This window comes from Microplitis demolitor, chromosome 3, assembly GCF_026212275.2.
Source record: "Microplitis demolitor isolate Queensland-Clemson2020A chromosome 3, iyMicDemo2.1a, whole genome shotgun sequence".
In the NCBI taxonomy this organism is placed as follows: Eukaryota; Metazoa; Arthropoda; class Insecta; order Hymenoptera; family Braconidae; genus Microplitis; species Microplitis demolitor.
This window is the reverse complement of record NC_068547.1, coordinates 1,337,720-1,478,191: the sequence shown is the minus strand read 5'-3', so window position 1 is coordinate 1,478,191 and position 140,472 is coordinate 1,337,720. Positions and strand designations below refer to the sequence as shown.

Genomic DNA, 140,472 nt, shown 5'->3' with positions numbered 1-140,472 from the left:
AAAGAGAAAAAGAAAGATGATAATGTGAGTGCTGCAAGATTGATGATTTTATGTATTAAATCGCACGTACTCGCGCTCAATTCCCATAAAACGACAATGATACTCTCAGGAGGTATATTACGTCGATACATCCCTTTTCGGTGGAATCGATCCACATCAAGGCAAACCAATAACTCTCGATCACTCCTTATTGCGTGAATCCTCTTGCAATACTTGGGTACTAAGTCTGAGTCTGCAATTTAACGACCACTCCCTGAAAATAAAAGAACAATAAAAAATATTAAGTATTAAATTTATGAGTTAATGAATAATTAATTAAAAGGTATTAATGTAATGGTTAAAATTTTAAAATAATATGAAAGGCATTTAAAATTGAAATAAATTGCACAAATTGTCAGTGTGTTAAATTATTTACGTGGGTTTGGCCCTTTAAAATGTCCGCCCACTTACTTTAATCACTTCCTCAAGTATTAAAGTCATGTTATCTTAGAAATCTCTATAATCATAAATAATTAATAATAAATCTCTATTTTTTTACCAATACATTTAAATATATTTTTAGATAATTAAAAAAAATAACTCCTCAAAATTAATGACACAAAGTACAAGACGTCCGACTATTTGTGTTATGAAAAAAAAAATTTTGAAAATAAACAGAAAGTCGACATGTATTTTTAAAATTTTTTTCTGAGTATTTTACTTTCTTAAAAAATTTTTTTTTTGTCTGCGACTTTTATCATTTAAATTTATGAATGTGAATGTAGATGACAATTGGAAATTTTTTAAATTTGAAAATAAATAAATAAAATTTAAGTAAAGTAAAAGTTATAAAATGCGTACCTGGATTAAAAAATTTGCGCGTGCATTTTTTAAAATTTGATTATTTTATTTATTTAAAATTTATAAATTTTCATATCCGCTGTATATATATGTACTATATGTGAATGCAATTGTCAATGTTTTCCTGGTACTGTAAATACAAAATACGACTGTGGATCGACTGTTTCAGGTTTGTATCGCCCACGAGACTTTGAACACTCACCAAATAAGGCAGAACTACGTGTAGGTTCTCCACCCACGCGATTAACTGAAACGATGACGCTTTCTTTTGACTCTAGAACCTGAGATTTTATTGAGAATAAACCAGAAACAATCTCTCAGCTAAGAAACTTTAAACAAATTCATAACTTTTTATTCCTATACCTTCAATTACTGACTAATTATACACTAGGCATAAAACATAAGTAATTAGTACTCAGTAATTATATTTTTTACATTAATTTTAATTCCACACGGAAATGTCAATAGTCTAATTAGACATAAATTGATAGATGTACGGAATAAATTATTTACTTTTAAATCATCACAAACGAATAAGAGTTTCTTGTCTTATATTGCACGTTGCGCAACGTCAACAAGACACGTACTACTTGTTTATATTGTTCGTCTAGTCGTGTATATTTTAACGAGTACAGAGCCTCAGTACTTAGTCTTCTCGTCACGACATTATATATAAATATATATGCATGCTTACATGAAAGAGACTATAGTTATTTTCGTGTCATGATTGCTGATGTCTATAATGATTGACAGACATTCAATATACCTGTTACCAAAAAAAATTAAATTAAAAAAATTTATACCTTCATGTCCACTGAATTGCGATGATCTACATTCGATATTACATAAGACTTTAATTGATTACTAATTAAAATTTAAAAAAAATATTAATTTAATTACTTGTCATTAAAGTGACAGCTTATAAAAATTTTTTAATTGATTAAATAATAATTTAAAAAAACATTAATTAGTTTATGTAAATTAATGCGGTTTTTTTTGACGTTTAAAATATCTTGGATTTTTGAAGGAATAAAATAAAAATTTCGTAAAAGTTTTATGAGTTCGAATGTGTGATGATATATTGGGTGTGTTTGTGAGCATGTGAGCTGGCAAATAGCCCGAGGACACAGATAATACCGCAACGTTTACGGCATTTTCGCATGTCAAATGTCTTTCAATGTTCCAATTTGATTTCTAAATTCAAAATAATGATTTAATTATTAAATATTCATTGAAATGTTAATATATATTATGATTAATTATTAATAACGTCTAGAATAATAGTGTTTGATATTGTCCTATCAAATATTATCTACATGACATTAAAATTATTGACTGACTTATCTTTATTGCTTGTTACAAATACCTAAATAATTTACACACTCGCACACGCGCAGTGTTTCTTAATTTTTATCAGTAGTTTATTTTATTTATTGTTTTTTTTTAAATTTAAAAAACCAATGGAATTAAAATTTTTAAGTCACATGAGAATACCGACTCACCCTGCATGTCCGCTTTTCCGTGACCTACTTAAACTCTTTTTCTTCTTACTCGTATACCGCGAAGCTGCTCCGAAATAGGAATGAACGGGACGAGAATGAAAGGAGTTCAAGTGAAAAAACAGCTAAATAAAATAAAATAAAAAATAATTGAATAATAAATAAATAAAAATAGTTTATTTAATAAAAAATAAACATACCGTGTTAGGCGAATCTCTTTATTTGTGTATTAAGTCATTACGTCATCGCTCAGTTTATAACTCCATAGTCTCATTGAACCGTATATCCCTACTTAACTCCAACACTAATGTCATTTCGTCATAATACCTTTATATTTTATTTATTAGTTTACTGCATTAATTTGGTTATCGCCATTCAAACTAATCCCATGAATTAAAACTATACCTCACTCGAGAAAGTATTTTCTAAAAACATTTTAAATAAATTTCTATAATTTATATTATTTCAATTGACATATAAATCTTATCACATAATGAGACTATAAATTAAAAAATTTTATCAATTAAAGCCAGTTATAAATATATATATTTTTTATCAATCATATACTTATATTTGTTATTACTCCGCTTGGATTTAATTTATTTTAAATAATATATATATAACTTGCTAAGTATTTATCAACTCAAATCGTCTTTTTCCACTTATGTCTTTTTCTACTTGCAGTGAAGAAATTTTCTCTTATAATCAGACGTCTGTTTCCACTTATTTTTATCTATATAAAAATGCCAAACGTTAAATTAATTTTTTTCATATAGCGGCGTAAAAAAATAATAAAAAAAAATATATATGTTATAAATAATGATGAATCATTGCAAGTTTGTCAGACATAAACGCCAAAAAAGTAATAAATAAACCACGGCAAACCTGTGGATTCCAATGCGTGTGTCATCAATACACAAGTTTTAATATTCCCACTCTTTTAAAACTCACTCGTGCACCGAATCCATATATACATACATATAATACATTCTCAGTGACAAATAAAAACAACCCACGCGGATTTTCGAATGTTGCTTCGGTACACATGAGTAAAAGAGAGGGAGATATGATCGCGGTTGCCTCAAGTGTTGGTATATTTATCAGTATTAGTAAAACTTATATCAAGTAAGTCTTGAATTGTTGCTCATGTGTGTAAGTATTGGTAACTCATAAAGCTCACACATCTTATACATTTGTGTAGTATAGGCGTCAACTCAACATAAGAGAGGGGAATTAAGAAGAGAGAAAAGACTCACGCGTTCCGCCGGTTCCAGTCAGTAGTTGCCGATCCAAATGGTGAAGCGAATCACCAGCAACTTTATAAAACACTCTGTTTTTAAATATCGACAAGAGAGCTGTGATTTAATATTTTTTTTTAATCAAAATAAATAACACATTGTTATCAGTAATAATATAATAAAATTAAATAACAATAAAAGTTAAGATAAATTTAAAATAATAAATTACGAGACAATAATTATTTTATATTTGTGAATTATTTAAAAAGCAACAGGTGATATGTTAATGAGACAATAAATTATTAATATTCAATAGGATAGATAACAAGTGTATTTTTTTGCAAGTGAATAATTATTATTTTTTTTTAAATACTAATAAGTTGGGTTTTTAATATTTAAGATTTACTAAGCGCGATGGTTTTGAATAAAAAAAACAGTGCAGGTGCGGTTAAAAAGAAGAATAGTGGTAATGAGGTGGTATCCTCGTCATCAAGATCAACAATGGATGCCGATACTTCTGAAGAAATCACATCATCCTCATCCACGGTGGTGACATCATCGCGGGTGATTGAAGAGGCGAGATCAAGTGTAGAAACCACAAGTCAAAGCAATGTGGTGGAGATGACTAGTGGCAGTCGTGAAGTAATTATGGATTCCAAGGGCAATATTATCAAGGTCATTGAGAGTGCGCCGAGGAAGACGAAGCAAATTATGACGAAAGGAGGCAGAGATTCGGCGGACTTTATCCGCGGGGAACAGACGCAAATGTTGCAGGAAGTCAGAGATGGTAATAAAAATATTGGAGATAATATAGGGTTTCCTGGTGGTCATGTAGTGTCTTCCTCGTTCAGTTCGTCTTCGCACTCTGAACAAGCCTCCAGTGAGTCTCACGAAACTACACACCAGGGCGTAACAAGCAGCCGGTCTTCGGAGAGCCAGCAGTCCAACAAAATTATTTCAGAAGGACGTCAAGTTGATGGAAAGGTTTATACTGACACTAAGAAGGTGCAGGAGTCTTTGATGAGCCAAAATGTCGATGGTAATGTCGTAGCAAGTCGAGAAAAAAATGTATTTAATGAGAGTACTGTAGAACCTTCCGGAAAATCTGAGCATGTGACGTTTATTGATAAGTCTCCTAAATGTGTGCCCTCATTGAGACCTGGAGAGTCATCTTGGGACGGTAAGTTTGTGTATGATAAATCAGGAGCTGATTCTCAGACTCAGTTATCGAAACCGATTCCTAGTCCGCGGCTTGAAAAGTCAACGAAATATATTTCGGGTGATGTTACATCTAGCTCAGAAGTTTGGGAGTCTCAGATACAAGAAAGTAGTAGTAGTAGTCATGTATCTGAAGTAATAACAACTTCTCACAGTAATTCGGACGTTAGAAAAAATATAATTGAATCTGATAAAGACGTAAGACGTTCATTGCCATTTTCCTCTGACTCTCTTGACACTAGTGACTATCACAGGCATTCACGAACTGGAGACTCTTCGCGGGACGAAGGTTACCTTGATGGAAGTGGTAAATCCAGTGAACCATCGGTCGTGAGAACATCCGATAAAATCAGAGACACGGTTGAGGTCAGAGATGTATCTGATAGTGCTGTTGAGTCCTCAGTAACATCGTCCTCTTACATAGTAGAGTACAAGGACGCGAGCGATTCAAAACGCGTTGAAAAAGTAACATCAGTATCAACAGTTATTCCTGAGGAAGAATCGCCAGTTCCAAGGGGTTCTAGTACTCCGAAACGATCGGGAACTCCAGACAAATCGCGCCCTGATTCACGGAATTACAAACCAGGTCAGTCAGCGTGGGATGGTAAATTTGTGTACGAGAAACCACCGGTAAAAACGACACGAACCGATGCCACGAGACCAACAAACCGTGGACAGAGAACTGACGTTGAAATACGAGATGTTACTGATGATTATACAATTAATGAAGCTGATGTCTCGACGTCTTCTTATGTGGTCGAGACATCGTCGAGTCGAACTAGTTTTTCGGATATTCGTGAGTCCAGTATCACATCTGTCACTCGAGATTCCGGTGTGTGGGATCAGAAAGATGTCCCGAGAGATAAACGTCCGTCGTCTCCAGAGAAAACAGATCGAAGTGCTTTGAAACCAGGTTCTTCAACGTGGGACGGGACTTTCAAGCGCTCTGAGTCAAGTTTATCTGCTGACAAGACTCATACTCCTGCCAGAAGACCTAATGTCAGTGACACAACTCTGGATCTTCGTGAGTACGACACTAATTCTAGAGAAATAAGTGAAACGGTTGTTTTTGAGCAGTCACGCGTCCATGAAAGCTACTCGGACTCTTCGAATATTGATCTAGCTTCGACAGCAGTCGAGACGATAATTATTGTTGATGGTAAGCCAACTCGAACGATAAATTATGGTGTTGAGTCAATTGGATCACCGACTACAGAATCAGTTACACGTGACAGAGAGATTAGAGAAGATAGAAAGTCACCGTATCCTGAAGATCGTACAAATAGACCGACGAAACCTGGATCGTCGACGTGGGATGGTTCATTTTCTTATGAGAAAACTGTTGAATCTGATGAAAGAAAAGTTTCAAGTGACCGAAAAATAACAAGACAATCAGAGAGTCCGGAAAGAAGTCCGACTGATCGAACAGCACGTCCAGTAAAGCCCGGCTCTTCTACGTGGGATGGATCTTTTACTTATGAGAAACCTGTCGAGCTCAAGAAGCCGAGCGACAAAAAAGTTGACATCAAAATGACAACTGATAAGTCCAGAGACACATCTAATGATCGCTATGTGTCTAATGTTGGCATCGATGTGTCGGAAGATATTAAGAGTACGACTGAGTACATTACTGTGACGTCCAGCACAAATGATTCTAAAATGAGAGACTCTGAGAATGTTTACAGTACTACTTATGACACTAGAGATAGTAACAAGCAGTTGGGAGCGGGAAAGAGACCAGAGAATGTGAAAAGTAGGCCGCAGAGTCCCGAAAAATCAGCAGATCGTTCAGCTCGTCCTTGTAAGCCTGGGTCTTCAGCGTGGGATGGATCTTTTACTTATGAAAAGCCTCAAAATTTAAACAAACCGGTTGATAATAAAGTGGATGACACTAGACTGCCGAAAGATAACGAACCCAAGGACAGCACGTATACTGATAAGCGGTACGTATCTAATATCGATGTATCTGGAGATATTAAAAATGTTACTGAGTTCATTAACATTGAAAAATCTAGCACAAGTGATTCGAAGACATATGATTCTACTGATTTTTCGAGTACGATAACACATGAAGTTACAGATACCCGAAAGCCTTTGGGTCCTGGTAAAAGACCGGAGAGTCCAGAAAAATCTCAAAGTCCAATAGATCGCTCGGATCGTCCAACTAAACCTGGATCTTCAACGTGGGATGGTTCATTCACTTATGAAAAACCTCAAGAACTCAAAAAACCGATTGATAAAAAACCAAGTGACACAAAACTTCCGGTAGATAAAAAGCCCAAGGACATTTCACGGACAGATCATACATCAATTACTAACTCGAATACTAATGTTGTCGATATCTCTCAAGATATCAAAAGCACAACTAAATTTATTAACGTCGAAAAATCCACTACAGTTGATTCCAAGACTTTTGATTCTTCAAATTTCTCCAATACAATTACACATGAAGTTTCAGACACACGAAAGCCTTTGGGCCCTGGTAAAAAACCAGAGAGTGTCAAAAATAGACCAGAGAGTCCAGAAAAACCTCGAAGCACAGATCGGTCAGATCGTCCAACTAAACCTGGATCTTCAACTTGGGACGGTTCATTTACTTATGAAAAGCCTCAAGAACCCAAAAAACCGATTGACAAAAAACCAAGTGACACAAAACTTCCAGTAGATACAAAGCCCAAGGACATTTCACGGGCAGATTATGTATCGACTACTGATTCGAAGACTAGTATTGTCGATGTTTCTCAAGATATCAAAAGCACAACTCAGTATATCAATATTGAAAAATCAAGCTCAACAGATTCCAAGACTTTTGATTCTTCGAATTTCTCCAATACAATTACACACGAAGTTTCAGATACACGAAAGCCTTTGGGTCCTGGCAAAAAACCAGAGAGTGTTAAAAATAGACCAGAGAGTCCAGAAAAACCTCGAAGTCCCACAGATCGATCAGATCGTCCAACTAAACCTGGATCTTCAACTTGGGATGGATCTTTCACTTACGAAAAGCCTCAAGAGCCCAAGAAACCAATTGATAAAAAACCAAGTGACACAAAACTCCCAGTAGATAAAAAACCCAAAGATACTCCACGTACAGATGACTACGTGTCTATCACTGACCTGACAACCGACGTCGTCGACGTTTCTCAAGACATCAAAAGCACAACTAAATTTATTAACATCGAAAAATCCACTACTGTCGATTCCAAGACTTTTGATTCTTCAAATCTATCAAATACAATCACACACCAGGTTTCGGACACCCGAGAGCCTTTGGGTCCAGGCAAGAAACCAGAGAGTGTCAAAAATAGACCAGAGAGTCCAGAGAAACCTCGAAGCACAGATCGGTCAGATCGTCCAACAAAACCCGGATCTTCAACTTGGGATGGATCCTTCACTTACGAAAAGCCTCAGGAGCCCAAGAAACCGGCGGCCAAAAGCAAACCAGCAGATAAGAAAACCGGTCCCCTCGATACAAAAGACAAACCACGAAAGCCCACCGACAGAGAAGACAGAATCCAGCCCATCCCATCAGACTCCACAGTCCGCAGTATAAAGAGAGACGATTCAACGGACACAGTCTTCGTCAATGAAACAGTCCATCAATCATATATAATTGATAAATCCTCCAGCTACACCGACGTAGTCCAAGAAAATTACATCAGCGAGTTTAAGGACATCCGAGACCTGGTAAGTTTAATCCTTATTCATTCGACGCCGAATCCTCGGTATCATTATCTATTCAACCGGATGTAAACTAAACAAAATTTAATGGGCATATGTGAGTTTAAATAAGTAATTGGTACTTAAATACTCTTTTTAGTAATGTAAGTGAAACTGCGTAAAAAGTTAAAAGCATAAAACAACTAAAGACTTTCACTCTTTCATGCTCTCAAGGATTCGCCGTAAGTCTCATACGCATATACAACAAGTGAGTTTCATGAGTTAAAAATAAACCTGATCTAACGCATTTTGCCTTCGCGAGGTATGTAATTGTGTAAACAGAAAAAAAATTACATATATGAGCAAATACAGAATAAAGAATAGTATAATCTCGCGGAAGTTGTAGACTCAAATCGTGTAATGCCTATTATTCCAGTGTTATTGCGTTACATAATAATGTTTTAATCAATGATCTAGACATTGAACTAAAAAAATAAGTTCTTATCTACCATAAGTTAAATAAATCATTTTTAAAAATAATAACTTACATAAATTGTCCATTAAGTTAATCATTAATTAAAAATAAAAAATAAAAGTTACAGTTTTATATTGATTTCTTGGGACAAATTAAAAGTTAATGGTCGGGTAACTTGGCCCGGTTAATAATTACTTGGATAAATCGATCGTTTAAAAAATAAAAAGAGTAATTAATAATTTGATAAACTTTTATATACATATGTAATAGTGATATATATTTTATAAAAGCATATATGAAATACTATCAAGATCAATTTAGCTTTCGTGATATACCACGTTTAATGGAATGATATCATCGCGTGCTACAGTTTCATTGAATGTGCGACAAATTGATTTCGCTGACGTTCTATATGAATACAGACAAATATACACAGGAATGTTTGATTCTTAGCTTTTTATGTCGCTTTAATAAATTCATAAATGTCTGTATTAAAAGACATGACGTATGCTAACAACTAATAACAGTTTTATTTAGATTAATGCTGCAACGAGTCACTGATGTCAAGTTCAATTGCTTAAAACCTTCTGTCTTTATTACTATCACTTTAAAAATATATTTATGTAATCTAACTTATTATTTAATATACCACAAATTATTATTATTATTTACGAGCTGTAAAAAAATTATGAATAATTACTTATTTAATTATTTTAAAATATTTTTCTATTATAATTACACTGTAAAAAATCGGGAGTAAATTTTAAGTGACTAAAAATTTTATTTAAATTTGAATTCACTGAGTTCCAGAGTTTTGTCAAAAATAACTCCGTATTCGAGATAAATAGGGAGTTTATTTTTACAGCGGAGTGTTTTGGATTTTATTTAAATATTTAAATTCAAATTTACTCCAATTCGGAGTTTTAGTATTAAAATAAACTCCCCGGAGTGATTTTGACTCCAAGGGGATTAAATTATACAGTCATTTACTCCGGATTAAATCCGCGTTCACTCCTGAATTTTTTACAGTATTGATTACTGAGAAATAATAGTAATAAATAATTATTTATGTACTAAAAATAAAATGAAAGTGAAAGAATGACATTGATATTTAATATTTAATTCATAATGATAAATGTTGTAAATATTAATCAATGTCGATTTCACTGGCATTGTTGTTATATTATATATTTTTATTTAAAATCTATAATAAAGACTATAGAATGTACTTGTCATGGACACTTGTCTTTTATATTGTGGTTTGTGAAACAAGTAGCGAGCTAACAGAGTAGAATGTAATTGATGGTTGATGATGATACTGTGTAATACAGAAGTGATGCGGTTTAGTAACACTTTCAATGAGTAATTCAAGTCTACTTTAATTGATTAGTTATTAAATCGAATTAAAAAATAATCGAGTAATGGTCAATCAATTATAGTAGATTAGACACATGATCTTGATCGTGTTAATTTTTTGCGGTCAAGTTAATAAGTATATGTAAGAATAATTGATTAGAGCTGATTTATATTTTTTCTTATGAGACGCTAGGCTGCCTTGTCCCAGTCTAAGTAACTTAGCATCTAAGTGCATCGAACTCTTTTATAGATTATAATTAGACTGGTAGTTTAAATTGATGTGGCGCCTGTTGGCACTCGATGTCTGCTATTTACTTTAATTCATTCAATAATAAAATATTATTTAACAATTTACGCTGGGTTTACATTAAATATTAAAGTTTTTAACGTTAATTCGATATTCTCAGAGAGATGTCACCGAAACGTCAACGAAGGAATTTATCATCGAGAACCAGGTGACTAGTATGGTATCGCAGGATGTCAATGACACGCAGTATGAGAGAATTGAAAGTACGAAACGACCTGTGGATTCACCGACGAGCAAACCGATACAAGAGAAACCGGGATACCCACGGGGAATACCAGGACTCAGGGAAGACGATAAACCGAAGTCAATTCCCGCTGCGGGTAAACCAAGTCGACCAAAACAACCTGAAGAAACTAGACGGTATTTATTATAGCACACAAATAAATAACTGGTAATTTAATTAATGTTTTATTTATTATTCAGGTCACCGGAAACGAGACCAAAGTCGCCAGAAAAACCCCGAGATTACGTGACACCAGCAAAATCATTACCAGCAGCAGGAAAACCCAGTCGAAAACCCGAAGACAAACCAACTCCAGCAGCAGGAAAACCCAGTCGTAAACCAGAAGATAAACCAACTGAAAAATCAACACCTGCGGGAAAACCTGGACGGAAAACCGATGAAAAACCAACTGTCGAAAAGTCACGACCAGCTGCTGGAAAGCCAAGCCGATCTGATTCTCCAGAGAAGCTGAAGAGCCCAGAAAAAAAACCACATCGTGGAGATCAATCGCCAGATTCTCTAGACGGCGATAAACCCAAGACATCAGCTCCCGTTGATGTGCTAAAAGAGATACCGCTGAAAGAGCAATGCATCTGCGAATTGTGTACCTGTGGGTTAGTAATTTATAGCCTTTTATTTATCAATGATTTTTAGCTCATGATTAATGGCATGTGGCCCACATTGATGCCTTCACCGTTAGCTTACAGTCAATCATCGAAGTTAACTCCTCCGTATATTCCTTATTAGAATCACCAACTACCTACGCGTTTGAATCTTTTATATTCAATTTTTCATGGTAATTTTATGTCGCCAGTAATTTTTTTTTACTTTAAAAACGAATAAATAAATTTTTAAATTTTATCGGGTAACTTTAGCCTTCTATGTTAATATCATCATCGAAGTTATTTATCCTATTAAATTTAATAAGGTCATAGCTTTATATATTGAGTAGTTTCTTACCTTATTAGTAATTTTTTATTGATTATATCGATTTAATCTGTATCACGTTTTCTGGTTTTTATCGATGTCCAAAGTCTCGCCACAAAAATGGAAAATAAAATGTGTTTTTTTTTCTGCATCAACTCTCATAAATGGAGTAACAAATTCTTGATACATGAATTCCAATAACTTGTCAATACTCGATATATATTGATGTGTCCTACTATTTAATTTAATGCGCCTCGAGCAACATCAATCATTTATACCATTTATGGTATCGGTTCTCATCTACTCTCGATGGAAAGTCATGTCCATTTTTTTTATCTGCACTGCAATAAAATATCAATTTTATTTTCTCGGACTTATTTTTTAAAATTAAATACTTTATTTTAGCCGTCATCGCTGCCCACACAATGAACCAGAAGATCATCTGGATATTTCTCACGAGCCGATACAATCAGTGTCGTTGTATCGTCAAGAGTTTGATGAGAAACACGTCGACCGTCAGGTTAAATATTATCACGAAGATCATCTTCATGTTGAGGGAGAATTTACCGGTGAGCGTCGGACTGACTACGTGGCAACCCGGGGTGAAAGGGCACCGGTCAGAAAGCCCCAGGATAATCTAAAACCAGAAGGCGATTTCTTCGGTAGACCGAAGGAAGAAGCTCCCACTCATGGAGAAAGAGCACCCATAAGACGGCCTCAGGATAACTTGAGACCTGAAGGAGATTTTGACAGTAATTAATATTTATTTTAATGTAATTAACCCAAGTCAAAAAAAAAAATTTTAGTTTTGTCCTCAAAACCTCATTGAGACTTTGAGACTTAAATCCAAATTTGTTTTTTGACTTGGGATTAGTTGGCAATCAATAGTAAATTTAAATAAAATAATAATTATTGAATTAGGTGTCACGACAACGGACTTAGTTTTCACTGGAAAACCTGGCGAACGTCCAACTCCAGTTCGTCGTAACACTTTTACTAAAATCGAGGGTGATTTTATTGACGAAACAACATCTAGATCAGAGTACATTGACCATCGAAGTGTTGAGCGCACAGAGATATTTAAACGTGTGGACAATCTTACTGTTGGAGAGGGAGAATTTACGGTAAGTAAAAGTTGGAAATTAATTAAATTGTATGGTAAATAGTAAATGGGTGATTGATGAATAAATTTTACAGGGAACTTCTCATACGAAGGATGACTTCCATACGTACGACATTCAGAAGATAGATCGTCCGACTTATCGCCGTCCTTCGGTTGATCAAACGGATCGTTTCTACAGTCACACTGACACTGAAAACGTGACGACAACACACGAGGAATATCGTAACTTTGATCAGACCGACTACAGAACTTCGGTTGTAGTCAGGAGAGAGGATAATTTACGGCCTGAAGGTCCTTTCGAAGGACGTCCTAAAGATGACTACTCACCGAAAAGAATTGAACGTCCTGACGCAATACGTCCTCATGACAATTTGAAACCTGAAGGTCCATTTGAAGGCCGGCCCAAGGATGATTTCAAGCCAACGAGAGGTGAAAGGGCGGATGTCAAAAAACCGAAGGACAATTTAAGACCTGAAGGTCCGTTCGAGGGACGGCCTAAAGATGACTTCACACCTAAACGTGGGGAAAGGCCGGAAGTTAAGAAGCCTCAGGATAATTTAAAACCGGAAGGGAGGTTTGAAGGAAGACCTAAAGATGAATACACGCCTGGAGAACGTCGTCAGCCGATAAAACATCCAGACAATTTACATCCAGAAGGAGATTTTGAGAGGCCGGATCAATCGACTTACGCTCCGGGTGAACGTGCACCGATTGTGAGACATCCGGATAATTTATTCCCAGAGGGAGATTTTCCGGATCGTGAGAGACAACCGTACAAGCCGGCTGAAAGAAGAACTCCGATTAAACATGATGACAATTTGAAACCTGAAGGAGAGTTCTCTGACAGACCGAGAGATAAATATTCACCGGGAGAACGACGTAAGCCTATCAGACATGAAGATAATTTGAAACCTGAGGGTGATATTGAGTACCCGGAAGAAGAGATTTATGGCCCGGGTGATCGTGCTCCTATTGTGAGACATCCGGACAACCTATTTCCTGAAGGAGAGTTTCCGGATCGTGAAAGACAGCCATTCAGACCGGCTGAGAGAAGAACACCGATTAAGCACGCGGATAATTTGAAGCCCGAAGGAGATTTTGAGAGACCGGAGCATGAAGAATTCAGACCTGCTGAGAGACCGGTTGCTAAGAAGCCGAAAGATAATTTGAAGCCCGAGGGAGACTTCGAAAAAAGGCCGAAAGATCAATATTCACCTGGTGAACGGCGACAACCGATAAAGCATCCAGATAATTTGCATCCTGAAGGAGATTTCGAGAGACCAGATCATACACCTTATGCTCCGGGTGATCGCGCACCTATTGTTAGACATCCGGACAATTTGTTTCCAGAAGGAGACTTTCCAGATCGTGAGAAACATCCTTTCCGACCGGCTGAGAGAAGAACGCCAATTAAGCACGAGGATAATTTGAAACCTGAAGGTGATTTTGAAAGACCGGAGCATGAAAAGTTTAGACCGGCCGAGAGACCAGTTGTCAAGAAACCTCAAGACAACTTGAGACCTGAAGGAGATTTTGAACGACCTGAGAAGAAACCTGTTGGCCCTGGAGAACGTAGAACACCCATAAAACATGCTGACAACTTGAAACCGGAAGGAGAATTCGAAAGACCAGAACATGAAGAATTTAGACCAGCAGAACGACCAATTGTTAAGAAGCCAAAAGATAATCTAGCACCAGAAGGTGACATTCACACGTACAGATCACGCGATGATTATGTTGACTTTGTTCATCGTGAGCGTGTTGAAATTACCAAGTATGAGGATAATTTACGAATGGAAGGAGAGTTTACTGACTCACGAACTCGTGATGATTTCAAAGTAGTGCGTGGCGAGCGTGTCGATGTTGTCAGACATGAGGACAATTTGAGACCTGAAGGAGTGTTTGAAGGTCGTCCTAGAGATGATTACGGTCCAAAGAGAGCTGAGAGACCGGAAATTATACGTCCAGAAGATAATCTTAGACCTGAAGGTGAGTTTGAACGACCAGAACACAAGCCTGTTGGTCCTGGTGAGAGAAGAACTCCAATTAGACACGCTGATAATTTGAAACCAGAGGGAGATTTTGCACAGCGGCCTAAAGAAGAAGCTCCGAAAAAAGGAGAGCGCGCAGATATTAAGAGACCGAAAGATAACCTCAAGCCTGAGGGAGAGTTTGAACGACCGGAACACAAGCCTGTTGGTCCAGGTGAGAGAAGAACTCCCATTAGACATGCAGATAATCTTAAGCCTGAGGGAGATTTTGCTCAGCGGCCTAAAGAAGAAGCTCCGAAAAAAGGAGACCGCGCAGATATTAAGAGACCGAAAGATAACCTCAAGCCTGAAGGTGAGTTTGAACGACCGGAACATAAGCCAGTTGGTCCAGGTGAAAGAAGAACTCCAATTAAGCACGCTGATAATTTGAAACCAGAGGGAGAATTTGAACGTCCTGAGCATGAAGAATTTAGGCCTGCGGAGAGACCAACTGTGAAAAAGCCACAAGACAACTTGAGACCCGAAGGAGATTTCGAAAGACCAGAACACAAACCTGTAGGTCCTGGTGAACGTAGATCACCAATAAAACATGCTGACAATTTGAAGCCAGAAGGTGAATTTGCTCAACGTCCTAAAGAGGAAGCTCCTAAAAAGGGAGATCGCGCGGATATTAAGAGACCTAAAGATAATCTCAAGCCTGAAGGTGAGTTTGAACGACCGGAGCATAAGCCAGTTGGTCCTGGTGAGAGAAGAACTCCTATTAAGCACGCAGATAATCTTAAACCTGAAGGTGATTTCGCTCAACGTCCTAAGGAAGAAGCTCCTAAAAAAGGAGACCGTGCGGATATTAAGAGACCTAAAGATAACCTTAAGCCTGAAGGTGAGTTTGAACGACCGGAACATAAGCCAGTTGGTCCAGGTGAAAGAAGAACTCCAATTAAGCACGCTGATAATTTGAAGCCAGAGGGAGAATTTGAACGTCCTGAGCATGAACAGTTCCGGCCAGCAGAGCGACCAGTTGTAATAAAACCACAGGATAACTTGGCACCGGAGGGTCACTTTGAAACGTACAGATCACGAGATGATTATGTCGACTTTGTTCATCGTGAGCGTGTTGAAATTACCAAGTATGAGGATAATTTACGAATGGAAGGAGAGTTTACTGACACAAGAACTCGTGATGACTTTAAAGTAGTGCGTGGCGAGCGTGTCGATGTTGTCAGGCATGAGGACAATTTGAGACCTGAAGGAGTGTTTGAAGGTCGTCCTAGAGATGATTACGGTCCAAAGAGAGCTGAGAGACCGGAAATTATACGTCCAGAAGATAATCTTAGACCTGAAGGTGAGTTCGAACGACCGGAACACAAGCCTGTTGGTCCAGGTGAGAGAAGAACTCCCATCAGACACGCAGATAATCTTAAGCCTGAGGGAGATTTTGCTCAGCGGCCTAAAGAAGAAGCTCCGAAAAAAGGAGACCGTGCAGATATTAAGAGACCGAAAGATAACCTCAAGCCTGAGGGAGAGTTTGAACGTCCGGACAAGAAACCTGTTGGCCCTGGAGAAAGACGTTCACCAATAAAGCATGCCGACAACTTGAAACCTGAAGGAGAATTCGAAAGACCAGAGCACGAGAAGTTTAGACCAGCTGAGAGACCAGTTGTCAAGAAACCTCAAGACAACTTGAGACCTGAAGGAGACTTTGAACGACCTGAAAAGAAACCTGTCGGTCCTGGAGAACGCAGAACGCCGATAAAACATGCTGACAACTTGAAACCGGAAGGGGAATTCGAAAGACCAGAGCATGAAGAATTTAGACCAGCAGAAAGGCCAGTTGTTAAAAAGCCTCAAGATAATTTAAGACCGGAAGGTGACTTTGAAAGACCAGAACACAAACCTGTAGGCCCTGGAGAACGTAGAACACCAATCAAACACGCTGACAATTTGAAACCAGAGGGAGAGTTTGAACGTCCTGAGCATGAACAGTTCCGGCCAGCAGAGCGACCAGTTGTAATAAAACCACAGGATAATTTAGCACCGGAGGGTCACTTTGAAACGTACAGATCACGAGATGATTACGTTGACTTCGTACATCGTGAGCGTGTTGAAATTACCAAGTATGAGGATAATTTACGAATGGAAGGAGAGTTTACTGACACAAGAACTCGCGATGATTTCAAGGTAGTTCGTGGAGAACGAGCTGATGTTATCAGGCATCCTGACAATCTTAGACCTGAAGGTGAGTTTGAACGACCAGAACACAAACCAGTTGGTCCAGCTGAAAGAAGGACTCCTATTCGACACGCAGATAATCTTAAGCCTGAAGGTGATTTTGCTGAGCGGCCTAAAGAAGAAGCTCCGAAAAAAGGAGACCGTGCAGATATTAAGAGACCGAAGGACAATCTTAAGCCAGAGGGAGAATTCGATCGTCCAGTTAAGTCACCAGTTAAACCTGGGGAACGTCGTACGCCAATTAAACACGCTGATAACTTGAAGCCGGAAGGTGATTTCGAAAGACCTGAGCATGAAGGATTTAGGCCTGCGGAGAGACCAGTTGTTAAGAAGCCAAAGGACAATTTGAAACCAGAGGGAGACTTCGAGAGGCCAGAAAAGAAACCTGTTGGCCCTGGAGAAAGACGTTCACCTATAAAGCACGCTGATAATTTGAGACCCGAAGGTGATTTTGTTAAGAGACCCAAGGAAGAAGCACCCAAGAAAGGAGATCGTGCAGAAGTTAAAAAGCCTAAAGATAATCTCAAGCCAGAAGGAGACTTTGAAAGACCAGAAAAGAAACCTGTCGGCCCTGCAGAACGTAGAACACCGATAAAGCATGCTGATAATTTGAAACCTGAAGGGGAATTTGAAAGACCAGAGCATGAACAATTCAGACCAGCAGAGCGGCCGGTTGTTAAGAAACCGCAGGACAATTTGAGACCCGAAGGAGACTTTGAAAGACCAGAACACAAACCTGTAGGTCCCGGTGAACGTAGGACACCAATAAGACATGCTGATAATTTGAAACCGGAAGGAGAATTCGAAAGACCAGAGCACGAAGGATTCAAACCGGCTGAAAGACCAGTTGTTAAGAAGCCTCAGGACAACTTGAGACCTGAAGGAGACTTTGAAAGACCAGAAAAGAAACCTGTTGGTCCTGGAGAACGTAGAACACCAATCAAACACGCTGATAATTTGAAACCGGAAGGAGAATTCGAAAGACCAGAGCACGAAGGATTCAAACCGGCTGAAAGACCAGTTGTCAAGAAACCTCAAGACAACTTGAGACCTGAAGGAGACTTTGAACGACCTGAAAAGAAACCTGTCGGTCCTGGAGAACGCAGAACGCCGATAAAACATGCTGACAACTTGAAACCGGAAGGGGAATTCGAAAGACCAGAGCATGAAGGTTTCAGACCGGCTGAAAGACCAGTTGTTAAGAAACCTCAGGATAATTTAAGACCCGAAGGGGACTTCGAGAGACCCGTTAAATCTCCAGTAGGTCCTGCTGAACGACGCAAACCTATTCGTCATGAAGATAATTTACATCCTGAAGGCGATTTCGTTGGCCGTCCACGAGACGACTATAAACCCACTCGCGGAGAACGTTCTGAAATTGTAATTCACCAGGACAACTTGAAAATGGAGGGTGAGATTGACATTCACAGATCACGAGACGATTATATGAGAACCACAAGAGTCGAACGGGTTGATGTCGTGCGCAGGGAAGACAATCTTAAAATTGAGGGTGAATTTACGGATATTCGCCGTCGTGATGATTACAACGTCACTCGTGGCGAACGCACAGACATCATAAGACACGAAGACAATCTCTATCCGGAAGGTGAGTTTGAACGACCGGTTTGCAAGCCTGTTGGTCCTGCCGAGCGTCGTAGTCCCATAAAACACCCGGACAATCTAAGACCCGAGGGTGAATTCGAACGACCTGAGCATGAGGGCTACCGTCCTGCTGAAAGACCTGTTGTCAAAAAGCCTAAAGACAATTTGAAACCCGAAGGCAACTTTGAGAGACCTGAGAAACGTCCAGTCGGTCCCGGGGAACGACGTTCCCCAATAAAACACTCAGACAATCTTAAACCTGAAGGAGAGTTTGAACGTCCCGAGCATGAAGGATTCAAACCTGCTGAAAGGCCAGTGGTTAAGAAGCCTCAAGACAACTTGAAACCAGAAGGAGACTTCGAGAGACCTGAGAAAAAGCCTGTGGGTCCTGGGGAGAGACGTTCGCCCATAAAGCATCCAGACAATTTGAAACCAGAGGGCGATTTCGTTCGACGTCCCAAGTCGGAAGCTCCCAAACGAGGCGACCGGGCTGATGTCAAGAAGCCTAAAGATAATCTAAGACCTGAAGGCGACTTCCAACGTCCTAGTCCCGAAAGAGTGGGACCTGGAGAACGTCGTACTCCCATCAGACATCCGGATAATCTTAAGCCCGAAGGCGAATTTGAAAAACGTGTGCCAGCTAAAGCCCGTCCAGGTGAACGTAGAACTCCAATTCGTCATGAGGACAATCTCCATCCAGAAGGAGAGCATCACTTTGCTCCACGTGATGACTTCACACCTAAACGGGGTGAACGCGCGCCAGTTAAGAAACCACAAGACAATCTACGCTCTGAAGGCGAAATGGAAATCACTCAGCGAACACGCGATGACTACTCCAGAGTCGCCAACGGCAGTCGTGTTGAAATCAAACGTCATGAAGACAATCTAAGGATGGAGGGTGAAATTGATGTTCGTCGCACACGAGACGATTATAAAAAAGTAACGAAGATTGAACGCGTGGATATCAGAAAACGTGAAGACAATTTGAAGATCGAGGGAGAGTTTGTCGACATCAAGAGACGTGATGATTACAGCCACACTGTAGCTGAACGCGCGCAAATAAAGAAACATCCAGATAATCTGAGACCCGAGGGAGACTTCGAGAGACCCGAAAGACGTCCAGTTGGACCCGGGGAACGCCGATCTCCAATTAAACATCTGGATAATCTTAAGCCTGAAGGTGACTTTGAAGGTCGTCCTAGGGACGATTACGCTCCCAGACGCGTTGATAGAACTGAGGTAATTAGACGTGAAGACAACTTGAAGATGACTGGTGAATTCCACGGTACAACTTCTCAGAAATCTAATTACACAGTCGTCAGAGGCGAGCGAGCTGATATTAAAAGACACGAGGACAATCTTAGAATCAGCAGTGGCACCATGGAAACTCGCACCACCAGCAATGATTCTTACTCGCCTACTAAGAGAGACGTCGTCCCTGCAGGGCAGCCTGTCAATAGACGCAGACACATGGAGTCAAACATTTCTCTGGGTGATGACGTATCTGTCATGACAACTACCAACCAGAGGAACTACAACACCTACACCAAGAAGACCAGCAGAGAAGCCATAAGAGTTGAAAAAGTAGTGGAAGTTGATAACAGGAAAGTAACTTCCGACACAAAGACATCAGCTCATAGACACGAAGAACATCATAATAAAATCCACAATGAACATCATCAATATTCATCCAATGTCTCTAATACTTCTAACGTCCGTCGCGTGTCTGAAGAAAGATCAATCACCGACAACTCTCGTCATTCGCACAACCAAATCGTTCGCGATGATTCCATGTCTTCAAGACACTCTGACATTCACAGCGAAAATCGTCAATATTCATCAAATATTTCAAACAATCGTCGTGTGTCTGAGGAGAGATCAGTCACCGATAACTCTCGACATGCTCACAACCAAATTGTCCGGGACGATTCCACATCTCAAAGACACTCTGACACTCAGAGATATTCACCCGACACGCAGAGATATTCATCAGACGTATCAAGACAACAGAGAATAGAGAAAACTCAGCATCAAACTCATCAACAGACTTCCAGTTCTCGACGTGATTACGTCAATCAGCATGTTGTCAATGAAACCCGTCAGAAAGAGACTTCCCAGCGAAGAATTATCAACAATGGGCAAACCAGTTCTGAATTCCGCCAGGCTATAAACGGCTCCCATTCTGATCAAACGCACCTGCACTCTAGTGTCAACTCTAAATCATCTCACCACAGGAAGAACGTCATCAGTTCATCGTCTGCCGACGTTAATAATTCGGTTCTACATCGCCGGGGAGTAGTTTCGTCCACCGAAGCCCTTCACGTGAGTTCCTCCACTGCCGCGGACCAGAAGAAAAGCATCTCGAACCTCGCGGAAAGCGGACAGTACATCAGCAACTCCTCGCAAAGTTCTGACCGTCGCAGCTTAACTTCGCTGCACAAAAGCGCTAAAGACGGCGGGAACCCTTACGCCTCTTCGAGCTACGAGAGACCGCAGCAGGTGGTCAGAAAAGACAACTTGACAGTCGGTGGTAAATTTTACTCTCACAGTGAAGCTAAAAGTTACGGAAACTTCAAACAGACTGGGCAGAGAGTTGAACGAGTACACAGACAATCTAATGAATCTCATATCAGTCTAGGCGATTCCAGTACTACGACTTCCAGTATGTACAAGAAAGAGTTCATACCACGAGTACGTGGTCCATGTCCAGCTTCTCTTCTCGAAGCTAAACAAGCCCCGTTTAAACATACCAGAGACACTCCTAAACATAAATTTTATATGCCGCTCGTATCCAATTAATTCATTTTTTTCTCAATTATTACTAATTAATTACTAATTTTTTTTAATTACAGGGATAATGAGTGTGATAATATTTAAAAATCCCTGATTATTATTTCTACAAATATTTACAAGTAATTATACGTTTTTTTTTTTGAAAAATATTTTTCAATGCCATGATTACTTTTTATCAATTAATTTTTCAAATCAAAAGGAAGAGGTACACTGAAAAAATTGGAAGTGAATTCGGATTTTATTTTACTGAAAGTTTCGGAGTTTGAAAAATTTCTCCGCATGCTTGTGTTAATTTAACTCTGAAAAAATTAAATGAAAAATCTACTCCATATTCACTCGGAATTTCATCCGCGCTCCGAAAATTTTTCAGTGTACGATTATTTAATGATCCTGAAGTTAGCAGACAATTAGCAATTTTTGAATTTTGTTTTCCAACAACTAAATTTGAAAAAAAATTAATAAAAAAAATGCACATGTAGAAAATTAAAAAATCTACAAGTGCAATTTTTTCAAATAGTTTTTTTTTTTATAATTTATCATTTTTTAAAAAATTCAAAAATTATTAGAAGTCGGCTAACCAGTATCATGATTAGTTACTTCTAGAAAAAAAAAATATATATACGTATTGTTAAATGGTGATAAATTTTTTTAGCTTGAAAAATATATATATATATATAAATATATAATTTTTATTTTTGCTTAACGCAAAAAATTAATATCTATAAATTACAATACTCGTACTATTGTAAGTGCAATCTATATATACGTATATATCAATAGTATTTTCGTAATAATAAAATAAAAATACGGAAATGCATTTATCAATGAGACTTACTAACAATTTATATAATTATGTTATTGCTATATTTTTATATGCGTTATTAATTTTGTTATTTCGCGAAGCTTTATTATTTTTTTTCAGAAAAATTAATTTTATTTTTTGTTCCTAATAAATTATAATGGGAATATAATATTTTGTTTACGTAAATTAAAAAAATACGTACACTATTTTTTTTGTTTAAATAAATTTATATTGAATGTATTGTTTTTATTTTTTTCATTAATTTTTACTCCTTTTTATTTAAACCCACTGCCTTTTAATACTAGAGTACAAGTTAAGACAATTAAGTAATTAAAAATATATTTATATATTAGTATACAATATATAAGATTATATATTTGAAAATTAAGGTTAGTAATTAGAAAAATTATTTATAATTAAGATAATTAATGTAGCTTACCCATTATATCTTTCAATAGACTAGATAATTAAGTGAAATAATTGTAATTTATTAATAAATATTAATAATTAGTTAATTTAATTTATTTATTTAAGATCATGAAACACTTCGAGTTTATCGAATGTTCAACATCGATCTAATTTTTGGGAGTCAAGTTTTTAATCTGGGATAATATATATAAAATATGTAATAGATCCTGATATTTATATAAATTTTGGATTTAAAAAACTAGGTAGTGTTAAATTATCTAGGGATTTTATGCTCGGATGTGTATACTGGAGATACATATGAGAGATTAAATAAAAAAGTTATTACATATTAAACTAGGGTAGAGGTACCGCTTTTGGCCAGGGTCAGTTTTGGACACCGAAAATTTCAAAATACTTAATGACAATTAGTTTTTGAAATTCGTTCAAAAATACTTTTACTACAGGCATTGCAAGTTTTTTTTTTTCAAAAAAAGAGCAGTGGCTACAAATGGTACTGCTACCCTATGGAAGATAAAAGACCAGTCTTTTTGAAAATTTACTATGAGTTGAATTGATAAAAAATCACTATTACAGGGCTCAGTTTTTCAAAACAAAATTTTTAAAACTGGGATTTAATTATTATTGCTAGTGAATTAATTTTTGGTAAGCTTTCGAATCAATTTTTTACAAAATAATTTTCTGGGCAAAATAAATTTAGCGCGGGAACTGGAATTGAATTTTAAAAAATGATCGGTCAATTTTGAATGGTTAATTGTCCATACAATTTCTCTGATATATATATAAATATACTTGTACTAATAATTAAATCCTAGAATCAAAAACTGGCCCTAAATTATTTGACCGATTACGCGCTAATTTTTAAACTCAATAGAAATCTACGTAATAAAAATCAATTTATTAATGATGTTAAATAAATGATAATGTCTAACATACTCTCAAAATTTTCATAATTTGGTCTTTTATCTTTTATAAATATAAAAATATATATATTTAATATAATTTCTGAAAAATTGTAAAATAAAATCTAGCTTATTAAATTTGTATAAAGTTATAGATTTATATATACATATATAAAATAATATATAAAAAATTAAAATTGAATAAAATTTATTTATTTATTTAATAAATTACTTACTTCAGTTATAAATAAATATAATTATCAGAGTGTCACTTTTTCCAATCAAACTTCTATTGTTTTGCCACTTCTGTCTACTGAAAAACCAATTAAATATGAAAATATACAATAGTATTTATTTATTTAATAAATCAAGGTCTTTATTACATTAACAATTGGCTAATAAAAATGTTTAAGTGGTTAATAGTCATCGAAATACAATGAAAAATAATATAGCCCTTTATTTAATTATATCTTTAGTAATTATAAGTCTTAATTTCAATGGATGTTTGACTAACAACTTGAGGTAAAAAAAAAAAAATATATATATATATATATAGTAGACTATTTATATACGATAATTTTCATGAGTAATTAAAAAATCAAATTTATTTATTTATTAATTTTTGAAGGTCGAAAAAAAGTTTGAAATCTTTGACAACTCATGAAAAATTTTTTGGACATAAAAAAAATCCCAGAGAAATAAATGAAAATTTGTATAATGACGTAGAGGTAAAAGGAGAAAATAAAAAAAAAATTAATAAAATAAATCATAGTGATGGTAAAAAAAATTTGTTACGTAAAAAACGTGAGAGAGAAGATCGTGAAGTACTGAAAAGACAAGCAGAACTTGAAGTTACGAAAACAGAATTAGAGGAACTACAGCGAAAAATCGAAAATGAAATCGTCAGTTTGAAAAATCGTTACAAGTCATCCAGAGTTAACAGACAAAATGACGATACAAAGATGATATCCAATCCGCGGTTGGTTAAAATAGAAGTCGATACCTATGAGATCGATAGTCCTCAGCTGCCTGATCGTCACATTCAAAATATAAAGAAGCGGGAAGACATCAGTACGACAATTAAAAATTTTGATTTTTCTGTTCCCAAAGAAAGAAGAATGATTTCAGATGATAAAAGTCAAGTTAATAATCCAGAAGAAGAAATTGGAAGTAAAATAGAGGCGATTAAAAAAAATTTTAAGGACCAGATTGATTTTGAAAAAAGAAATAATGAAATTAGAAAGAGTAATGATAAATTTGAAGAGATAAAAAATCTTTACACGGGCAAGTGCGCCCGGCCTAATGATGCAGAAAAAAGTGTCAAGAAAAGATCAGCTATTGATGGTAAAAATAAATTCAAAAGACACGCGGGAATTAAAAAAATAAAAAAATCTGTGTCTGAAAATATTTCAATTAAAAATAATGATCTTGATTCAAATCTTATCATTTCTGAATCAAAGGTAAATTGATAAGAATTTTTTTTTTTTTAATTAATGATTTCGTATAATATATGTGGTATTCATTAATGTAAATATCAAATAATAATCTAGATAAAAAATTCATTGAGAGCGAAACGAAAGACGAGTCATCATGACAAATCAAAATCTAAAAAAGGCACATTACATAAAAACAAACATGACACTAAACATGATAATAAAGTTGTCAAAAAAAGTGTTAGTAATAAAGATAATAAATTAAAATTATCTGTTGGGAATTTAAATCGCGGAAAAAGAAATAAACAGGCGCATAAAAAAGCTGAAACTCATGTTAAAATAATTAAGAAGAGAGATAGACCCAAACATCTGCACAAAGTAATTTAAATTTAATGTTAAGGCCAATTTCACAGTACCCTCCACTTTTTTAAAATATCTAATTACTCAACTGTCAAACCGTACTGAAGTTTTTATTAATTAAATTCTGCTAAATTCAGTATCATATAAAATTTTGATACGATGACAGTTTCCATTGAAAATTTTAAAAAAGTGGCGGGCGCTGTGCGTATGGCCTTGATCAGTAAATACTATTTATTTTTTAAAATTAATTATATTTAAATTTTATTAGAGACACTATAATAGATGGGATACTGTAGAGAGAGATGAAAGATCCGTAGATACTGTTGACAATAAAAATTCAAATGCAGAAGCTGAGTCGGATGATGGATTGAATGTACTCAACTCGCAAGACAATGCACCAATAGCATCTGAATACAAAGAATCATTCGGCGGGTTTCCAAATGATCCAGCCGACGCACTTAATCGTTACAAAAGAATAAAGCGATACAAATCATGATTACTTATTAATAACTAATCACAAATAACATGTAATTTAGTACTTATATTTATATAAGAAGATTTATATTATCAGTGAGACAACTTTATTAATTAAATTTATTTTAGTAACAATTACTGATATTTAGTTTAAAATTTTACAATAAATTATTGGATAAAATAAAAAAAATAAAAAATAAAATAAATTTTATAGAGTTGTCTCACAATATTTATTAATTAAAAATGACAATCTTCTCTTTAATTCAACAATGTAAAAAAAATTAATTACAATATTAAAGTACAAAAAAATTAAATAAATAATAATTAAAGGTAATAGTAAACATAAAGAAATATATATATGTATATATATTATTTCGATATAATGACAATTTAATAGAACCTGATTATTTACAAAATTTTCTAAAAAAAACATTTAATCTCTAACGTATCTTATCATTAGATTTTATAATTAATTAAATAATCGTACAATAAACTCCATTGTGCTGGAGAACAATTAATAATAATAATAATTAATTATAAAAAACAAACAATTAAATAAATGACAAACTTCTCATCTCACTTCGATGTCAATTTATTTATTTTTTTTTTTATCAACTCTCACTAGACGCAAATTTTTAAATAATTTATTAATATTAATATTATTATTATTATGACTAAAAAGAGGTCTTTTTATTTATACAGTTGAGATTTGGAGCTATGGTCATTTTTTCACGAAGAAACACGAAGAAGACTCATCATTAATTTAAATATCGACCATTTTTATTTATTAGATTCATTTTTTATTTCAATTTTTAAATTGAATATTTTTTTTTCTTCTCTTTACTTCTCTCTTTTTCATATTTGTGCGCATTTAGAATTGTCGTACGTTAATTTTTTTTTTTTATATATATACTATTATTCTTCTATTATTATTCTTTCTGTGTTCGAGCGATTACAATAAATCTAATATAAATCATCATATACAATCCATAAGAGACCATTATTTACAACGTTTTTTATTAATGATAATTAATGTTCATTAATATTTTCATGACTCTGACGCAAATTAATAATTTTTGAATTTGTTTATCAACAATTAAAAAAAAAAAACTAAAAATATGCACATGTAGAAAAATAAAAAATCTATATGTGCATTTTTTTTAAATATTTTTTTTTTCGTAATTTATTGTTTAGAAAAAAATCAAATTATTAGACATCTAATTTCAGTATCATGTTTTTTTTTATTTTTATTAATTATTAATTATTAACATTAATTTTTTTCATCGCCATCCACTGGGTATAGAAAAAAAGAAATAATTAAAAAAGAGATGATTTATATATATATATTTTTTGTATTAATTAGAGAGCTAGTTTTATTTAAATGACAAATGTAGAATTACGCTTTCAAAATTCAAAATTTCGAGGCATATAATAATTAAAATTTTATTTATCCAATTAAATTTATAATTTAATTGATTAATTATTATGCATAAATGTTATTTTATAAATCTATATAATTGAGATTAAAATTTTTTAAATTTCATTTTATAAAGTCTCATTATTTATTGTTTATTTTATAGTAACGATAATTAAATCTGTAAATTATTGCATCGCTACTGACATCAAAAATTCAATAATTAGTGTAAGAAAAATTCTTAATTATATTTTTATTTTTATTTAAAAATTTATTCGTTGATTAATAAAAGATTACGTGAATACGCGCGATGCGCGGTAATTTTATTTAATAAAAATGAACCAATCTTTCAAATTATTCATATAAATATCGATCTTCTAAAATTTATAAATCTACTAAACATAATTAGTAATAATTAATAAATAAATTATCTTTTTTTAATGACATAATAATTTACCTTTTAAATCGTATTAATTTTTTTCTTAATATCAATGTATACGACATCTAATATTTGCTATTTACAATTTAATTACACCTTCATCTGCTTATCTAAAATTATCATAATTCACAATTAATAATATTTATAATTAACTCGCACGCAATTACTCAACATCCAATAGCTCATTAAATATTTTCATCCATTCGCCCGTAAACTTTATTCTTAAATTTATAAATCGCTCTTTTATTGCCCTAATTGTCTTTTTATATGACTCTATCTCTCCCTCAACAAACAATTTATTATTTAAATTATAAAAATTATCAATATGTAATTAAAAATATACATATAAAAAAGAAAAAAGATAACAATGAGACTAGTGTTTCGTGACTCGTATGCATTCTTACACACATTTTTTTTACCATTACTCTAAATTCTTATTCAAGCAAAAACAATTAATTACAAGTGTACATGTTACATGTACACTTTTTTACTGTTCAATGATTGCAAATATCTCTCAACGTACCACAAATCTATTATAAAAAAAAAAAATAATAATTGATGAATTAACAAAGTGCTCATTAAGTTAATTTACAAAAATGACTCCAGTAAAAATATAAACGTAAGATATTTCTGATAGACATAAGAGACAAGTCAAAGAAATTACATAATACATAATACATTTCCTTCTTGCTCGTTGTTTAAATTACAATTTTTATTGTTATTATTATTGTTGTTGTAAGATACTTCGAGTTAAAAAAAAACGGAGTACAAATAAGCTTTTATTTAATTTTTTAAGTACGAACACTGTCTTCAGCTCAGTTATTTTCATAATTAATGAAATATTTATTTATATATATAAATATATTAACGTTTCTCGGCTGACAGTATTACAATAATTCGACGGATTTGTTTTTTTTTTTTTTTCATTTTTTATCAATGAAAAGAACTATTGAATGAACGCAATTTTCTACTAGTTCGATGGGCAACTAAAGATGCTCTCATTTATTATTTTATGTAGAGTAGAAGTATCATTTTTGGCCACTGCTCCATTTTTGGACATTTAATAATTCAATTTAATTAATAAAAAAAATTTTCATTCTAATACAGTAATTAAAATGTCTGAACGAACTAAAAAAATTAATTATATCATTCCTTACATAGCAAATTATTTTATTAAAATTTTTCAAGTGGTCAAAACTGGCCAAAAACGGTACCTCTATCCTATTGTTTATTTAAAAAAAAAATGGTAATTTAGTGGCCGTTTATAAAATACACACAAAATTTAATCTTTACACCCTCACTCTCGTCACATTTTCTGCGATCCCTATCAAAATTGCGTCACATAAACCCCCTCCCATTTTGACAGAATATAAATATAAATATTTATGTTCAAAAATATGAAACGAATGACTCAATCGTAAAAAGAAAATAAATTTGAAGAAAACCCAGAAAAATTTTTCAAATTTTTTTATGAGCTGTGATGTCACCTTAGACTCCCGAGCGTATTTTATAAATGGCCTTTTATAAAATAAATATTTTTAAAAATTTGAGGATAAAATTGTCACGCATAAATCTTTCATATCATCTATATAAAATGAAATTTTTGTCAATAAACATAAATTTAAAATTTATCTTACACTTGTTAATTACTCTCTGTTAATATTTATCATTAGTCATATAATTTGAAATATTTATTTGAATGATTTACCTTAGCTGGTTTTGATTAACTAGTTGTGTATATAAAGTACAGCATATTACTTTCAAAAAAGAATTGACAATTACGGAGGGTACAGGCGAGAGCATCTACGTGCCTTTAATTTATTTCTGTAATTAATTTTTCATCTATTATTTTTATTTATAATTCAACTATTTATTATTTTATTATTTAATTACTTAATTAATTAATTATTATTATTAGTATTTTATATATTATTTATAATTTACCATAAGACTCTTCCATAGAACAAACGTCTGAGATTTAACATTTAAATTTAAAACGACATATCAATAAGTACAATCTTTTATCAGATCTCTTTATATATCATAGAGCTCTCTTTTGAATAATAAATCTCCTGTAAACAAACAATAAAATACAAATATAATATCTATTTAAATTTACAAAACATCTATCTTTATAATTTGCGCGAATCTCTTATAAAATTTATAAATATTTTTTTTTAACAAATATTATTAATTTATTACCAATTGACACATAATTTTTAGCCTTTTAATTATGATTTATTTAAATATTAGCTTCGATATTATAATTATAATTATTAATATTATTGTTGTTATTATTAGTTTTCTTTTCTTATTGAAACGCGAAAGCGTTTAACGGTTTAAAATGATATGCAGACAACAACAAGAAGTATATCACAGTGTAATGAAGGTGTTTTCGATTATAATCGTATCCAATAATATTTTTTAAAGTTGTAATTATTATTTTAATTTATGAAATGATAAATTCATATGAAGGTGGACAGTAAATTTAAATTTATACTTAAATTCTAACCATAAGTTGGACTTTTTGTCCCTTTACATGGATAAATTATTCCTGTTTGCAATGCTATGGTGTCATAGTAAAGCCAAACCATGTTGGCCACCTGACGGAAATTGGAATAAATGCTTGGAAAAATTACTACGGCCATAGTAAAATAAATTAACAGCAAATTACTGTAACCATTTTTAATTTTACTACGGTCATAGTAATTTTTCCAAAAATTTTTTCAAATTTCCGTCAGATGGCCAACATGGCCTAGCTTTACTAGGACACCATAGTATTGCAAACAGGAATAATTTATCCATATAAAGGAAAAGACCCCTGATCGGGTACTAGGTCTTTTACCTTACGTCATAATTCAAAAAAATGTTTATAATGACAACTTGTTTTAGATGCTGAAGAAGTCCTAATAAAGAGACAAAACGTCCAGTTTATGGTGAAAATTTAATTCTAAATTTTAATCTACACCTCCCTATGAATTTATCATTTTATCAAGTTGGTCTGGACATGATTTGAAATTAAATATATTTTAATTTATAATAATTAATGCGGTAACAAATAAAAACAAAACAAATTGCAATCAGCAGACTGATAGAAAAAAATGAATTTAAATAATTTAAATTTATTGACTATTAAAACGATGATGTTGATTTGTCGTTGAATAACCCTATACTCTGTCGTTCCAACATCAGTTCCGTTAACATATATTATAATCTATTATTATTATACATTATAACAAGTCCCTAGACGAGTCATTACGATATACAACCGAGTCTCTTCTAGTTTAACCTTCGTGAAATTTCTATATACCTACTCTCTATTACACGATATAGGGCTCAATCACTGAGATATACATTTAATATATATCCGCGTAAAAATTAAAGCATGTATACAAATAATTAACACATCACTCTCTATATTTTTACTATAATTATTATTAGTTTTTGTTATTGTTTGTCCTTGCTTTCTGTTTTTTGTGCTTTTCAGAGATCATATATATGTATGATACAATATACAAAATAGTAAAAAATAAAGATAAAAACAGGTTGATAAATTTTCCGTATTATTATTTTTTTTTTTTTAATCATAGTCTTCAAAAAACGACGACGCATAATTATTTATTTTTTTTGTATATTTATATGTATAATTGTATTTTATTATTATTATTTTTTTTTTTAAATTAATTTTTGTTTTATCACGAATGACACAGTCGACATGCGATGACTACTTGGTGTAGCTTCCAACTACCAGCTGTATTTTTACAAAATAGAGTATGAGCTTGCAGAGACAGAGATAAATATATTTTCATAAGAGGGTGGACATAAATTGTGTCGGTAATAATAATTATAATAATAATAATAATAATTAAAAGAAAAAAAAACGAGAGCAAGAAGTAGTTGAGAGTAATCTTGAGATGTAAAAAATAAAAGCGGCTCGTTGGAAGCTCAACACTTAAGTAACGTCCGGGGTTTATTTCACTTTCATCACTTTTTCAAATATATTTTTCAACATAATCGTCATAATAATAGTTATTATTATTACTATTATCATCATTATAATTTAAAATCGTGCATGTCAATGTGTCTTAACTATCTAAAACATCAGAAGAGTCACATTAATCCTAAATAACGTCGAACACTTAATCCGCAGTCGATTGGGTATACTGTCTCGATTATTAAATATTAAATTAATTTTTTTCACTCTCTCTTACTCTCACGCCTGCTACGGTAATTACAATAAAATCTCTCATTAAAAATTAATCTTACAGTTTTAAAGACAATCTAATCTAAAGTGATCTTCGGCATTTGCGTCAGATATCACCGTGTCAGGATCAGTGAGCATCTGCAAGCCGTCCAGGTCGATCGGTCCTAAGCCCTGTCTCAGAGCTTCATCCGAAGCAAACAGGTCTGGATCAAAGTCGCTGGATATCGATGAGCCGAGATCTTTCGTTAAGTCATCAGTGCCCGAGAAATCTATTAAATTATTTATTGTTATTATTATTGCTCAGTATTGATTGTCTATAGCTTTCAATTTTTAAAAATTAAAAATCAAATGGACCGGTCAATATAATTGTAGGTGTATTTGGCGTTTGAGGCGTTAGTTGTTGCGTCGTCGTAGGCGTCCTGGGTTGATACGCCATCTGAGGACTCGTGCTGTAGTAGCTCGTGTCGTTGCTACCCAACTCACCACCGACATTAATCATGTCATTCTGAAACATGTAGTGATATTAATTTATCACAAGCTTATGTATTCTTAACAATTCATTTTAATTCATAATTATTGTTATTATGATTAATAATAATTAATTACTAGAACTAGGGGTGTGCGAATAGTTCGAACTTATGAATTATTCGTATTTAGAATCGAATAATTCCAAACTTTTCTTTTGGACGACTTAAAATTTTAATATTTTTTCCAATAATTCAAATTTTTGTCAGAGGTAAATTGAGCTTAGACACGAATCTACGAAAAAATTATTTTTACTTTAAAAACTAAGCTCTCAATTCGAATGGAATAATTTGAAAAAATTTGAATAATAATCAAATTGAATAGAATATAACTATTATTGGAGTATATAACTATATATATAACTATTCGATTCGATTTGATTCGAGCCCAATTCACACACCCCTAATTAATACAAAATTTTATACAATAAATCTCAACTAACATGAGTAAAACTAGAGGTGTCATTTGAAGACCCAATATATGACCCAATGGAATTTGGATCCAACGACGTATCCGTCTACGACAAAAAAAAATAATTATTCTGACTATTGTATACATAAAAGCTTTTTCGTTGCAGTTTACTCAGTAGAAAAGTTGAAATAAAACGATAGAAGCGAGTATAAAAAGTATAAACTAAAATATGAATAATAATAAACAACAAAAAATTGTATGAAAACATCGATCCGCTCGATTTTAATACCTGCGAGTTTCTATTATTATTATTATTATTCTTTTTTTTCGATAAATTCACATCCCATTCCATTTTCTTTTGCCGGAAAAAAATGAAGCAATGAATGACGATAAAAAAACATAATAATAATAATAAAAGGAAAAGGAAAAGGACAAAAATCCAATCTGGGCTCTCCATTATATCTAAACAATAATCTACTCCGCCCCATTGTTCATAGTTATTAACTAAATAAATAATAGATGGTAATTATTGTATATTTATTATAGGTATTGTTTTAGGGGGGAAACCAAAACTACCTGAGTGGTCCACCCTGACTCCACGAGCTGCTGCACCACTTGAGCCCAGTCCTAACGGCAGGTAAGCAGGTAACAGATAAACAATGCAACCTTTTAGTAAAAGTGACAGGTTGCAACGAATTGTAATCGGAGATAAAAATAACAGGTAATTATTTAGACTACATGATAACGACAGTAACAATAATAAAAAAATCTTCTGCTCCTTTCGTTCCTCTCTGACGGATCGGAAATCTCAGCGACTAGACCTAAATCCTCTCATATATATTATTTATATCAATTACAACTGATTTTTATTTTTAAAAATAAAGTACTCTAGCACTTTAGCGCAATTAGACAATACAATTACACAGTGAAATATCCGGTCTAGGGTACTCACCACTTCCTGGATTAGCATTTAAACAAAATAAATAAATTACTATCCTGCGGGTTTATATTCTCATACAATTAAACGATTAACGTGGACAGTTTACTCACCACTCCCTTCGATAGCACAAACAAACGATTATGGAAAAGTTTAGTATTTTTATATTACTCATATTTCAAATTAATGGGATGAATATATTTAAAATATTAAATAAAAACTCACCATGTTGAATTGTTCGAAGGTCTGCTGAAGCGCCGCAGCTTGCACCTGAGTGAGGAAATAACTATTTTGATCTAGACTATCGGAGGTGAGACCCGTTGATCCCGGATGACCTGTAGGACTCGGTGGTGCTGAGGGATTATTGCTGTAGCTTAAAGGGCTACCCTGTAAGGTAATTAAGTTATTTATTAATTATCAGTATACGTATTTAAGTAATTACTTATTCATGACCATCAAGTGGTGGTGAGTTAAGCCGGCTTACCTGAAGGGTTATACTGGGCGACGATTGAGGAGACGGTCGATTTACTGGTTGATTAGTGCGATACGATCCTAAGGAATTAAGTTGGTGGGACTGTGATCCATTCTGTTAAGTAGATAATAAATAAAATAATATTAATATGACAAGTAAGCGCTGTTTAAAATTTTCTTTTTATAAATTTAAACCTGAAAATTTTCGTTTAACTTTTAATTGACAATAATTGTAAATAATGTTTTTTAAATTTTTATCTCGGCGATATTGTAACTGCGATATCCTTTTTTTTTTAATTAATTGATAAAATTTTAATACGCTAGGAGTTCAAGGTCATTGTATATTTTTAAAAAGCAAAGAATATGTCTGAGGATTCTGTTAATGTAAAATTAATAAATTTTGTTAAATTTCCATGAGAATTATTTTTGAAAATCGTATAAAATTTTTAACACTACATATATGTAATAATCCCAAGTAACCGAAGTAGCAGACTCAGTTTTTTGATATTTAAAATAACATTTTTGATCTGTTGATTAGGCATCAAAATGTTGATAAAATGAGAAATTTTTGTCATCTAAAAATTGACACAAACGGCGGCGAAAATCAAATTACAAATAAGTCATCAGAACGATGTCAATTGAGATGACTTTTTAAGACAGGAAAAAATAAAAAATTATCTAAAAGAATTCGGGTTTTGACAAAAAAAAATTTGTCTTGTTATAAAGACATTTTTTTGACATCTCGAAGTTGTCTCTGTGCTACTTGGGTTACAATTATCCTTAATAAAGCTGGCCGTTCATCATCATCAAGTATGAAAAAGACAAAGACCGGATCGTATTAATTATATAGTGTACACTTTAGTTCTTGTGTCATTTAATACTCACAGGACTTTGTGGCGGCACAGGACTGTGCGGCTGTTGATAAATATAGTGGTGACCAGGACTGTGAGATGTAGAGGGTGGTTGCTGAGCAGTTTGTTGTCCGTACGAGCGTAAATCCTGTTGCGAATTATTTGTACTATTTTCCAACGTCACGCCATGCTTTAAAATTAAAAATTTATCGTTAGACCACCAGCAAATTTATTGCACTTTTTTTAAAATCTATTATTAGTCTAATTATTTACGTCCATTGGATTTATGTCCCTCGTGTGTTTTATTTGTCTATCCTATTTACTTATAAATATATCAAGCACTTACTTCTAGTATTAACTAACATAAAGGATTCAAAATAATAATTATTATTATTTGAATTAATAATAAATGAATTTTAAAAAAATATATATAATTTAAAAGCAAAATGATAAAAGTTTTAGTCTACTGACCTTCATTGTATGAAGAAATCTAGAGTTAACTGGCACTGATAAATGGTTCTGCAAAATAATAAAGACAAAGAAACACTACAAAAAAAGGCAAATAAAAAATAATAATTAAATAATAAAAATAAATAATAATAAATAAGCTGTGAGATGTTGAGCTTTCGTTGGTACTCTTGAATGGGGTTGATGTAAGAATGAGGTAAAAAATATCCTCAGACGAGTAAGAAAATAAATAAAAAAAAAAAAAATAATAAGAAGCAAGTGATAATCGACGAGTAACGATAGTAATCTCTTTCATGCAATCAACTTACGACCTTCCCCTCAAACAACAACGGCCTCGAGGATGCCATCGAAACGCGGAAGGCTCTCTCTTGGTTACTCTTTCACTAGTGTAGAGTAATGTAGTATAGGGTGATAACGAGACCAGAAATACTCGTAAGTTCTGCTTGTGTGTTTGTGTTGAGGCACGCGATGCACTCACGAGACTTGTATATTTATATACATATGTGTGTACGTTTTTAGCACACGCAATGTCCATTCGCCGTGGTCTATCACTGCACTCAACCTACTCATGCAATTAACCTACTATTTTCATGCAAAATAGTAACGTTCTTCGAAAAAAAAGCTTAATAATTTCGTGCTGGCTTTTTTAATTCGCTGGCAGTAACAGGACTTTTTATATAATGTTTTTTAAATTAAATTAAATTATCTAATGGATGTGAAGGTTAAAGATTCTTCAATAGAGAATGGACTAATGAAAAATTTTATATTTAATATAATATGGGAAACAGCAATTTTATTGTAAGGAATTCTATTGATAAAAGGGGCTAAGACTAGCAGCGAGCTATAACACTACTAGGGGTGTGCGAATTGAATAATTCGAAACTTTTCGAATTATCTGTAACTTTTCGAATTTCTTGATTTGAATCGAGAAATTTTTTATTAGTTTTCAAATATTCAATTTTTATTTATTAGAGAATTTAAATTTTGAAGTAAAAAATAATAAATTTTTGGTAAATTTGAGTCTGAGTTCTATTTACATCTGAAATAAATTTGAATTTTTGAAAAAAAATATTACAATTTAAAGTCATTCAAATGAAAATTTTCGAATTAAGTCGCTCTATTAATTTGGATTCCATTAACTCGGAGCTTCCCCTTAATTTTGACCCCTACTACAAGCTACACTGTCTCCCACTCGATGCTATATGTAAGGGCGCATGCGTATAATTTACTTTTTAAAAGAGGGGCATCCGTTAACTCGAAAATTTCAAGAAATTCCCGCTCCTCCGTACACTAACTGTAAGTTAATGGAGTTCAACTGTAATTTGAAAATTTACGAATAATTTGAAAGTTCGAACTACTCACACACCCCTAAACACTACTTTTATTTATTTATTTTTTTTTTTATAAAAACAAGGATCAAGGATATTTACTTGGGCGCCTGGTGGACTGTGATCCTGTGAAAAGGATAGCCTTCCAGCTTGCACCAAGCTGGTTGGCGACAGGGTTGTAGGACTGCCCGTTTGAGGACTCTGGAATAGTAAAGCATTTGCTTTGTTTTTCTATTTTTTCATTGTTATCTTCATTATAATATAAAATGACAATAAATAACTTATTAAAATTCAATAAATTGCTTTGACTGATTCATAGATTTTTCCAGTTGAAATAAATTTCTAAAGAAAGAGAAAGAATTTTTCATTGAATTTATAAATAAGTAATTTTTTTAAAAATAAATTCAACATTGTAAAAGCTCTGTGTAAACAGGAGAATTTTATATTGATAAATCTTTGTAGTTTTAAATCTTTGAATCCTTTTTACAAACAAACAAAAAGAATATAAATTGCCTGGGGAATTTTTTCAATGTATTTACTCTCTTCTTTCTTTCTCCTTCTGTTTTTTTTTTATTTAAACTTTTCTTTTCCTTGTCCAGTTTAATCTCCTGCGAAGCGTTTTAGTTTTTTTAAATTTAAAAATCATTGTGCAGTCACAATATATAATAAAATTAATTAATTAATAATGACAATTATTATTATAAATAATTAAATAAGTAAATAGAGACAGAGAAATCGAAAAAAAAAAACCGATTGAATCATACCTTTAAAAAGTTTACAGTAGTCATCGTAAGCGGGAGCATTTAAGGCTCGACAATAGACAGTATTTATGATAATTAATTATTTTAAAAAGTTTTAATTAATAACAAAGAGGTAAATGTATAAATCTTCCTTGTGTAATTAAGTTAAGTTTTAATTTAATGTTTTAAAATACTATTTCATTGTATTTTAAAAATGATACTGAAGTTAGCTGACGTCTAATAATTTTCTGATTTCCTATATGTCATATTTTTATTTTATTTTTTCTCGTAATAGATTTGATTAAAAAAAAATCCAAAAATTGTTAATTGTCTACTAACTCCAGGATCATATTTTGTCAATAAATAATGTTTTTTTTTTTTTTTTTTTTTTTTTTTTTTTTTTTTTTTTTTTTTTATAACTATATGTACTTACATTACTGTACTGTGTACTACTCGAGTGATCCTCGTGGTCTAACGGCGTATGAAGAGGCGACGGAAAGTGAACATTACTAAGATCTGGTAGAGATCCGGTATTATTACCAATAGGCGTTTGTGGTCCTGGTGGTTGTGAACTCGGATATATACTAAAAGTAAAAATATATAAATATACCATGATATTATAAATAATATTACTCTGCAACGCGAACTTTGACTTATATTATTTATTCACCTGAGTTTAAAATAATCATAGTGTATTGTTCAATAAAACAAATGTAGTTTAGTAATTAAAAACTATTTAAATCAATCAAAAGTTACTTCAAGTGTCGGTAATTAATCGTTAATAAATAACTCCTATGTTAACATATTTTATGCGAAACTATGTCGATTTTAACACTTATTAAATTACTCAAAATATATTTTTTTAAATAATGAGCTTTAAATTAAACTTGAATTACTTTTATCTTTTAATTATAACACGATATAAATTTAAATACATCGCAAATATATGTATTATCTCACTATAATATATATATATACATATATATACATAAACGTGGGAAAGTGTGAGCTGGTTATCTTTACAGAATCTGGTTTTCGAACTTAAGGTTTCACGTGTATAAATAAACGTCGTTTGATTGTAATCCAGTATCGATTAATTTTTATATATGTAATATATGTAATAAATTATGTATAGTGATAATGTGAATTTAAGTGTCTGATGGTAAAGATAGATGAATAAGAGATGATATTATAAATAAATAATTTATACGCAACTCGACACAATAAGACAGCAGACAGCTGTATTAATAATATGATAATAATAACAATAATAAAATAATATATGTATATGTATATATATGATATTCACGTACTGATGACACACTCTTAATGCATCTCTACCAGTTCCCGGTGTATTACAATTAAATTGCATCTAAGCTTTGAGCTTAAGGATAATTTTATTCGCGAATCATTTACCGAATACGGTTATCAGACTTGCTACGGAAATAATAATTATCTACATACATAATCCGTATATACACAATTGTTGTAGCATTCGCGACTATTTGATTACACACGCGAAACTTTAATGTTGGACATGAGCCCAATAGTACTCTTTCACTACATATACATGTATTTTACTATATATACAATTGTACACATATATATATATATATATATATTTAATCGACTACATATAGCCTACAGTCTAAATTTAAAATAAAATATATTTTAATAACGAGTTTGTTAACTCACTGGATGCCTGGCACTCTTGGCATCTCGCAGGAAGATCTTGGTCTCTCAATAAACCCATGATGTCCATCTCTGTTGTCATTCGTCGTATTACCCATTCCATGTTGATCTGTAAGAATAATTAAATAAATAAATTATACAATAATATAATTTTGTAAAGTACCCCCAGATGTCGGAGAGACAGTCCGAGGGTCAGAAATAATAAATAAATAAAATATAAAACACCGACATGTATCGCTACCTCGTCGATGAGGAATCGTGGAGTTAGATTGGCAAGCTTCATTGGCACTCTGGTGCAGCGCTGAATCGGAATTTGTTCTTCGCCAGGTGTCAGGTGGTGGTGATAAATATGTACCACTGTACGGCGAGGTGTCGTACCTTTTTTCCATGGGTCGTGATCTCATAGGACCTACTCCCAGACTCCTACCACGTTCGGTACCACGATACATCATTGGATTGTGCTGCATCTCCTCCAAGTTATTCAGCGCAGTCTATAAAAAAATATAAATTTTATTAAATAAAATAATTATTTGTTTATTTTTCAGAGCTACAAAACATAATTTTATTTATTGATAGTGAGGAAGATAGTCGGAAATATTTTAGAGGCAATCGTTGATTATATCAATGGAATGCAGTCGTCTCGTGACTGTCTTACACATTTATCGGAGGTCGTACAGAGAGTTTACGTCCCATCAAAGTCGTATTAAATTGGCTGCTACGGCATACTGCAGTTTAATCGGGGGTCTGGGTGTGGTATGACGGAATTTAATGCTGGCATTCAATCTTCCTTGTCGGAAATACTTTTCTCAAGTTAATACTTTTAATTAAAATATAAATAATATCCAAGTACTCGAGTCTTAAATTTCAGATTTAAGTTTCTCTCAGTGTAATCTCAGATTTTTATGTTATTTTCTCTTCTTAAATTTTATTACTTTTAACCTACTCTGCATCTACATATATATATATATATAATTTTTTTAAAAATATCTCTTGAAATTTAGAGGGATCATTGATTATTTTAACTGCTGTTGATTATTTAACGAGAATACTGAAATAAAAGGGCTTAACCCGGTAAATTTACTATGTTTAATCTATAATTTTAGCCCCAAGGTATCGTAAATATCGACCACAATTATAAATCGATTAAAGTTTGTTATACAACATACAATGCATGTTACAGCTAGGCTTATCACTTTTAAGCTTGACACATTGCATTGTTATTATTATTATTATTATTATCATCTGAATTCCGAATTTGTTGTTACTATGAAATACGACCGGGAATAAACATGACCATGTGTGACTATGCTAAATAAAAATAAAATGCATAAATAATAATGATAATTCAATAGCCAGAAATATTTTTTGCATTTCCGTTGACGATTTGTGTACATACGAATAATTAATAATTGTTAATGCGTCCTCACGCTCTACTCTGTCATGTGTCATGTCGCTTTGTTGTTTTAAATTGTATGAATCCGACAGCACGAGTGGACTCCAAGGTTCAAGGAAAACTTGTTTAGTTTGTTAATAAGCTGTATGATCAAATACAAATGTTCTGTAAACTCTTAATTCTGTATTTTATATTTATATTGTAATGCACATTATTTTTATTATTTATCTTCTTCCGCTTACCGATATATCTAATTATTATTGCATAATTTTTGTTGCTGTAACTTTAAATAATTATCACTCTATTTCAAATAATAATATCGTGTCTGGATATGTTAAAAAAAAATTTTTATCAGTAATTATGTAAAGTATTTATTTATTCTTTATCAATACACAGAAAAAAAAGGATTTCTGGCGCAAAAAATTTTTGGGCTGAGAAAATAATAAAAAAAATTAATATCATATTTAAAAATTACCCTATAAATATGTAAATAAATATAAAAATTTTCCGTTACCCATGTGCCTCGGGACATTAGTTAGAATGAAACTGGCACGGGTGAATGGCGAGGCACGCGCGAAAGTTGTCGAGGTCGGGAACTGATCGACGGTGGTTTTTCCCTTTTCCTCTCAGCAGCCATATTCACATTGCCCCGACGGCATACATAACTACATCTATACTACTGGCATAGCTTAAACTACTCCCTTTACCCTCTACTCGACTCCTTGGACGATTTCGTTACGCCCACGCGACGACAGCGTCGCGACGCTCGGGGTCTATCACCGACCCGCTTCCGCGAATTCTCGACATCAGAGAGCAGAGCCCATTCAAGACTCGCAGTCTCCTCTATTCTCCCACTTGACATAAAATACTTTCTCATATCATACACTCCTACCTTTTTATTATTATTATTATTTACTTCCCTTATACTCATAAATTATTTAAATAATAGTAAATCTCTTCCTCAGAATTTTAAATTTAAATTCAAAAAATTACTTATTTACAAACAAATTATGTAAGCTTAATCCTTACGTGACCGAGTAAAGTTCAACACTCTTGAGGCTATCAAAGTCATGTATAACAATATATATAGACATATACTTTCAAGTCCACCCCCGTTTTGAATTATTTCCCGCTCACGTAATCACGCTTCCTTCACGAAAACGATTGAGCAAGAGGTAACGAACTATCGACCTATTCTTTATCTTTTTCTTATTTGTCTTTTCTTTCTTCATCCTCTATATATAGCAATCCTATGATCATTTTATTCATAAAAATATAAGTAAATGGAGATTGAAATCGAACAAAACTAGACACTTTAAATACGGAAACGATGACTACCCTTTATGTTAATTCCCACAGTAAATGTTTCCGATTGACATATTTGAGTTTAGTATCACGAGTAAGGGGGTAAAATGGGGTACTGAAGAAAATTTTAAGTTTTCTGAAACTCAAATCCTTCAAATTTTTTTTTTTTATGATATTCAAAGTAAATAGAAAAATTTTTAGCTGCAGTTCAAAAGAAAATTTTCATTTGTTACGGGAAAAATGTTTTATCAAATTTTTTGGCTACACCCTACCCCATTTTGTCTCTCCCTCCCATATATATCGTTGGCTTACTACCCTGTAATAGATGTCACCAGTGTAGCGCGGCTCTCACAAGTGCTCGCCATAAAGTCGACTTTAAAATATGTACATTTACAACTGGCTTAGTCACTTAGTCATACGCTGTACATAAATCAGTAAACCGAGTGCACATTATCGGCACAATATTTATCGTAATACATAACTCGAACAATTTCATGTCCGTTGAAAGGTAAACAGGCTGCGTGATTACAAAATCATGCATCGCGGAAGTTTTGGGTTAAACTTTTGCCACACAAGTTAGGCCGATTGACCTACTGCTAAATTTTTAAATATATTATTCACATCAAAATGATGCTAATTAATGCATTGTTTATTTGGTTTTTTTTATAAAATATAAAATATACGAGCGAATAATTGAAATAAGTTTAATTTTTAAATGTCAGGTCAACGATGAATAATTTAATGAAAAAAAAAATATGATAAATAAAATAGAAATAATTGAAACATTGAAGATCGATTAGTCGATGCTTGGATCGCTGATAAATTATTGGCGATAAAATAAAATATAATGATTGCTCTTGCGGTATATAAAAGTGTCATATTATCAGATGTAATAATCGACGTCTCAGACGTAGATGAGCAATCGATTTCCCTCGGGTCGAGGGTAGAAACATTTTTTTTTTTAAATATTGAGAAGATAAGTTTAGAGATGAAATGTAAGACGCAAAAGATTTTATTTGTGGAGTTGAAAAAAAGGAAATGTAAAAAAGACAAGAAATGTAAGAATTTGAGAAGAAAATAAAGATGAGAGGGTGGCTGAGAAGAAACAGTTGTGTTGACAGGCAAAGTTTGCTCAGGGACATCACCACCTGTAGAATAAATAACGACGAGTCAATTTTATCCAACGATTCTGAGGACTAAAATAGATACCAAGGGAATCACGTTACCCGATTAGCAAGAGAGGCCAAGTATTTTCTCTCTTTTAATATTATACTTTCATGTATGTGTATGTTATTGATGTACCGTGCCATTGAACGCGGTGTTCAATGTATAGATTGAGACAAATCAATTGATTTTCTTATTTTTTAAGCCTGGCAAAATAATTCTTTTGCTTTTTTCTCTCCTAGATTCTGTATCTTTTATAACTACATGAAGAAATTATTCTTATTTTAAATTAGCAGCAAATAATTAATTTGTTGTCATCAGCCGGAGGACAAAATATTACTTAGTAACAGAGGAGTGTCAAAAACAAACGTGATCCCGGGTCAAAAAAATAACAAGTTTGACGTTTTTGACTTAAATGGTTACTAACTGGGTCAAGTTAGCCAAAAGTGAGCAAAAAATGAACGAAAACACATTTGATTTTGACTTTTTTCTGGCTAACTTGACCTACATAGTGTCCATTTGTCAAAAAACGTCAACTTTGACAGATTTCTTTTACTTGGCTTAAATTTGTCAAAAAGTTAAATGTTTTTTTTTTGCCCAGGATATTCCGCGTACTGTTACCGCCCAACCAAGTCTCTTCCTTTTCTATTGTAATCAAATCAATGATATCGAAAGTAATAATTGAATTTATAATTACAATAAATAATATACATCATAAATTTTTAATAACTCAGATGTTTTGTATTCTAAGCCGCATCTCTCTACCATTTTTCTTCAATTTATATTAATATTTACTAAGTGATAAATTAATTTAATAGCGTTGATAATTAATTCTTTGGAAATTGTTAAGTCCGTGAGGTGCTCAAGTCTAAATTTATAACAATTGTTAATCGAAAGACCGGGGTGCAGACTGTCCTTGTGGGAATCATGGCCGATACGCAGGTCTGATAAAAAAAAATATTATTTTAAGCTAATTTATTATTAAAATTGTATTACTTAGTCGATTGAATGGCGGGTTCAGTTAACCGTCAATTAAAAGCAATTTATCTAAATATACATCCATATAAATTACTGTTTGGTACAACAAACAAGTGTTTTAAATAATAAAAAATTAAACTCCAGCATTTAAAACAACATGAAATTTTTAATTAGTTAAATGAAATAAAAAAAAAGTTGTACTTGTATTTTTCATTCGTTCAAATAAAAATAATAAAATTTTTTTTAATCTACCCTATTTGATTACATAAACTTAATTAGTTTTTCCATTTTAAAAAATATGCATTTTTAATATATACGTAGAAAAATTTTCTAATTAAATTTTTCCAATTTAATACATAAAATTTATTTTTTTCCTTTATTTTCTTAAAAAAAAAAATTTAATTAAAAAACGTTCGTAAGTTTAAGTTTATAAATAAATGTCTATATATTTATAAGCAATGAAATATTTTTTTTTTGTTAAATATAAAAAAAAAGTATTGAAGTAAAGTATAGAAATTGTATTTGCGACTACTGCTCCATTCTTTGACATTTAATACTCTATTTAATTAATGAAAACGTATAAAATAAAATTTCCATTATAATAGTGGGGTAAAAGTATCTCTGGACAGATTTTTAAAAATAATTATGTCATTGGGTCTTTATCTGATTTGTTAAAGTGTCCAAAACTTGGGCTAAAGTGGCCAAAAACGGTACCTATACCCCATATTGGATGTAAATATTCAGTAGCAAACAATATAGATAAAGCGGAAGTTTACAAATTGAGAATCTGTGATATCCGTTTTGGTTGCGATGATGATGAGTACGGCAGGATGCAGCGACACGTAGCACGCGCCCGGAACAAGCGAATGAGTACCCACAGTCACGATCAATACTTCCCTCCTCACGGTTTCCACCCTCGAGCTCTTCTTTCTGAATTCTAGTGTAACCTGCACGAAGTACTGTAGTGTGCTAGTGTACACTATACAACTACAGTACAGTACAGCGCATACAGTAGTATGATACCATACACATATATGCCTGATAACTGCACATGCCTCGGTGCACATGCTTTGAGTTTTTATTTTATAGCTCTATATGCTGCCTATGCCTCTATACATCTAAACACTACACACAAACATTCATTTTTTTTCATTCTTTCCCTATCTTGTATTTTATTCCGCTTCTGTTATATTCTGCACCCTCGGTTTTTTTCTCTCGTCTTTTCCTGCCCATGGATCTCATTCAGGTGAAAGAAAACTCGGTCATGGTCATTTCAGTGTCACTCTAATGCTTCGATTCAATCGCTTTTTAAATTATAAATTTATAAATTTACCAAACTCTCATACACTATTGATATTATTGTTATTTATTATGTCATAAATTTTTTTTAATTTAAATTACAAATATAAAAAATATATATAACCGGCAGATAATGGAGATCGATCAATACTTTTCATGAATACTTAATCTAAAGCTCTTATTAAAAGTTTATTTAATCGTTTTGTCTATTAAAAAAAAAACTTTTGAATAAGTAAAAAAAAAATCAAGTTTATTTTTAATTCAAATAAAATTGATTTTATGGAAGTGAATTTTTTTTTAAGTAAATATTAAAATTTAAAATGACATTTATGTAATAATATATATATTTTAAAATTATAATTTTAAATTTTAAATTGAGTATAGAGTGATAATAAACAAGCTGATGATCGAAAGGTAAAACTATTTTATTGGACGTTCTAATCTGAGCCTAAAGTAAATAAAATGAAGGTTTCATTCCATTAGACTTAACTTCATCGCATTAAAACACGTTGTATTGGGAATCCACACATTCCATAACGTACAAAACCGGCCCCACGTGATCTGAATTCCAAAGTCCTAGCAAATTATATGGGGATATAAAAAAATGTCCTGATTTAATTTACTTTATTAAGAATAACGTATTGAAATATAATCATTGATTTATTTTTAGTTTCTATTTATACTTAAATTTTTATTACTTAATAAAAATACTCGTAAGAAAATTAAATAATCTGTCAAAAATCTTTTGAGAGTTAGTAAGAAGTTTGTCAAAAATAGTACTCGTAAAAAAATTAACGGATAATTTTTTACCCTTCGGTCAAAATCGATGAGCCAATAAAAAAAAAGATCGCTTTGAATCTCTATCTTTAGGTTTTTTTTTTGTACATTGATGTCGAAATTTTTTCTCAAAAATCAGGGTCAGAACAAAAGGAGGAAAAAAATTGATCACGTTCCTGGGTTAGAATCAGAAAAATTTCCGCTAAAATCTGTCGGTCGTTCGAAAAATTAAGCCCGTAACAAAAAAAAGGTAGCAAGCTCTAAGTGATTTTCTTTTAACTTATTTATGATTGTTATTTTAATAAAAAAAAGTTACAGAAAGAAATAAAAGAATAAAATTTCGGGTAAATTTATTGCAGAACCAAAAATTCAGAGTTGGCTTTTTGAGCATTGGAGTATTTTTTTGAAATTATCTATACTAATGACTAATTGAGGAAATAATTGAAGCCATAGAGAATAGAAAATTAAATTTTTTTAAAGAAAACTTTATCATAATTTTGTATGATGGTCAAAATTTAAAACAAAAAATAGAACTAAATGTTGAAGAATTTAAAGTATCAATAAATAAATTATTTTCATGAGTCTGCTATTTGGAATAAAAAAATGTTTCTATTACTCAATATTTAATTAAACGTTAAGTTAATCACCAAATATGCTCTATCATTACTACATATATATGCTCAAAAGATTCATTTTTATTTTTAACTTTAAATTGGTATCATTAGTCCTCGTATTCTATTAAAAATAATAACTATTAGGAATGTCCAAATCAATTAATGCTATCATTTAATTATATCAATTATTCTTTTTTTAATTAGCTACCTAATCAATACAAGGTATATGACGTATTAAACACCATTAAATATAAATTATTTCAATATTTAAGTCTTTAAAAATTTTATCCAATCCAGCCGATAATCTAAAATGAGTCTCTGCGATGTCAAATAATTTTAATTTATTAATTTTATAAAATATTAATATCAAAATGTAGAAAATTTCTTTGCATCAGCACTTTTTAAAATTTGACATTTGAATTTTAACAGAATATAAATAAAATACGTAATTAAATTATTTGCAAACATTAATTGAGTTAATTAGAGTACTTTAAGTAGAGACGGATATTTTTTTTATTTAAAATATATGTCTTTATTTTAAAAGTAAGTAAAATACGAGTTTAATAATTTAAAAGTAAATAAATTTAATGTTTATTTATTATTTTTATTGACGACTCATCTTTCAAATAATAGCTCAAGTTAAATAAAAAAGAATTCTACAACCAATTGTTAAAATATATAATTTAAAACAAAATGATAATTAAATTCGTACAACGCATATAACAACACGCTAACGTTCAAATGTTAGCAGTTGGATTTTAAATTACCTCAATTTTATAAAATTATTTTTTTTTATTCTATAGAAAATTTTAATTTCATTTTAAAACGTAATAAAAAAAGTTTATTAATTATTTTTAATAAATGGAATAACTTTTTTAATAACGAGCTTTTTTTTTCTTCACTTAATACTTTACCTAAAGTAATTATCAATAATTTATTTTAATTAACAAGATATATTAATAAGAATAAGAACAATAACAGAGAATGAAATTTCTTTTTAATTTTTTTACCCGTAAAACAAAAGGGACCGGATTTAATTGTAATTTAAGCTTTCTTTTAACAAAGTAATTAAGTCCTTTTATTTTATCATACTTAGTATACCTATACTGTAACACTTGTTATCATTTTAAGTGGAAGTTTATAAGAAGAGTACTGAGTGAAAAGCCTTGTCGAGCACAATTGTCAACATAACTTGTTTTATTTTCTTCTTTATCTCTTCTTCTAATACTATATACATTATAGGTATTCTCAGACTGACCCACCCCACTTATTAAAAATATTCAATGACTAAACTGTCGTGACCGCATGCTAATTTTATTAATTAATTATAAAAAAAAAATAAAGCATTAATTGAAAAGTAGAAAACGTGGTGGGAATTTCCCCGTGATAGATTTTTGAAAAATTACTTACAGTTGTTATCAATTGAAAGTTGAACGAAATTTTTTAAGTTAATTTTAGCCGCCAAAATTTGAAATTTTGAATTATTAAAAAGAAAATTTTACTGAAGTTTTTTAAATAATTCAAAATTTCAAATTTTGGCGGCTAAAATTTACTTAATAAATTTCAAGGTCATTGAACATTTTTGAAAAGTGGGAAGGGAAGGGGTATTGTCAGAACATTCCCTTTAATTCAATGGTTAATTAAATTTCTATAAAATAACAATATACTCGTCAATTAAAATAAACAATTGATTGTAATAATCAATATTTGAATCTAATTTTAACATAAAATACTTCAATAAATAATGAAATTATTAAATCGACTGTAAAATGAAGTTTTAAAACTTTTTTTATGAAATATTGAACAGCGGAAAAAAGAATAAACGAATAAATGGAAGTTAATTTGCGTGAGGAACGTTCGCAGGATGCGATGAAGGTCAGGGGTACATAGCAATATAAACAAGTGGGGATAAGTTTAATAGTGTATTGTAATATTAAAGCAACACAATAACGTTTACACTAATGATTAAATATATATAGTCAGTTAAATTAAAGGTTTGATCAGCTGTCACGTTGTTAAATGTAAACGTGAATGATATGGATAGATAAAACATGGATAGATAATCATGTACTAAAATAAAATGACGTCTATATATTATTTTGCGAATCTTGTCGTAAGAAGATCCTAAGTATTAATGAAAATACTACACGCCCACATCCCGTGACTCGATGCTTTATAATATCCCGTCGTTGCTAAAATCTTAATATTTTATTTCTGAATTTAGTATCAAGTGGACGTGCCTATTGAAGTATTCAAAAAAAAATTTATATTTATTCAACATTCAAGTTTTTAGTCCGAGTAACATCAAGGGACAACAAACTTGTTGAAAGATAAAATAAAAATCTTTTTTAAAAAAAATAAAAATAAGCAAACATGGTGAGGGTGATACTGAATTACATTTTCTTCGGCTTGCTTTTGCAAACTTTCCTCGTTTCTGCAAAGGTAAGGGATTTATTCAAATTTATTAGTAGACTTAAACTATGGAAATTGAATAAGTTAATTTTTTAAAATGATTACTTGAATTTGATATGAATAAGTAGTTAAAATTTTTTAAATTCTATAATTTTCAAAAATATTCTTTTTAGTTACCCGACTGGGTACCTGCAGAAGTAATTGACATGGCTCAAGGAGAGAAGGGTAGATGTATGTCTGAGCATGGAACAACAGAAGGTTTTTATTCAATTTATTATTTAAAATAAATTTTAAAATTTTTTCATTAATTTGATATTTTAAAATAAATTTTTTGTTTATAGATATGATTAATGCGGTTAACGAAGGTAATATTCCGAATGACCCTAAGCTAACTTGTTACATGTTTTGTCTGTTTGAATCCTTCAGTATAGTAAGTTTTTTTTTATATTATTAAAGTAAGAGACCTAGTACCCGATCAGTCATGTATGTGTACATATATTTACTAAATATATATATGCAAATACATGGAGTAATCGAGTACTACACTATAAAAATTTTTTCACCCGGTGTAGTGTAAATATCTCGGCGTTAAATTTAGGCGGTGTGAATTTAAAATTTTTATACCGCCAAACGTATAAATTAAAATTCATGATAATTTTGCGTTAATAAAATTAATCATAAAAATATTTGAATGTTGAAAAAATACTATTTAATATCTAAATAAAATTAATGTAGTTACTGATTAAGTAGTTGAAAATATTTAATGATCGTTTGTTGCTCGTTAATTAAAATTACAACGAGTAATACAGAATGGTGTAAAAAAGTAGATTACGCCGTGTTAAAATTACACGAATGAAAAATTTATACCGAGAAAATTTTTTCGAGTGTAGTTCCCTGATTGGATACTAGGTCTTTTATCTGATTATTAATTTTATTTTTTTTATATAAAAACAAATTTTTAAATTGTAAAAATAAATTTTTTTTTAGATTGATGAAGACGGCGTACTGGAATATGGAATGCTTACTGAAATGTTTCCAGATGATATAAAAGCTAAAGCAGAAACTGTTCTTTCAGGTTGTGCTGAACAAGGTAAGTTCAATATATAAAGAAATATGTAAACAATAATAATTTATTATAATTATAATTTTTTATATTAAAGCTGGAGCTGATAACTGTGAAAAAGTATATAAAATAGCTACATGTGTCCAAAGCAAATCTCCTGACGTAAGAAATAAATGAAATTATTTTTTTTGTGAACTAAAATGGCAATTAAAAATTTTATTTCCCTTTTTTTAGATGTGGTTTATGATTTAAAAAAGTATATTACAATACCAGCAATGATAAGAAAGGACGCGAATGCCGATGAATGATCGAAGAGTTGGCGCAAAAAAAATCGTTTTAAATTTAACCGAAGTAAAATTATGAAGAAAACATTTAAAAATATATAACTTTAATTACAGTGTAGTACTAGAGAAATAAAAATTAATTAGACATTTTAAAAAATTTCCAACGAATGTTTTAAGCAAAGGTCTTACGAAATGTATAAATTTATACATATATATATGTACATTAATATAAAAAAAACACGTGACAAACTCAATATACAATAAAATTTTAAAAATATCAATGCACATTTTTTGATCATGGGTACGACCAATAATTATTAATATAAAAAAAAAAAAAATAAATAAATACTTTTGTTACTAAAAAAAAATTTTTTTTTTTTTAACAAATTTTTCATGTAATTTTTTAAATTTGAACACATGTGTACTATCACATAATAGTTTTATTAAAATATTTATTCTATTAAGTAAGCAATGATTTTAAAATACCAATAATTAAATAATTAAGATAATTTATCTAATGAATATAATTACGCATTGTAACTAATATACCAAGACATTAAGACATGACTAATGGGCATAAAATTATATAAAAAAAAATAAAAAGTAATAATAAGAAATATGCTTTAAAAGAATGGTGTTATCAAGCGTAAAGTATGCGTGTGATAAAAAATATTAAGAATAAAAGTACAAGGCACGTATTATAGGACACTAATGGTGCTTGAATGAAATTACACGCTGTAGCGTGGCTGAATTAATTGAGTTTGTATCAAGATTAGATACTAATCCAATTGATAATCATCGAGATAAATTTATCAACACGAAACTGAGCATGCTAAGTGTAACTACGTGTTAAAAACATTAAGGTGATAGCCAGACTAAACATATATAAACATTTTTTTTAATGACAATGAGAATTGTGAAGTAAACCTTGAGCTAGCTATTTTATGTGGTGATTATTTTTTTCTTTAGTCAAAAAAAGTTTGTTATCGATTAGATTTTTTTACTTCACAAACTCTAAAGTATCTATAGCAGCAGTAGCAATAACAACAACAACATTGGACTCCAGGCACAATCGTTCATAGCTTTTTTGGCATAAAAAATTATACCTTAAGGTCGATAGAGTGAATAGCAGCAGAGTTTGGAGAAGGATCTTTAGCAGTATCTCGATTTTCAATGTTGTTGTTAACGTTGGGCAAGGAACCCCCAGCTCTGAACTGATTCCCAATGCTTATGTGCAGGTGCTTACTGCCACTTGATTGAGGAGGACTTGCACCAGCACTCTTCACAGACAATGGTGTCTCTGGTACACCACTTCCAGTAGGACTTGCTCCTACTGAACTGCTTGCTGACGCCACCTATGCAAGTTCATTACAATTGTTGTTGTTTTTTTTTTATTCAATACAATTGTTTTATATCCCATGTAAAGACAATCAAATATTTAACGCTAATTTATTTTTTCTACCAATGGGTGTAAATAAAAATAATTAACGTGCAGATGAACTTAAACTGACGAGATTAAATTGTATATTAATTAATTGATAGGTAGATAAGCTATAAATAATAGAGGAAATACTGATGTACAAATTGAGGTCACATTCTACCCCTTTTATATTAAAACCTCATATTAATTTAGTTTGACTCAATCAACTCATGTATTTTAATAATTTAGATTTACACTAGAGTGTGATAAGAAAATTTACTACCATACATGTGAGTAAAATAGTTATGATTTTAAGTTTAAAAAAAAAGTTTAAAATTTACGAGTTGAGAGAAAAAAAAAAAAAGACAAGAAAAAGGAATAAAAATTAAAGTGCGACAATTGATTCACGAGAGCATTATTTATCGTATTACTGCGGTATCAACCCTTACTCAGATGCTGTTATTTAATATTTTTTTTTACGATCTACGATAAAACTTTTACTCCTTATCTCTCTATTTCTCTGTATGTTTACTTGTCGAGTTTAATGGAAACCCAGAGAAGCGATCGTAGCCTCGAACTCGGAACAGTAGCTCTATTCGTCGTTGATATATAGGATGCAATGTGTGTTCCTGTATCACATCACGGGTATGCACGTGTGCAGCACATAATATAACCTTCGTCGTCTCATACATGTGACGATAACGTTTTATTGTTATTGCGAATAGCCACGACGCCATCAGACGAGAGAAAGAAATTAAAAAGTGGCTCTCTGTTATATTTTAAATTCTTATATTTTTATGCACCACATATTATCCATTACTCATAAATATTTCATTTATTTTTATTATATATTGTGAAAAAATTTTTAATTGAACCCAGATTAAATTCGGAATGATTGCGGAGCTGATATCTGTTTATTTATTTGCACCCTCCGGAATAAAATTCAGAGTAAAATTTGTTTTAATATCAAAACTTCAGCTCGGAGTGAAATTCAAAGTGGAGTAAAATCATAAAATAAATAAAATTATACGAATGAAAATTACTCATCAACCAGAGCACGAAATTATGCTAAAAGATATTTAAATCGAAAATTATAATATGAATAACAATTTAATATTCAAATTTTATAATTAATAATTTATAAGATACTTTAGTATAATTTATAATTAACTTCTTTAATACTCGATAATAAATAAATATTATTTTAGGTTTTTACTGTAAAATTTATTTAAAAGTTAACAGAGATCGATTACTCGCATCATCTTCCACTCTCTATTTTTCTCCCTCTCTCATTCTTGTCTTGTTAAATCTTTCTCTCTTGGTTACTCTCTTGTTCTCAATTGAGAACACTCAGAGTAACCATTTTCTCTTTGTCAGTGAAACGAGGAACAACGAAACGACCTCGGAAATTCAAATATAGCTGATGAATATGGTGATGAGCCAGCCCAATCGAACCGTCAAATTCTGATCGTTAGAAATTTTTTATATTTTTTTAAATTTTATACCCATCAGAGTCAATAACGACATGTACTAAACTATCATCAATACCTTCCTCAAACTAAAAACAAATAAATAATAATAAAAAAAATAATTTGCTAGTTTAAAATTAATTTTGACCATCAAAAATAACCAACAAATCATTTAAAAAAAAAAAAAACTTAAAATTGCACATATAGCTTTTTTAATTTTCTACATGTGCATTTTTTTTTTTTTTTTTTTTTTATTTTTAATATATTTGTTAAAAAAAAAATCTAAAAATTATAAGACCCCGGCTAATTTCACGATCATGGTTAATATGTTGAGTAAATAAAATAGTATGAAATGATAAATAAATTTTAATGTTAATAAAATATGTATGAATTTTTTCAAACACATTCCATCACGTTCTTCAATGATATAGTGACATAAATAATTAAATAACCAATTAAATAAACATTAATACAAACAAGTCCGTCTATTTAATATTTTGTTTCCCTACTCAGGTCATTAGCACTTGAGTAAAGAAATAAAATGTAAAATACGTTCAATATGGCGAAGGCTAACAGAAAAATTTCAACAATAAAACTTTTGTCGCCATACTATTTTATCAAATAATTTGTCATTGAAAGAAAAACTAACGTGACTAATTCAAACGATGTATAGACTCGAGAGAAATTAAACGAATCCATAAATTCCTTAAAGTAAATAGATAATAACTAATAATCCACCAACTTCCTAGTATTTCTTAACATTCTTTTTACACACGTATTAAGCTCATTAAATAATATTTATTAACTTAATATCCGATAGTACTTAAGCATAAAGTATTTAGTACACAGAAAAAAATAACTTCTCGCGTGAAATATTTTATGATCCTGAAGTTATTTAAAAAAAAATATTTTTAAAAAATGCACTTATTAATTTTTTAATTTTTTAAATGTGCATTTTTTTCAAAATTATATTTCATTTCTGTGTACTAAAAAAAAAAAAAATACTTTTCCCGCGCATTATTTGTCTCATGTGTATTCTTATTTTATTAAAAAAAAGAAAAAAAAAAAGCTTCGTCAACAAAATCGTGAGAAAAAGATACGACATAAAAAGTGGGCGGAAGACGAAAAGCAAGTCGTAAACCTGCATATATTTATATATATATTATTTCGTCTCCTTTCTTTAGTATCTCAATCTCATCTTCTTACTACCCTTCCACTTAATTCTCTTTCTCTCTTTCAATGACCACACCGAGCTCCGAAAATATACACGAGGAAAAGTATGTACACATACATTTAGAATTACAGCTTCTTCGTGTTTACGTTTTACCGTTCTCTATCCAGAGCAATGCAAACGCGTTGGTTGTAACCCGCGTGCACTAAAACCCCGGGAAAAAATAATAAAATAAAATATTAAAAACTGTAATAAAAAATAGAGTAAAACTGCATACACTTGCACGTACACATACATAAGTATATATGTATACATATATAAAAAATCATAGAAATAATAATAATAATAATGTTTATATGAATAATAATAATAATGGCAGTGGTAGCAGTGGCAGAGCAGTATCATGCCGAGGGAGGTTAGGGACATTGATCTACAAGAATAAAATGAAAAGTCAAAATAATAATAATAATAGTAATAAAAAACTAAAAGTACTTACCCTGCTAGTAACATCAGAAACTTCTCTCATGATGGCTTCAAATGCAGCAGTTTCCTCAGCCTGTTTTTGGTTGAGGAGCGCAATCTTTTCACTGAATTTCCGTGGATTCGCCATGATGGCCGGGCCACGGCACAAGTACACAACCCACACAAAACTTAATCACGACTATATCTGTGCACACACTTTTACTTGCACAAAACACTTAATAATCACCTGGTAAATTTATAAAATAAAACAACAATAATTACTACTAATTATTATTCCACCAATAAATATTTATCTGTTTATAAAAAAAAACAAAGTAACAAAAATTAATTAACATTCACCTGTTAAAAATCTAGGACAGACTCAAATAATCACGTCTTTCTATTTAAATATGTATTATGTATTTCCCCAGCTTCACCCGCCTTCTTGCGCTCTAGCTCTAAATTTTACTCGGTCTCTTTCCCACTGGTGATTTACAGTCTCCCTTCCTCTCGCTCTCTCTCTTGGTCTCCCTTTCCCCGGGTCTTTCACTTGCGGTCTGTTTGTTGCCTCCACAAGACCGCAAGCTTACGGAGGAGCTTGTCACCAGTAGTAAAATCAAAAAGTTTAACAGGAACAATGCAGCTCTTTAAACAACTAGGATCACTAGGATCATGTCCACGTCTCATTTCATTCCCTTACTCTTTTTCCCGACTGTACACGCGCGACACAAACACGACCTCTCCCCAATCTGTCTACACACACAACACTTTTCAAATAAAACTTCGCTTATACTTCTATTCCTATTTCCTCCACTCTATTTCTACACCACTTATATTTCCTACTTCACTTATTACTATTATTTATATTTTACAACTGATTCTCTTTATCCCGCACAGTAAACTCCTTCTCTATTCACCACTCGCGTGTCAATAAAATTCAAGTTATTGATAAAAAAAAATTTAATTCAAAAAATAAAATAATTTACACAAGTATAAAAACTTCGCGTCAATTTAAAAATTCAAATTGTCTAGTTATTTTACTTATTACCGCGGGTTAATTTGAAAATAAAATATGTTGGGTTATTATTTATTTAATGTCTTATGTCTCTCTCTGTTTAATATCGTGCTTTTGCTTACTTCCACCACACATGAGAGCGTGTTGCGGGCTTTTTTAACACACCACTGCCGCCTCGATTGACTGACGGTCACTGATACGCAAGATTATGCGACGCAGCGCGCCACGCGCATCGCGCAGAAACTCTTTTATTCAGAGTCAGAGCCATTGGTCATATCAACGACAACGACGTACACTTTAACTTGTGTTTTTTATTTATTTACTTAACTACTTTTTTTTTTTTTTTAAACTCAATTCAATTCGACTCAATACATATGTAGATATTTAAATTAAATAAACTTGTGTTTAATTACAGCAGTACATATTTTTTTTATTTATTTACTCATTTAATTGTTGGGATAAATGTTTTTATTATTAATGATAACGCTAATTATTATTATTATTTATTGAGTAGATTAATAGTACATTCACTGATGGATGGTGACAACTATATTTTTAACATTAGGTGGGAAATAATAGTAACCCCGTAGGAGGTTACTTTCCTATTTAACAAAGAGCACCACTTTACGCGCGCGACGATGACAGACTAAGGAAACATGCCCAAGGTTTTTCTCAGCTGATGCAAAGCGAATCGTTTTATCGATTGAGGTTTTTAAACTATTGCGCATTCCCGCCAAATTTTTTATTTTATTTGAATCCGGTTTATTAACCCCAGGTTATTTGGCTACATGGTAAATATATGAAAATATACTTAAATAATTAAGTAATAATCCGCTGTGCATATTAATTAATTTAATTATTATTTTAAAACCGAGTTTTAGTTTTAATTTATATTCAAATTTAAAATGACGACGTGACTGACGCTGATGACCTTGATAATGTTTTTTATCCTCATTTTAATTTGTTGTTTGCTCGTTTTGCGTATACTTGTGTCACAACGGAGTACATATTTATTATTTATGAGTTATGATATTAATATTTTTTTAATTATTTGTAAATATAGTAATATATGTTATTATAAATATGTACAAGTTTGATGAAAAACTTGAAATTGAGTGTTTGCCGGCGGTTATTTACAAACAACTTGTTGATGAATTGAATTATAATGATGACTGGATTATATTGGCTGAGTATGTGGCACAACAGATTGGATTTAAAGGGTAAATACAAGTATTTATTTATTTAAATAATTAATTAACCCTGTGTATGTATACGGGGTCTTTGGAGGAACACTCAATTTTTTTTTTTTAAATTACATTTTTTCAAATACTCTTTAGCAAAAATTTTAAACTTTTGACTTTGGAAACTTCTGGATCATGCACTAGACACTTTAAAGTGCAATCCAGAATTTTTTTTTATATTTTTTGAAAGCTCGGAAACTGAAAATTTGTTCCCTAAAAGATCCAGTTAAAATATTAGTCATTATTAATGAGTGTGAATGTAGCAGACATCAAATTTAAAATTATAAATAATTAATAAAATAAAATTTTTAAAAACTACGCATTTAAAAAATTAATAAGTGCATTTTTTATCAATATTATTTTTAAAATTATTTACTTTATTTATTTATAATTTTAAATTTGTCTGATGTCTGCGACATTCACACTCATAAATATTAATCTAAATAATATTACAGTTCGAGTTGGATAAAATTATTAGATGACAAAAAAAATTTTAAACAGACACCAGCTGAAAATTTATTATGTGAATTAAATATACGAATGTGCACAGTAAGAACTTTAGGTGAATTATTAGAAAACTGCCAACTATTACGAGCACTTTCGATTATTTGCGAGCGTCAATCTTTAATTATCACAAGACAGCCCAACTGTGATGGAACTGACGAAGTAGAAGTAGATTTAGGAAAGTATTTAAAATTAAAATGTCAAGCTACGGGATTACCACCACCTGTTTACACCTGGTACCATGAGAACCTTCCGTTGGAAACCCAAAATAAGGAAGAACTGAGCGTTGTCATCAATAGTACTGATCAAGAAGGAGACTACAAATGTCAAGTAACTCAAGTTAATATAGAAGACTTAATTGTTGATCAATTAATGTCCAATTCAGTTTATCTCAAAATAAAATCGACACCTGTTATTATTACTAAACAACCATTATCGGTAATTGAAGTGCAAATTAACGGTACACTTAAATTAAGTTGTCTGGCAGACAGTCATCCAGCGCCTAATTATCAATGGTTTCATAATAACACTAAATTAGATGTTCAAAAATCAAATGAACTTGTTATAGAAAAATTTACCAGTCAAAATGAAGGAAAGTATTACTGTCATATCTACAATAGTGTCAGTGAAGCGTATACTGAAAAAAGTAATGTCATGGTAAATATCAATTACATTTTTTTATTACGTGTCAATTAATAATAATTGATGTAATTAAATTGGGATTATTTTGGTATTTATAGATCGAGTTACCTCGGGAAAAGGCAGTAGCTAAGATAGCATTGCTTGTAGCCAACGAAAATTATTATTATCAAGAAAAATTAAAGACACCACAAAAAGATGTAGCTAAACTTGGACAACTTCTTGAGCAAATTGGATTCCAAGTTATTTGTTTACTCAATTTGACGACAGCACAAATGAAAAATGCTATGAAATTTTTTAGCTCATTGCTTTGTGAAGGTGTCTATGGTAAATTTAATCCAATACCGTGAATTAATATAATGTAGCAAACGCATGAATTAAAAATTTTATTTAAATAGGTTTATTTTATTTTGCTGGCCATGGTTTTAAGATGCAAGAAAGTTATATGCTTGCAGTAGACGCTCCGAGTAATTTTTTAAGAACCGATGCAATATGCGAGAGTGAATTACTTGCCATGATTCTTCCGAAAGATCCAGCGCTGCTAGTTGTGATTCTCGACACGTGTCAAACAGTTCCTCCAAAGTAATAACATAACTTTTACTTCGACACTTAAGTTGGGAATATATTTAAAGAAAAAAACTTTTTGTCATAGTAGTAGTTATAGTATAAATTACAATTTATTTTATTTATAGAGAATTAAATCCTGAAATTCATAAGGAAATTCCTAAAGTTAATGAATACAGAAGTAATAAAAATCTTAGAAATTTAATTCAAGCCTACTCGACATCTAGCCATCGTCCGAGTTACGAAAGATTTAGTACTGAATGTGGATTGTATGTAACTCATTTGAGTAAATTTATAACAAGAGATATACCAGTACAAAAAGTATTTGAAGAAACTGGAAAATGTGAGAGAATATTTTTATTTATAAAAATATTTATTTAAATTAACTACTGGCTTTATTAATTAATAAACTAAATATATATAAATAGTAATAATTAATATCATAAATACTTTCAGCGATTGATATCTGGTTTGAGGGGAAAGAAAGAAATCAAATTCCGATGTTTGCTTTGACAGTAACGAAACCTTATCGTCTTATTGACGCTATTTACGCTGGTAATTTAAATTGTTGACGTCAGAGCCCTATAGTATTTATTATCATAATTATCACGTCTAATTAGTTACTTATTTTTTTTTCTAGGAAAAAGTTTTGACGTTATCAATAATTTAAAAGACATTACAACTTTTCCGACTAAAAAAATCGATTTATGTTTCAAACAAACTGGAATAAATTGTAAACTTGTTATCGCACAATTAATTAAACCTTATTTTAATTTTATAAAGTTAATTCTTATTGGTCTAGACGATGATGTCACTGTTAATCTGTATAACTCTGTAAAATTAGAAAGAAATAATTTATATCGCAGCTCTCAGAGAAATGAATTTCATCTACACAATCCACAAATCAATAAAGTTGGAATTATTTAGATTTAATCTATACATATATATCAAACTGTTTTATTAGTGGGCTATTACTTTAAGTGATATTATTTTTTAGGGTCCAATTGTCGTATCGATTGAGAGAGGCGGCACTTCATTTGGCGCAACATTATTCCAAGTTACTGATCATATCCCTCCGTTATTACGCAACTTGTGATTGTAATAAATAATCTTATCAAATATATGTATTATATATATATTATAAAAATATGTTACCTTTAAAATTAATAAATTATTTTTTTTTATTGCGTTTAATTTTATATTTATCGTTGGAATAATTATCTCATTGACACAAATGCTCATTTATTTTTTTTTACAGAATATAAATTTTTATTTTTTTTTTTTAATGTTAATAAAAATCATATCACTTTCATTACTGAAAAAATAAACAGATGAAAATAAGTATACATACATAAATATGTTTAGTTATCAATGAAAATAATAATAATAATAATAATAATAATGATTATATAAATTACTTACCGCGGTTACTAACATTAATTCATTACACATAGTAACTATCCATGATGATTCTACATTTTCAGTGAACTCTCGGGTAAATCGATAATTAGATAAATATATTTTTTCACGGTACTCTGGCATAATTCCCATTTGAAGTGGTGGTAATTCGCCTTTCTTTTGCATTTCCTCAAAACCTCTCAGGCTATAGTATGCCATTGTTATATCAACAAATATTCTTTCTCTATCTAAAATATAATTTATTATTATTTTTAATAATTAACAATAATCATTACAATGTCCACTGTATATTTTTAAAAAATGATCCTAAAGTAAGAAGACAATCAACAGTTTTTGGATTTTTGTCAACAAATCCATTATAAAAAAAAAAAGAACTGAAAAAATGCGCATGCAGAAATTCAAAAAAGCTATAGGTGCAATTTTTGAAAAAATTTTTTTTTACAATTCATCATTTTTAAAAGAATTAAAAAATTATAAGACATCGGCAAACTTGAATAGCATTTTAAAAAGTGTAAGGTTTTGTCTGATGTCCTTTGAAATATAAATAATTGTCAATCGTTCATTCTTTCGACTATCATAAACATAAAAAACAATTAAAAATTATTGAAATAAATCTTGCCTTCAACTCCTTCACGACGAACATCAATCGTATATGGAAACATTGCATAAATCTCTTCTTTTTTAATGGGAATTAATTTTTTTTGTGCTTCTGATAACAGTGATATTCTTTTCCTCAGCTTCTCAATTACATCTGGAATAACTAAACCTTGGAGACTGTCATAGTCTTCTTCAGCAAGAGCGTGTGATACAACTTCGACTGCCTTAAATAAATAATATTTTAATTAAACTGCAATTACAAAAAAAAAAAATAAATAAATAAAGACATACTTGCTTGGACCCTTCAGCGAATTCCACCATATCAAAATCATTATCAAGCGAGCCTCTTATCACCACGTGAAGATTATAAGAGCTTTTGAGAGTTTTAAAAAAATTCGGCATTAAAATTAAAGGATCATCTGTCAAAGCTGGAAGCCGGACAAAATGTGCTTCCTCATCTGGCTGGACACTGTAAAATTTTTTGACCCCGTAATTTGATGTTTTTAAAACTGAATTTATTAATTTTTTTTCCCGCAAACATGAGTGATTAGGTAATTTATTATTATCTAGTTTTTTAATTAATTTATTAGCTGTTATTACTCCGTAATAACGAACACGTGGATTATTACAAACATTCTTGTAAATATTATAAAGTAACATTGCTAAAAAAATAACCTTTAATAACAAAACGACGTTTTACTCTCCGGTATTTACGCACGAATTTACGAATAGTAAACAATCATAACCTACAAAATTTTAATTTATCATTTTAATGATTTTTTGTCTGATAAAACTAATTATCTATTCAAAATTATGTATTTTATGATTATTATTTTGTAATTTTCAAAATAAATTATTGTAATTAATTCAGTTTTACAATCACTTTTGTTTAAAATTCCCGCACTCGCCGATTTTAATTATGGCGGGTAATTTAAAATTATTAAATTTTATGATTCTGAAATTAACAGACAATTATATTTAGGTATCAATGGTTAATTAAAAAAGAAAAAGATAATAATGATAATTATTTTCTAGAACAATTTATTAATATATTTATTTAAATTATCATAAATTGATTGTTTTTAAATCAATAACAGTGTGATGTACAGAAAAAGCGATCACATTGTAAATTTTACATTGTAAATAATATAAAAATTCTTTTAGTTCAACGTTGATATAAATAATAGTATTTTTAATTATAAAAAAAAAATGGTAAACAAATTTAAATATCAAACTCAACGTTAGCAATAACAATTTGAATAATAATTTATGTTAATAATAGAGGCACATTTTTCACCAGCATAACAAATCCAATAGAAATAAATTTATAATTATCATAGAATACAATTGATTATCTTTAAATCAAATATACATCTCTTGTAAAATAAATGTGAATAAACAAAAAAAATCACTCAATGTAAATATATCGCATTTTTAATTCCAGAAAGACTTACACTTTTATTAGCCTTTTTGGGAATCCCTTTGAGATCTTCCTAAAGCCAAAGGGCATGTGATTTTTTTTATTGCCAATTTTTTACTAGACTTATTTTAGAGCTAAAAAAAAATTCATTTTAGAATAAGTCTACGATATGATTTATGATAAAAAAAAATCATACGTCCTCTGGCTTTAGGAAGTTCCCTAAAGCCAAAAAGGCTCATAGATATATATCCTTTTGGAATTAGCAACGATATATCAGTGCAATAAAGTAAATTGCAATCTCAAAAAATATGAAATCCTACTGTAAATAATAAAACATTATATTTTGTACAATTATAGATAATTAGAGATAATCCCTAAGATATAATTCCATTTTCAGCATTGCATTATTAATTTAAACTATTTTTTTTTTACATACTTTTTGTTCATTTTATTTCTTTCGATACTCGAATAAAAAGTCGCAATAATCAGCAGTAATTTTTGTCTATCAATAATCACTTAACGCAAATTTAGAAAAAAAACATCATGCGTCATAGCAAAAAAAATATATATAAATATAAATATTCATGTTTATAACATACGAAAATAAAAAAATTTAATAACTAAATTGATAATCCGATTGCGCAATAAATTTAAGTTTAATTAATTTTAAGTCATGGATTTTTCTCACCGACTTATCTATAGCATAGTGAAACTTTACATTGAGATAATTGTCGTAATAATTATATCGAGTCATCATAATTAGTATATCATTATCATAATAATTATCAATAAATCGGAGCTTCATCAGCAGAGGCCGAAACGTCTTCGTCGCTCCACTCGCTGATGCCAAAACTAACAGGCCCATGGAAGCTTTGAGATCTCAGTACACTGCAATTAAAAATAGCAAGCGTGTTAACAATAAATTAAAACATTTCTCATCAATAAAAAAAATATAATGAGTAAAACAAGTATCACAAAACATGACCCAGTTAGCTCGTTGTTTATACAATTAAACAAAGCCCGTTATCAACATTAATTTATCTATAATTAATTACGTATTTATATATTCAATTATATTATATTTTAATAGAGTTATAATAATAATAAATGATTGCATAAAGCATATTGTTTCGTTATTATAGAATAATATAATTATAATTAAACGAAACACTGAATAACAAATTGTGCTGTGAAGCAATACACGTTTCTCTTGCTGCAGTAAATATATGTATATATATCACAACAAAAATAAAGCCAACGAAATAAAACAAAAACATTTCACTCTTTAATTAATTAGTAGAATAGTTACTGCGTGTATGTGCGTACTTTTTAATACAATTCATACCACTTTCTCGTATTGATGAAGTCTATCTCTATTATCGATCGCTAAGATTCCTAACAACAATCATTTAATTTTCAAATTAAATTAAATTAATAAAATAATAATAATAATTACAATAAATTAATTAATTACCTGGAAGACTCAGAGTTAAGATTTTTTTTAACTAATCCGGCTTTTTTTTTCCCTTCCATAGCAGCTTTCATCGGATCGTAACTCTTTCGTCGCTTCCAATTCTGCATTTCCTGTTCTCTTGCCAGCGATTGGCTCTGCTTCTTAACGTCCTTGGGTTTGGGTTTTGGTCCAGTGGCTGTTGAACCCTTGGACCGCATGCTGAATCTTCCGGAATCAGTGCGTGCGATACTGCCGGTCTCGGACTTTGGCCTTGAGTTAACTACGGGAGTTCGTGTTTTTATCGGGGCGCTTTTTACCTCTTGGACTTGACGTGGTTTCCTCAGGCCGTATGATCGATTGAACTTGGAACCGAGCTGGGGATCGTCGCTGCTCTCAGTGTCACTCACTTGGTGCGATAATTTAGTTGTTTGCCGTAAACTCTGACTGGTATCTTCGTCACTCTCGCCTCCAGAATCAACTGGAGCTGGCTGGTAGACAGTAATTCTTGCAGACATTGCAGACATAACATTTTGAGTTGTCTGTAAATAAGACGAGGTGTCTAAATCACTGTCACTGTCCCGAGGACTACATGGTGGTGGTATCTGAATTATTTCTTTTTGTTCAACAAAATTTAATTCATTGTCAGACCAATCGTCAGCCAAAGAAAGCGCTCCACGTGTACCATGAAAACTTGCTGACCGTAAAACAGAACTGTCACGACTATTGGAACCATCTTCAGTGCTGTGATGTTTTCTTGAAGTATCCAACTTCTTTTTACCCTCTGCTGCAGCTTTCATAGGATCATAATTTTTTCTACGTTTCCAATTCTGAAACTCAACTTCTTTAGAAGTCAACGTTGAATTACTGCGACCTGAATTTTTCGGTTCTTTGCTGACTTTAGCACCGGAACTAGGCCGTGAAGCTGATGCGCTAGATGTACTTTTTTGTCCTCGCATACTGTACCTGCCACCCTCATTTCTCGACAATGAAGGAACACGAGGCCGTGCTTCAGGTTTTTTGTAATTATCTTTATTACTCGCACCAACGCTACTTGTCCTTCCACGATGATGACTTTGTTGCCGCGCAGAAGACGGAGCGGATTTTATTTCCAATTGAGCTTTCCGTCTGCGTTCCTCTGGAGTTGTATTTGGAGTCGTGTCCGAGTCGCAAGTAACACGCGCTCTGCGAATACTGAATGCCCGATTTAATTTAATGCCCGAAGATATTGGCGGCGCTGGAACATTGTGCGTCTCACCAGCTTCGCTGCTGCTGTCCGATACGATATGTTTGGCCTTGGACAATCTCTCAGCTTGGTCATTAAAGCTGCTACGTCGTGCCAGCATACTCTTGGTCTTGGCGTTGCGTATACTTGTGTTACTAGAAGAGCGCTGGATACCCACAGGATTCCGCTGATAACTGCAACTATTATTCAGAACTGACAACTCTTTTATACCCGGTGATGTGTCTTCTCTGTAGTTCGACGTACTGTTGGACTTCCTCAGCATGTACGGACTATTTTCAACGCACGTGAAGTAGCCAACATTTTTAGCTTGTGAATTTGATTTAACTAACAGCTGCTTAGGTCTTTCAAAGCTCGGCGAGTTTAATATCTTAGTCGTTATATTTTTATGTCCTAGTATTGGACTATTTGTTAATTTATAAGTCGTAGAATTGTTAGTACGGATACGATTTAAAATTGGACTGTTTGTGTGCTTAAAATTATCATCAGCTATATAATTCTTAAGACTACTACGTCGTGATGAGTTTGATTCCCCGGTATCAGACTTTCTATCTAATGAATTACCACGTTCAAGATGAAGACGAGCGAGAACGTGGGACGGACTCTTTGGCACATCAAGAATTTCTTCTTTTTTATTAACATCTGGATACTTTCTCATGCTACGCCGGCAGTCATTGTGATTCGCTCGCTTGAATAGAGACTCGGACAGACTGCCACGACGTACCAGAGCGCTGTGCGTTGGAGTGCGCTGAGAACTATGGGGCGGAGTGTTGTAACTATTGCTGGTGTCTTCATCAGACTCACCACCAGAATCAATTAGCGTGTGCTGATTATTATTATTTGACACTGAAATAATTCTATCACGAATCTGCTGGACTTCAGCATCCAAACTACTGTCGCTTTGCTCATAACGACTTCTCGATGCTCTCGGATTTCGGGAGTAAATCGGGGATGGAATTTTTGACGGACTCATTGGCGGCGTACGTCCACTGGTGCCACCGATCACAGGCGGCAGTGAATTGTGCTCGGCAACTTGAGTTGCCCACTCGGTAATCCAAGTATTTGTATCACGAGAACTTCGCATTTTAAAATGATGGACGTACAGTTCATTACTCTCTTCTTCAGTCAGTACTCCAACACTAAAGGTTTTGTCAATATCCATTCTCGCTTTTTCTTCATCTGTGTAATCTTTGTGAATCGTATATGTACCAGCTTCGCTCACTGTACCATCAGATCCAGCATCAACAGTACTCACGTTAAAAACTTCTAGATTCGTTTGATCAAAATCACCACTCGACTCTCCAGTGTAACTGACACTCATCATCTGCACGTTCGTTTGTCTACTGCTGCTGCTGGCGAATTCATTAGATGGACAATTGTCGGACAGGTAACTCGTGTTTGAAAGTTTTTCAACGGTATCCAAACTAGACTTTTCAATTTCCTCACTGTAGTCGTGATTTATTTCAATGTACTCGATATTCTTGGTGTACTTTTTCTCCGGTGAGTATTGGACGCGATTAAACTCTTCCTCAACATTACTTTGCATTTTGCTCAAGTCATTCATCGTCGCTGAGTAAGTTATTTCATAGGTACAATTATTCATCGACTCCTCGTGATACGATCTACGTTTCGTCTCGCCGTTGGTGTTCTCAGTCATCGATTTCGACATTAGATCAGACTTTTTAGTAGCACCCTTTGTATTTTTTAACCCTGTAGTAAATGAATTATTTTACATTTTATTAAATTACGTAATTTATATTTTTAAAACCGATAGTCTGAACAAATTTATATGGATATTCATTGAGGACACTTTGGAATTACCTCTCAAAAAGGTGATTCACAACAAAATACCTGCGGAATATTAATGAACGCGCTCCTTATGTACCTGCTTATGTATTTTACTCGCAAATGTGCCGCTAAGTCGTAAAGATGACTTCACTATGACTCATCTGCCGACTATACCAGCCATTCACATAATTATTTTATCCACATAATTCGTTACAGACTATCTGTCTACATATTTTAGTTGGTAGCTTAACTTAAATACTTACCTAATTCTTTCAACTTTTGCGACAGTCTATCAGCTTTTCTTTTGCTATCATCTTCACTGCTAAAATATCCCTCGGAATGAATACTCAGTGGCTTGTGTTTTTGCGTACAATTTGGCGATAAGTCAGCAACAGGTTTAGATTTGATCTCAATCTAAAAAAAAAAAAATGAAAATTTTAAATGCAGATAAAAAATGATACTGAAGTCAGCCGAGGTCTAATAATTTTTTGATTTTTTTCGCAGCTATAAAATATAAAAAAATATATTTTGAAAAAAATGCACTTGCAGATTTTTTTATTTTCTACAAGTGCATATTTTTATTTTTGTAATTTGTCGAAAAAAAAATCTGATAATTACTAATTGTCTGCTAACTTCAGGAGCATGATATAAATAATTTAACTAAAATAAATTAACTTACTTTAGATGTCGAAAGATTTCTTTTATGCCTGGCATTGTAACGCTTAAATAAATTATTATATTTAGCAGAATCAAGTTGTTTATTACCACCAAAGTCAATGGTAAAAGCCAATGAACTCGGACTTTTAACTGTTTTATCAGAATCTATTTCTTTTTCAAGTGAATCTCTTTCAATTCTTGACTCGCCATTGGTGTCATCTTTGCTACCAAGATCGAGATCTTCCGGTTGCTGCTTAGAGTGACACTTGGCAAGTAGAGCCTTTGACGTTTCTTGGACCACCTCCAAACTTCCAATGCCATTGTCATATCCCGGGCTGGTGATTTGTGTCGTTAGAACAGGTGTGTCGTTTAACTCCTTATTACCCTCGTTCGTGATCTCCATACCTATTGGAATCAGCCAACATTCCAGTAGTCCTGAGCCTGAGTTCCAACTTTACCCTTATTTGTCTATGGCCAACTACTGAATCAGAATACCTCAACGTCAACTTCTGTCCCAATTACTGCCTACAGTAAAATACTGAACGTCTTCACTTGTTCCATGTGTTCAATTTTACAATGGACACAATACTCGGTACTTATTGAGCAACCAGACATTGAAGCAGACGTTTGTACAAACAATTAACGGCAATTGCGACAAAACATTTGTTTGTTTTATTAAAACACTGGGTAGTTTTAGTAAACAGGTGCAATGATTATTGTTTGCGGCAGACAAAACGTGTAAGGGCGACCCCGCACTTGTCAAAGGTGTCAACACTAGATTTCACTGCCTCTACTTCTACCTCTACCCTCTACCTCTACTTAACTTTTCTTCCGCATTTTAATATTCATGTATTTCTCTGAAATCTTTAAGCTCAATCTCCAATCAACGACCATTATTTACACGAGTGTGAATGTAGCAGACATCAGACAAATTTAAAATTATAAATAAATAGAGTGAATAATTTAAAAAATAATATTTTTAAAAAATGTACCTATCAATTACAAAATTTTTTATGCGCATTTTTTTAAAATTTCATTTTATTAATTATTTACTCTATTTATTGATAATTTTAAATTTGTTTGATGTTTGCTACATTCACACTTATTTTTTCACTTACTTCTCACTTACAGATCTCTAAATTCTACAGGATGTGCGCTTGCGTTTTACCACTGGGTTAATTTTTCCGTCTGTCAAAAGAAAATCTTACGCCGGTTAAAAAAAAATCAGTAACTTTTTTATAAAATCCGCTGATAAATTTAGACATTGGGCCGTAAGAGATTTCAGTAAAGAAAAAAAAATAATTGAAGTATTCAATTATTTAAATAATGGAGGAAGATCTCGTGCAGAGTCTTCAAGAAGTTGGGTAAGAGGTTAATTATTTTTTAAACTAATTATTTAAATTGCTAATTGTTTTTACTTTTAGCTACGAAGGCCCGCTAGATGTGGGAAAACTGAATCATGCGTTGGAAAAAGGAGCCAAGAGTGTGGATTTCACAGCACTGGTGTCCTGGTTGGCTGAACAACTTGCCATGTTTTGTAATCTGGATGAGCATGTCCATCCTACAGCATCTTCAGAAGATTCTAGTACATTTTTGCTGGAGTTGAGTTCATTCCTAAAAGAACTAGGATGCGTTAATTCCCAATTAACTTCGGGAAATGTTAATCAAAGATTGGCTACTAGACAGGAAAGAGCTTTACTGCTGGAGTATCTGATAACTGAGTTGATGGCGGGTAAAATAAATCATGAAAAAAATCCTGATACTGCAAAACTTGAATTGACTATTGTAATTATTTATATTTATTTATTATAATATTATTTTTTAAATTTTATTTAGTCAATATTTATTTGTAGCATGAAAGTGATACAGCGAAAGCTTTGAAGGAGATGTTGATAGCTTTGCAATTTGGTAAACCACCGGACAATATATCTGTTGATCAACTGTTTAACAAACTTGAAGGAAAATTAAAGACTATCGTCGCCTCAGCACCAGCTGATCTCCTCGGCAAGCCTTTGATCATCGGAGAATTATCAAGTTCTCAATGGGAAAAACTAGATCAGTTGCAAAAAGACATGAATGAGGAGTACAGAATAAGACGGGAGATGTTGCTCAAAAGATTGGACGTTACTATTCAATCATTTTTGGTAAGTTTTATGTTTAATGTTCAATTAAATATTTATTTAATTGTTGTATTTCCAGTGGTCGGACAGAATAAAGAAGAAAGAAGATGAAGTTAATTATTGCTATCGTGAGAAACGAAAAGAATTGTCACCAGAACCGAATGTTACGATTCCTCAGTTGCTGGCTGCTAGAGACGACGTTGCGATTATTGAAAAAACAAGCAGCGCGTCTGTGAGAAAAAATACCAAGAGCGATGTCACCAAAGTTATCATCGGAGCTGTTCCTGATAGAGGAGGGCGTGCTAATGAACAAGCGCCGCCACCACCGGAGATGCCTTCCTGGCAGAAAGATCGAGTACAAGGTCCTGGAGGTGGTGGTCGAGGAGGAAGAGGCGGTGGTCGAGGAGGTGGTCGGGGTGGTGGTGAAGCTGGACGTGGAGGTAGAGGTGGTGGACGTGGGGGATATAATAAAGATGTAAATACTAACTTCGGTCAGAACAACGACTGGCAAAATTCATCACAAGGCTCCGGTGGATCGACTTATCAGGATAATAGAGCTGGGGGTTATCAAGGTGGAGGATCAAACTATCAGAACAATAGAGCTGGTGAATATCAAGGCGGTGGAGGTGGTGGATCAAGTTATCAAAATAACAGAGCTGGAGATTACCAGAGAAGTGGTGGGACTGCCAGCGCTGGCGGTGGGACGTATTATCAAAATAATAGAGGCGGAAATTATTCAGATAATCGGGGTGGTGGAGGATATCAAGACAGCCGAGGTAGTGGTGGGTCTTATCAAAATAATCAAAGTGATTATCAGCGAGGAGGTAGTGGTCGAGATAGTAATGATAGTGGGTACAATCGAGGACGTGGTGGAAGAGTCCAAGGTGGATGGTCTCAAGGCGGTGGTGGTGGCGGTGGATATAATCGCGGTGGAAATCGTTCTAATTATTAATTAATGAAATAATATATTAATGCTATTAATGAATTTTTGTGTTTGCTACACGTAAAAATGCTACAATATATATATATATATATATATATATATATATATATATATATATATATAAAATTAATTCAATACTCGGTTTAAAGTAAGAGACCCAGTATCCAATCAGGAAACTTTGATCATTAAAATTTTTTTTCCACCGAATAATGATAAGTTTAACATTTATATAAATTTATATGTAAGCATCACAGCTCTGACTGTAATTAAATACGTCAACTTATGTATATACAATATATTTTATAATTTATTGGTTTTGAATATCAACTACTGCCAGTGCATAATAAAATTAGAAAATAAAAAAATTTATCAGTTATTAAAAAATATATTTTTATTTTTTAACAAAACATAAACATCTATAATAATAATTATTTATTATTTGTCCCTACTAAAATATGATTCAATGCTTTTTTTCTTTTTATTTGTCTTCGGAGTGTTTCCGCCATCCCGATTTCTTTTACTAGAACTCACTTCACTACTCAGCGACTGGTTGATATCTTTCTGCAAATTATGCGCGACATGATAATCGCAGTGCTCGAGATATTTTTCATTCAAAATCATCTGGTTGCATTCGCAGCAGCGTATCATCGATGAACTATCGCTGCTATTTTTAACAAAAAATTTTTTAATATTACTCTGATTTTTTTCACACTTACTACTGCTACTGCTGCTAGACTTATTACTATTACTCGATTTCGGCTTAACAGCTTTTGATTTTTCTTCATTTTTAATTTTATTTTGCGGAGACATAATACTGAGTTTACTTCTAGAATATAAATGAACTCTCGCCTCTTCTTGGAGTTCAGGAGGTAGCAGTTCCACGACCACTGGGTCAATATTATCGAGGTCTGGAAAAATTTCTCGTAGCTTAACACTAACACCATTTTTAATAAGAGCTTTACTGTCATCAGTTTTCTCACAATCATTTTCCTCAAAATAATTTCCATTTCCTTCAAGCTCACGATCAGCAGAAGGACTATCAGGATAAAAATTTTCATCAGCCTCTGACTTACTTATTTTTTCTGATCGTTTCTGGACAGTCTTAAAATAATTAACGAAACTTCCGTCATTCTGGGCATCAATAAACTTACCTCCAGCGATGCTCAAAGCTACGATTGGTTTATCAATCGCCTTGGCGATGAAGTTGAAAGCCTGGCTGGCAATTCTTTCAGGATTATACCCAGCCAAAGGCAACGTGCGTGACTGAGAAACATTTTTTCCTGCTTGATGACATTGATAGCTGATGGTAAGATTCGATGCCCGTCGATGGTTCTCTTCGTAGTCCTGCTCCAACCGACTGCTAACGTCATCCGTCAACGAATCGACCCACTGTTTTAGCTGAAATAAATAATATCAATTAATTTATCAAATAATTAACAAGCGTAATAATTAATTTTAAAAAACCTACAGTATCCAGATCAGTAATTGCCTGTTTGATAGAGAAGTTTTTACTCGCACCAATCGATTTACAAATCAATCTCGGAGTTACTTGCTCGTGATCAATCCCCCTGGCAATATTATACAACTTCAATCCAGTCTTTTCATCAAAATGTTTTTGCAAATCCTGCTGAGAAAATTTTAGTAAGTCAGCCATTACATTGCAGCCAAGAGATTCAACAACTTCCTTTCCAATTTTACCACCAAGACTACGGATTCTATTTATCGGCAACGATGAAAATAAACCAGGAACACCAGTAGCTGGAAGAATCGTCTGTTTATTTGGCTTATGAAGTCCACATGCCAACTTTGCCAGGACTTTGTTGTACGAAATTCCTGCAGAACATCGGAATTTACACTTTTCATATATTTCAGCCCGAAATTCTTCAACAATCAGTCCAGCGATGGCCAGTTTTCTCGCTTGGACGTCACCTAGATCATCAAAAGACTCTCTGACCCACCTGTCAACTCCATTCTTTCTCGTCTCCTCATCGTTGTCATCACCACAATAACCAACAACAAATGTATGATTTAATTTAGAAATAATTTCCTTTGATGACCAAGCAACTGAGTCTATTTTTTCTTCAACGAGACTCGTTATGTCCAGGTAGGCTTCGTCAACACTCGCACGTTCAATAACCGAGCAATGATGCTTGAGTACTTCGATAACCTCTTGACCAGCAGCTCGGTACTTTGACACATCGCCTTTGCCTCGTAATATTGGAACACTTATTACCTCTAACTCTGGACATTTTTCTTTAGCTTTATTACCGCTGATGAATCTTGTGACCCCTAGTGCTTTGGCTTCATAATTGACAGCCAGCACCAAGTTAAACTGCGTGACAACAAGTGGCTTAGCTTTTAATTCAGGATGTTCTCTTGTTTCAACTTGACAGAAAAAACAATCCATGTCTATCAGTGCTACTATTCTTTCTTCTAAGTCAGCCATTTTTTAAATTTAAATTGACAATTATTTAAATAATCGAGACTCAATAATATTTATGACGCTGATAATTCCTTTGTCCCAGTTCCAGCGCACGCTTGACTTGATCCTTACCGCCATTTTTCAACAATTCAAATAATTGAACATGTGATTGGTGGTATTTCTAGGGATACCTACATAAAAATAATAAAATTACAATTGTTTTTTGTTTTTTAATTACTGATAGGTTGGTAAAAAAATAACAAACTTTCATATAAAAATTGAAACATTTATTCGCTCAAAAATTTAACGGGTTATTTATGTTTTTTTTTATTTATTAAAATAAATTATTAGAAAAATTAAGTCATGGAAAATAATAATTTGACGATCATAGAATACGAGTGGAAAAATAATATTCTGACAGTTTGTGAAAACGAATTTACTCATAATAAATTGCAGAATGGTATGCAATTAATTTTTATAATTACGAAATTATTATTATTATTATTATTATTATTTAATTACATTATAAATAAATAATTTGTTTATTTTTAGATCCGCGTTTTGCGACGCGGTATTTTGAAAAATTTTTAAAACCAACTGCCGCCAAAAGCCGAGATGAGACTAGTGTAGAACAAACGATTACTTCTGATGAAGGTTTTATTTTATTTTATTTTATTTTATTTATTAGTATATTATGTGATTATGGATGAAACGAAAGGATTTCAGACCAAAGTGAAGTTGGCTGACATTAATCGTACGGCTGCCCAATTTCAAAACACAGAGATAAATTTTTAAAAATCAATTTTTAAGTATTAGTTACAGTGGAGTCTTGCGAATATAATCCAATACATATTTAAAAAATTTTATTTTTGTGTTACTGTGTTTTGAATGCTGAAGTTAGCCGACGTCTAATAGTTTTTTTATTTTTTATAAAAATAAGAAAGAAAAATTCAAAAGTTGCATCTAGAGCTTTTTTAATTTTCTACATGTGCATATTTTTGGTTTATTTTTTTTCGCGTTCAGTATAAGAGAGAGGAGAGAGACTGGCAGTTGGGTATTATAATTTAATTATTTAATTATTTATTTCAGATACACCCGATGAAAATATTTGGAGTAAACGTTCAATAAAGCTCTTGCTCAGCGAATACAAAAGTCGTATTCACCGATTCAATAACCCGTTGATTAAAAAAAGTATACTGTGGAATGAAATAGCTAAGGTCTTTAGAAGTAAAAATATACATTATCCTGTACGAATCATAAGCAGAAAATTTTTCAACATGAAAACAACTTATTATAAAATAAAAAACCATAAACCGAGAATAAAAATGGCGCGTAAGCCCTGGCCGTGGATTGAAGCGATGGAAGAAGTTTTGAAATATGACGAGTCTATTAACTTTACAAGTTATGCGATTGGAAATAAAAATATTCAAGATGAGAGTCTTCTGAAAGAAAAAAGCCAGCAGAAAACCTCCAGTATAATAAATAATACTAACAACAATAATAATAATGATATTAATACTATAGAAATTAAGTCTAAGTTTGAACCTGATCAGTCTTCAAATAACAAAATTATTACTCCCCGTAATTCAGAAAATGAATTCAAAAGGTATTTACATATTTTTAAAAATTTGGGACACTGTTTGAGAATGCCCTCGGTCTTTCAAATGAAAATTTATAAATTTAAAGTAATTATTTATTATTTTTCTGTAGTAATGAAGATATTGTAAAGGACGATGATAACTGGGACACAGTAGATGACACTTCAAATTTTTCATCATCTTCAGGAGTTCATTCCAACAGTAATAAAAATTTATCAAAAGAAAATCCTGAGTATACGCAAAAACTGATTGATTTAAAATCAGAAGAAGTTGAAATTTTAAAACGCATTCATAAAGATATTGATGACAGCCATTATTCAAAAATCGAAGTCATCAGTCAACTGACAAATGTAATTAAAGAACATACAGCAATTCTTAAAGAACTAACAGATGCTTTAAAGCAAAGATTTATTGACAAATAAATTTAGTTGATAAGTTTTTTTATTTTATCGAATTAATATTTATTATAATCGATTTTATTGCAATTTCACTGCTTGCACGATTTTAATGATTATTTATAAAAATTAATTTGGCAAACAAAAAATAACTTTGTAATTAAAGTCATTTTTTGTTTAATTATAATGGAGCATTTAAAAATTCAATTGCTTTATTTTTAAATTTATAATTTTAAGTTAACGTTATTTAAATTCGTGCTTGTTTTTTTTTTTTTTAATAATTCCAAATATTAATTTTTAGTCATAAAATATAATATTTAAATATTCTATATTTATATAAATATATGTCTATAATATTTTTTTTAATGTGAGAATAAAAAAATTTTGTCTATAAAAAATTTATATTTATTTCTTAATTTATATTACCAATAAAATTTTTTTTTTTTATAATTTACAAAAATAACATTAAATTATGCAGTAGCCGCATTATCACAGAGTAACTTAATTACTTTTAAAAATAGTAAATAATTATCAAGTGAAAAAAGATTGAATATTGCGCGGTTTTTTATTTGATTTTGAATTATTTAAATTTATTTTTCTCTTGGCAGTTGGAGTCTCTGGGTCATTGTCACCAGGAGTTTCATTGACAGCCGAGGAAATTGACGATTGATTAATAGCCAGATGTAAATTTTTAGCGACATGGAAGTCTGAGTGTTCGGAAAATTTATCTTTTTTGATCATCTGATTACACTCTGGGCATAATTTCATAGTCGAGTCATTATCCGCTGAATTTTTAGTTAAAAAGTTATAAATTGAGTTATCTTTTTTAACTGACGATTTGTCTGTTTTATTTTTCTGTCCTTTTGTTTTACCCGTCGAATTCTTAACATTTTTTTTTACCACCGGAGAAGTATCGACAGTTTTCCTCGACTTCAAATACGCATTCGCTGCTCTCTGTAACTCAATCGGCAATAATTGCATCACAGATCGATCAATATTATCAAGATCCGGGAAGATTTCTTTCAATTTATCTAGTACATCAGTATCATCAGCTTGTTTACTTTCCACTACGGTCTTTTGCTCAGCATGCTCTGGTTCGCTAACATCGCAGGCATCCTGTGCTGGTGATTCAGCAAAAATATCCGGTGACTGATATTCAATCGGACTATCAATGCTTACTTTTTTTTCTTCAGACACCGACTTATCTTCATTGTCTTCGCCATCACTTTTAGATTGATGCCCAACTTCCGTAGACTGTTCCAAAAATTTAGACGTAGACACTGAAGGTTTTAAGCCCACAGTCGCTTTTGAATCTTTCAAAATATTCATAAAAAATGAGTTTTTAAAATTTTCGCCATTTAATGTTTTGTTTAAATTCAAATTTATCGGTTTACTTGTTAGAGAATTAATTACTGGTTTATTTTGGACTTTATCTTTATTTTTTCTAATTGAATTTTTAACTTCAAAAAATTTTCTTGATTTGTCATCACAAACTTTAGTTGATATTTCTACAAAAGATTTTTCCAAGGGATTATCATCCTCATCATCAGTTTTATTCCCACTTTCGTCATCAACTTTAACATCTTCCTTACTCAGACAATTAGAAATAGAATCAACCGATTCCGAGGTAGCAGTATGCTCTGTCTTATCAGCACTAGACTTGCCCGGCTTGAAAAAATTTTTAAAACTCTCACTTCCTTTACTCGGAACAAATTTACCAGCTGACATACTAATCAAAGCAATCGGCTTCTGTAGGCCTTTAGAAATAACGTCCACACAAATACTGGATATTTTTTCAGCCTTATAAGAAGGTAGCGAGCAGACTTTTGACTGCGCTATAATTCTACGGTCTTGATAATAATGATAACTGATAGTAAGGGACGTAGCGCGTCTTTTATTTTCATCTAGATCTTGTTCCAGGCGATCTGACAGCTCCAATGATAACTCGTGAGCCCAAGATTCCAATACGTCCAATTTAGTTATTGCCTGTTTACCTGGAAAATTTTTACTCGCACCTATCGACTTACAAACAAGTCTATTAGTAACCGGTTCATTGTCTATTCCCCTCGCGATGTTATACAACCAGGAGCCAGTCTTTTCATCAAATCTTTTCTGAAGATCTTGCAGCGAGTAACGCAACAAATCAGCCATGACATTGCATCCTAGTGATTCCATAACGATATTGCCGAACTTGCCACCAAGATTCCGTACTTTCTTTACAGGTAATGAAGAATACAAGGTTGGAACTCCTGCTGACGGAAGAATCGTCTGACGATTCGGCTTATGAAGACCACACGCCAATTTAGCGAGAATTTTATTGTAAGATATACCAGCAGAGCATCTGAACTCGCACTGCGAATAAATTTCAGCTCTCAAGAACTCAACAATTATACCTGCTATTGCTAATCTTCTTGCCTGCATGTCACCAAGTTCGCTGAAAGCTTCAGCTATCCAACGATCAACGCCTTCTTTACGTTTCTCTTCGTCATTTGTCTCGTAATCGCAGTAGCCGACGACATACGTATTAGATAATTGCGCTACCAAGTTTTTAGGTTGACTATGGATCGTTTCCATTTTTTTATCCACTAAGTCTGTGATGTCCAGATAAGCTTCGTCAACACTTGCTCGTTCTATAATATTGCAATGTTTTTTTAGTACATCAATAACTTCTTTTCCGGCTGCACGATACCTGGACACATAAATTATTACATTAATTATCAATAATTGATCAATAAAATTTAAATAAAATAGTTTGCAATATCTTACCTTCCAGTATCAGGTTTATTTCTTAGTGGCGGGACAGTAACTAATTCTATTTGAGGACATTTTTCTTTGGCTTCATCACTTTTCATGTGTCTAGTAACTCCAAAATCTCTTGCTTCGTAATTAACAGCAATTATACTATTAAATTAATGTATAAATAATTAATTATTACCAATTTTTGTTTTCAATTAATGCTTTAATTTTTTTTAAATCAATTGATTAAATTTTGATATGAGTGCGAATGTAGCAGACATCAGACAAATTTACAAAAAAGGGGAGGAGGTTTGAAAATGATTTTAAAAATTAATTTAAAAAATAATTACCTTCCAGGTCCAAATGAACTGTACTGAATAACAGCCAATGGTTTGCCTTTTAATTCAGGAGCTAATTTAACTTCAACTTGACAAAAAAAACAGTCCATGTCAATAAGAACAACAATTCTGTCTCCAAAACTCGCCATTTTTAAATTCTTCTTTAATTATAATTTATTAATTAATTAATAAACTTGTGAGGACAAGTACCCGACCTAACCTCTTTTATAAATTTTCTTTAAAAATATTTATTTTCCCTACATATTATTGATAAATTTATATATTTATTTATGAAGTGACTTTATATTATTTTAAATAATTTATCAGTTATAAAAAAATAAATTTACATTTAAATATTTTGATATAAATATAAAAATATGCGTACTTGCTACTGTACTTTTGGCGGGAATCTTTAGCGTCAAATATATGAGGATATATTATACTTAAATATATGTCAAACAGCTGGTAGCCAGCTGATAATTACGTCAGTGAAATTTATTTAATAAATATATAGTAAGTGGCCCAGTTTCTAACCACCGATCAAAGATTTTGAATACTTAATAAATATATACATATATATATTTAAATATAAATTATAAGACAAAAATCAACGTCCCATCATGTAATTTATTATTTTTCTAAACTATTTCTAATGTTATCAACAAACGTTCATTTAATTATTTGTCTTTATTAAATTCAAGAAATTTCTATGCCTGGAACCTGTCCATGATAAATCACTGGATAATTTATCTAGAAAACTGTCAAATATAAAATACAGAACATCTTCATCACATCAGTAAGGCTTTGATGATTAAGTTTTACTATGAAACTCTTGATAAATCTCCAAAGAAAAAAATTAATAATAAATAATTATGAAAAATTATTTAATAAATCACCGATAGCAGCACTGAGATGCTGGTATTCATCAGATGTCACTGAAAAATCAATCAAAGAGACAAAACCTGTGTTACATAAACATTTGCATGCTAAAATAAAGTCATGCGGACCAATTCCTGTTGCTGAATACATGAAGGAAGCGCTGACGAATCCTGTAGCTGGATATTATATGCTGAGAGATGTGTTTGGTACTGAAGGAGATTTTATAACTTCTCCAGAAATTTCTCAGATGTTTGGAGAGGTAGCTAATTTATTTATTTTTATTAGTTTATATAATAATAATAATATATTTTATATGATGATTCACTTTTTTAGTTGGTAGGAATATGGGTGCTCAATGAATGGAGAAAAATTAGTAAGAATGATTTCCAATTAGTCGAACTTGGACCAGGAAGAGGAACATTGAGCAAAGACATTCTGAAGGTATTCAAACAACTCAAGGCCATAAATAAATTGTCCGTACATTTAGTCGAAGTCAGTCCGGCTTTGTCAGACATTCAGGCGAAAAAGTTGTGCGTCTCTTCCAAAGAAGTTACTCCAATTTTAATTAGCGGTGATGATAAAGAAAATAAAGTAACGAGTCATCATTACCGGGAAGGAGTTACTGAAGACGGTACTAAAGTATTTTGGTACCGTTTTATTGAACATGTTCCTAGGAAGTTTAGTGTTTTTATTGCTCATGAATTTTTTGATGCTTTACCAATCCACAAATTTCAGGTTCTCAATTATAATTTCTTTTATTATTTAATAATCAATTAATTTTTAATGAATAATTTTGGTCTACAGAAAAATAATGGAGCCTGGCATGAAGTCTTTGTAGATATCGACCCAAATAATGAAGAAAAATTCCGGTATGTCATGTCCAAGTTTCCCACTTTGTCAAGTAAATTATTTATATCTGTAAGTGTTTGATTAAGTTGTCTTTATTATGAAAAATAATTAAATTATATGGTAAAAAAATTATCTATAGGAAAATGAACAACGAGACCACGTGGAAGCAAGTCCACAGACGATGGTAATAATCGACTACATGTCAAAATTTTTAAAAGAGTGCGGCGGGTTTGCCTTGATAGCTGACTACGGTCACGACGGAGACAAGACTGACACATTCCGAGCTTTTAAAAACCACCAGCAGCAAGACCCGCTGGTTGCTCCAGGAACTGCGGATCTGACAGCGGATGTGGACTTTGCGATGATTAAAAAAATTGCAACTAAAGACAACAAAACTATGGCCTTCGGGCCAGTAACTCAGAGAAAATTTTTACTAGATCTAGGTATTGATGTCAGGCTTAATGTGTTGCTGCAAAAAGCACCCGATTCTGATAGGAAAGATTTAATATCTGGGTACAAAATGCTGATTGACCAAGACAAAATGGGCAAATGTTTTAAAATGCTGGCATTATTTCCGTCGATTTTAAAAGATCACTTGATGATGTGGCCAGTCGTGGGATTTTTTGATAGAAAAACGGAGAACGATAGTAAAGATAAATAAATGAATTTTTATATTTAAATACAATGTCTTTATAAATACATTTAAATTACTTTTGTTTTGTGCAGTCATATTTTTTCCATTGCTCAGCGAACTCGATAACCTTTTTCTTTTGCTGATCAAACTTTTCCTTACGTGGCTTCCTCCACATGTGAGAGTCTAGGTCAAGCATTCCTCCGATAATTTCTTGGGCAAAATTCCTGGGGAATAATTTTTCATCTTCAATAACGTGAGCGAATCCTCCTTGGGTACCAAAGTTTACAGCAAAGTATGGAAGACCTTTAGGAATGGCTTGTCTTACATCTTTGTTGTTTAAATCAACAACTTTTTTATTTGTTGACCACTCCATCTCGCACTCCAGCAGCGCCTTCTTGAAGTACATCGGCGCCATGCTGCCAACTTCTTCCGGTAAGGGTACGCACTCCAAGTACATGTGGGGATAACGATGTCGGCCGACGAATACTTCAAAAAATACAGGGCACTGGTTACTGTCCGTGAACATTTTAGTGAGCGCTTTTTTTATTGCCTTCAATTCATCCCAGACATCTTCGTCCAAAAGCGTCTGCGCAGAAACATGATGAACTGGTGCAATAATACAGTGACCGGGTGTCAGAGAAACATGCCAAGGAAGACTGAGATACACTTTTGATCCCAATGCAACGATCAGATGTTTCTGCATCTCCTTGGAGTCAACACACAGCCGGCAGTTGTCCAAACTCTTTTCCCTCTTTTGGTGCTCATGGATAGCACGCATCTTGTCACGGTGATCTTTTTTCGCGTCGCTATCGCCACGGGTGATTCGTTCCTCGAACAATTCGTCCATGTCCATACTCTTGGAAGCCATCTTGACAAATACCGCATCGTCTTCATTAGTCGACACTCCTTTCTCTCGTTGAAACATATCTTGAAGCGAGTATTTGTCATCGTCAGCAAAGTATCGAACTCTTTGCCCTCCTTCGTGGGACTCGACTTTTTTATTTTTCCGGCGGCCGCCTTGAGGTTCCTGGTATTTACTTCGTGTCTCGAATATCTTCGTCATGCCTCTGGAGTTGGTAGTGGTTAAAGTTACAGTTTCTTCTTTTCTCGAGTCTTGACGAGGTTGAGGTTTAGTCTTGCGGGCTCCCCGTGCATCTTCGAGTTCTTTTTTCAACTTCGCTGCAGTTTCCATATCGCCCATTATTTCAGCTTTGATAAGTCTAGCTCCTAGATGATTCAACTCATCATCAGTTAAAACTTTAATCGGAGCTACCGGAGATTTTTCTTCAGTTTCGGAAATTTCACTGTCGCTTGACGATGATTGTACAGTCGAATGATAATCTGTTGATGTGATTGCACTCAGTCTTGTATTTACAGGACTAGGTCTTTTGTCAACTGAACTAGATCTGTCTGCTGAATCAGATCTTCTGTCTACGGAACTAGAAGGATTTGATTCCTGTCTTGCTAGACGTTCATTAGCTTCAGGTTTCCGCCAGTTTTTCGATGAACTCGATTGTCTTGAACCTGAATGACAACTCGACCCATCATTGCTATCATCAGGTCTTTTGAATGCTGGTTTTTTTTGTCCCCGATTATACTTATCATCATAACTCCGACGATACCGGTCACGACTTCGTGACCGCGACCTACTGCGATCTCTGTGTGATCTCTTACATTCAATTTTTCTTTGACGGTCACCTTCATGATACCTCGATTTATTATAAGGCTTTGAATTTATTTCAGCTTCTTCGATCATTCGTTTAATCTGATCCAAAGAGCCCCATCTCTCCGCAGCTATATCTTCAAGACTTCTTCCCTCTTCTCGAGCCTGCTCCTGAGCTCTCTGAAGACTTTTTTTCAGCCACTCCGGGTTCATAACCACAGGTTTATTTTTTATTTGCTTCTCTTCAGGTAAGCCCGTCCCGCCATTTTTCCAGTACGGGTTCAACTCTTTCGAACTCTGTCCAGGTTCTGCTATAATACAAGTATCTTTTTTATCTTCTTTGGGTTTTTTGTCTCTAGATGAGCACAAAAATGATCCCGACAAATTCATCCATTCATCGCGCTCGAGTTTTTCAGCTTCAGCGACTTTCGATGATACTGCAGTTGATTTACTCGAATCATTTTTCTCAACCCACTCACCAGCTTCATCTTCACTGGTACTCTGCAATAAAATATATAAAGTAAATTTAAAAATCTTAAATATGATTGATGATTAATTAATTAATTAAATAAAACTCACGCTACTTGAGCTAGAAGTACTATGTTTTCTTTTCTTCTTCTTAGACTTTTTAGATCTTTTTTCTTTCTTCTCTTTTTTCTTTTTCTTTTTTAATTTTCCAGATGAAAGCTTTGCATCTAATTCAGGAAGCATCCATTTGTCATCACCACGTTGTCTAGCTCTTTCAGCTTGTGCTTGTTTTCGATGATAACTTTCTTCAGCCTTTAATTATTACATTAATATTATTAATAATATATTAATAAATGAAAAATTTAAATAAATAAAAAAAAATAAATACTAAAAATCAAAATAAATTAATTACCTCAGCTAAGATTTTTTCTCGTGATTTTTTTATAGCTTCACGTTCAGCTTCTTTAACTCTAGAGCTTTCAAATTGAATAAACATATTTGTAATTAATTATAAAAAATAAATAATATCAATTGCTGTCACTATTTATGATAAATTCAAGGTTATATTTTATTTTGATTCTTTAAATTTCTCGATAACTGTTGTAAAATTACCAGGAATGAAAATTATGAATCGATTGCTATTAGAATCGATTTATTATTATCGAACGATTATTTATTTTTTCAGACCTTTACGTCATCTCCCGCCGAATTTTGAATTTCTTATCTTAAAAGCAACAATCAGACAAATTTAAAATTACAAATAATTAAAGAAAAATATTTTTAAAAGATGCACTTATTAATTTCAAAATTTTTCAAATGCCCATTTTTTAAAAATTTGATTTTATTAATTATTTAGTCTCCTTATTAATAATTTTAAATTTGTCTGTCTAATGAAATTTAAAAAAATGCGCGCGCGGATTTTTCATTGATCTAATACGCATTTTTAAATTTTCATTCTACATACATTTCATTTATTTATTCAGAAATTTAAAAGATTCCCACTTGTCAGTTACACTCACACTCATTCATTGGAATAAATTTTTTTTTTTTCATAGAGACCCTAGGCCGCATGACCTTAATGTCACTAAGAATTACATCTTCCAACGTAATTGAATGCACTGGCGAAAAAAAAATAAGAATAATAACATGGTGTTGTCATCTAACGCATCTAACGTCATCACACCTGATATTTCGAACTAAATAAATCCATCAGGACCGTCAGACATGTTTTCTTGCCGATGTTTGACAATCAATCAACATTTGAGTGTTAAACATAATTATAAAAAATGAAATTTATCGTGGGTAAATTAAATCTAAAACGTGTCAATCATGTTATCAGTGATAAATCCTAACCTTCAATTATTTTATTGTCACAATAAAATTTAATTGTCGTCAATTGTTTAATAAAAAACACTAAACTACTTTTAATGGATTTACTTAACAATAGTAATAATAATAATAATTAAAAAAATTATTATTTTTTTAAAAAAACTAGAAGATGACTAGTTTGTATAATTTTAAATATATTTTCTAAATTTTATAATTTAAATTTTAATGGGAATTGAAACCAGACATAATGAATCTGGAACTAAATCGTTTGAATACATTTGACCAGTGGCCAGAAAACGCCGCTGTAAATCCTTCAAGAATAGCCAAAGCTGGATTTTATTACACCGGCCAGGGTACAAACGTCCAATGTTTTTTCTGTGGAGTGACAATATCCGAATGGAATTACGGGGATCAAGTAATGGCACGTCATCGAGAAGCCAGACCTGAATGTCCTTTCGTATTGAATCCCACTGACACCTGCAATGTTCCCTTATTGGAGTCAATTAATTCAGCCCTCAGTCTCCCTCGGTGTCCACCTCCTCCAGAAGAATCCAGAATAGAGTCATCTGATGACAGAGCCCAGCCAACGACTTCATTTCCAGTTCAAAGTCAGAATCCTCGAATCGAGTATGGAACTTATGAGCAGAGACTCAGATCCTTTGAAAATTGGCCCGCTTCTAGTAATGTTACGCCTGAAAGTCTTGCGAGAGCTGGTTTCTATTATCTTCAGCAAGAAGATATGGTAATTTACCTTTTTTTTTTTTTTTTAATTATTAATTACATATGATGATAATTAATTTGTAATTTATTGGCACAGGTTGAATGTGTCTATTGTCGGGGAATAATGAGAATGTGGGAACCAGGTGATGATCCATTTAATGAACATAGAAAAGGTTTTCCACAGTGTGATTTTTTTAATCATCAAGATTCAAATTCAGGTATTATTATTTTTGAATAATTAAATTAATCATTAGTATCATCACTGTTGGTTTTTTTTTTATTTTATTGTAAATAAAATTATTTATCAGCTGTCATAAGTGACATGATCATTGATAAAAATTTATTCAGCATTAAATTATGTATGCTATATATAGTAGCTAAATGTAATAAGCAGTCAAGATCTAAATATAATAGTTTTGGCAATGCTATCATAACGTCAGACGCGTAAAAATTAATCAACGACGATTTAGTCTTTTTTTTATTAGTCAAATAATTTATAATGGGGTCAGGTAATTTTATCAAGTATTTAATATTTACTTTGTCATTTGACGTATACTGAATAGTTGCGCAATATCTTTAACCTTAACATCGATATAAAAATGCATAATTAATTTATACTAAGTATTATTTTTTCTTTTAAATTTCATCACGAGCTTGCATAACTAAAATATTTTCATAAAATCTGCTGTTAAATTTAACAGTACAGTAAATTTAAAAATTAATCTTCAGCTTTAACGACAGAAGAGAAAGAAGAATTGGCGAAAGTTAAATTATTGTCGGGAACGACTGCGGATTTACATAAATTGGGAATACAAAAACATACTGGACCGAGGCAGCTTAAGTATGCTACCTATGAAGGTAGACTCAGAACATTCCAAGGATGGCCTGATAACCTCCAGCAGACACCAGATATGTTATCAACTGCTGGGTTTTATTACGTTGGTAGGTTTGATATTTATTTATTTATTTAAGTAGGAATTAATGTGGAATTTTTATTTTTTAAAAGGTTCAGGTGATCAAGTACGATGTTTTCACTGTGATGGCGGCCTACACAACTGGGAAGCGGACGACGATCCTTGGACAGAGCACGCCAGATGGTTCCCTAAGTGCGGCTTCGTCTCTATTGTCCGCGGGCAGGATTTTATCCAGCATTGTATTGACAATAGACCACCTTTAGATCCTCTTGTATGCATTTTATATTTATCTAAAAATATTTATTAATATAAAGTAAAAAAATAATTTATAATTACAATAGATATTTCTTGGAGTACCTGAAAATGGAGACGACGTTGGAGAGTCATCATCATCACCACAACCTTCTAGTTCAAATTTAAATTCAAACCCAGTTCGACGTCAAGTTACTGATGCTGAAGTCGAAGAACTCTTACATTCAGCACCAGCTACAGTAAATTTTATTAATTAACAATTTAATATAATTGTTAATTATATTTTTTATTTTATCGGAAATTTTTTTTATTCTATAGGCAGCTTTACAATTGGGGTTAAATCTTGGAAGAGTAAAAACAGCATTGAGACAACGCATGGAAAGGTTCGGAGTTCCATACACAAATTCTGATCAGCTTATTGAGCACGTTCGTCATATTCATTTGACTGAAGAAAATAATAGGTGAATAATTACCAAGCAAATTACTAATTTATTAATAAATTTAAGCCAAGACCTTTTCAACGACACCAAATTTAATACCATTAACTAATTCTATCAGATATGACTGCAACAAAATTTTCTTAATTAATTTAATAATTAAAATTATTACAGGCTTGAGGATAACGCAGAAACATCATCGTCAGAGTTAGCAGCATTGTTGAGTCAAGTGATAACAGTCCAATCATCAAGCAAATCCGGATCACACGGACAAAATAGTTCAGACATTGTTAAAAAAAAATTAGCGGGTTACAATGGCGACAATAAAGAGGCGTCAGTTATAAATATTAGAAAAGATAAAAAAGCTGACGCTCAGACAGATAATGGACCACGTAAGTGACTAATTATTTTTTCAGTTTAATTGTGAATCATAACAGTATGATTTAATTGTATAAATAGCTTGCTAAGATAATGTAATACAATAATTTTTATAAATTAAAATTACAGTTTCACTTGAAGAAGAAAATCGTCGTTTGAAAGAAGCGCGATTATGTAAAATTTGTATGGATAGAGAAGTGTCCGTTGTATTTTTACCTTGTGGACACCTTGCCACTTGTGTACAATGCGCTCCGTCATTGACAGACTGTCCCATGTGCCGCCAAGAAATTCGTGCTACTGTACGAATATTTCTTGCCTAGTATATATTTAATAAATAAATAATTTATTTTATTTAAATTACGACAATTATGAGTATGACTAAGAAGAAAAATATTTAAGTATTGATTTTAAATGAATTTAATTTAATACGTAGCCGCTCGTAAGATTATTTCAAATGCTGATGCAACTTCTCAATAAATTTAAACAACTTAGGACTCAATTTAAAAATTTAAGTATACGAGTTTAATATGTTTACGTAATAGATAATAATACCAGATACCTGATTTTAAACTCATAGACCAAAAACAGAGAGATAAATATATAATATATTTATATTATTATTAATTGTAAATTGTTTAAAATAATTTACACCCAACAGATCAATTACTATTATAAAGAAACGCAGCTGTAACAATCAAATTTAATTGTTAATTATAAATCGTTTATCTGGGATATATTTTTCTTGAACTTGGTTTGTTCGCTAGACAAATGTGATTAAGCAGAGATAGATATTTTGTAAATATGTTTCAATGTTGAAAAGTTTAAAAATTAAAATACATAGAAGCTGATGAGCATCGATACGTTGTTTTAATATCAATCGATATCCTTATCCAGCCGAATGAGTAATGACTCAATAATTTAGTTTGTCTTCATTTGTTCGATTGTTTAATTTTTATTGTTCTCATTAATTATTTGAGGCTCATATTTTTATTCATTTCCTTCACTGTACATCTATTAGTTTTTTACAAACTGTATCTTTATAGTTTTTATATATTAATTCATGATACAAAAATTAGCCGAGTCCAATAATTGGATTTTTTTCAGAAAATTCCACCTACAGTTTTTTAAATTTTCTACATGTGCTTCTTTTTCATGGAATTGTTGAAAAAAAATCCGAAAATTGCCAATTGTCTGCTAACTTTAAAATCATATTAATTTCTTCATTTTCTCTAGTTTTAATTTTTAGTTTCCTATGACTTCTCTTTGTTCTTCTCCACTTGTTCGCATTTTTATAATTTGTTGCTCATTTTTGACTTATAATACAACGCATTTATATATCAAGTTATTAAAAACGTAATGTTCATGAAGCCAACGGTTATTTTAATGATAAACGCACATTCTTATCATATCGTTCGCCCTCCCACAGAGTGCTGATGATAAATTTAACTCTTAAATATTTTAAATTACCGATTCAAGGAATAAGTATTAATGTGTCTTAATTACAAAACAATAAGTCTTTATTGAAATAACCAAATGAGTAATTGATAAATACGTCAGTTATATTATTGTATATATATTTTATAATAGCCAGTTTATTTCCTGTAAAAGTTTCCCGGAAATAAGCAGCAGTGTCATAGATTTTGTTTAAATAGAAATACTAATATTATTATTCCTTTCCTTGTTTAGTATTTTCAAAATAATCTATACACATATATATATATATATGTGTATATATATATATATATATATCGATGACTCCATGACATGACTTACGTTCTTCGAACTTCGTATAAATGATTACGAGTATTAAACGGTCAACAGAAAAATAAATGTGGACTGTGACCGTTGATACAGCCTTTTATTGCTCTTTATCCTCATTTCATAATACCATCTTCGTATCGATTTTAATCTTTAATTAAATCGGTTCTCTTTAACTCCATATTCTGTTGTATATTCCAACATATATTTTATAAAATGATACTGAAGCTAGATCATGTCTAATAAATTTTGGATTGTTTTTCACTATGATAAATTATAAAAAAAAAATATTTTAAAAAATTGCACATGTAGTTTATTGAATTTTCTACACGTGCATATTTTTATTTTTTGTTTTTTCAAATTAAATTGTTGAAAAAAAACCAAACATTGTTAATTGTCTCCAAACTCCCAGATCATTTTAAAATTTTTTTTATCTAAGCTCTAATTCTCCAATATTTAGTTTTTTTATTATATCTATTCTAGGCTAAAAGAAATCTAGTATTACGTCAAGTGTTTCAATAGTTTACGTAACGTAGTTTATTATTCTTTTTAAAACAACAAAAGTTTGCCTGTAATTTTTTATTTTTTCGATTTATTAATTTCGGGCTGACGGATCAATGAAAATAGGGGTACGTGGCCTGCGTCGTAGGGCAGCGCAGAGTCTCGACGAGGGTTGGTTGTTGCTATTGGGAAGGCTTTCACCCTTGAATAAAAAATCCCCGGCCCTTGGCCGTAGTCCTACGCATCAGTACTACGTCCTCTTTGTACGCCTTATATTTATTGCCATCGCCATCATTTTTCTAATAAACAATAACAATTAAAACCATTATTACCGAGTAATTTATAAAGAAAAAATGCGGGAGTAACGGTAATTTGAATTCATTAAATAAAATAATTTATTTAATTAGACTCGGAGTGGTTTGTATCGAAACAATAACGACGCAAAGTTTTATCACGGATGTGATCCCTTTTAATATTTAACTAGTGGCCTTTTTGGGCCTGTAACTTTTTGTTGTTCTTGTTGTTGATATTTTTGAATTAATACTGTACTGTAAAAGTATTAAGCGATGGCTTAAATCCAACGTTCTCTTTACATTGTTTATATTAAATTACATTATATATTATCAACATTACATTGAAATAGTGGGGAAAGACGGTATTGTTTGGACAGCAAATACTGTTCTCGGTTCGGTTGTCCTGGCAGCTGTTCTGCTGACTGGCTACGGCATACAGTATAGTAAAATTATAAACAACTAAAGTAAAGCTGAAGCTGAAGTTTAAAGTTAAACTAAAAAAGACTGTACTGAATTTAAATTCGCGTTCGCTCGCCGCCATTACATTTACCTTTTAAACATTTAATCTTAAAAGTTTAACTCTTGAGAACTCGTCGTACTGTGAAATGTAAAAGTTCCTGGTGTTAAAACTCAACAGATGAAGCCGTTTTATTTTATACATTGAAAGCGTTTTATTTTTTAAAATATCTGCAGCTTGTTAGCAGATTTTTATAATCATGTTTATTTATTGATTTTATTTTATATATATTTTAAATATTTAAATTCATTCCATTTATTATTTTTAAAAAGTGTTTCTGGATTTTTAAAATTCATTTATTTAAATATTTATCTTGGAACTTGGACAGTACAACAAAAAGGGTATGTCTGATTGTTCAAAAAAACTTTCTTAGTTTGTAAATATTTATATTATTATTTATATATATATAGAAATTTAATATTCAAAGCTATGAAGTAAATAAACGATAATTGTGTAATTTGTTTAATTAACTAGTGCTCCTATTAACCAGATGTCTAACGTTTAAGTTGGATCTGAAAGTTTTAAAAAAATAAATTCAAATATTTATTGATGATAAGATAAAAGAAGTTGAATTTTAAAAATATGTATATATAGATATACATATTTTAGCTGATGACTGTTGCCCCTAAAATAACATTTATAAAAAAAGACCCTGATATCCAATTGACGCAGCGGACCATATGTAGTTTTTTTTATTGTTATTTAAAATTAATAAAAATAAAAAATATAAAACATAACGACAAAAGGAAGAGGGCGTGAATAAATTTTAAATAATAGTATGACTGTATCACATGACTATATATGTTTATGTCTGTATATATATATGTATGTATATATATTAATATATGTGTGTGTTTCTGGCCTCACCTTCATACAAAGAACGTGGGTTTTGTATTTGCAAGCATACAAGGGAACTTTGTTGATATCTTTCTTTTTTATCATTCCCGTTTACTTGTGCTCTTTCTCTCTCTCTCCCTCTTTTTCTCCTGCACGCTCTCTTATTACAACTATTGAGTGTACGCTGTTGCCACGCGCGGGAATAAAATAACAAAAAAAGCAGGAGCGGCATATGTGAAAGTTTAAAAAATTTTTATTTTTAAAATAATTAATTTGAAATTTAAATAAAGTATAAATATCGGATACTCATACGCTCTTGATACTTGACGTAAGCCAGACAATGAGTAAATGTAGCAGACAAGACAATTTTAAATTACAAATAAAAAAATTTTAAATGACTGTAAATGTAGCAGACGAGACAAATTTTAAATTATAAATGATTTAAAAAATAATATTTATAAAAAATGCACTTAATTTTTGAATTTTTAAATGCGCATTTTTTAAAAACTTTATTTTATTATTTACTCTATTTATTTGTAATTCAAAATTTGTCTCGTCTGCTACATTCACACTCATTCAAATTAATTTTTAAAAAAAGCATATACTGATTTTGAATTTTCTAAAAGTCAATTTTTAAATTTTCTCATTAAAAATAATTTAATTTTATCATTTAAAAATTTTAAAAATTGTCAGATGTCCGACAACTACTGCCAGACACCAGACGTGGAATTTGAACTTTTTAATTTAAACAAACTTCAATGAGTTGGCAATTAAGCCAATTGACCCGCATGTACTGTAAAATTTTTTCATCACGTCAAAATATTATTAGACATTTTTTATTATGTCCCATTGTTATCAACGGGTAATAAAATCTTATCTATTTTATTATCATTTATGTTAAATATGATAGCTTAAATATCAACGACCAACTAATGCTACATCAGTGGAATTCCATTCCTGAGTTACTGGTCTAGTTACTGTAGTGTATGCGCACATATACATACACTATATATATATTTATGTACATATATATATGACGTTTTGTCGGTATGAATATTTTGAGAGAGTATTAGTACCTGTCTGGCGCCTTATGGTACGGAGAAAAGATAAATCGTGATCATGCTTTGGGAACGTGAACATGACTAACTTTAAAAATATATATATATTTATAGCTGGCAATATATCATAATATATAATGACGTATTAAGCTGAATGAGAATGAGATTAGGACAGTTTCTACTATTCCAGGTAAAGTTACTATGCTAGTAAAGTAAAAATTTAAATTTAAATAATAAAATAAAAGTGGCAACGTTGTATTTCATAGCGCGGGGCACCAGGGCCGGACAAAGACTCTCAAGAACTGAAACAACTGAGCTCGAGACTCGAGTTTAGTAGTAGGGAGTTGTAGTATAAATATAAAAATAAAAAAAATATTGCCAGTGATACTACAGAGAATATCAGAGAGTGGGAAGGAATAATCTAGAGGGTGAGAGAAGGGGAGAAAAAAAAAAGAGACAAACGAGTCTCTGTGCGGTCTTGTGTGAGTGCCAGCTGTGCCTGTGAAACACGTAGTGATTTTAAACCGAGGTCGTTTTCTAGAGGCCGTACAAAAATGTTCGAAAATGGATTATTGTACATTATAAATTATTATTATTTATTGTGTGTGTGAAATTATTTTTGTTATTGCTGATATTGTGTAATTGTTTTTTGTTACTACGATTTGTATCGATATTTATTGGATTTAAGGTTAGAATATTTTTATTATCATCTTAGCGCGGAGGCTGAAGAATTAGTACTGATTGATAACTAGTTTTTTTCCTTGGTTTCTTTAGTTTTTATTCGGTGCGTGGGCGTAGCATGGGAGCGTAGTATGGGGTCTGCATATGTGTCGCATTATTATTGCCCACACAATGATAAAGTTGGAAGCGTAATTCTGGGAGTTGGTGGATGGGGGGAGGGGATCTTGATGGGTAAACAAGACGCAGTAACACGCCCGCGTATATTTGAATCGCCTTGAATTGGAAACTTTATTTTAGTCAGTCGTTCTCAGACTAAGAAATGACGCACATTACTGTCGCACACATTACAACGTTTTCCATACGTTTTATTATTAATATTTTTGGATATATTTGACATTTACTAGTACGTTTTTTTATCATGGCTGAAGTAAGCAGACAATTAAAATTTTTGAATTTTTTTCTACTAATTAATTACAAAAAAAAAAAAAAAAAAAAAAAAAAATCTAAAAATATGCATATGTAAAAAAGTTAAAAAAAATACAAGCGAAATTTTTTTTTTGTAATTTATCGTTTTTAAAAAAATTCAAAAATTATTAGACGTCAGTTAAATTCAGTGTCATTATTTACATGAGTGTGAATGTAGCAGACATCAGACAAATTTAAAATTATAAATAATTAAAAAAAATGCACTTATAAATTTTTAAATTTTGAAAATGCACATTTTTTTTAAATTCTATTTTATTAATTGTTTACTCTATTTATTAGTAATTTCAAATTTGTCTAATATCTGAGACATTCATACTCATTTATAGCAATTAATTAGTTTAATTGATTAATGCCAGCTGAGCTGATGTGAACAAAAGAACAAACGTTTAATTATAATTTTATTTTGTTAACGGGTTTTTTAGATGACGTCATTTATTTTTAAAAATAAAATATTTATTTAAACGTTCTATTAGAATAATAAAATAAATTGACAGGTTAATTTACTGGGTAATTATTTGTGATTGCAGATAACAAAATTCATAGTGTTTGAATTAGTAAGAAAAGTTAAGCGGATATTACTATTGTTGTTATCAAGAGAAAAAATGACGGACTACATAAGAAATAGCTTGAGAGATAATTTGCAAAATTTGAAGCCGACGTCTAATTTACGACTTCCGTCAATTCAGCCGGCACCGTCGCAGTTATCTAACATAAATAACCCGCCAGACGAAGTGGATAATCGCGAGTTTCCACGAGCTGATTATAGGATTGAGTCTGTGAGACTGCAGAGTTATGCGAATTGGCCGTTGTCGTATATGGAGCCTGAAAAATTAGCAGCTGCTGGATTTTATTACACGGGGGAGGGTGACAGTGTTAAATGTTTCGAGTGCGGAGTCGTTATATGCCAGTGGGTTGAAGGAGATAACCCGATGTCTGATCACCAGCGTTGGCAATCAAACTGTCGATTCGTACGTAAATTACCCTGTGGTAATGTACCTATCGGTGTTGATCCAAGTACAGTACCCTCAGTAAGTCCCCGAAGTCGTGACGTATGTGGTCGTTACGGAGATGAATTCAGACCTGGCGCATCGCCAGATTTTCGTTCTGGCCAGACGGAATTCCAGTTTCCCAGTACTGCTAAATTGGGAAGTCTCAATTTGGCCCAGCCTAAAGGACCAGCACATCCGGAATACGCGAGTTATGACGCCAGACTCAAGAGCTTTGAATCGTGGCCCAAGTCGATGCCGCAAACTAAAGACAATCTTGCTGATGCTGGTTTTTACTACACGGGAACTGGAGACCAAACTCTTTGCTACCACTGCGGCGGTGGGTTGAAAGACTGGGAGCCCAAAGACGACCCGTGGACCCAACACGCAAAGTGGTTCAAAAAATGTTACTATGTTCTGATGGTCAAGGGTCAAGCGTTCATCAACAGTGTCATCGGTCAACCCGTCGCCCCACCTTCTCGCGAGGTAGTTATCTTAATCTAATCTTTTAGTAATCAGCTCTCACTGATTATTGATAACGTTATTAATCATTTTGTTGTTTTTGTTGCTTCTTACAGGAAACCATGCAGATGAATCTGCCAAGTTACATTGAAAAAGTGGAACAACCAGCCAGTGCTGCTGAAAAGCCCGAGGAAAAACCCGAAGAGAAAGCCGAAGTTGACGTTAAACCAGTCAACAAGAGTGCTGACGATGCCAGAATGTGCAAAATTTGTTACAATGAAGAGTTGGGGGTGGTATTCCTACCCTGTGGACACATGGTGGCTTGTACTAAGTGCGCGCCGGGTATGACTTCCTGCGCGGTGTGTAGAGAACCCGTCAGTATGACAGTTCGCGCTATAATATCTTAGTACCTTACATTAGCATTATTCATTTATTATTTAGATTTTATTAAATTAACAAACAAAAAATCTATATATATATATATATTTACACATCTATATATATTTAAAATTATAGTTCTGTAAAATTAAATGATTGAAATTTGAAAAAGAAAATTAACAAAGTTATTTAACGAAATTTAATAAAAATAATAATAAAATTAACGCGTGTTGAATGACATGACTCATGGCGTTTCTCTCATGTGGGTAAAATTCTATGCTGATTTGAAATGTAATCTTCTTTTCATATGAAGAAATGATTAATAATAATATACATGAGAAAAATACTTGCTAACACAGAATTGTTGATGAGATAAAAAAGTATTACTAAGTTTAAAAGTATTTACTTGGTAATTAAGGTGTTGTATAAAATAGAAAAAAAAAGAAAAATATTTGCCAGATGAGTTTAAATTTAAATGAATAAAATTATAAAAATTAATTTTTTTGTTTATTTGTTTTTGTGTTTGTATAATTTTCTTGTAATTAATTTATCTATTAATTTTAATCTATTTAATTTTTATAATTTTATTTATCATTTGGCGTTGGCTGTTGCTGGGCAATAGAATTGTACCTACATCAGAGTTTTGCTATTTTTTAATTAACTCGCATTATAATTTAAATTAATGCGGATAAAAGTTATAAATTTAAAAAATTTGTTAATATTAAAAATTGATAAAAGATAAAAAAAAGTAGCAAACTGACATGACGTCTAGTCATTGGAGTATTACGCGATTAATATTTAATTCATATTTTTTTTTTTTTGGTTTTTTTTTCCCGGAGTTAATTTTGCTTAATCGTTAAAAAATAATAAAAAGGAAATGAAAGTAGTCGTGATTTATTAAAATTTGTACATGTGATTATTATTATTTTGAATTCGATTAATGTTGAATTAACAAGCCGGAAATGCCATACAGTTTGAAAGTTTGAGAAAATAAAATTTATGTCATAATTGAAATGAATAAAATTAAAATGCTAATGAAAATAATGGAAATAAAAAATGTAAAGGTACTAGATATTGAATAATAAATTAACAATTTATTTTGTTTAAAATTTTTATATTTATTTCATTTTTTTAGGAATTATTCAAATAAATAATACATTTATAGATACTAATAATAATGATGATAATAATAGTAAATAATAATAATAATAATAATAAAATAAAAGTGAAATTAAATTTATTTAATGAATAATAAACGTGAATAATTATTAAATCTACGTCAGTGTGAGATTCGGTTAACGATTACTAATTTAAAAAATGTGAATTGTGACTCATGAAAGGAAATAAACCAGGCTACGACGCGTCGTAACATGTTGCCTTTTTTAAAATATTATTACTATTATTATTATCATTATTTTTTTTTTAAATATAATACACATGTGTTATATTTATTATATAATAATCATAAATATTCCTATGGCCAATTTAACAGGTATCATTTTTAATTAATTTGCCATTTTATAAGCAATTAAAATTACCACATGCAAATAGTATTTAAAAAATTTAGCAACACATTTATTAGACTTGCGAATCAATAGTTTAATATTTTTTAATTATCCTTAGGAAGGTGAAATACCCAGTACCCGATCAGGAAATTAGTACTCGATCATTCCATATATATTTAGTATATAGATATCGCGTTGCTAATTTTAAAAGGACATACTTTTATACGCCTGTCTTGTTTAGTCATCTACATTTAAAACCAAAAAGGCGTTGAATTTTTTTTTTAATTCCTAACTATATTGCAGTCTTATTCTAAAGTTGAAAATTTGAATACAAAACAATTGGCGGTAAAAAAAATTCATAGTTTCCTTCTCTAAAAGAGCGTGTAAAAATATAAGACTTTTTGGGATTAGTTATGCGATATAGAAATTTATGAGTGATCAGGTACTAGTTCCCTGATTGGATACTGGGTCTCTGACCTTTGATGCAAATTGTATTTGCACTAAATAAGTGCGACAACTGCATGAAATATTTTTTTTTTTTTTTTAGTAGAGTAAACGGGTTTATCGGGTAATAAAAAATTAATTATGCTTTGTAATATAAGCTTTCATTTATATTTCATACGCAAGTGATTTTAAGCGACCGAGATTTTTAAAAAATAATCGTAACTAAATATTTATAATGTTAGTTTAAATATTTTCTAAAGCATTATCAACTTGTCGTGTTAATATTTAACAGTTTAATTATTTTTATTTATACATATAAGCGTTTTTGCGGGAAATTAATTTATTTGAAAATACTATCAGTTTTAAAAACATTACTTTTACTCGCTATCAGTTACAAAAATGCTTTAGAAAACATGAAACTTAACGATTTAAATTTAATGTTTTATTTTTAATCTATTCCTTAGTTTAAAATTTTTATTTTTTACTGTATATTCTGAACAATGCAAGTTAAGATTAATAGGAACCAACATATAGAAATTGAAAAACATAATTTAAGAAAATTTTATTGTCTAATGAAATGATGAGTAAAACTAATGAGATAAATGATTAAATTAATGGTCCATAGAATTTTAAAATAATAATATTTTTAATTTTAATTAGTACGGAGAACTGAAATTAAATTTTAGACGGTAAAAAGAAAACAACAAGACAGTTTCACAAAAAAATAAATTTTTATAAAATCCTGAAATTATAATTCAAAATTTCAATTTTTACATAATTTTTTAAATGTTTTCTATCCGAAACGCCGCATTATTTGAAATTGTAATTTTCCATTGTTTATTTTTCCGTACATTCACTAAATATTTGATTACAGAGGTGATAAAGACAATTAAGTACTAGAAAAAAATTTTTACAACTAAATAATTACATTTATTTATATAATTAACATCGCAATTGGATATATACGGATTAAATTTAATCAAACCGGATTTAAAATTTTATTTACCCATTGCAATGTTACATGAAAAATCAACGAGAAATATTCACAGCACATTGAACATAAAAATAAGTAGATTGCATTTAATTATCTACATTTTATTTACAATAAATTCATTTGATAATATTAATTAAAAAAAAAAATGAATTTAGAAAATAGCTACTATAAAGTTTAATTACTTTAATTAAAAAAAACATTATTTTTTTATGTATAAAATATTATTACTATTATAAACACAGAAGAATTTTATTTTGTTTATATATAAATTTTTTTTAAACAATTAATTATTTTCATTTTTAATATTTTAAAACTAATTCATGATGCTAAGAAATTTTTTTGAATTTTAGCTGATTGGTGCCGGGAATAAAATTATTTTATTTTTTTTCAAATAATTATAGTACTAAAAAGAATACATCGTATACAAGTTTTAAAATAAATCGTAGAGTTAATAATAACTAGATATGAATATTAATATTAATATTAATTAATAATAATAACTATAGATATTAATAATAATAATAATTAATATTAATAACTAATGAATCGATATCTGAATTACTGACAGTATTGTTTTGTTTATTCCATAAAATTTCTTTTTTTTAATCAACGGATAAAATTTATCGTCTTAAAAGTGCCCAGCGTTATACGTTTTTAAATGTTATATTGAAATTCATTAATTTATAAAAGCTTATTAATTATTAATTTAATAGCTCATATATTAATTAAATCAACACGATTTACTCTCTGTTAATTTTAAGCTCTCTATAAAAAAAATGTTTATAAAAATCATAGCATATCACTTGATATTTTTAAAAAATAATGTCCAAGATAAAAAATATATAAATTTATCTTATAAATGTATAGATAAAATATTAATAATAAATAATAAATAAATAAAAGTATGAGAAAATAATAAATATTTAAAATGAGTAAATCGTGTTGGGTAAAATGCAGTTAGTTTTTTATAAAAAAGATATCTGTTATCGAAATATATATAAACAAACAAACAAAAATTCTTTTTTTATAATTCATTGTATTTATCATTTTAATCATAATTGTAAATTAAGCATTAAATGAAATAAAATGACTTTAAAAAATCTAAAAAAAATAAAACAAAAAATGTTATTTATTTAAATAATTAAATGTAAGCATCCATTGAAGTTTGAATGTTTGTAAAGAGTGTCTTGAGACCTCGAGGACCTGGAACGCCCTTTGAGCAGCATTCCAGGGCTGGTTTTTTTTTATTATAATTTTTAAAAAATCATCTGTTGAAAAAAAATGCAGCAGGATGAACCGGTATCGCGATACGAGCAACGAGAGTTGCTGTGTATGGAAGATCTTGTGATCTCGTGTCGAGGCTGGAGGCCTGATGGAGGTTCATACAAGATCTGGTTGGTCTTTGGTCAGCCCTTACATTCCATTCTCGGGGACTCGTGGGAACAGACTCAGCCAACACTGAGTCCAGAGTGTATTTTAAGTATAGTTTAAGTACAGTAAAGTAGTAGAGGACGTAATGTGAGTTGAGAGTTTCAGAGAGAGCAATCTCTATAGCTGTAATACCACCAGCTTGATATTAAACTCAGCCTCTCTCCGGGTCCATGTACTCTATACTCTGATATTTTTCAGCTCTCTCCCTTTTTATTTAGCGTCAGTCCGTTCAAGCCTGTTTATATACTTGTACTCACGTTCACATACATGTGTGTATGTGTATATATTTATAAATTAATGTGTGCATGTGTGGGTATGTATATATACCTAGAATAGAGAGTTTGCTGTTCAACAGTCAACAGCCGGATTCATTCATGTATTACCAGCAATATCCGGTCGCGCATTCCAGCAGAATGAAGGCATCGCAATTCTCATTCCAATATATAATAACATTTTGTTGACTATCATCTTTCACTTGCAATGCAAAATAATATTTTTATATAATTTAGCAGCTTGCTGACTTTCATTTGCGTTTTGTCATTGGAAATTTGTTATTAAATATTTAAAGTACTGTAGGAAATTAATTTTGCTGAGAAAAACTTGAGTGGCCGATGAATTATTTTCGTTTTTTGAATTAATTAATATAAGAATCATTAAGAAATTGAAGTCTTCAATTAACTTCAATGAAATATCTAATGAATCTAATGTGTAATTGAAATATATTTAAATTCATTGATAAATTGAATTATGTATGAGGCAAAAGTCCCAATTGTTCAAACTAAGAAATATATGAGTATTTTATATTGTTATTTAAATTTAACAATTGACTTACCATTTTTTCTATGGACTTTGTCACATTCATTCTGGTTTTAGAAGTCAAAAAATTTCATTTTTCTTCTGTAGAGTTTTTTTTTTTTTTTGTTTTAATGAGAAACTAAAGTTAGTTTTCTAGATGTACAAAATTTACTAAAATTTTATTAATATGAAATTTTCAAGGATGTGCAGTAAAAAAGAAATTTAGTAAATAATTTAAAAATGTAATCAGCATCCGAGACTAATGTCTTTTAAAAAGACAAGACAAGTTTTTTTTTTAGATAAATAAGACATACAGATGTTGCTTCTAGAAGTCATAGGAAAAGAAACTTCCGTTCTTGTTTCCGTTTAAAAAGTCATTTTAATTAACAATTCATTTAAATATTTTGACTGTAATATGAAACCAACATGAATTATGTTAACGTAAATCTACAGTCAGGAATGCAAAGAGTTTCAGAAAGTTGTCTTCAAGTTCAAGTTGCGGAAAAAAACTGTAAGATCAAAATTTAACTTCCGAATTAACTAAAAGCCAACTCTGCATCAACTTTTTACAGTCAACTTGTCATCAAAAAATTCTTAGCAGGAATAAAAAAAACATGAGTGTGAATATAACAGACATCAGACAAATTTAAAATTATACATAAATAGAGTAAATAATTAATAAAATTAAACTTAAAAAAAATACGCATTTAAAAAATTAAAAAATTAACAAGTTTTTATAAATATTATTTTTTAAAATTATTTATCCCATTTATTTATAATTTTAAATTTGTGTGCAAAAAAAAGTAAAAAATAATTAAAATGATGTCAACTTTATTATCAGTAGATAAAAAATTTCTTTGTCGACTGAAATAGAGGTCAGTAGTTACTAAATAATTAAATTTTTATTAATGTACATTTATTAGTACGGAAGACACTAGATGGCGATGGCGACGATTACAACAATGGCGGTGACAATGTGTCTGGACACGGTCATCGCTAAAATTTAGCAGTTTTTATTGACAAGAATAATTGGTTATTTTTTTAAAATTTCTATCTATTTTAATTAATTGTTGACAATTTTATTTTTAAAATAATGGCTGACTTATTCGACTTGGCGAATTTGATAACAAACGTTGGAGTTGATGCTGTTAAAATAAAGCAAGAACCTGATGTGCCAGAAAAATCATCAAACCAAATACTTACTGAACTTTTTAGCACTTTTGATGTTGACGAAGGCATTGCATCGCCGGCTAATGACGACGAGGATGATGATGACAGCAATGATGCTGATGACACTGTGGATAAGGTAAAAAAGAAGAAAAAAAAAAGTAAGAAAAAACATAAACATAAAGACAAAAAACACAAGAAACGAAACAGAAAAAATTCATCTGACAGCGGTAGTGATTTGGAAGCTGATGGTATGTAAATATTTATTTTAATTCATTAATTATAAATTTTAATTTGAAAATAATTATCTCAGGTGCTAAGAAGAAAAAGAAACACAAGAAAAAATTAAAACGTAAGAGATCGACGGATTTTAGTGACTCGTCAAATTCGGATGAACCTAAAGTTAAAGTGAAAAGAGAATTGACATCACCGGAAAGTAGTAAAAGAAATAAAAGTGAACGAGGTCTTAACTTCAAAATTGATCATCCACAGACAGTATTTGATTTAGTGTCTGATATTGTTTCGAAAAAAGAAAGAAATGATAATGAGTTTAATGATATTAAGCCGGATGTTTTAAAGAGTCCTGAATTGCCGCCTATTTCGAAAAAAGTTGATGATGAATCCGAGCCAATTGTCCCAAGATTACTTGGTAATATTTTTTTTTATACTTTTTTAAAATTTGATTAATTTCCGTTACAATGATAATTTAATTAATTTTTAAATAATTTTGATTATAGAAAAATCAGATCAACCAATCAAGGGAAAAATATTAATAAAAGATCTAAAAAATAGTATAGTTTACAATGAAACGGTAAAAGAAGTTGAAAATAAGAAAAAAGAAAAGGCTGCTCGTATGGAAGATGGTGAAATATCGGACAGTAATTCGGAAAATCGAACTCCAACATTGAGTCCAACTCCGCCAAGGCGAGATTCTTTTGATCCAGCAGACCCGACAGATGATTCATCAATAGCAATATCTAGTCATCAAGTTAAAGATCTTAGATTAGTATTAAAGCACAAGGAAAAGGTCAAAAAAACTCATGACCGCCGGGGGAGTCGCGAAGAGCGCGAACCTCGATCGCGTAATGACGAGACGAAGGATCGTGGAAAAAGTCATCGAGAGCGGAGTAGAGATAAGGGCAACACAAGTCATTCTAAGGACAGAAAATCAGAATCCATGTACTCGCACTCGCGTAGACGAAGCAGGAGTCGCGGGCGTGAATATCACAGAACTAGGAGCAACGAGAGAAGGTTTAGGGACAGGAGCAATGACAGAAGATCTACTCGTAGTAGAGAACGTCGTTATTCAAACGGAAGAAGTCGGAGTGAAGATAAAGGACGCGATAGATCTTCTAGAGGTCGCAGTCGTAGTAAAGAGAGAAAGTAAGTTTTCAAATTTTATGACTTCAAAATTATTATTTGTATTTAATTATTATTATTTTTTATTTACAGAGAAAGAATAGAAATAGATAAAAAAAAATTACTTGAAATCGCCAGAAAGAATGCAATTAATATGATAAAACGCGGAGCGCTTCCTTTAGCGCAACAGGACAAAGCAATAGCTGCTATTCAAGCTGGTGGAAAATCTGTTGATGAACTCATTGGTTATTATTCTTTTATATACTTAATTAATTATTTGAAGGTATTATTATAATTATTATATCAATTTACTTTATGCAGATTTTTGTAAGTCGCTGTCAAAGTCAGAAGCGCTTGGTGAACTGTCAAGTGTTTCATCTGATGACGGTGCTAGTGAGACAGAGAAAGGTTTTCATCATCCATTTTTATTGAAAGAACGACCTAATTCTATAATAATGAATATTAGAGACTCGAAGCAGTTGCCTACTAAAACCTTCCAAGAAAGAACGACGGAGTCTTCTACTCAACTACGATTACAGTTTCCAGTATCGAGTGGTCAGCAGCACAGAAAAACTGGTGAGAAATATTTATCACTTGTTATTAAACTGAATGTATTTCATGTGATTTACATTTTTTTTTTTTAAATAGAAACTGAGTGGATAGACGTAACACCAGCGCCGCCGGTTAAGAAACCCGAGCCTAAAAAGCCTTTCGTATCGGCCTCAGTTCAAGTCCAAACACCGGCATTTACGATAATACCACCAGTTAATGCTCCTCAAGTACCAGCACCAATTGCTCAAGTTCCAGTTCCAGCACCAGTACCAGTACCGGCGCCAGTATCAGCTGTTACCGGAACTACTTTTGTTCCAGTTGCTCCGGTTCAAACGCCGCTTGCTATAATGTCTGCACCCGTAGAAATGTCGACAGCTGCACAACCGATGTCACAACCAGTACCCACTAATTCTGTTTTTCCTCAAGCTCTTTCTGAAGTAAATAACCTGTCATTTATTGTAATCATCAGCTTGCGTGCTCCAGAGGTTTATGTTTTAAAAAAATATTAATTTACAGAACATTGATATCGGGACAATCGTTTCCCAGCGTTTAGCTGCTATGAGAAAACTCAAGGAAAATCCAAACGACGTCCAAGCGCTCAATGAAATCTATCAGGCACAAAATGAAGTAATTTGTTTTATTTTATTTTAAATTTATTAATAATTAAATAATAATTTACTGACGCGCTATTTATTGCACAGATGAAAACATGGGCAGAGAGTAAACAGATGCCAGGTCAGTTTACTGGTAGCACTGGAGTAAAAGTTCTCTCAGCAGCAGAATTAACTTCAGGCTATCAAACTTGGGCTCGCAAGGTAATGTTCTACGTTCTATTGGCTTCTTGTAATGTATTACTACTTTTTTTTCTTTTTTTTTTTTCTTATATTTTAAATAATTAAAAAAATATATAAAATACAAGAAAGAAAAACAACCGATATGGGTTCGTAAAATTGCATTGTACCTAAAGAAATTCGCGGCTTGTAACAAGTTTTCAGGTACAGTCTTTTTTTAGGACTGTGTTGTAGGCATGGACCACTTCTCTTTACAAAAGCAGAGGTGGACTCTGTGCCTACACGGACACAGGAGTACCGTTGTCTCACCATAACTATTTTATTTTATTTTATTTAACTTAAACTTTGCTTTACTTATCACGTAACATTTATCATTAAACTAGTATATATCATACAGATATATACATATATTGACCATGTCTACTAGTTTTATTGTTCAATACTTAATATGCCGTAATTATAACAAAAAAACTAGTATTATCATGAATAAAACTCGAGACAACGAGCTCTTGTGAGATTGCTGCTAACTATCAGCAGCTTCTCGTCTTAGGCCACCACCGAGACACTTAACTGTCTTGTCGTGGAAGCTGTGATACTTAGCAGTTGTCTGCATCCACCTGAGGGTTTGTTACAGGCACTAAATAGCAGAGAAGAGCCATCATCCGCAGCCTGATGTGTCCAATTTATGATTAACAATTTAAAACAATTGGTAAGTATTATCCTCTGACCATTTAAGACGACAAATCAAAAATAAAAAAAAAGGAAAATCCAAACCTGCACAACTCATTTGCTCATTCAAAAAGTGATCAATAGATAACTCTTTTATACGAAAAAAATAATTTAGATAGTAATGATACTGAAGTTGGTCGACATTTAATTTTTAGATTTTATTAAAAACGACAAATTATAAAATAAAAATATTTTTAAAAATTGCACTTAGAGTTTTTTAAATTTTCTACATGTGTATATTTTTAGTTTTTTTTTTTTTTTTTTTTGTAATTGACTTGTTGAACAACATCCGAAAATTATGATACTAAAGTTACCCGACGTCTTATAATTTTTGAATTTTCTTTAAAATGATAAATTATAAAAAAAAAAAATATTTAAAAAATTGCACTTGTAGCTTTTTTAATTTTCTACATGTGCATTTTTTTTTTTTTTTTTTTTTTATAATTGATTTGTTGAAAAAAAAATTCAAATATTGTCAACTGTCTATTAACTTCAGGATCATGGATAATAATTTTAAAAAGGGGTCTTCTATTTAAGGATTCAAGTGTAATAGAAAAAAAAAAAAAAAAAAAAAAAAAACAATCGGTTGTGTATTTTTTAAGTAAACGTGAGCAGAACACATCTTATTGCTTCGCAATTGAGTTGTGCAATTACAAACAGTAAACAATAAAATGTCTAAACCCTTTTCTTTCCTCATATTAACACTAGCTTTTTTTTTAAGCCCTTGGTTTTTTTTTAAATAAACTAACTGACTTGTACTTGCAGTTTGTCAACTTGTAATAATTATAAAATAGTACGTGTGATATTGACCGAAAGTATGAGTACATAATTATTGAGCTTTTCTACAGCAGACATTTAAATAAATAATAGTAAGCGACAATGAATTAAAATAATTTATTTGTAATGTAGGATCAGTTGACCTCCGCGGTACCTGTCTCGGGTGGTATGGGTATGGCGCTGCTTCAAAAAATGGGATGGAGGCCTGGTGAAGGTTTAGGGAAAAATAAAGAAGGTACTTTGGAACCTCTACAGTTAGAAGTTAAACTTGATAAACGCGGGCTCGTTTCTCATCAAGACGTTGGTATCAGAACGGGTAAAAATCCCAGTAAACCTGTCGTGCCTACTATTAAAACCCTAGAAGGTAAATAAATATATCCCGCCACTTATTATCATTCAAAAGTTTTAAACATAGTGACTAAATCCAAAAGAGCATATAAAAATACAAGTTCCTTTGGAAGTAGCGACGGGATATGAATTATGATTATTTAAAATTGCTGGTGACACAGCACTTGAATATATTATTTATTACTGATTCATTAAACTGCAGGCAAACATCCTGTTTCATTGCTCGGTGAATACTGCTCCAAGAGAAAATTTGGAGCGCCAGTTTACGAGCTCTGCTTCGAATGTGGACCCGATCATAAGAAGAATTTCTTATTCAAGGTGAGTTTGCTAGCGATTAAGATAATTCAATTATATCGTAAATAATATTTTATTATATTTAATTAATGTAAAAGAAATATATAATATATACTGGTGGTGTTTCAGGTCAAAGTGAATGGTATCGAGTATAAACCTAGTGTAGCAAGTCCAAACAAAAAACAAGCCAAGGCCGAAGCTGCACAAATTTGCCTTCAAACTCTTGGTTTGCTCGCCACTCAATAAAATCTGTATATTTTCTTGTACAATAAAATTTTCGCACGAGTGAAAAATAATTTTAAATAAGTTTTTTATTATTAATGATCCTTTGTTGCATTTTATTATAAATAATATTTTAGGTGAATTGAAGTTGTAGTAAAAACCAGCCGGCGTTAAACACAAGTGGTATTTTTTTTTCATAAGTGTTCCGTCGAATTACACGTTTGAGGCTGTAATTTGAGCACTATTTCACCTGGGCGAGTACAGTAATCAGGAAAAAGGTGTTGGCCTGCTGGTACCGGGGGTTAGTTTTATAAAGAGTGAGCGGTTCACAACCTAGATGAAGAATTTATCAGTCAATAACCCTTTTTATGTTACAAATTATACCATAAATCTTTAGTATAATACAACGTAATATATATTTTTATAAATTACAAACACTTATATATACATTAGGATGTTTCAAAAAAATCTACTACTTTTTTTTTAAATTATACGGAAAATATTGTGCGAGAAAACGATAAGTTTGAGTTCTTAATATTAATATTAATTTCTTCATCGCAATTTTTGATTGTCTATTTAAATAACATGGAAATTTCTTTTTTTAATCATTAGAATTTTATTACTCAGCGAATCAGGGTACCGGAAAATCAATAGATATTTTTCTCGGAAATTGAACGCTCTACAAAAAAGGTCTCTTATTATTTTTCGATAAATTTAATTTTTAAAAAGTTATTTCAAGTCAAAGTTTAATTCTCAGTCAATTTTGATATTATTTGAATTTCCCGGGAAACTATCAGAGATATTACTAAATGTTATGGGACACTTTTTGTAGATCACTTAATTTTCTACAACTTATCTCTGGCAAATTTTCAAAAATTCCTGAAAAATCTTTACTTATTTGCATTTAAAAACCAATTTATTAAAATCGGACAGAATACAAATACGTCAGAATAATTTTTCCATACTACTTTTGAAAAAAGACGTCGATTTTTTTTAAAAACCCGAAATATATATATGTGCGTATGAACATAATTACAACAGTAAAATGAAGTGGAGTTTAAATTTAAATAATGTTTTATGTAAGCTTTTTGAAGTAACTTTAAATAGTGATTCGCAAATTTATGACCGTTTCAATCTTAATTTTTAATGTTGAGCTGCATTTACGATGACGCCTGTTGACTGCATCCAGACACTCGTCAATTAAATAAAGCAGATGGGATTATACATTTCCTTTTATTTAACGGGACACCTATCACGTGTGTTACTGATGTGATGATAAATACAGACGGTGTCAAGGTGAATTTGTCAATTGTTCAAAATTTATATTAGCATTTAACATTTTAAACTGTCAATCAGATAATTATTTATCTAATTTATTATTTATTTTAAATTATCACCAATTACACGTCTATTTTTATTTCAATAATTAATTCATTTTATAGCATTTCATGCTCACTAAATATTTTACGCGATACTAGTTCTCAGATATCGAGTAATGAAAAAATATATACTGGGATCGGAATGTTATTACTTATTAATTAATTAATATAAATTACTACTTAACTCCGATATTTCTAGGTACGAATAGTATGAGAAAAATAATTGAACTAACAAATAAAATATTTTACAACAAATTAATTACAGAAAAAAAAAACTAAAAATATGCACATGTAGAAAATTTAAAAAACTGTAGGTGCGATTTTTTAAAATATTTTTTTTTTTTTTTATAATTTGTCATTTTTAAAAAACTTCAAAAATTATTAGACGTCACCTAATTCTAGTTTCATAAATAATTGGAGTATTTAGATGGTCTACATAACATAGTATGTCATATATATATGTATATGAATAAAGAGTAGAATATTGAATGCGTGGTACGCAAGGCAATTGCATGGAAGGAATATTATCGTTTCAATTGGCGATTATGACCTCGTAAATTCATTTCAAGATCTAGCTATATAATATAATTTGAATGGTATACCAGGTCGATCATCTCTTATTCGAAGCCAGGCAACACTCGAGTCTACGCGAATTCTTAACGCATTAGACAACGCAACGCCAATCATAATTGAAAACACTTATAATAAAATTTATATGAATACGCGGCAAGTGTGAGAGTGGACTTGTTGCGTGTGTGCCTATAAATATATTGTGTTAATTATCAATGTGTGGAAAAAAAATAAAAAATAATAATAATAAGTAATAAAAAAATTAATTAAATACAAATGTAGGCGTACGGATGTCGTAGCAAATTAGTGTAGAGTAGTTGAGATAAGGAAATGGACCTTTCACGTGGCTATCAATTCCGGACACGTCAATGATCATCACGGCCTTGACTCAAAAACCCTGAAATAATATATTTCTTAACGGCATTTTTCGATACTAACTCGTCTTCTAACACGATTCATTTTTATTCAATTAAAATCTATGAATTTTTAATATTATTTTATATATATTTATATTAAAAAAATCCGTAAAGTAGGCAGCTAAAAGTTTTTTTTAAAAAATAGTTAAAAAAAATAAAATAGAATTTGGGTAAATTGGGTCACTTTCAATTATTAAATTGAAAATTTCATTTTTTTTTTTTTTATAAATATTAATGACCCTGAAATTAGCAGACAATAAAAAAACTAAAAAAATGCACATGTAGAAAATTTTAAAAACTATAGGCGCAATTTTCTAAAATATTTTTTTTTTTTTAATTTATAGGCTGTGAAGCAATTTTTTATAAATGTATGTTGCGAGCCGACGTTTATGAAAATTTTTTTTGAATTAACAACTGGGTCGTATTAAAATTCAATATTTATTTGGCGACTAAGAAGTAGAAAAAAAAATGACATTAATGGACATTTTTTTCGATGATATTTAAAAATTTTTTGTGTACTGGTACTGGTACTTTTTTTCTACTCTTAAATGACAAAAAAAGTGAGTATGTGATTCTAATTTACAAAAGCAATTTGCAATTATTACTTTATAAAAAATCTATATAATAAATTAACAAAATAATACTAATAAAAAGAAATTACCGATCCGAGAGTAACCAATGAGAGTAATAACAAAAGAATCGATTAATCATGTTGTAAAAAATGAAATGAAGAAGCTCGAGGGCACGAAATCCGAGGGACAAAAAAAGTACCGGTCACATTTTCCAATAAATCTCAATTTAATCTCCCCATGTTTGCACACATACGATACCAAGTAACCAGCAGAATAATAAGAGTATGAAGATCCGAACATGGCCAATGCATTTCATTTGCCACAGCAATTGCGTAATGACGCACGATAATCATTGGTACCGATGCATATTATTTTATTTTTACTTCCATCCTCATTCTTACCCGTCTTCTTTTTAGTCATGCTGAGGATTAACCAACCGAGTGAGGGTAATAAAGAAAGAGAAAATAGGGTAGAAGAAGAAATAAAGATATACTTTGACTTTCCTCTACTCTCTTTACACTTAACTTTTAACTCTGGTCTCTCCTCTGCGGGGGATAATGTAAGTAGAGCTTGTGTGGCTTGCAGCCACAAAAAATATTTAAAAAACAAAATAAAAGTAAGAAGGTAAAGTTAAATAAAGAGAGTGCATTACCGTTTACGATAAAATAACAGCGATTACGGGTGTGTCTTGCAGGCTTATGGATTGCAGTTCGACCGTCGATGGGGGGCCTGGTTCCTCTTAACGTTGATGCCGTGTACCACACGACCAAGACACTTTTGGGCGACGTTCTGACAAATAAAAAAAACATTAATGTTAAAAATATTTCGTAAAAAATACGGTATAATAAATAAATATGATATGGAAATAAAAATAACCGGGACAAGTTTGTGGATTATGAGTGCATTATTCATATATGGACATAACTCGCGGATGATGGACAACATCGTGTTTAAAGAACGGAGTTTTAAATTGATTGACCGGTAAGTTTACGGCTCGTGCGTCAGTTATTACCGATATCCCCACGAGTCTTTCACTCTTTTCCTCTCGATCATTTAGTTAAACTCGCTCCATTACTCTACTCGATCCGCGAATACATTTATCCTGGACAAAATGATCGGTTATCAAATGGATCGGTTTTAAGTGACGAGCTCTGTAAATATAATTATATATGTATATCTTTATGGATCTTGTCAAATGTCACTTTTTCTTGTCATTTGTATTTTTTATATTTTCAATTTTATTATTATTTGTTTTTACTTACAGCCAACTGATGCTGTGTCCGTATGCGCAAGATGGATTTAAGTCGTAGCAATTTTTTTTTTTTTATATTAAATAATATATATGTATGTAATGAATGTATTAATGGAAGCGATATGTGGAACGGACAAACGTCATATCGGTCATATACATACGTCGTGTCTTCTTGTGACGATCCAGAACTTAAATTCGAACATGCGTACATCTATCATGTGAGCTGTGTGAGTTGCAAAAGAGGATCACCGACAAATCGTATTACCGCGTTATTTCTCGGTACAATTTATTCTGCTAATAATTGCGATAGCCGCAACGATTGATCAAACACCAGGCGCCGACTATTAATTATTATACTTTATTAATTCTCTCAAATTAGTATAAGATTTTTATACACTTATTATTATTTATGAATAAATATACTATTGATATACACTACTGGAAAAAATTAAAGGATAAAAAAAAAATTCCAAATTCTTGGGTGATTTTCAACAGTCCGTAACTTCGAGAGAAATGGTCGTACAAGAAAAAAAAAAGGGATTGTAGCTCCAAGTGTCTACTTTTTGGATTAGAACTTTGAAGATTTTTAGCGTCAGCGGTTTTTGAGTAGTCTTAGAAAAACCACCGACAAAAAAATTTTCAAATTCTTTTACTTTTTTTTTTGTCTACGGGCAAAAATTTTTTTCCGCTAAAAAACTCTAAGGATCAGATACCTTCATTATTTAGCTTTAATTTCATTTTCTACAGACCTTGATACATCCACTTCTCGCCGAGATATCGGTCTTCGAATGGAAAAGGATCATTTTGTCTCTGATTATCGATATCTCAGCAACCAATGATCGCACAAAAAATTAATGGTGAGTTTTAAATACTTAAATAAAGTCTCTTGAATGATTAACGATTGTTTTTCCAAAAAAAAAGTTATTTTTGTCGTCACATGAATTTTAAAATGTAACGAAAACCGAGTCTGTACTGAGTCTGTATTGAGTCTGTATTCTCTATGGAAGCTTTATAAAAGGCTTTTTTTTTTTTAATTTTGTTATAATTTTATCAAATCTTATACACAAAAAAAGGATTTATTGGCGTGCGAAATTTTTACTCTTCACAAAAATTTACCCGCCCCAAGAAATTTTTTGCACCATGACTTGAAAACGAAACTTTTCATGATTTTGAATTCAGCAGACATCAAAAATTTTCGGATTTTTTTAAAAACAATTTCTCCACATATGCACTTTGACATTTTTTTTTTTTCTGTAATTTATTGATTTAAAAAAATTCAGAAATTGTAAATTATCTGCTATCTTCAGGAAAAATAATTTTGGGATAAGATACGATATTTAGGGTGAAAAAAAATTTTTTTATTAATAGATTATTTCAGTCGTTACACCGCGAATTTTTCTATTGCGAGTAACGATAATTAATGACATTTCTTAAAATAATCGCAGACGGATTTCTTTATGTGGATAACTTAAAAACAGTCAATAAATTAAAAAGTAATCCTGTTGGTAATAAATAAAAAATTAGCATAATTGAGTTCTTGCTCATTAATGCAGACACGCGTATCCTTAAAATTATAATTAAACTACCATTAGTCATGTATTCACACCAGTCGATACTTTCATTGTACTCTCTATAATACCCAGTAAATATAATAAGAATAATAATAATAATAATAATAATAATAATAATAATAATAACAACACCACCAACAACAACAAAATATTTTTCATAACAATATAATTCTAGACATATGCATGATTAAACCACACGTTTCACTAGTTAAGTGTCAAGTTACACGACAGACTCTACGATATCTTCTATTCATTTTCCATCAACAATGCGCGGTTAAATCTTTGCCAGTTGGTTACTGTGTCTACTATTAAATATCTATATATAATATATTTATACGTATGGTATGGCAAGCCATACAAACGTCTGAAGAACCATAAAAAGATGGACACAAAGATACACATAAATATAAATATCAATGTATTATATTCCGCTTACTCACTCAAGTATTAATTTTGAAGCCCAGGAAATTACACACCCTGTTGTCAATACTTTTAATTGCTGAAAAATCTTGTTCGGGCTTATATTATAAGTATACGGTACATAAGTATCAAGACCTCCTGTAGATTTATATAAATGTCATGACACATTTGACGATGTCCACTAAAATCCTGCCCTCGGTATTAAGTATTAAGAAGAGAGATGGATCTTTTGAATCTGGAGACACTGTAAAACTTGTTTTAATTATTTTTATTATTATTTAGTTTTAACATGGACATGGTAGTGGATTTAAATAAAAAATATCACGTTAATGTGCATGAAGAATTAAAATTATGATGAGGATATTGCGGGGCTTGCAATTAATCGCATCAGTGAAGTGAGAGAATAGTCACAATGGTGTTATATTGGGCTGTTGATGTTCTGTGGTATGATGGTACTTTATATATATACTGGTATGTATGTCCGTGGATCATGATGCGTCGAGTATAATGATAGTGATAATAACAATAATGGGGATGTATATATGTAGATATGGGTATGATAAAGGCAACGATGAATTTTTGAATTACAATATCTGATCGCGATTTATATTGACGCGTCAATCGAAGGGCGTCGATCGTGGCTCGGGCATTTCTATAGCTTGGGTGCGGCACACTCTTACAACGGAAAAGGCACATCCCGTGGTATGGTCTGTCAAGTGACAGTTGAGGATATACCGGGTGCACGAACGAGCGCGAGGCCGCGTGGATCCTCGCCCATCCGGTCAGATTTATCCGCCGATATATTTTTTTTTTCGTCACATATGCCACTCAAATTCATACCTTCATGCCTTCGTACCTCACTCACCCTCGGACCCTTTCTTCTTTCACACTTCTGCTTGCTTGTTATGCATAATTAAAATATATATATATATTTTTTATATTCTTCTTAATTGTTTTTGGCAGAATGATAAATAAAAGTGTTAAATTAAATTAATTAATTAATGGCCCACCTTCAAAATTTTATGAAATTTTTTTTAGCAATTTTTCATAAAATTTCAGAGCTATATATATGTATAATTAAATGTAAGTGAAATTACAGTACATACAATAATTAATCTAGCAAAAGAAATATTTCGTGCCGCGAATTTTTGAAAAATTTGTAAAAAATATATAAAACCAGATTTTGTTTAGTGCTAAAAAAATAACACGAATTTGTCTCTGCCTTAATTACTTTTATCTTTTAAAAATGAAATAGTAAAATAAATTTTTGAACATTCGTTAGATTTTCATGGATATAAAATAAAGAAATAAGTATAACTGATTGATAAATTGAATTTAAGTTGATAAGAATGACAGACAGACTCATAAATCAATTAATATAAAAAGCTAGTGGTGTTGATTGTGATCTTTGGACAGTAATATGATTTAATTCTAATAAAGAATGTGCTCTTTTATTGCTGTGTATATTATTATTATAATTATTATTCAGTGATATGATTGAATCTATGTATTACAGTATGTACATGTACAATTGTGTGATGGTGTGACAAATAATGCGTGTGGTCCATGATTGACTCTTGTGTTGATGCTGTCACTATATTTCCTCACTCTGGTTTACGTGTCAGTTGATGAGCAATTTCACTACTTATTCGACCCTCGGATCTCGATCCATGTCAATTATTAATAAAAATATAAATACAGTCTATTTTATCTAAAATTTTAATGATCTACAAGTTCAAGTTTAATGTTTTACTCAAAGCTTTTTAATTTATCGAGCTGTGTAAAGTTTAAATTATTTTTTAGTACTTCTGAACATAAGAAATTCGTCACGCACTTTATTATTACTCAGGATGGCTGCAGGAACACATTATACAGGCAGTAAAACTGTCGGCGGGTTGTGGGAAAAACGCGGTTAGAACTACTAGTAAACTACAGCCTAAGTCCAACTATTTTTTACGTAATTTTCTGTAATGTTTCAAATATACATATGTCGGTTACATGTATTTTAATTTAAATACTTTATAATATATATAAAATTTATATTTTATAGCTCGGGATTTAAATGGAGAGACGTGACGATCGTGATCGCGAGAAAATTGTTAAGAGGAATAAATTGATCCAGTGCATCGACGGTCGATCCCAAGATCGATATGCAAGGACGTCGGGAGTCCAGTCATACAGATTAACTATTTTTATAATGAGTAAATCATTTTTTTTTTTTACTTTTATCATTCAATTTTATCCGATAGCTACTTTTATAAGTTGACGAATTAATTAATTAATTAATTATGAAAATAAAATAACTTTTTTTAACATATTTATTTTTTATTATAATTCGCGTTACTATTTTTGAATTTTCAGAAAAAAAATTTTTATCATTCATTGGATTGATAGGAAATTTTTAATAATTAAAATTTAAGTATCAATGATAATTAAATTTTATTGGACGGTGGCCCAATTATGAACCATAGTAAAAACCAATTTTTCTTTTATCAATATTTGTATACATATGTTTTCAAAAAGATTATTCTGTTTTAAATTGAAAACAAAATTCAAATTTCTTATCGCCTTAATTAAATCAATCATTGGTAACTCTTACTAATAAATTACTTGTCAAAAAAAAAATAATACGACTTCGTCAGACTACTTTTTATTTTTCCAGATAAAAATCTTAAATCGAAGTAATAAAATAGTAATCGAGATTTGAATAATAAAAAATAATACATACATATATTTATAATAATTCAAGTGTTATTAAGTTAAAACATTTAAGCCTTGGAAATGGATTACGGATTACACATATAAGTCGCTCTATTTCATATTTACAGTTTATTAAAAAAAAAAATTTCGTTACTTAGATAAATTAGAAAAAAAAAAATAATTTACTTGATAGAATTTTCATATTACGTAATAACGGACCAGATGCAATTGGAGTATAAATAATGACCGGGATATAAATCGATAATTTAATGAAATATGTCTTCTGTATTTAAATGTATGAGTATATGAGATATGAGCGTGTGGATGATGCATTTTTATTATTATTAGTGGATGAAAAAAGCACGTAAAGCACCACCTTCTGCCTTTGACCGTCCTAACAACACCGAGGTCTATATATATATATATATATATATATTTATATTTCTATATATACATATATATATATATATATATATATATATATATATATATATTATATATATTGCTCGGATCTCCCACGCCTAACTACTATCATTCTTGTTGCGGTAGCCTTAGAGGACGGATCGTCGTACTACGCGGCTCTCTCGTTCTTCATTCCAGCACTCGCGTGCGCGCTTATTTTCCGACACGGTCCCGGTCCCGCACGTGCCGTCCTATGACTTTAAATTTAACATTTACAATTAATAATAAATAATTAATAAACAAATACTAACAATTACTTTAAAACCTGGACCATGGAGCGGAAATTGAGTGCAGATAAAAAAAAGTTTTGTAAAATTTTTATTGAGCTTCATATATTTAATTAATTTTTCGACTTTAAATAAAATCATCAATCAAAGCAGTGACAGTTAATTATTTTATAAATTTAAAAAGCATGGTTTGATAATTGACTAAAATGAATTGTGCACTTGAACGATGAAATGTATAATTGCTTTCTCGTATCCGTATAACTCGCGATTTCTCTATTGGTTGTTTTAATAAATAAATTATAGAGTTTTTAAATTTTTATGATAATTAAAACATCAGGTTTGTAGCTTATTAAAAAAACTTGCGTGTCCCATCGTTCTACTTTACGGAATAATTATTTATTATTTTTAATATATTTGTTTTTATAAATATATATTTACTGGCTAGACTTGGAAACATGATTAGCACTCACGTCTCGATTGATGATAAATCAAATGGACTTGTAATCAGTGATAAGTGATTAATGTGAAGTGATTTAATTTAAATACATAATAAACATTTTGTAAAAGTTTTAAACATAATAATAATAATAATATTTGTAATTTATCAATGGAAGTGAAGAACGAGTAGAGTCGAAGATGAAAAATTTTGGTGAATTTTTTTCCATAATTATTTTAAAATTTAAAAAATTTTCATAAAATATCTTCCCCTTTCTGGGCAAATCTCGTGATTACTTTTTTTCATAATTAAAATTATGAGTGAAAAACATTCTTTCGTGTTGCTGCTGCGTAAAAAAAATTTTAATTTGAAGAATTATAACAGAATGTTCGAGACTTTTGAATTCAAATATTTCTATTAATGCACGTGTGACAGATTGAATGTTTTGACTGATTTTTGAAAATATAATTTTGCAGTTAAGAGATTTACCCAGGAAGGAGATGATATATAATAATAATTGTTATTATTATGTATGAATGAGATTTAGATAATTTAGATGTTAATATTAATGCAATCTCTGTAGGATAACACCGATACGATATAAAGTGAGACGTATAGCCATGGGTACTCGACAGGATTCGCAGGACAATTTATCACCTTGTAGTCACCATGAAAACCACAGCAACGAGTTAGCGAGCCGGAAGTTACGATGCGGTGTACCTCAGTATAAACTCACAATCACCGGTATAAGGTGAGTTCTTTTCACTTTCGCTTACTTATACGCGTAAAAATATATCTATACATATTTTTTGTTATTCTGATGTACTATCTCGAGATTTTTCCACCCATTGAATATTAAATCCAGCATTAAAGTGCGCAACAAAATATCCATAATCCATAATCCACAGAATCATTTAAAAAGCAATTTATATTTATATATATATGAGTATATTTACAAACTCGCTAGCAGCGGGCTAATGTAGATTAAATAAATAAAATTAATTTACAGTTAACCTATTAATGGAAACCAATTAAAAATCTTATCAATTAATTACCGGTAATTAAATTGAACACGCCTAGACCTCCAGGGTTACAAAAGACGAATCAATCGGTAGAGATGTTATCCCAAAAGGTTTAAAAATAAAAAACAAAGTATAAATTTAAAATAAAAAATTCTAAGCAACTCGTGCGAGAGATAGGGCTTATAATAGGACCGCCTCTCTCGCGTGACTCGTCGAATCGATGGATCTTCTCTCCTCTGGGCTCAAGAACACACGACCGAGTCCGAGACCAAGAGCAAGACCGAATTTTTATCCATAGTGTACAACACTGGAGTTATATTTTGCTGTTATAGCTCACATATATCCAAAGTACATGTGGTATATTGATACTTTGGCTACTGTTTTTCTCATCTTTCGGTCCATAAAACAATTTACACTACAGTTTACGGCGCGATATCCCGATAGCTCGGAGAAGGGAATAATATCCGCGATTAAGAGCCGCTGAGCTTTGAATCCTCGTATATTTGTGTGAAAAATTGTGAAACTATAATGAAGGGTAATTTTAAAAAGTTGAAATTAATCAGATATAGAGTAAATAACAAACTCGAGTGAATAAATCGTTAAATAGCTATAAAGTATGTTAGAGATAAGTACCTTTAGATAGATAATGAAACGTTGGCGATAGCGTACGGATAAAGAAGGCAGCTCGTTGATGCGGTGGCGTTGATGAATCTACAACGCCGGTGGCTGTGCCATGCTACAAAATTACTTTACACTCATTCCCCTGGGTTTTCTTTATTCTCTTTGGTTCGTTAAATAATTATCTTCTCTATTATTTAATAGTAAACTCACATCTATAAAATGTTTTTTTGTGGCTGTTAGTTAGCGAGTTGATCGCTGAAAGACTTTTAAAGACTTGGGACTCGCCTCCGTATTTTTTTCACCACCGGTGATTAGAAGTTACGCCCTCCATTCCATATTGAATCTATTATATTACACGCTGTTGTGGACTAGGTACTGTGTATTACATGCATGTTATACTAGGCGACTAATAATTTTTATACTCCAGCTATATAAGGTGGAGGTAAAAATAAAAAAAGGTACAGGCTTCGATTGCTTCGTTACTGTAATCGCTCTACGTCTCGTCAATCACTCGCCGAGGACCTCACGTTTGCGATATCGCGATCCAAGCCTCGTTATGAGGATCAACTCTTTTCTTTTCTCTATTTATTATATATTTTATTTACCTGCTGTATGTACGTTGCTCTAGCCTGGTTACGTTGCTATCATGGATATTAACTTGTGGGATAAATACGATACTGAGTTGCAGACTGATAAAAATTTATTCATTTTAAATAGACAAATAAAATAGTCATCGAAAATAAAACCTCCAAAATTGCAGTTCAAAAACTTTGAAAAATATTTTTGCGCGCCGTTTTAAATTGGATTTTACTCACAGGTAACTTGGTAATTTCAATTGCAAAATTTTCTGAGGTCTGCTACTTTCAGTATCATGGATAAATTGGTTTTAAATTTTGACCATATTATTATTATTTTAATTTTTATTTGAGTCAAGTGAAAATTTTTTTCCCAAGAAATGATTTTTTTCTGCACGCATTGATCGTTTGTAATTCGTAAATTATTTGTTTTGCAATCTGTACTGTAGTTTATACTGACAGCTGATGTGAATTGTAAACTCATATATTTGTATATTTTTATTTTTAGTTTGGTTTATTAAAGTATTAGTTTATGTGGAATTTTTTTATTGTTTCTCATAGATTAGATTGCGTGTGAGTGAATAATCAAATTAGTTTATAAAGAAAATACTCACCTCGGTTACTTATCTTGATTACACTGAACACTGTCGACTTGATATTTTTCTTGAGCTTTGTACCAGGTTGTTTGTGTATCTCACCTGCAATAAAACGTTTAAATAATATGTTATGTATTAAATTAAAACATATACGGTGTTGGGTTATTGTTGATTTATTTTAATAGCTGTAACCTATTAAATATGTTTGTAACGGTCTTACTTATTTTAGTTAAAAATACGATACTGAGAAATATTATTGTTTAAAGGGTATTAAAACGGTACCACAGTACCCGCAGAGGTACGTCATTGAGAGCGCCTGAGGTTTTATTTGTAATCGATACACTCACTCAATAAAATTATTGGCTTTGTTGTGTTACATCAAATTGACCCATCAAAATAACATTTGCTTACTTTTATTAAAGCTTTGTCCTCTTAAGTAGACAGTAATCTCGAGGATGAGGTTCAAATTTCCCGGGCTTTTTAAAACTTTAAAAAGATTACTAAGTAATTGTAACAAAATATTAATTATTATTATTAGCCTTTTTTGCCGGTGGATTATAATAAATATGATGTCTTGTTCTTAATATTTTTTTTCACGCCTCATGTGTAACTTGTGTTGCACCGAGCGGTTCTCTTATCCATGAGATTTAGTGTTTGCCCCATCATCAGTAAAGATAATGATAATCATAATAATAATGATGATCGGTCATTGGTGTCTTTAAAGCCCGAGAACCTGGCAATTTACTACTTTGGCGAATATAAAATTTAACACTCATCAGTAAGCCACTAGCCCGAGTAGGCGTTTTTTATATTTATATAAAAAAATATATACTAAAATCGCTTTTAAATTATTACTAATAATAATTTTGTTTAGTTGTTACAATACAATGGATTTATAATTTAAAAATATATATATATAAATACATATATATATGTGTATATATATAGAGATATATTAAATTAAATTCATCCAGGATTTAATTCTGCGAATGAGGCCTGGTGTTTGATATCTCGCCTTGATCCCGCGTTACAAATGCCGACCCCAGAAGGAAAAGGGAACGATGATCTTTCCAAAGGGTTGCCGACGCATCCTCTCCTTGTTGTTGTTCTTTTTATTCTAGGGCGTGACTGCGGCTACAGTGTAAAGATGATCGAGTGAGACTATGAACTAACTTGGATTAGTATATATATGAGTGTGAGTGAATGAGAATGTAGAGTGTGTAGAGAGGACTAAAGTAATATATTAATAATAAAAATAAATAAAAAATGAGGAAGATTAAAAAAAATTTTTAAGTAGGATAAGAGAAATATAAATAGAGAAAGAGAATAAATGATGAAAAGGTATTGAAAGAGTTTATCAGTACGCTGATGGAATAACTGTGATATAACAACATTTGTATCTGCATCTTTACGCCTCTGTAAACTGTCAAGGCTTTACTACTTGTATATCATATTAAAACGTATTAATGTGAATGAACGGCGCTTGCATTTAACATTTAGTCTTCAATTTAAATACTATTGATATTTTATTTTAAATAATTATTTATTTATTACGGCTATTTATGCTTTTATTTATGCGATAATGTTAATAAGCGTAAATGTGTCAGTGTCCGATTTTAAATATTTAATAATCACTTGTAATTTTTTAGACGTTAATGAACGAGATTTCACATTAAATAAGCGTTGAAAATTTTCCGTGAAATTTAAAACAAACTTCCCCTGATAGCTACTTTAGTTTGAAATTGACAGCAATTTGACAATTGAAATTATCGAAATTTGCTGTCCGAATTTGACAGCAAAAGTTGTGAATAAAAATTCGCGGTTAACTTTTCCTCAATTTAGAAGTAACTTTTGTTACTAGAAAATATGTCTAATAAGTTTTCTTGAATTTTTCATCAAATGTCCTTCAACTTCGAGCTTTTCCATTTTGGACGACAATTTATAAACAACCTTTGAAGTGGATTTGTATTCAAATTCGTACAGTAAATTTACGTCAAATTGTATAGCAAGTTGTATACAAATTGTCATCAAAAACGTAAAAGCCCGAAGTTGACGAAAAATTAAAGGAAACTTTTGCTAAGCAAACTGAGCTATTAGGATCCTCTTTACTCGACATTTTCTTCAACTTTGGAGCTCCTAGTGACGATTTGAATAAAATCCGGATTCACTCCCAATTTTTTTCCAGCATCAAAAGGGTTTAACTTCTAATACTTGTATTACAAGTAAATGCTACAAGTATTATCCATAGAAATAGGAAAGGTGATATCGATCGTTAAGATCTTATGTCACGACTCGAAAAACTCTTCTTTTATTTAAGGATCTTGATAATTTAATAGATATTACACAATAAATACAATGTCCTTATAAATACTTATAATTTATTTCTGTCTCAACTTTGCGTTTACGATTATTGTCCACGCTTGCGTGCAAACGCACTCGACCGGAGTCTTGATATCAGTAGTTTATACTATATACATATATATGTATGTTTACGCGTATGGCCTTCTTGCTAAATAAAATCATTTATATGACATACTACAATGTACTGCGACACACAGTAATGTAATAGGACTTTGACTTTGTACAAGTTTACTCAGTGTCAAGTTTAAAAGCTCATCATCATAATCATCAACATGAATATAAACATGATCGCGTAGTTTATTCTTTCAACAATTCAATGGATTCTCTCGTCGCAATGTAATTGAACACAATTGCTGTTTAATTTAATTCAAATAATAATTTTTTTATTGAAGTCGTTGTCTCAAGTAAGCTGTAAAATAATAACAGATGGGAAATATATAAATTAAGGCTCTTAAAATAAAATTCAGGAAGTTTATACTTAATATTACGATAAAAAAGGATGTTTATTAATAAATTTTAATCGGATATGATTATTTAACAATAATCATAATACTGTATGTGATTACCGATACTTTATGTCTCACCGCAGTTTCTTTATGGGTCATAAGGGCGTGGTCATTCCCATTTATTAATCGTATTGTTCGCCTCTGACGCTAGATGATGATTATGATGATGATGATGATGATGATGATGATGATGATGATGATGATAATGATTAGGATGACGAATATGTAAAAGAAAAAGTATTAGAATAAGTATAAGAACAAAGAGTAAATGAAAAAGATGAACGAGAGATGATGAGATTGGCCTCGACGTGCAGTCGTGCGTATGATACGAAACAGAATACGAGCAATACAACTTAAATAGTTAGTAATGTACTTTTATACAGTTGTCTTGAACTACACTGTAAAAAATTGCCAGTCAATTTAGAATGGGTATGGATTTTTTTTTCAATTCGTCACTTGGTTCCGAAGTTAAAAAAAAAAGGAATTTTTTATACTGAAATTAGTTGACCGCTAATAATTTATTTTGAAAACACGATAAATTATAAAAAAAAAATTACACATGTAGATTTTTAAATTTTCTACATGTGCATTTTTTTAGTTTTTTTTTTTAATTGATTTGTTGAAATAAAAAAATTCGAAACCTTGAAAAAATTATTTACAGAGTAAGGAAATCGCGAAAAGTTTTATATTAAACCCTTGTCTAAGTAATTTACTGCTACAAGATGATACTTGTTTGTATCTTTTGGCAAATTGGTTCGTCGGCAACAAAACCAAACACTGGTGAGAAAATTTATCTGACTTTCTCGCAGTGCGTGTTGCTAATATTAAATACTCCCTTAAGAATTTTCTCAATTATTTTATCCATTCAATAATGATCCGGATGTTATCATTATATTTCCATCGGGTTTTATTATTTAACTTATTTCTTCATAAATAAATATCTCAAGTTTACATTAAGTAAATTTTTTCATTTATTTTCGCCAACATAAATTGCCGAATTGTTATTTATATAACATATTTTATTAGATAATTGTGAGATTAAAATATAAAATTATCATGGCACTAGGAAACAATGGTTAGTTTTTGTTGATTCATTATTTTATTTAGCCAAATAAAACGGAAGTGACGATTATTTTTTTTTATCAAGTATCCGATTCGTACGCGTGCCGAATACTCACAAGTTTATTCATCCATTAAAATGACTAAATATATTTATACATATATATTTAAATTTAACGATCGTGATCATGCAACTGTTGGCTAATACACATTAACGTTAATACGATGTTAATGTTTAAATAACCATCTCTAATTATCGTACGAATGAATATATAAATGTCAAGGAAAAGTAAATAAATGTCTGGTCATATAAAATCTTAGTATTTATCGATCGTTAAAAAATTTAATAATCTACTAAAAGACTTGCGCTTCACTCTTAGAATATTACCGAGTTACTCTGTAGCTTTACCAATTTCTATACCGATATTTAAAAAGTTATTAAATTCTCATGGATGATCAAAAAAAAAACAGTTTGACATATATCATAGACGAGTTTTACTCGGTAACAAATTTGCAGAATGATGACTGCGAAAGCGATTTTCATAAAATTCCAGAACTCCGAATGACCGAGTGAATTTGAATTCAAATAAAATCCGTAATCACTCCGAATTGAATCGATTTTTTACAGCGCAAATAAGTAGGTAAAGCTTTTTGTATAAAAGCCTTAAGGGTCGAAACTCGTATCGGCAATGCGACCAAATCCGCTTCTTTACGAATAATAAATTCAAAGTATGCGATAACAAGAAGTTGCTACTTGGACAACGGCTCGTATTACCAACTGATGCCTTGACCAACGGTGAAATCGTTGGACACTTGATCGGTAATATATGTATATATATATTTTTAAAGATGTAGCGCGACGAAAGTCGTCCATCGATATTTAATTCGCTCCTCGTGCCTTGCGGCATTTATTTATTATTTTATTTATTTTTCGGTTTGTTGGATTGGTGGATAATTTCATGAAGCGATAACAGAAAACTGGACGGTAGACATGTGATCTGACGTGCTTCTTGTTATATTATTTAAATACAATATATATATGGTAAAATATAAAAGCTACCAACAAGCTAATAATCGTCCACTTGACTCGGCTCATTCAAATAAAAATCTCCATATATATATAAACTTTCAAGACCTGTAATTATGAATGTATTTGTGAAAGGCCCACGCAATTCTTTAGTTTGAAATTTTTCATCTCGCTCATTTAGCGTACATATATTTAAATCCTTAATACTTTTAATTATTGTGTAGAATATTATTATTCAGAGAAGTTATAAAAATTTTTTTCATTATTTATTTTACGATAGTCGATTATAAAAGCCGTTTAAATTAACAATAACAATAATAATAAATTTAAAAAAAATATATGTATGTATATTTTTTTGACAATGGTGTCTGCGATGTTGTGCATGTCTCGTAGAGCACGATGTGTGTGACAGGCATAATGAGAGACGTTTCAAATTGCTTTGAGAGTGGTAGTTTTTTTAACTCTTTAATACACTCTGTCATTGCGCCGATGATGCTGGTGGGTTTATTCTCTTTTTTTTATTTATATTTTATTTTTATTTAAAACGACGAGTAGTAAACGGACGCACGTGCTTTCGGCAACTCTTCACAATGAATAATGATGTCCCGTCTTATTCTCAATATTATTTACTCTCACACGCCAGAGACATTATGCAGGGGATGATAATTGTGTGTCTTTGTGTATTATTATTGCCCAATTACTTTTTCGACACACTGTTTAAATGTTATTACGTTACTTTATTAGTAAGACAGTAATAAAAAATATAATTGTGGTTGCGGTGATGAGTACATGTCAAAAAATAGGTGCTGCAACCGGACGTAGTCCTGTAGGAGCTACAAAAAAAATTTCTATTGTAGCAACAGGATTTTTCATCGTTTTGAAGTTAACAGACAATTACTAATTTTCGGATTTTGTTTTTCGACAAATTGATTACGAAAATAAAAAACTAAAAAAATGCACTTGTAGAAAATCAAAAAAACTATAAGTGCAATTTTTTCAAATATTTTTTTTTTACAATTTATCATTTTTAAAAAAATTCAAAAATTATTAGACGTTGGCTAACTTCAATCTCATGATTTTTCCTGTGGAATTAATTGGATAAGGAACAAATATCATGTGCAAATTTTTTTGTCAGCATCGGAAGATTTTCAAACTTGGAAAAAATTAAAATTTGAAAAAAAAAAAAAAAAAAAAAATTCCGGATGTGTCCTGTTACTGTAACATGAAAATCCTGTTGCTGCAGCAGAATTTTGTCCTGTTGCAGCGCCTATTTTTTTTTTTTTTATGTGTGTAGTAATTTTTCTGTCACTAAATACATCGATATCTTGAATAAATTTGAAATAATAAAAATAAACAAGCATTAAGTAGTTATCATTTAGATAAAAGTAACATCTGAGAAATGTGTGCGTAATGGTAATGGTTAATGTAATATAAGTTAAGTACATTGTATATGAATGTAGTTATTGGTGGATGGTATTCAGTACGGTGCGAATGTAAAGCTTCTGAGAGGCTTGGAGCGCCAAGCAATTACACGTGTTCGATGAACCGAACGAATGAGCTCGTTGTATGCCGTACTATCCGCGACTACTCCGCGAGTTGACGAGTGTGTATATGCTCTCACGCACATGAGAGCTACTTAATAATAAAATAAACAACGTTACCGCAATTAGCATTTACAAATTATTGCACTGCAATAGTTATTATTTATTGATTGTATTTTTTACTTTTTTTAGTTGTCGAGTATATAATATTTTTTAGTAAATAATAATTATTATTATAGTGGGTCAAACATATTATAATAAAATTGTCAATAGCGAAATTTGAGTTATCAGCAGCACAAAATTAAATTGGTCATGACATGCAACAGCACTTCATGGGCGTTTCTTTCTTGTCTGGCACACATTGGCGAGATACATCTACACATTTATGATATTGATGTTGACGATGATGAGTTATACATAGAGCTCATTGACTGACGATTTGTTGGGCGAGAAGACGCATGTAATACACGAAAGAGGAAGCTTGTACCAATGCTCGACGATATACATTATGTTCAGTGTATATATTTCTATATATATATATTATAATGTGTATGGGTTAGTCCCCATATATGTAAGCATATATTTGTTTATATGTTGTTGTATATATTTAGTCAATGTGTCTGTCATTTTCGATAACACGAGAAGCGTAAGAAGGCGCCGACACTACTCTTATCGTTAAATTTATGACCAAGCGAAAGTCGAGAGGGGAATATTGTTTGTGGTACTCGAGAGCTGCAATCAGGCCAGGCCACAATTTATATTTTTTAAATTCCGGAAACCTTAAATATGACGCAATTGCTTGAAATCTTTTAAAATATGTATACATATATATATATTTTTTTTTATTTTGATTTTTTATTCATTGTATTGCTTGCCGAGATATTTTTTATATTTTTCTTCTGAGGCGTTTGTACATCAACGTCTTCATAAATTTATTTTTTTAAAAATAAAAAAGTGTTTATGTATAAGTAATATATGTATATGTTTAGAAGGATTTTAGCTTATATTTTTAAGTGTAAGAAATTAAAAAGTGATTAAATATTTATAGAAATACAGAGATTACAACAACAGTAGAGGTGCATTCTCAGACGTAAATTTAAAAGCTGGGTTACTATAATGGCTGATGACACCGTTGCACGCTCCAACGATTACTCGACATTCCGGCTCCAGCAATTAGTTAACGACTTACGATAACATGAGGATAGTAAGAAGATTAACATACGCATACACGATCAAGGGGAAGGAAATAAGTTTTATAAAAGCTGAGCGAGCTGTTTGCTTTGAGATTTAGATTGTTTTGCTCGCTTTAAGAATAACTTAGAGTAGGAGAAGAAGCAGAGTGAGAAAAAGAAGAAAAAGAACAAGAAGATGAAGCATATGGATATAGAAGCCAAAGGATGTGATACGTAATATATAGATGCGTATTTACTTCCGGTTGAAATGTAGCGTCAACTTTCGTTGGTATATGGGAGGGACGTTCTTTTTCCATCGTTACGGTCAATCGTTTCGATTAATCAACCGGACGCTTGTTATTCCCATATTCGATTGGCCCAGATTTTTTTTATTGTTTATTTTTGTTTTATTAATACCATTGTTGCCGTCTCTTTCTATTTACTTTCATCCAAATTTCTATCGTGAAAAAAATTAATTCTATTTAATTTAATTATTTGGCGGGAGGAATTTTCACAGTGAATTTAAAAAATATTTTCGCTGTCTGTTGGAGGTCTTTAAATTTGTAATTGAAGGCGGAACAACAAGCTTCTTTGTGGCATATCGTTCACATACCGTACATTCACTCTTGTCTCTTTGACGTATGGATTGAAATTATTATCATTATTTTAATGAAGAGGAGCTAAGCAAAATGAATAATAAAGATGATACAAATAAAAAAACACATGTGTCCACGTGGCGTTGCGTATCCTACGACAAAAATTTAACATGACATCAACTTGGGATGCCGAGTTTTTTTTTCTAGGCATTAGCTTTGGCTTTCATTGCAAATTTGACAGGAAGCGCGAATGAAATGTAACTCCTGTATCTTTTTCACCAGCCTCTCGCCATCTGCCACTTGCTCTGATTCTTATATATATATATATATATATACTTACTCTTATACTCTATATGGTACAGTAGTTGTTCTTTAGGCCGGTCGACGAGTGACAAGTCATTTTACCCGAGAAAAAGATGATATGAGACGAGTATTAAAAATAAAGAAGTAGATGGAAGATGAAGAAGAAAGAGATAAAAACAAATGTCTCCTCGGGTGGGCTTTGAGCTACGACTCGCGGAGATGGTTATCGAGGGCGTTAAATTATGGATCATGATTGCATCAGATCTTATAAGGAATTAATAATAAAAAAAACTATATATACATACCTCTGTAGACTTGTATGTATATGGATATATATGAGTATGCATGAGTTCGAGAGCGAAAGCTGTCGATGGTAAATCTCAGGAGCGTTAATTCGTCTTACTAACTTGGCTGGGAACAGGCTCCTCAATGAATATACCCGCGGATAAAGACGTCAATTGTCCGGTGATTGTTGATCACGCGAGATAGCGGCTCCGGCTTATGACTGAAGTAATAAAAATACAAAATATTTTAAGTAAATACTTTAAATAAATTATTGGAATATGCAATTACTATTAATAATAAATATAAATTATGTATGAATATTAAATATGTTGTGTTTTTGTAAAAAAATGTGTAACGTGTGTAAATGTTTTTACGTTGAGAAATGGATATTAACGATACGAGAAGAAGAAAAACCGGATGGAAATAAAAAATAAGATACTTGTTAGTTGCACGCACGAGTGGAGCCAAGACCACCCTTCGATGTGCGAAATCCAATAGCCGGGCAGTCAAAATCTAGTCTATGGGCTTAGTGTTTTTCGGATATATGCTTCTTTAAATTTTATACATGTGCCAAGAGATCGAGTGACCCGTTTTATATAAAAGAAAAAAAAAAGTTATCAAGAGGGAAGAAAATATTGCTGGGGGTGAATGACTCGACCCACCAGCGAGAATTATAAAAAATATGATGATGCGGATAATTTATATTATTATAATAATATAATAATATATGTTACTATATTATTTTAAATTATAAATTAATGTATTAAATTATTCACATTGATTGATGGTTATGCGAGTAAATATATATAGATATACATATGTAGGCATATGAATATCACGTGTCATTGAAAAAAAGACTTATGGTATAATTTAATCGGTGAGTTTATAATACGAGAAATATATGTATATGAATGAAGAAATAAAAAAATATAAAAAAGTGTCACTTTGAGATTTAAGATCATCTCGACGGGAGATCAATGAGAAAACGTTTCTTTTCGTCATTCGTTTGATTTTATTATTAGATAAATTTGTGATTCATATATATATACATATATATTATACGCCTTATTATTTAAATCACTAGATTATCCAGCACAGCGCACAGTAATTCTCAAAGATAAAAAAGTTAATAAGAAATAGAAGGATGAATTCTTTGAATTCCAGGGCAATAATAGAAACGAACCTCACAAATGTATAAGATTAATGAGCGAAATTCATTGGTTTAGTTGATCGCATTATTAATTAATCTTATTATCACTCTTATAACTGCCACTCAACTAATGACCACTTAGCTTTGTTTGATTAGATACTGAAACAAGGGTCAAGGAAATTTAAATTGACCTTCTTTGGCTATTTTAAAACTTTCTTAAATATACAAAATAATCTGCGACCCGTCTTAAACTTTTTTTTCACGCCAATAAATTTATCAACGACCAAATCCAATTAATAACTCGTGTCAAATTTAATTAAATTAAATTAAAACTTTTTTTTAAAATTTTTGCGGTAAGTTTTTACCTCAACAGATCGATAGATTCATTGCACTGGAACTCATCTATTAATAAGTCCCAAGACTAAACAACGATACTCTTGTGTACGCGCAAAGTCTTACCACGAACGAATTGATCAATTAAATTTTTTATATATATTTTTTAAAATTTAATTACATCACTCTTCCCTTCCGTTCATTTAATCAAAAGCCCATTAATTTAATTCATATATTTTTTGTTATTCTAAAATAATTTCTCGACATTTATCAGCAAATCCGTCGTAATATTTGCAAGCTGAATAATTATTTAGAACACGAGGAAAAATATATGATTGTAGATACTGCATCGATTAGCGCACACTTAATAACAATTTATATCAACAAACATTTAAAATATATATACATATATTTGTATGTAACGAATAGTTATGAGTTATGATTAATTAAGCCTTTTCCAAGAAGCCGTAACAAGTCAAACATTATTAGTGTTCAGTGGCACAGTTTGCGTCACTTGATATTGATATTAATATTAATATTAGTACAACATTATTAGTCGTTAGTATAACATCATTTAAATATATATATACATAACATTGAATAAATATGTACATATATAAAAGTTAATTTATTAAATGATAATTATGATGTTATTTATTGCAGATGTATACTGCTACTGATTATACTATCAACGGCATCGTTAGTTCATACTTATGTACCAGAAAAATATCCAATAGAGGTAATTATTATTATTATTATTTGTAAATAAATTTTTTCTCGGTTCTTTTATGTTATATAGGGTAGAAGTATACAGAAAAAACAATTTTGTAAAAAGAACAGCAGCCGCTTTGTTTTTTTTTATACAAATACTTCTGTAAATTTCATAGACTTTCCTGTCATTTTTATAGAACTGTTTTTTTTTTGTACCATTTGTGGCCACTACTCCATGTTTGGACATTTAATACTTTATTTTAATTAACGAAAACGTATAAAAAAAAATTACGTTGTAATAGTGTGATAAAAGTATCTTCGAACACATTTAAAAAATTAATTGTCATTGCGTATTTTACCATTTTATTTATTTAAAATTTCTAAGTGGCCAAAACTGGCTCTAAAATCGCCAAAAACGCTTCTACCCTACATGGAATTTATTTACCAAAATTATTGTTATTATTGTATAGGTATACCATATGCTGCAAGAGAGGACGCAGTATGGATTTGGTAGGGACAATCGTGTGAGAGGAAGCTGGGGTCCGTGGAGCTCTTGGAGCGAATGCTCGAGGTCTTGTGGTACTGGAGTCCAGTCTCAAGCACGGCAATGTGTTCTTCGGTATTATATATATTATATATATAAATATAATAATAAAATGATCTATTTGTTGCACTGAAGCTGTTGGTAGCCACAGTATAATAGTCTTAGTCTTAGCATTAGTTTTTACAGTAAAAAATATAAAAAGTAAAATAGCTGAGATGAGTAAGAGCCAATAAAAAATAATTGAGGAGAACTGATGGAGGAAGTAGTTTAAAATGATACACTTGGCGCATTGAGCTTCTTCAAGTAGTATTACTCCATTACCCAAGTGCTAGAGATATTTTCTTCTAGCGCAAAAAAAAAAATAAATAAAAAAATCCAATACGTCGTAGTCGTGTTGGATTTAATGACATAGGCGCCAACATATTTATTATTATTTTTAAAACAATTTTTTTACCGCGGCTCCACGATTGGTACCTAGATGCGTTACATAAGGGCGATTACTTTTATAGGATCATCAACAAGTGCTTCTCTAGATATAAGTGTAACATAAATATATAAATGTATACGTAAAGCTAGATTGTACTTTAAAGTGTTTAAAGAGTGTAGTTTTCTGGATTAACTCGAGTTAACTCTATTTCTCTTTGCTGCGAGAGAATGTTTTTAAATTTTTTTTTTCTTTTTTTTTTTTTCATTCTTGAACGGAGCCGATGGCGTCGTCGTTAATTCACTGTTACGCCTTTTCCTTCTTGGCTAGAGCGATAAGCTGTTGCTTTAGAAACAAAACCGTGACTTTGGTATTTTATTTTATGCGTCAAAGTCATGAGTTTATGGTGAATAAATGGTTTTTTTTTATTGTTTGTTGCAGAAATAGCGTAAGAAAAAGAAGTATTATAGGTGAAGTTAATAATACTAGTCTAAAACCGGTGTGCATCGGTACTTACAAACGATACCACATTTGCAATACTCAGGTAATAATATTATTAATTTATTTATTTTATTATTTTATAAATAAATTTATAATTTATCAGGATTGTTCTGAGCTTGCTGATGACTTTCGTGCTGAACAGTGTGCTAAGTTTAATAACAGAATATATAAAGGGGAAAATCACGCATGGGTGCCATTTTTAAATGGTAAATATTATCAACGCACTCTAATTATCATTATAATAATAATAATAATAATAATAATAATAATAATAATAATAATAATAATAATAATAATAATAATAATAATACATGATATTATTTTATAGCTCCGAATCCATGTGCGCTAAATTGCCGAGCTGTAGGTCAACGATTTTATGCGACCCTGGAGCCTGAGGTAATCGATGGCACACCGTGCGATGGTCCTAACTTACGTGGAAAGAGTATGGGGCTCTCAGTAGACCGGACAACTGAACAATGGCTCTGCGTCGCTGGACAATGCAGGGTATAACTACTCCCTTGTAATTCCACTCAATGGTCAAGCTTCATTTTTTATTTATACCCGATAGCACACGTTTATTTGACCTGCTATCATGATACATTACCAAATCGACACTACGAACCTGACTCGTTAACACTCCCGACTATCCCTTATTTTTTTTTAGTCTGCGAAAATGCATTAAAAAATAATATTTATAAATATTTCTGTAAGAATTTAATGCTGGCAGTACGATAGTTGAGATAATATTTTTTTACTAATGTTAGTCAGTGGGATGCGATGGAGTTGTTGGTTCCGGTGCTGTCAGGGACACCTGCGGCGTCTGTGGCGGGCAAGGAAGAGGATGCAAGTTATTTGAAGGAATTTTTATGGAACCGATTCTTCCTAAAGGTCATCAGCCAGTCACGACTATTCCACATGGCGCGATGTCGCTTAACATTTCGGAGTTACGCCACAGTAGTAATTTTTTAGGTAATTATTATTATTATTGTAATTAAGTTTTAAGTGGATTTTAAATTAATTAAAAATTAAAATAGCACTTAGATTGGAAAACGGAACGTACGTTCTAAACGGGCCATGGTCATTGAGCCCCAGTGGAATTTACAAGACTGCAGGAAGTATTGTTACTTATCAACGTGGTGATAGAAACCGGATGGAAAGTATAACAGCCACCGGTCCACTTAATGAATCTCTCAATTTAGAAATATGGTATCACGAAATGAATCCAGGAGTACTCTATAAATATATGCTCCCAGCGCCAGAGTATTCTGAAGATAACGCGGTTATTGCGCCGCCACTATACGCCAACGAGATACCCGAATCTTATCCACGAGTTGAAGTGTAAATTGTCTAACGAATTATTATTATTATTTTTGTTATTTTATCAATGGTTATGAGTTATGATTTATGAAGTAAAAAAATATTTTGTTCAGACCTCTGAGTCGACCGGAGGTAAATTTATCACGGAATCAAGTGAAGGAAGAGACACGTAAGCCGAAGAAAGAAGAAATGAAATTCTCACCGACGACTGTGATGGCCGGTGATGCGCCGAATATTAATGTTAATGTTAGTCTATCAGACGTCAAGACGAGTAAAAAGAAACGAAAATTCGCTTGGAAGGTGATGGGTCTTTCGTCTTGTTCCAAGACCTGCGGTGGAGGTACGCAACATTATTAATGGATTTTTGTAAAATAAAATAACTGGATAGCCATCAAAGCCGGGTAATTGTGTAGAATAAATAAACGAATGAAAAATTTTTTCAGGGGTACAGAGCACGATAATAAAATGCGTGAGAGAAGATAAAGAAAATGTGGTACCGGATCGTAGATGTAGAAAGTTTTCCCAGCCTCCGGCGCCACCGGCACTGCAGTGCAATGATCAGCCGTGTCCCCCGCGATGGAGAGCGGACGCGTGGTCCGAGTGCTCAGCGAGTTGCGGGACAGGAGTGAAAACCCGACGACTTGAATGCGTTCAGGATTTAAATTCAAAGGTAACTATGCGTGTAGCCGCGGGCGCGTGCTCGCAGCCACCGGACTTGAGCACCGTTGGCACATGCACGGGACCCCCGTGTCCAAATATCCCGCAAGTTCGACAAATGGAGACTCTACACGTGTCGGCGGGCATCCCTGGCAGATGGCAAGTCGGTCCCTGGACTCCGGCAAGTATTTAAATAGTATTTATATATTATTATTATTTAAATAAAATAATAATATTTAATATTTAATATTCAATATTTGAACGGCGACTATTAGACGGTAATGGAGTTGTCGGTTATGTTTTTCTAGTGCTCTTCAACGTGCGGCAGAGGTACCATGAACAGGACAGTTGTCTGTATAACCAGTGGAGAGCCTTGTCCAGCATCAGCCCGGCCAATTGATGAGAGAGCCTGCGAGGCATCATGTGAAACTACTCGCCCACAGCACGAGTCCGTGTGGCTCTACACTGAGTGGTCTTCGAAGGTGAAGAACTCTCAGTATAATTACTTTTAACATTTAAGCCCCGGGTAAATTAGATGCTCGAGAGCTCGAGAGCTTTTCCTCGAGGGTGTGATTAATGCACACCAGTCAGTTTGTCATCTTTAAGTAAATTTGTTGTTCAAGTACGAGCGAATAAGGAGAGACAAAAAGTTTAAAACAGTCGCGTGGCGGTAAAACGGAGCCTTTTTACGTCGATGACGTTGTACATGCTCATGATAAAACATCGCTGAGCAAACAGCGTCTTATAGATGTATAAGAAATATCATATTTTACGTGCAAATATAAATAAGAAAGAACGGATATCTTCATTAAATAGTCACCTTGGTCGTTGTTTGATAATCTTGAACAGCTTGCAGTCATAAATATATATTTTTCTTGGTTTAATATATTGTTGCTGTGTAATTGTTTTACTTTAAATGCTTGAGATATCCCGATAAATATGTATTGAAAGTTTAACGTCTTGTAACGAAAATTACACGTACTTTCCTTTAACTATAAATTATTTCTCTCAGTGTCCTTTAGAATGTGAGCGTGAGATGGAGACGAGGCGCATTGCCTGCGGCGGTATAAGCGAATTATTTTGCGATTCCACGAAGAGACCGGCGACAGAGAGGCGGTGCTCAGTTAATGCAACTAGGAGTTGTGATGCACGTTGGTTCACTGGACCGTGGTCGTCGGTAAGCATCATCATTAGTTAATGTCGTCATGTACACTCACTGTTTGCCCGCATACATTTACACATCCATCAATACACACATCAATACATATACTCCTTGATATAAATAAAATATGAATTAAATCTGAAATAATAACAGTTGTAGGATGAGTAAATGAAATAAATAAAATAATTTACAGTGTTCTGTAGCATGTGGTGAAGGTATTGCCCGACGAGAAGTGATTTGCATTGGGAACTCGTCCGGTGAATCAAAGATACTCACCGAAAGTAATTGCAGCTCAACGAGGCCGCCTGGAGAGCAAGTTTGCCGCATGCCTAAGTGCCCACCCGAGTGGTTCACGTCCGATTGGAACATGGTAATTTTCGGGATACTCAGTATAATAACAAATCCGTCCCATTTCAGATCACCGCTACCTGTCTTCATCAGCATCGGGTTTATCACTATCATTACCTTCACGTGTAATATCTAATAATTTTAAAAATTATTCAACTTATTCTCATTTCTTCCTGTATGTTTTATTCCAGTGCACGGTTTCCTGTGGCGGTGGCACGCAAGAACGGATCGTGAGGTGTCTGGATGAGGGGGGCGCTAACTCGTCCTGCGACATAAAAACAAAGCCAGAGAACCGGAGGCCTTGCAATGTTCATACCTGCAAGGATGTTATCGGCTCTAATAAAACTCCGAAAAGTGAGTCCGAGTACAAGAGTACTTTAATTAAGCGCTAAGTTGCAGTTACGTGTAGTCGTAACTATAAATAATTATTACTGTTATTAATAATTTTTAATGGTTTTTACGTTTATAGAAGTACATCTTGCTAACGAGTGTGTTGATAAGTATCCGAACTGCATGCTGGTAGTTAAAGCTGGTCTCTGCCGCGTTAAGTACTACAAGCACTCTTGTTGCGGTTGTCGCAATTAGTTTCCGAGCTACTGGTTTAAGCAGAGTGTTAATCTTCATTCAGAAGGGACGTTTTTATTATCAAGTCTGAAGCCGGTATCGGGTATCGATCAACATCCAGTGTAATCTATACAAAAGTATTTCTTCGTTCTCGTTTTATTTTTATTACTTTTTAACTCCGAAAGTGATGCTTGTGTTATTAATTATTACAACAACAAATATTATTACAATAACAATAAATGTATCGCTCTGTGAAATTTATAAATAATTTTATTGTATAGTCGAAATTTTCGTACAAATAGAAACGATAACTCAATAAAAAACATCATTTTGCATGTTAATTATTTATTTTTATTTATTATCCTAATTAATTGTTATTTCAAACGTTATTTTATTTATAAATTTATATAATAAAGCCTTTAATTTTATAGCTTTTAATTTTTTTGTCTTTGCAATTGAGCCTTTAATAATTTTAAAAATATTTTTCATATCTAAGTATAAAAATTTTAAGCTTTAAAAAAAATTAATTGCACAAAATTAATCAGCTTATATTTTTAAATTGTAAAAGACATTAAAAGCATTTTAAATGAACAGTAAAATCTGAGCATATCATATCATATATTAGTTTTTCATAGAAATACCTTTACCTGTCCACTGTTCTTTAAGATCAACTTTGAGCCCCAGGTCTCTGAGCGCAGCTTTGGCTTCTGCCTCAACGGCAGACCCGTGGAGTTTTATAGCTTCGGTGAGGAGAGACTCGACACCGTAGGCCAGAAACTCTCGGGACTCTGCTCTATTTTTCACAGCCATGTTCCTAATAGATCGACAAGCATGTCTCAGAGTTTTTTGGCTCTTGGGAAACTGTTTCATCGCGTCTAGTATCACGACAGGTGCACCGCAGTCATAAAAAACTCCAGCGTTAGAGGAACTACGGAGAGTCAGGGCTGATATGCATGAGAAACCTGCAGCAACGACACTCTCTGAACTCTTGAACCTGCTGATCGCGGACACGATTAGCGGACAACTGCCGCAGGTCACGATGTGGCTCTTAACGTTGTCGTTACCAGCAAGTGCGCTCAGCAATTTAAGCGCCTGTCCATTGAGTTTCTCAGTGTCCGCGTGGTTTATCATAACGTCTAAAATGAAAGTAAGACCACCGGCATCCTCAACCTCCTGACAAAATTCATTTCTCACGACTAGACTTGCCAGCGTTGCCATCAAGTCACCTACCACTGCTTCGTCGTCTTTAAATTCTGTTTAATTATTAAATATTTAATTAAATCTACATGTACATTCTAAACTTTCTGCTAAATAATTTAAAAACTCAACAAACCTGACAGTAAATTCGTCAAGATACCAATGGATGCTCGAGCTAGTAGACTGGCATGCTCATGAGCTTTTCCAAATTCTAGTCTAAGATCATCATCAAGAACCAGCGCACGAATGACATTACATATATCTCGTAACTCAGAGCTTGTCTTGTCGTCTTTTTTTAAGAGACGAATAAGTCTATCGATTATTTGAGCCTCGACAAGTCGCTGTCTGTTCATTTCATGCTTAATGCAGCACTCTTTGATCCATCTTAAGAGATTTTGAATACAGGAAACATCAGTCTGAGTATCCAAAATCCTTGAGACAGATTTAAAATCATTTTCATTGGCTTACTTTATGTATAAATACTAAGATATGTAAGAAAAAAAAAAACTTACTGCATCTGAAGGTCTATTCCATCGGAATCCAGCAAATCCGGGTTACCAGTCATCAATGAAGTCATGGCTTTCAAAGCTGGTTTGAGGATACTGACGTCATCCTTGGTGTCTTTTGTCAAGGCAAGTAAAATAGAGTAAGCGTTTTCTTTGCCTGCAAAAACGCGATGGGCAATGTCTTTATCTAATTCAGTCTTGAGAGTTTCTAGAACACGTGTTACGTCTTTGTAGGTTTTTTCTTCAGAGGCAGATGATAGTTTTTCTAGGCAAGTTTTTATCACATTCGAATTGTCATTGAGCGCCAAGTCTTTTATTATATTCGAGAGATCTATACCCTGGTAAATTATATTTTGTTATTGATGATAATAAAAATTTATTAATTTATTAAATTATTTATGAACTTACTTGAGCTTCAAATTGTTTGATGGCATCTTCAATAGCTTCTTCAGGAGACATTGATAATTCCTGGATATTTTCTTTGACGACTTCGTCGTAAGTCTCCTGTTTGATCACTCGCACCATGACTACGGACTACTGATTACTAAGTTTTTATTTCAATTGACCGTTTTCTCACCTTCCTCGACCTGAATACCCATAAAAGGACTGAATTTCTGTGAGAATTATTATGATGCTGACTGTCGTGAGGATCATTCTCACTTACTCACTCTCATTCTCGTTCTCGTTTACTTTCTTTGCTCTTGGGTAATTTTATAGCCCGATCAAAGCAACATTAAAACAAACAGAAAAAATATCTCAGACTATCAGCTGATTCGAAAGTCTCTAGAATTTATTTCCCAGATGGCGCCTTTGATGAGAGTGAATGTAGCTAATGGTAAATTTAAAAAATTTTTAAGTAATGAATTAAATATAAATCTAATAAAATTTAAAAATGCGCATTTGTAGAATTTGAAAATGAGTATGTGAATTTTTTTAATTTTCGTATTTTTAAATTTTGAATTCGTTTATTTGTAATTTAAATTTTGTCTCGCTATATTCACACTCATGCGCACTTATAATTACGGACCAATCAGCTGCCGCGAAAAATTTGAATTTGCCAATCGCTATGAGCGTCAGTACACGTGACAGCCAATCAGAGAGCAGAGAAATTAAAACTTTCAGCGAATCAACTTCGAGGATAAGATTTGAAGCGACGCAGGCGCACGAGAGCTCAATTGAGTTCGCGGTCTCGGAGTGTCGATTTGTTCTGAGGAGTTTCTTCTGTCGGTGGCTCGGGTTCTTTTTGGTAAAACAAATGATAGTAATTATTGTTAATTGTTAATTATTATGAGGGTTAATTATTATTGATAAATATATCAAGTTTTTAATTAATTTCGGGGAATAATTGTGATAAAAGTTATTGTGAGTGAGTGAAAAATTTTTTGGTTAGTTTGCAGTGTCGTGAAATTATAAAATAATTTGAATGAATAAAAAAAATTTGGTTTTGAAAATAGCAGACGTCTGATAAATTAATATTAATTCGAAGCGTTCTGTGACGGGTTAAATTAATGAGGAACGCAGACGCCATTTTTTAAATTTTTGAATCAAGGAATTGAATGTTAGAAAATTTTTTTCTAAATATATACGAAAGTCTTTGTGCACATATTTTTACATATTTTTTTTTAATTTGTGATTCGTTTGAGAAAATTAAAATTTTTTGGACGTCTGGTATTTTAAGTGTCGTGGAATTCAAAATGGCGGAAGCAGTGAAATTTAGTTTTTTTTTTATGAGAGACAAAAAATCGTTTTGTAGGGAGTGATAGTGCTAGTGTATAAGTACTCGGAAAAATTAACATTTGAAAGCTGTCGTGTCATCGGAAAGTTGGACATGTTGGTGACCTGTCAGAAATTTAAATAAATAGATAGAAAATTTAATGATACTGAAATAAGCCGACGTGTCATAATTTTTGAAATTTATTTAACATAATAAATTTAAAAAAAAAAAATATTTTAAAAAATTGCACTTATAGATTTTTTAATTTTCTACATGTGCATATTGTTAGTTTTTTTTTTTTTTAATTGATTTGTTGAAAAAAAAAATCCGAAAATTTATAATTGTCGGTTAACTTCTACATTTTTAAATTTGAATAATTTTTCCGTGCACTACTGACATATACGCGAGTGTTTATTAAGTGAGTGTTTCTATAATCAAGAAACGAACTTCAAATGCTGTAATGGTGAGTAACTATAAAATATTTAATTATTTATCATTAGAAAATGAAAGAGCTTAGTGTTGTCGAGTGAAAAATAAACACTAAAAAAATAAACTGAGTTTATGAGGTCGTTCTGTGAGTAGTTCATAGAAGCGAAACTTTAAAATTATGTCCAGGACTTAAGTCCAGAACCATGGCGACCATAATAAGGTTTTTATCAACGTAAGTTAAGTTTATTGTTCTGTTAATCTGCTTATATGTGAAGCGAGTCAACACAAAGCCAGTAAAAAATTATTAATCTCCACAGCTTTCTACCGGTTGTCAAAACTACTTTTTTTTAATTGTTTAAACTTTTATAGAAATTATTGCAATAAGAATTTAATTTTTTTTTTTTATTCTAATATGGGCATTAAAATTTTATGACTTTAAGCCAGCCTTGGATTTTCTTATTTTTATTGCATGCCTTGCAATATTATACACATTATTGCAAATAATCCATATTCTTACGATATATTTATGATTTTTACTCTTTATAATCTACTTAAATTCATTAGAAAGGTTCATAAACTTCCACGTTATGGATAAAGTAATAAAATGAGGGTTAAATGGCAGCAGAATATTATTCTCTGTAGTAATGTAATTTCGCTTAAAAAAATAGTTTTCAAGGCATGTTGAGAATTTTTTTCATTTCGCTTTCTTCTTATAAAGAATCTCATTTTACTTGATTATGGGTGTGTTGAATAATTTAACGTAGAAAAAATAAATAATCACTTAAAGTGTTTCGTATAATTTCATATTTAAATCATAGGAATAATATAATAACCCCAGCTTATACAATGAACAAACTTCAAAGTGTTATAAAAATATCTATTTACATGCGGAAGAGGGTTGAAGTGAATAAGGGTTGTTCGAGTTTATTTTACTCTCCTCTTATTCAAGAAGAAAATTATTCAACTTGTGATACTGCAAGTTCATTTTATTATTCAATTATATTTACTGTGAGTTGGCAAACGCATTTCTGATATCTTTATCAAATAAATTGATTGGCGCCTGCAGCTGAATTCATTACCGCGATATCAGGATCTTGTTC

General features: G+C 31.5%; 18 protein-coding genes and 2 long non-coding RNA genes across 40 annotated transcripts in view; 11 read left to right on the top strand and 9 right to left on the bottom strand.

Annotated features, from left to right (window-relative positions):
• The window catches only part of LOC103576231 (uncharacterized), a 3,616-nt gene extending 239 nt beyond the window's left edge, over positions 1–3,377 (bottom strand). Inside the window, exons 1-5 of one of the 5 annotated variants that reach the window (XR_549354.2) lie at positions 3,225–3,377; positions 2,540–3,072; positions 2,343–2,464; positions 841–1,606; positions 1–253 (exon numbers count right to left, since the gene is read on the bottom strand). The exon at positions 1–253 is cut by the window's left edge and continues 239 nt beyond it. This is a non-coding gene — a long non-coding RNA (uncharacterized LOC103576231). Of the gene's footprint in view, positions 254–840; positions 1,607–1,643; positions 2,035–2,342; positions 2,465–2,539; positions 3,167–3,224 lie in introns of those variants that run through there. The other 4 variants (XR_008403441.1, XR_001345356.2, XR_001345355.2 and 1 more) reach the window with 4 other exon arrangements.
• A 264-nt stretch (positions 3,378–3,641) lies between these two features.
• LOC103576230 (uncharacterized) lies at positions 3,642–22,138 on the top strand. Its single transcript, XM_053737660.1, has 6 exons — positions 3,642–8,482; positions 10,694–10,953; positions 11,017–11,430; positions 12,149–12,495; positions 12,665–12,867; positions 12,941–22,138. The coding sequence occupies exons 1-6, from the start codon at positions 3,992–3,994 to the stop codon at positions 21,485–21,487; spliced, it is 14,262 nt and encodes a 4,753-aa protein (XP_053593635.1). The 5' UTR covers positions 3,642–3,991; the 3' UTR covers positions 21,488–22,138.
• A 1,909-nt stretch (positions 22,139–24,047) lies between these two features.
• LOC103576228 (reticulocyte-binding protein 2) lies at positions 24,048–26,041 on the top strand. Its single transcript, XM_053737763.1, has 4 exons — positions 24,048–24,133; positions 24,306–25,071; positions 25,162–25,422; positions 25,673–26,041. The coding sequence occupies exons 1-4, from the start codon at positions 24,048–24,050 to the stop codon at positions 25,898–25,900; spliced, it is 1,341 nt and encodes a 446-aa protein (XP_053593738.1). The 3' UTR covers positions 25,901–26,041.
• Positions 26,042–27,367: 1,326 nt separating this feature from the next.
• On the bottom strand, positions 27,368–56,945 carry LOC103576227 (CREB-regulated transcription coactivator 1). Of its 5 annotated transcripts, XR_001345358.2 has the most exons (14): positions 55,204–56,945; positions 51,754–52,002; positions 39,588–39,849; positions 39,362–39,467; positions 38,100–38,250; positions 35,602–35,649; positions 35,165–35,320; positions 34,293–34,394; positions 34,034–34,195; positions 32,903–32,977; positions 32,290–32,440; positions 31,998–32,204; positions 29,676–29,803; positions 27,369–29,555 (listed from the first exon to the last, which is right to left on the bottom strand). XR_001345358.2 is itself a non-coding variant. In XM_053737782.1 (13 exons), exons 1-12 carry the CDS (start codon positions 55,315–55,317, stop codon positions 32,002–32,004), a joined length of 1,779 nt encoding a protein of 592 aa, XP_053593757.1. In that variant the 5' UTR covers positions 55,318–56,945; the 3' UTR covers positions 27,368–29,803; positions 31,998–32,001. The 5 variants fall into 5 exon arrangements, 4 of the variants coding, with proteins under 4 accessions (XP_053593757.1, XP_014299573.1, XP_008554593.1 ...); XM_053737782.1 differs by having other exon boundaries at positions 27,368–29,803; XM_014444087.2 differs by lacking the exons at positions 27,369–29,555; positions 29,676–29,803 and having other exon boundaries at positions 29,810–32,204; positions 55,204–55,416; positions 55,530–56,945.
• On the top strand, positions 47,364–50,880 carry LOC103576226 (general odorant-binding protein 69a). The gene is made up of 7 exons (XM_008556370.2): positions 47,364–47,431; positions 48,696–49,330; positions 49,474–49,558; positions 49,642–49,730; positions 50,288–50,390; positions 50,461–50,525; positions 50,598–50,880. Exons 2-7 carry the CDS (start codon positions 49,262–49,264, stop codon positions 50,613–50,615), a joined length of 429 nt encoding a protein of 142 aa, XP_008554592.1. The 5' UTR covers positions 47,364–47,431; positions 48,696–49,261; the 3' UTR covers positions 50,616–50,880.
• A 145-nt stretch (positions 56,946–57,090) lies between the features above and the next one.
• On the top strand, positions 57,091–60,331 carry LOC103576222 (mucosa-associated lymphoid tissue lymphoma translocation protein 1). Its single transcript, XM_008556366.3, has 8 exons — positions 57,091–57,404; positions 57,881–58,586; positions 58,670–58,895; positions 58,967–59,150; positions 59,261–59,475; positions 59,589–59,687; positions 59,773–60,044; positions 60,130–60,331. The coding sequence occupies exons 1-8, from the start codon at positions 57,268–57,270 to the stop codon at positions 60,226–60,228; spliced, it is 1,938 nt and encodes a 645-aa protein (XP_008554588.1). The 5' UTR covers positions 57,091–57,267; the 3' UTR covers positions 60,229–60,331.
• A 22-nt stretch (positions 60,332–60,353) lies between these two features.
• LOC103576224 (uncharacterized) lies at positions 60,354–61,980 on the bottom strand. Its single transcript, XM_008556367.2, has 4 exons — positions 61,440–61,980; positions 61,171–61,372; positions 60,555–60,778; positions 60,354–60,447 (listed from the first exon to the last, which is right to left on the bottom strand). Exons 1-4 carry the CDS (start codon positions 61,806–61,808, stop codon positions 60,445–60,447), a joined length of 798 nt encoding a protein of 265 aa, XP_008554589.1. The 5' UTR covers positions 61,809–61,980; the 3' UTR covers positions 60,354–60,444.
• A 282-nt stretch (positions 61,981–62,262) lies between these two features.
• LOC103576225 (uncharacterized) lies at positions 62,263–68,648 on the bottom strand. Of its 3 annotated transcripts, none has more exons than XR_549352.2 (5): positions 67,729–68,648; positions 67,313–67,463; positions 64,043–66,971; positions 63,895–63,963; positions 63,367–63,456 (listed from the first exon to the last, which is right to left on the bottom strand). XR_549352.2 is itself a non-coding variant. In XM_008556369.3 (5 exons), exons 1-4 carry the CDS (start codon positions 68,107–68,109, stop codon positions 63,945–63,947), a joined length of 3,480 nt encoding a protein of 1,159 aa, XP_008554591.1. In that variant the 5' UTR covers positions 68,110–68,648; the 3' UTR covers positions 63,367–63,456; positions 63,914–63,944. The 3 variants fall into 3 exon arrangements, 2 of the variants coding, with proteins under 2 accessions (XP_008554590.1, XP_008554591.1); XM_008556369.3 differs by having other exon boundaries at positions 63,914–63,963; XM_008556368.2 differs by lacking the exon at positions 63,895–63,963 and having other exon boundaries at positions 62,263–63,456.
• A 189-nt stretch (positions 68,649–68,837) lies between these two features.
• Positions 68,838–71,111, top strand: LOC103576220 (protein FAM98B). The gene is made up of 4 exons (XM_008556364.3): positions 68,838–69,070; positions 69,131–69,491; positions 69,560–69,850; positions 69,906–71,111. Exons 1-4 carry the CDS (start codon positions 69,033–69,035, stop codon positions 70,776–70,778), a joined length of 1,563 nt encoding a protein of 520 aa, XP_008554586.1. The 5' UTR covers positions 68,838–69,032; the 3' UTR covers positions 70,779–71,111.
• A 90-nt stretch (positions 71,112–71,201) lies between these two features.
• LOC103576221 (DNA polymerase eta) lies at positions 71,202–73,834 on the bottom strand. Of its 2 annotated transcripts, none has more exons than XM_008556365.2 (3): positions 73,714–73,834; positions 72,238–73,382; positions 71,202–72,167 (listed from the first exon to the last, which is right to left on the bottom strand). In XM_008556365.2, the coding sequence occupies exons 2-3, from the start codon at positions 73,213–73,215 to the stop codon at positions 71,205–71,207; spliced, it is 1,941 nt and encodes a 646-aa protein (XP_008554587.1). In that variant the 5' UTR covers positions 73,216–73,382; positions 73,714–73,834; the 3' UTR covers positions 71,202–71,204. The 2 variants fall into 2 exon arrangements, with proteins under 2 accessions (XP_008554587.1, XP_053593252.1); XM_053737277.1 differs by lacking the exon at positions 73,714–73,834 and adding an exon at positions 73,457–73,517.
• Positions 73,555–75,436, top strand: LOC103576219 (putative mediator of RNA polymerase II transcription subunit 24). Its single transcript, XM_008556363.3, has 4 exons — positions 73,555–73,651; positions 73,744–73,845; positions 74,281–74,797; positions 74,902–75,436. The coding sequence occupies exons 1-4, from the start codon at positions 73,555–73,557 to the stop codon at positions 75,209–75,211; spliced, it is 1,026 nt and encodes a 341-aa protein (XP_008554585.1). The 3' UTR covers positions 75,212–75,436.
• Positions 75,437–75,620: 184 nt separating this feature from the next.
• LOC103576218 (DNA polymerase eta) lies at positions 75,621–78,682 on the bottom strand. Its single transcript, XM_008556361.2, has 3 exons — positions 78,271–78,682; positions 77,951–78,085; positions 75,621–77,873 (listed from the first exon to the last, which is right to left on the bottom strand). Exons 1-3 carry the CDS (start codon positions 78,405–78,407, stop codon positions 75,716–75,718), a joined length of 2,430 nt encoding a protein of 809 aa, XP_008554583.1. The 5' UTR covers positions 78,408–78,682; the 3' UTR covers positions 75,621–75,715.
• A 92-nt stretch (positions 78,683–78,774) lies between these two features.
• Positions 78,775–80,711, top strand: LOC103576216 (protein arginine methyltransferase NDUFAF7, mitochondrial). The gene is made up of 5 exons (XM_008556359.3): positions 78,775–78,880; positions 78,960–79,396; positions 79,471–79,872; positions 79,942–80,055; positions 80,126–80,711. The coding sequence occupies exons 2-5, from the start codon at positions 79,082–79,084 to the stop codon at positions 80,645–80,647; spliced, it is 1,353 nt and encodes a 450-aa protein (XP_008554581.1). The 5' UTR covers positions 78,775–78,880; positions 78,960–79,081; the 3' UTR covers positions 80,648–80,711.
• LOC103576217 (CWF19-like protein 2) lies at positions 80,694–83,368 on the bottom strand. Its single transcript, XM_008556360.3, has 3 exons — positions 83,164–83,368; positions 82,863–83,063; positions 80,694–82,784 (listed from the first exon to the last, which is right to left on the bottom strand). Exons 1-3 carry the CDS (start codon positions 83,245–83,247, stop codon positions 80,694–80,696), a joined length of 2,376 nt encoding a protein of 791 aa, XP_008554582.1. The 5' UTR covers positions 83,248–83,368.
• A 457-nt stretch (positions 83,369–83,825) lies between these two features.
• LOC103576215 (baculoviral IAP repeat-containing protein 7) lies at positions 83,826–87,672 on the top strand. 2 transcript variants are annotated; one of them, XM_008556357.3, is made up of 8 exons: positions 83,826–84,822; positions 84,898–85,018; positions 85,542–85,742; positions 85,807–85,985; positions 86,056–86,205; positions 86,285–86,427; positions 86,578–86,795; positions 86,911–87,672. In XM_008556357.3, the coding sequence occupies exons 1-8, from the start codon at positions 84,328–84,330 to the stop codon at positions 87,099–87,101; spliced, it is 1,698 nt and encodes a 565-aa protein (XP_008554579.1). In that variant the 5' UTR covers positions 83,826–84,327; the 3' UTR covers positions 87,102–87,672. The 2 variants fall into 2 exon arrangements, with proteins under 2 accessions (XP_008554579.1, XP_008554578.1); XM_008556356.3 differs by having other exon boundaries at positions 83,829–84,822; positions 85,530–85,742; positions 86,911–87,669.
• Positions 87,673–89,730: 2,058 nt separating this feature from the next.
• Positions 89,731–95,859, top strand: LOC103576214 (baculoviral IAP repeat-containing protein 7-B). 5 transcript variants are annotated; one of them, XM_008556355.2, is made up of 3 exons: positions 89,731–90,191; positions 93,440–94,384; positions 94,477–95,859. In XM_008556355.2, exons 2-3 carry the CDS (start codon positions 93,515–93,517, stop codon positions 94,765–94,767), a joined length of 1,161 nt encoding a protein of 386 aa, XP_008554577.1. In that variant the 5' UTR covers positions 89,731–90,191; positions 93,440–93,514; the 3' UTR covers positions 94,768–95,859. The 5 variants fall into 5 exon arrangements, with proteins under 5 accessions (XP_008554577.1, XP_008554573.1, XP_008554575.1 ...); XM_008556351.3 differs by lacking the exon at positions 89,731–90,191 and adding an exon at positions 91,714–91,935; XM_008556353.3 differs by lacking the exon at positions 89,731–90,191 and adding an exon at positions 92,042–92,433.
• Positions 95,860–100,846: 4,987 nt separating this feature from the next.
• LOC103576213 (protein Son) lies at positions 100,847–106,255 on the top strand. Of its 2 annotated transcripts, XM_008556348.3 has the most exons (11): positions 100,847–101,325; positions 101,388–101,723; positions 101,812–102,457; positions 102,527–102,678; positions 102,755–103,009; positions 103,082–103,422; positions 103,502–103,612; positions 103,687–103,800; positions 105,415–105,646; positions 105,833–105,948; positions 106,054–106,255. In XM_008556348.3, exons 1-11 carry the CDS (start codon positions 101,001–101,003, stop codon positions 106,168–106,170), a joined length of 2,745 nt encoding a protein of 914 aa, XP_008554570.1. In that variant the 5' UTR covers positions 100,847–101,000; the 3' UTR covers positions 106,171–106,255. The 2 variants fall into 2 exon arrangements, with proteins under 2 accessions (XP_008554570.1, XP_008554571.1); XM_008556349.3 differs by lacking the exons at positions 105,833–105,948; positions 106,054–106,255 and adding an exon at positions 104,411–104,485 and having other exon boundaries at positions 105,415–105,503.
• A 3,479-nt stretch (positions 106,256–109,734) lies between these two features.
• On the bottom strand, positions 109,735–127,924 carry LOC103576211 (uncharacterized). Its single transcript, XR_549350.3, has 4 exons — positions 127,836–127,924; positions 118,984–119,067; positions 112,347–112,570; positions 109,735–109,872 (listed from the first exon to the last, which is right to left on the bottom strand). It is a non-coding gene; the product is annotated as an uncharacterized LOC103576211 (long non-coding RNA).
• Positions 115,583–135,808, top strand: LOC103576212 (ADAMTS-like protein 4). Of its 2 annotated transcripts, XM_008556346.2 has the most exons (16): positions 115,583–116,364; positions 116,735–116,902; positions 129,962–130,037; positions 130,480–130,628; positions 131,419–131,521; positions 131,582–131,684; positions 131,807–131,982; positions 132,243–132,447; positions 132,513–132,816; positions 132,909–133,135; positions 133,239–133,633; positions 133,761–133,934; positions 134,465–134,629; positions 134,808–134,984; positions 135,154–135,316; positions 135,432–135,808. In XM_008556346.2, the coding sequence occupies exons 2-16, from the start codon at positions 116,772–116,774 to the stop codon at positions 135,545–135,547; spliced, it is 2,664 nt and encodes an 887-aa protein (XP_008554568.1). In that variant the 5' UTR covers positions 115,583–116,364; positions 116,735–116,771; the 3' UTR covers positions 135,548–135,808. The 2 variants fall into 2 exon arrangements, with proteins under 2 accessions (XP_008554568.1, XP_008554569.1); XM_008556347.2 differs by lacking the exons at positions 115,583–116,364; positions 116,735–116,902 and adding an exon at positions 127,919–128,040.
• A 174-nt stretch (positions 135,809–135,982) lies between these two features.
• On the bottom strand, positions 135,983–137,986 carry LOC103576210 (armadillo repeat-containing protein 6 homolog). 3 transcript variants are annotated; one of them, XM_008556345.3, is made up of 5 exons: positions 137,894–137,986; positions 137,638–137,816; positions 137,236–137,567; positions 136,860–137,155; positions 135,983–136,779 (listed from the first exon to the last, which is right to left on the bottom strand). In XM_008556345.3, the coding sequence occupies exons 2-5, from the start codon at positions 137,752–137,754 to the stop codon at positions 136,148–136,150; spliced, it is 1,377 nt and encodes a 458-aa protein (XP_008554567.1). In that variant the 5' UTR covers positions 137,755–137,816; positions 137,894–137,986; the 3' UTR covers positions 135,983–136,147. The 3 variants fall into 3 exon arrangements, with proteins under 3 accessions (XP_008554567.1, XP_008554566.1, XP_053593434.1); XM_008556344.3 differs by having other exon boundaries at positions 137,898–137,986; XM_053737459.1 differs by having other exon boundaries at positions 137,638–137,986.
• Between the last annotated feature and the right edge of the window lie 2,486 nt (positions 137,987–140,472).

Bases quoted from the DNA above. Each gene is read 5' to 3' on its own strand.
- LOC103576228 (XM_053737763.1), top strand. From the start codon at position 24,048: ATGAAAAATAATATAGCCCTTTATTTAATTATATCTTTAGTAATTATA. The intron at 24,134-24,305 runs GTAAAAAAAAAA...AAAAAATCCCAG, and splicing joins TGTTTGACTAACAACTTGAG to AGAAATAAATGAAAATTTGT. The intron at 25,072-25,161 runs GTAAATTGATAA...ATAATAATCTAG, and splicing joins TTATCATTTCTGAATCAAAG to ATAAAAAATTCATTGAGAGC.
- LOC103576226 (XM_008556370.2), top strand. From the start codon at position 49,262: ATGGTGAGGGTGATACTGAATTACATTTTCTTCGGCTTGCTTTTGCAA. The intron at 49,559-49,641 runs GTTTTTATTCAA...TTTTGTTTATAG, and splicing joins TGAGCATGGAACAACAGAAG to ATATGATTAATGCGGTTAAC. The intron at 50,391-50,460 runs GTAAGTTCAATA...TTTATATTAAAG, and splicing joins TTCAGGTTGTGCTGAACAAG to CTGGAGCTGATAACTGTGAA.
- LOC103576210 (XM_053737459.1), bottom strand. From the start codon at position 137,754: ATGGTGCGAGTGATCAAACAGGAGACTTACGACGAAGTCGTCAAAGAA. The intron at 137,156-137,235 runs GTAAGTTTTTTT...ATCTGTCTCAAG, and splicing joins GGAATAGACCTTCAGATGCA to GATTTTGGATACTCAGACTG. The intron at 136,780-136,859 runs GTTTGTTGAGTT...ATAATTAAACAG, and splicing joins CTTGACGAATTTACTGTCAG to AATTTAAAGACGACGAAGCA.
- LOC103576218 (XM_008556361.2), bottom strand. From the start codon at position 78,407: ATGGCGAGTTTTGGAGACAGAATTGTTGTTCTTATTGACATGGACTGT. The intron at 78,086-78,270 runs GTAATTATTTTT...TTAATTTAATAG, and splicing joins AGTTCATTTGGACCTGGAAG to TATAATTGCTGTTAATTACG. The intron at 77,874-77,950 runs GTAAGATATTGC...TTATGTGTCCAG, and splicing joins AATAAACCTGATACTGGAAG to GTATCGTGCAGCCGGAAAAG.
- LOC103576217 (XM_008556360.3), bottom strand. From the start codon at position 83,247: ATGTTTATTCAATTTGAAAGCTCTAGAGTTAAAGAAGCTGAACGTGAA. The intron at 83,064-83,163 runs GTAATTAATTTA...TAATAATTAAAG, and splicing joins GAGAAAAAATCTTAGCTGAG to GCTGAAGAAAGTTATCATCG. The intron at 82,785-82,862 runs GTGAGTTTTATT...ATTTTATTGCAG, and splicing joins GTACTTCTAGCTCAAGTAGC to AGTACCAGTGAAGATGAAGC.
- LOC103576213 (XM_008556348.3), top strand. From the start codon at position 101,001: ATGGCTGACTTATTCGACTTGGCGAATTTGATAACAAACGTTGGAGTT. The intron at 101,724-101,811 runs GTAATATTTTTT...TTTTGATTATAG, and splicing joins AATTGTCCCAAGATTACTTG to AAAAATCAGATCAACCAATC. The intron at 102,679-102,754 runs GTTATTATTCTT...TACTTTATGCAG, and splicing joins ATCTGTTGATGAACTCATTG to ATTTTTGTAAGTCGCTGTCA.
- LOC103576222 (XM_008556366.3), top strand. From the start codon at position 57,268: ATGTACAAGTTTGATGAAAAACTTGAAATTGAGTGTTTGCCGGCGGTT. The intron at 59,476-59,588 runs GTGAGAGAATAT...AAATACTTTCAG, and splicing joins ATTTGAAGAAACTGGAAAAT to CGATTGATATCTGGTTTGAG. The intron at 59,688-59,772 runs GTAATTTAAATT...TTTTTTTTCTAG, and splicing joins TATTGACGCTATTTACGCTG to GAAAAAGTTTTGACGTTATC.
- LOC103576225 (XM_008556368.2), bottom strand. From the start codon at position 68,109: ATGGAGATCACGAACGAGGGTAATAAGGAGTTAAACGACACACCTGTT. The intron at 67,464-67,728 runs GTAAGTTAATTT...TTTTTTTTTTAG, and splicing joins GAAATCTTTCGACATCTAAA to ATTGAGATCAAATCTAAACC. The intron at 66,972-67,312 runs GTAAGTATTTAA...CATTTACTACAG, and splicing joins GCAAAAGTTGAAAGAATTAG to GGTTAAAAAATACAAAGGGT.
- LOC103576227 (XM_053737782.1), bottom strand. From the start codon at position 55,317: ATGGCGAATCCACGGAAATTCAGTGAAAAGATTGCGCTCCTCAACCAA. The intron at 39,468-39,587 runs GTCGGTGTTTTA...TTATTCTTACAG, and splicing joins TCGACGAGGTAGCGATACAT to ATCAACATGGAATGGGTAAT. The intron at 34,395-35,164 runs GTGAGTATTAAA...TCTACTTAACAG, and splicing joins CTGTGCCGCCACAAAGTCCT to AATGGATCACAGTCCCACCA.
- LOC103576220 (XM_008556364.3), top strand. From the start codon at position 69,033: ATGGAGGAAGATCTCGTGCAGAGTCTTCAAGAAGTTGG. The intron at 69,071-69,130 runs GTAAGAGGTTAA...TTTTACTTTTAG, and splicing joins CAGAGTCTTCAAGAAGTTGG to CTACGAAGGCCCGCTAGATG. The intron at 69,851-69,905 runs GTAAGTTTTATG...TTGTATTTCCAG, and splicing joins TTACTATTCAATCATTTTTG to TGGTCGGACAGAATAAAGAA.
- LOC103576214 (XM_008556351.3), top strand. From the start codon at position 91,900: ATGAGAATGAGATTAGGACAGTTTCTACTATTCCAG. The intron at 91,936-93,439 runs GTAAAGTTACTA...TTGTGATTGCAG, and splicing joins GACAGTTTCTACTATTCCAG to ATAACAAAATTCATAGTGTT. The intron at 94,385-94,476 runs GTAGTTATCTTA...TGCTTCTTACAG, and splicing joins TCGCCCCACCTTCTCGCGAG to GAAACCATGCAGATGAATCT.
- LOC103576221 (XM_008556365.2), bottom strand. From the start codon at position 73,215: ATGGCTGACTTAGAAGAAAGAATAGTAGCACTGATAGACATGGATTGT. The intron at 72,168-72,237 runs GTAGGTTTTTTA...TATTTATTTCAG, and splicing joins CAATTACTGATCTGGATACT to CTAAAACAGTGGGTCGATTC.
- LOC103576230 (XM_053737660.1), top strand. From the start codon at position 3,992: ATGGTTTTGAATAAAAAAAACAGTGCAGGTGCGGTTAAAAAGAAGAAT. The intron at 11,431-12,148 runs GTTAGTAATTTA...ACTTTATTTTAG, and splicing joins TGCGAATTGTGTACCTGTGG to CCGTCATCGCTGCCCACACA. The intron at 12,496-12,664 runs GTAATTAATATT...TTATTGAATTAG, and splicing joins ACCTGAAGGAGATTTTGACA to GTGTCACGACAACGGACTTA.
- LOC103576215 (XM_008556356.3), top strand. From the start codon at position 84,328: ATGAATCTGGAACTAAATCGTTTGAATACATTTGACCAGTGGCCAGAA. The intron at 84,823-84,897 runs GTAATTTACCTT...TTATTGGCACAG, and splicing joins ATCTTCAGCAAGAAGATATG to GTTGAATGTGTCTATTGTCG. The intron at 86,206-86,284 runs GTAAATTTTATT...TTTATTCTATAG, and splicing joins TACATTCAGCACCAGCTACA to GCAGCTTTACAATTGGGGTT.
- LOC103576224 (XM_008556367.2), bottom strand. From the start codon at position 61,808: ATGTTACTTTATAATATTTACAAGAATGTTTGTAATAATCCACGTGTT. The intron at 61,373-61,439 runs GTATGTCTTTAT...TATTTATTTAAG, and splicing joins TCGCTGAAGGGTCCAAGCAA to GCAGTCGAAGTTGTATCACA. The intron at 60,779-61,170 runs GCAAGATTTATT...ATTATATTTTAG, and splicing joins TCGTCGTGAAGGAGTTGAAG to ATAGAGAAAGAATATTTGTT.
- LOC103576219 (XM_008556363.3), top strand. From the start codon at position 73,555: ATGGAAAATAATAATTTGACGATCATAGAATACGAGTGGAAAAATAAT. The intron at 73,652-73,743 runs GTATGCAATTAA...GTTTATTTTTAG, and splicing joins TCATAATAAATTGCAGAATG to ATCCGCGTTTTGCGACGCGG. The intron at 73,846-74,280 runs GTTTTATTTTAT...TATTTATTTCAG, and splicing joins AACGATTACTTCTGATGAAG to ATACACCCGATGAAAATATT.
- LOC103576212 (XM_008556346.2), top strand. From the start codon at position 116,772: ATGGGTACTCGACAGGATTCGCAGGACAATTTATCACCTTGTAGTCAC. The intron at 131,685-131,806 runs GTAAATATTATC...ATTATTTTATAG, and splicing joins ATGGGTGCCATTTTTAAATG to CTCCGAATCCATGTGCGCTA. The intron at 134,985-135,153 runs GTAATTTTCGGG...GTTTTATTCCAG, and splicing joins TCACGTCCGATTGGAACATG to TGCACGGTTTCCTGTGGCGG.
- LOC103576216 (XM_008556359.3), top strand. From the start codon at position 79,082: ATGAAACTCTTGATAAATCTCCAAAGAAAAAAATTAATAATAAATAAT. The intron at 79,873-79,941 runs GTTCTCAATTAT...TTTGGTCTACAG, and splicing joins TACCAATCCACAAATTTCAG to AAAAATAATGGAGCCTGGCA. The intron at 80,056-80,125 runs GTAAGTGTTTGA...AATTATCTATAG, and splicing joins CAAGTAAATTATTTATATCT to GAAAATGAACAACGAGACCA.